This window comes from Bolinopsis microptera, chromosome 7, assembly GCF_026151205.1.
Source record: "Bolinopsis microptera isolate Bmic1 chromosome 7, MBARI_Bmic_1.0, whole genome shotgun sequence".
In the NCBI taxonomy this organism is placed as follows: domain Eukaryota; kingdom Metazoa; phylum Ctenophora; class Tentaculata; order Lobata; family Bolinopsidae; genus Bolinopsis; species Bolinopsis microptera.
Genome location: NC_087078.1, coordinates 13,241,251 through 13,352,205, shown reverse-complemented (window position 1 = coordinate 13,352,205; position 110,955 = coordinate 13,241,251). Strand labels below are relative to the sequence as shown.

The 110,955-nt window shown below is 39.1% G+C and overlaps 5 protein-coding genes and 2 long non-coding RNA genes across 11 annotated transcripts in view; 4 read left to right on the top strand and 3 right to left on the bottom strand.

Moving 5' to 3' along the window:
• Window positions 1-3,285: 3,285 nt before the first annotated feature.
• Window positions 3,286-80,686, bottom strand: LOC134819047 (protein TIS11-like). 2 transcript variants are annotated; one of them, XM_063828810.1, is made up of 5 exons: window positions 80,668-80,686; window positions 8,728-8,915; window positions 7,430-7,988; window positions 6,187-6,425; window positions 3,286-5,932 (listed from the first exon to the last, which is right to left on the bottom strand). In XM_063828810.1, the coding sequence occupies exons 2-5, from the start codon at window positions 8,905-8,907 to the stop codon at window positions 5,402-5,404; spliced, it is 1,509 nt and encodes a 502-aa protein (XP_063684880.1). In that variant the 5' UTR covers window positions 8,908-8,915; window positions 80,668-80,686; the 3' UTR covers window positions 3,286-5,401. The 2 variants fall into 2 exon arrangements, with proteins under 2 accessions (XP_063684880.1, XP_063684879.1); XM_063828809.1 differs by lacking the exon at window positions 80,668-80,686 and having other exon boundaries at window positions 8,728-9,423.
• On the bottom strand, window positions 23,457-41,936 carry LOC134818215 (2-oxoglutarate dehydrogenase complex component E1-like). The gene is made up of 22 exons (XM_063827662.1): window positions 41,746-41,936; window positions 41,074-41,289; window positions 40,638-40,740; window positions 38,588-38,688; window positions 38,141-38,198; window positions 37,355-37,515; window positions 36,987-37,160; window positions 36,635-36,814; window positions 36,287-36,415; window positions 35,958-36,114; window positions 35,499-35,674; window positions 35,185-35,298; window positions 34,825-34,962; window positions 34,479-34,599; window positions 33,440-33,577; window positions 30,653-30,780; window positions 30,310-30,435; window positions 29,714-29,823; window positions 28,604-28,781; window positions 28,250-28,366; window positions 27,285-27,379; window positions 23,457-24,160 (listed from the first exon to the last, which is right to left on the bottom strand). The coding sequence occupies exons 1-22, from the start codon at window positions 41,911-41,913 to the stop codon at window positions 24,061-24,063; spliced, it is 2,988 nt and encodes a 995-aa protein (XP_063683732.1). The 5' UTR covers window positions 41,914-41,936; the 3' UTR covers window positions 23,457-24,060.
• On the top strand, window positions 51,866-57,756 carry LOC134818281 (uncharacterized). 3 transcript variants are annotated; one of them, XR_010160621.1, is made up of 5 exons: window positions 51,866-52,312; window positions 52,823-52,914; window positions 55,527-55,623; window positions 55,811-56,022; window positions 56,423-57,756. It is a non-coding gene; the product is annotated as an uncharacterized LOC134818281 (long non-coding RNA). The 3 variants fall into 3 exon arrangements; XR_010160622.1 differs by having other exon boundaries at window positions 51,866-52,301; window positions 55,457-55,623; window positions 56,423-56,634; XR_010160620.1 differs by having other exon boundaries at window positions 55,457-55,623; window positions 56,423-56,634.
• Window positions 58,478-88,651, top strand: LOC134819049 (uncharacterized). 2 transcript variants are annotated; one of them, XR_010160721.1, is made up of 6 exons: window positions 58,478-58,685; window positions 58,823-58,910; window positions 59,010-59,124; window positions 60,945-61,026; window positions 64,535-64,660; window positions 88,198-88,651. It is a non-coding gene; the product is annotated as an uncharacterized LOC134819049 (long non-coding RNA). The 2 variants fall into 2 exon arrangements; XR_010160722.1 differs by lacking the exon at window positions 60,945-61,026 and having other exon boundaries at window positions 58,480-58,685.
• Window positions 88,652-92,705: 4,054 nt separating this feature from the next.
• LOC134817961 (uncharacterized) lies at window positions 92,706-95,796 on the top strand. The gene has a single exon (XM_063827351.1). It carries the CDS (start codon window positions 94,461-94,463, stop codon window positions 95,412-95,414), a length of 954 nt encoding a protein of 317 aa, XP_063683421.1. The 5' UTR covers window positions 92,706-94,460; the 3' UTR covers window positions 95,415-95,796.
• Window positions 95,797-102,478: 6,682 nt separating this feature from the next.
• On the bottom strand, window positions 102,479-103,866 carry LOC134818394 (arylsulfatase B-like). The gene has a single exon (XM_063827919.1). It carries the CDS (start codon window positions 103,840-103,842, stop codon window positions 102,610-102,612), a length of 1,233 nt encoding a protein of 410 aa, XP_063683989.1. The 5' UTR covers window positions 103,843-103,866; the 3' UTR covers window positions 102,479-102,609.
• Window positions 103,867-105,550: 1,684 nt separating this feature from the next.
• Window positions 105,551-110,955, top strand: part of LOC134818717 (multiple epidermal growth factor-like domains protein 6) — a 5,985-nt gene continuing 580 nt past the window's right edge. Inside the window, exons 1-3 of the mRNA XM_063828360.1 lie at window positions 105,551-105,639; window positions 108,377-108,691; window positions 108,795-110,955. The exon at window positions 108,795-110,955 is cut by the window's right edge and continues 580 nt beyond it. Of these exons, the coding sequence (XP_063684430.1) occupies window positions 105,594-105,639; window positions 108,377-108,691; window positions 108,795-110,955 (2,522 nt within the window). The 5' untranslated portion in view covers window positions 105,551-105,593. The remainder of the gene's footprint in view (window positions 105,640-108,376; window positions 108,692-108,794) is intronic.

Genomic DNA, 110,955 nt, shown 5'->3' with positions numbered 1-110,955 from the left:
GTAGGTATAGTGGTTGTATGTGAAGACATGTACCACGAGATCAAGTTCAACAATAATCTCACGAAAAGAGAGATAAAACATACCAATACCATTATCAATGACACTGGCTGAATCAAATGATTCTTATTATATGGCCATTTGTATGTCAAACAATACGAAAAAATAAAAGTTTGGCAAGGAATAAGTTTTGGGCCAGCAAGTTGCAAGTGCGAATTGGTAATCAGAACTAATGGTACAAATAATCATACGATAATTGATATGGTATAGTCGGTTAAGTTGATCGACTACAGTATATATGATATAGTACATGACAGTAATTTTGTATCAAGACACTTATACATATTACTTCGAAGTATTCCAACAGCTACATTGTTAAACACGTGCAACCAGCCAATTGCAGGAAGCCGAAGGATTTATTTTGGCCAGTGACTGTTAAACTTAAAGTAGTGTGTACCATACTTACTTCGCCCGAGACTGCTGCAATGTGCAGCTCCTCATTTAACCCTCACACCCGATTTCCCGAGTATTCGGCTGAGTATACCGGGGGGCTGCATAGACCACTCAGGATCCTTAGCTGAACGTCAACGACGCTCACCCCACAACCAGGCAGACATTGGGATTCGAACTCGCAACCTCGCGGTTGCAAAGCTGGTGTTCTAACCAACTGCGCTACCTCGCCGTTGCGAGAAAGGAGCCTTCCCCTCATTTCCAAATATAGTCATTTGTGACGTCATAACCATAGTAACGCCATAACCATAGTAACGCCTAGCGATACATAATAGCGACGCGCATGTTATTTTGATATTCGTTTGTTTTATTTGCTGCGCGGTGTAAATATTTATTTTGACCAGTTATTTAGTCATAACTTTTTATAGGAACCTGCGCTAGGTTTCGCTTTTCTTGCGACATCCGATTTGGCGTTTTTCCTATCGGATGGTATATAATTTGGCCACAGCGCAAATATCGCACGATAATCTTATTCCTATGAACAGCTTGAGCCGGGATGATCTGGCCCGGTGTGCGCTACTTCCGAGCGTGCTAAATCACTCTACAGTCGATCTTCGAGATTGTTCTAAAAGGGCTCCCGACAGTTGAAACCAACTTCAATCGATGTATTTTCGGACGCTGATTCCGAATCACCCACCATGACATAGGGTTAAAATGCTCCCCTGACGAGATATTGGCGAAAAACTGTCTCGATCACGTGATATGACCGTATAAGGAAGTTAGTCTAATTTCTCGTTAGGGTTAGAGTTTCAGCATATGCTTTTGTTATGGATTGGGTTAGGGTTAGGGTTGGAATCAGACTAGAGGGTTAGGGTTTCGAATAGTCTTTCAGGGCCAGCTAGAGAACGGGTTGAAAAAGTCACGTGACAGTCGAGTGTAGAGTGATTAATCATCATCCCGCTACTTCGTAGCTCGTGCCATCGGGCCATAACATTTCGAGAAGAAAGCGGCGCGCGCTACTTCGAAGAAATTTAGACGAGTAACATTCGTCAAGTTAAAATTTGCTGGGCGGCGCTTGCCTGTAATTTCGCCGCATATTCAATCTGTTTATGAACAGAAAAGCCTGAGCCCGAGGTCACATAACATAGTTAAACAAGTAAAGTCTACTGGGCGCGGCGGCGCTCAGTCTGTCATTCCGCCATGAATCTTCATTTTCAATTTTTATGAACATTACAGCCTGGAGTCCCCAGGTTGCAGGTAACTGGTAAGGTAAGTAAAGGTAACTATAATATATAATAAGACACAAACTCTATTTTTGATTGTATCACGTGGTGACCCCCACTGTCGCTTCACTATAGTAGAGTTTCGACGATACAGGGGGAGCCGCGCACTCGTGCGCGGCGGGTCATACAACTGACAACGTATGACAAATTTTTGATGGCTTGGGCATTGGGGTATTGGGTCTAAAATGGTTAGTTAGGATTAAGGTAAGATCAGGCCGTTGTGTTCGGCTGTAAAACATTTAAAAACAAGTCACGTGATAATTTTTTGGTGAGCGAAATAATGAGTCGAATGGTATTATGATAAAAAACTTAAAGTACAGTGAATTCGAAGAAGAGCTTGAATGTTGAACAAACCTTGTCATACGTTGTATGACCCGCCCCCTGTAGAAACTCTACTATAGTGAAGCGACAGTGGGGGTCACCACGTGATACAAAACAAACCAGTCAATTTCTCTCTGAACAATTCAGAGCAAGGTAACCATATACCCAGAGCTGTGTTGTATCACGTGGTGACCCACACAGTGTAGAGTTTCGACGATACAGGGGAAGCCGCGCACTCGTGCGCGGCGGGTCATACAACGTATGACAAGAGCTGTGGCCGATTGAAATAATTCTTTCTGGTATGACTTAGTACCACCACTGGTTCGAGGAATTTATCAACTCGAAAAATATTCGTGTTCATTTTTTCAAATGAAGGTTCATTTTCGCATTTATTTGATAGTTTGGATAGTCGATCAAGCTAAATTTTATTAAATTGTGTTTGGCCATTCGAATTACGTTTGTCCTGAAAAATTAGAGTTGTAGCTTCTGATCTCAGATATATGACTGAGAAGTGAGATACGAAGCATAATGAGTTTATTCATTAAGACTACGTGTGATCAGCTTACCTAATCACGTGATAAGGTGACCCCGTTAACCACCCCGTTAAACATTATATTATGGGAATGCCCAATGTCACATATTCACCCAATCAATTTTGCTAACGAGGTACACAAAATGCTTGATAATTTCGTTATTCCTAATCCGTTTCACATCATTTTTTCAGATCAGATGCAACATGTAATAATCTACCGTCCCTGAAAAGATTAGGCGTTCATAGAGAACAATATAGGTGTTATAATATTGAATGGGCGTGGTCAAAAATATTCGAATTTTCAAATTTTGGCGACGAAATCCTCGAACAAGTAGGTACAGTATGCCATCTGCAAAGCAACAACTCTCAAATATAAAACACGGCGGAGGTATAAGACCCAACGTATGGGTACTGACTTTTGGCCCACCCTGTATGTTTTAAGGTTAGAGTAGACTACTGGAGGAATGCTCAGTCCAATAAATCAGATGATGCAATGAAGAACATTGTCATTAGAGCCATGTATGTTTCACTCTCCCTAGAAATAAACCCTAATCTGAGGATCGCGGATGAACGACAGGAATTGCAAGAATGTACATCTCCAATGCATGGCAAAATGACGATTGATTAACAGTCAATTAACACTGCAGTAGAGGATATACCACGGTTAACAGTAAGTAAATTAGGTAGAAATTAAACTCAGTATTTTTTAATAGTATGAAGATTTATTGGAATCGCTTTTAGCTTACATATTTTTACATAGTCTCAATAATAAATAGGACGCTATCATGCTCAAAGACTTCAGTGCTACTGTCCTCCTGTACACCAATCTAAATTTAGGGGTTCAATTAAGCACGCTTGTTTTGGCAAATGACATCTCCGAACCAATATAATCTGAACAAGTGTCACGTGTGAAAACAAGCGAGCCTTGGTGTATTACACCAAGAACTAATTCAAGCATATGACGAGGATTTCTACCCAAAATGGGCCGTAAATTGACCCGAAACACGGAGGACAGTAACACAGGACACACCGGACATCTCTAAGTCAGTTAACTCACTTTACAAATATTATGATCACAAGAAAGATGGGATGCGGTTAAGTTAAATGGGATCTCAACACACTTATCATCAACTACACGAAACAAACATTCAATACTCAGTAATACCGATCCGAGTCCCCTACTACGTAATATCCTGTGTGAGTTAACGGTCCAGACAACAGATAAAGGTCCAGACAACAGATAATAGAAAATAAATAATATTTAGCACCCCAAAAATTGTAGTTCAAAGAAGGCGGAAAGTGTTATTACGGAATAGAAATGCCGCGAGCTTCGAATCAATGGTTTATTTCACAAATAGTCATTGCTCAATATGTATTATATTATAAATTATCCTCAGTAACTTTAAATATTATTTTCAAATACTAATCAAGTCGATAGGACTGTTAACCAAATCACGGATTTCTAATTATTTAATGATTGAATAGTTTCCTAAAATTGTGCTCAATTCCTCTTCGTTTGAAAATGTGAGATTGTTGTGAACAATCAACCATAGCTCAGAATATTCATGAACATAATATAAATTTGCGTAATCAGTTCAACGTCAAAGATGTAGACACATTATACGCGTTCTTTTATACATATTGGATCACTATAACAGTCATCTATATTATAAATTGTCAAACAAATAAATATAATTCATACTGTTACTTGCATAATTTTCAATAGTCAAAACAACAAATATTCTTATATTCTAGAACTGAATGGATTTAAGAACCAAGTTCCAGCTATATATGCAAATAAAATTATCCTAAATGATCATGCAGCTGAAATGTAGATAACATGACGGCAGATAACAAGGGTATCTGCTGTCCCGTTCCATGCAAATAAAGTTTCTCCTATACACAGAATGGCATGCGTTTCTTCTAATGGCATTCGGAAGTCTTTAAATTTTAAATAAGTTCGAAACAAAAATTAAAGTAAAGGATAATTAGTTCTTCTCAGTTGTAGTGTAAAATTTAAACATTTTGAGCCGTTAACCCGATGAGATCAAAATAACGTTCACAAACAACTTCTTTACCTCCTTCACAAACAATTCCGAATATCCGTGTCCATGTATTTACGAGTCAATTAACATTAACAATGTTTAATTAATAAATATCAACTAAACCTTATATAACACAACAAAACGCGGGCCTGGAGAACATAAATTATTTCAGGGGAAACTGTGTCGTGATCTGTGCAACCAGTGATAAGAAAGGGATACTCTAAACTCGGCTATGCTTCACAATATTGAGCTCAATCTAACATTAACTAATCTAAGGAGATTAGAACCTTCCAAAATAACCGCCGCTACGATACACAGATCACGACAGAGTTGCCACTTTTGCCGGTTGACAACAATCATATGGTGAACATGTTTATCATTATGTGAACGGAGTGGTGATAAAAGTACTAAATGAACAAAAATTCTAAATTAACGGATAACAAACAAAATATGATTCTTCATTACTTTTCACAAAGAGCTGTCTCCAAAAGAAGCTCTGGTCAAAAGATGGATGACAAATCGCGAAAACATTATTCCCAATCAAATGAACACCGGATTGAAGAATGAACTGTTCATATAAATACAAAAATAATTATAAATAAAAATTTAATTTCACGAAGGCACTATAGAAATTAACACGCTGTCACAGCAACGCAAATTGTAGGATACATCACCCACGCTAAGCAAGATACGTTGCCATGAAAACCGGTCTGAGACGAGATATCATCAGACGTAACGTCAGTATTTGATCACGAAGTCCTGAAGGATAACATCTAGCAAACAGGATCCGAGAGTTGGTTGAAGATGGGCAGTCTCTTGCCGTTTGCAGTGGTGAATTCTCCCCGGTCCTCCTGGATCACCCTACCGGGCATCATGTACTCGGTACTGAGCTTCACGTCTCCGGATCCCTGGTGGTACATCTTGTTGTCATGGTAACCTCTCATCTCACCGTATTGCTGCTGCTGCTGTTGGATGTGCTGGACGAAGTGTTGTGGCGGCATCTCCCCCGATTTATCGGACATAGGGCTGCTCTCGTTGCTGAGAGTTCCAGTGCTGAGGGGACCCTGGACCTGAAGAGGCGGGGTGCCTGCAGGACTGCCCGAGTTCTGCGGAGGGTACATGACTCCGGGGGAGTGGAGGTTGGCAGCGGAGAGGAGACCAGACAGGTGACTGTCCTTCATCGCCAGGTTAAAGTTGAAGTAGCTGTGAATGTTGGAGGTGTTGTTGTCGTTGTTGTTATTGTTGTTGTTGTTGTTGTGATTGTTGTTGTTGTTGCGCATCACAGCAGAGGAGGGTCGTGTTGCCTGGGAAGAGGAGGAGATTAGATCAACATTCTCTGGAGTTACAAGAACTCCATCGTATAAACTGATATGAGTTAGTGAGTTCTGGATGGTTTTTTCATTGTTTTTCTTCAACGTTTTCAATCAATTGACCAAGTTTATTGGTACACGAATCATTCACTCATCAAAGAGATCAGGTGAGATGAGAATAAATCAGATGAGAGAGATGGGGTAGGTGATGAGGAAGATGAGGCGATGGCGAGATCACGATCCCATACCTGATTCAGAGCATGAGCAGCGGGAACAATGTACTCGGGGAAGTTGAACATGTGCTGGGGAGTGTTTGGTGGTGTCATCAGATTAGCGGAGTTAAGGTTCAGGTAATGCAGCACCTCGTCAGGGGTCTTGCCTCCTAACTGTAGCTGCATCTTGGACAGCAGTCCCATGACCTTGTTAACGTTAGAGCTCTGTTGGAAGAGCGACAGCAGAGCTGGTAGGGTCTGCAGGGTTGCGTTTCCTGAAAAGTAGGTGCGGTTAGAATTATGTGGGGCCGAAGTACGACATTTTTATCCTCTTAAGGATAAGGTAATGGATAGTCCTCATACCGAAAGGGTGATCTAATAAACCCCGATTTGATAATGACTTTAACTAATTATGGAAAGATAAATATTGTCACCGAATTGTTCACGGCAAGATCGGGAGAGGATGCAAAATATTAGAAATATTCAATGGCAAAGCTCCACGAGCTGAGGATCTAGGGCGTGGGAAAAATGCGTCGGGCCGCAGTTAAAAACATCATGCATAGAAAAAAGGAGCCAATGAGCGGTCTCGTCTTAGTCACGAGACTTAGAGGACCAATGAGGAGAGGACTGACTACAGGGTGTGCGGTGAATGACCAGTCTCCTTATGCTTCTAACACTCATCAAATTAGAGAACTCTCTCGTACATTACGTTTAATTTTCCTAAAAGATCTTTCGGCCAAATTGCGGTGCAGAGCTGATAATATTGAGTTACTGATTTTCAAAATAATTACATTTATATGAATGTAGGAGAGAGATAAATATTAGAAGGATAGAAGAGAGGCTGTTGTGAGCGGTGCTGGGAGGCCCCAGACGGTGCTAAGTAAGTTGTAATGGTTCTTCGAGCCAGGTCCCCAGATAATGTCTAACCACCTTTGACCCGGAACCGGACTGATTACTGGTGACCTACTGATTACGGAACCGGAATTGGGAGTGAAATACCTACTGATTATCAGTACATAACTTTGGTTTCAACCGAGATTAGGAGTGAAATACCTACTGATTATCAATACGGAACTTTGGTTACAACCAGGAGTGGGGGTTAAATATACTAGTGTCAAACTTAGGGAGATTATAGGGGACACAGTGGAGGGTAGAGGTGGAGATCCAAGAACGCCGCAAACAGATAATTCGATGTCACTTTCAGCGACGCCAAACGCCAATTCTAAATCTGTGTGCTACAAGCAAGAAAGTGTACGGTCAATAGATATAATGAACTAACCAGAGTTATGAGGTCCTGGAGAGATAGGAGGGGCTCGTTTCTCTTCTGTGTTGTGGATAAAGTGACATCTGGGACCATAAGGACAGAACCCGATGGTGTGGAAGGTTCTGCAAAGCTCCGTCTTGTATTTGGGGTGTCGGGAGAGGTTTCGTAGCTCGTTGAGTCCATGAGCAAACTGGCATTTCTCTCCGTACTTGCAGCTGCCACTCTCTTCAAAGGGTCTACACAGTTCAGTTTTGTAGCGGCTAGCGTTGTTCTTGACGTCCTGCTGTTGCTGGTCCTGGGCAAAGTTCTGAGCCATCATAGCAGGGGAGTCCATGGACATGGGCACCAGAGGAGACATGGGACTGTTGTTGTACATCTGAAGGTTGGAGGGAGTAAAGCTTGAGTGAGAGGGTAGAGAGGAGGGGGATGAGAACTGGGATTGGAGGGGTCCTGGTTGGAGGGGTCCTGGTGTCGAGAATTGAGATTGAAGGGGTCCGGACTGCGAGAAGTGGTTCTGTTGTAGCTGAGGACCCGGGGTCTTGCTCTCGTTCTGTAGCATGAAATGCAGCTGCAGCTGAAATTAGAGACAGTTAGATACTAGTTATCTCGTTTGTTTTGATCTTTCTTATTTTCTCCTGTACAAACAATGGAACTTGCCATAATTTGCTGATTTCCGGCCCATTTTGTCTGGTATAATCAAATGCGGTATTCCATCGGAAAATGACTGGATGACCGGTAATTCAATCTGCGGCCACAGAGCCAATGATACCGCACACATGAGGCTGATAAATTTTATTTAATTTGCCAATGACGTATTGAGTTCAGGTGATGTTTGTACTTGACTTAACCGGTTACCAAGCGGGTGTCGGGTAAGATAGGGACCCTTCAAACCATGTTTATCAAATTTAGAGGACCTAAACGCGTCCAAGATTAGATCACCAAACTGATTCTTGTTCTAAGTCGGGAACGTTAATGGTCCCCGAAATCCCCCGAAGTTGGCAGAAAACGAGGTAATGGTCATGAGTTCCATCACATCTAAAAGTGTAGTACACACAAAAACATTACATCATCTGTCTGACTAGAGATGGGAGGACAGACAACTACCCTGGAGTCAGTGTACCGTGCCGATCAACCAACTAACAAACCAGTAAAGTTTTCCATGAAACCATAAAAATAAGAAGTGGGAAGTCACGAAACATTAGGGCAAAGATAAAGGATAAGGAAAATTACATGAAGCAATGGTTATGAATGACGAAATAAAAATCGTTCGAAACTATAAATTAACGAACAAACAAACCAAGTGAACAACAAACCTGCTGCATGAGATCAGTGTTGGTGGATTGAGGAGGAGCAGATTTGGGTACGGAGTTGTTGAGCGGAATGTGGTGCTGTTGGAGGGAAAGGGAGGGGTAGTTGAAGCTAGCTAGGGACAGAGGAGGAGGAATGTTCTTCCTGTCCAGCCTTGCTCCATACATCTCCTGACCGACTGTCATCTTCTTCTAATTGGCGATTTGTTAGAAACCGTATATTTGGAAATGTTAAGTAGATTTTTGGAAAATTGTATAAGTTTAAATGTTGAATTTTTTGGTTTAACATAGTCACGAGCACGAAAAAAAAACAAACCATCCCAAAGGGAGGCAATTAATCACCTTATCACCGGAAAGTGTTAAACAGATATAAATATCAGCAAACAAGGACAAATATCTGGATAATTAATAACTTATTAACATTAAGGAAATGTAAGATATAAAAACACGAAATGCTGTCTTCATAGGAACAGTATCAACGTAAAACTCTGTCATAATACAGTAAAAGAAAGTTTTTGAGATAAAACTATATATGAAGACAATATAAAGAATGTACTGGAACAGTCTAACATTGTAGGATTAACTATAGACGGTGCTAAATGTCAAAACGTGTTAATTGGTAAAATATTAGGTCCATCTCAAAATTTGACTGCTTGGCCGTGGCGATCGACAGGAAAATACCACACAGTTTATAACAAAAACAAAGCACTCGAGTCACGATTTTGGCTTCATTTACGAGAATCAAAATACGGAAATCAAGATGCGGTGTCAGCTCAGAAATATTTGCTTTGTTTCCGGGAGAAAAATCGGGTACATTCTTGAAAAGCAATACTAATCGAATGCAAAGAGACAGTCGGGTCTTGTAAGATAAGATAACAAAATTTGTAAGCGATACGAGAGGCATTATAATTTGCGTGAAATTCTCTGTTCGGCTATTCTCTTAGCAATCGAAGTGCAGAGTAAAAATTTGCTCGATATCTTAAATAAAATAAGATTTAGCTGATTGGTCAAAGCGAATCGCGTGAGGAAACTACGGCCTTTCATTGGTCCATTCGCGGATCAACTAATCCGTTTTTCTATTCAATGATATTGAAAGGTGGCTAGTCGAGGCTAAGGTGACAAATACTGTATGGGGGCTTGGAGTGCCAGGAAAAGTGGACTAGGGGACACAGGATGGTATGCACTAGAATCATGGTAGCCCTGGATCAACTCACTAATTCCTAAAGTAATCAGGGAGCAGAGAGGCAGGAGAACACGGTGGAACTATGTTGGTAGAAGGTGAGGTGTGCCGTGTATAAAAGTAGACAGCTCCCAAATACACCCTCACCCAGACACACTCCTCTCACACAGCTGCCCCCAGCCGACAGCGCTCCCTTTTCCGGGCCGCATATTCTCGCATAAACACACAACAACACCGAATTAGTCAGGTGAAACTCATGGTTGGCTCGGTTGCAGACAAATTGTGCAGTCTCAATGGCACAACCAGAGACAACATCACAGATTGTGGGGAGGGTAATTAGTGGCCCCCGCTAAACATGACTACCCCTCTTTAAGCGAAATGAGAAGCCCAATTAAAATCAGATTTTCAATCAAGAATCGAGATAAAAAGTTCGCCAATCATGTGCGAGTAAAAACCAAAGTACCGTAGGGCTTCAAGGAACATCTCGGTGGTTGGAGATAAGAAAATTGAAAGTTAATTAGTTCCAGGAATTAACAAGGAGATGGGGGTATATATATTTCAGGGATAACAAGTTAGGTGAGTATAGAAAGTGGGCTAGAGAGCACTACACACCCAGAAACTAGAGAAATACAGAGGACACCCCTGGTATACGGGGATGGTAACCCAGCACAGTAACAAAAAAGTAACAAAACAGGTTCTGTCGTGTGGTCAAACCTATTTAGTTATCAACCGGGTTGAGCACAAAGTATCAAGGGTAAGCTTAAAGACTGTGAGTAGGCTCAGATCCCAAGATAGGTGGAGCATTACAAAACCACAGCAGAGGAAAAGTAGAGGGAAGTGTACTTCTCACCAGTAGTACCCTCCCTCTTTCTCTCTCTCAATGCTAAACAAACATCACATGTCACATGGGCTACTACTGCTGATTTGGTGCATGACACGCCACCTTAATTCTCCCTTTATTATACATCAAATACAAGGACTTCACGCTGACATGCATTTACAGGGACCCTTAATATGCATACGAATTCATTTACATCATCTGCCGTGTTTTCATCCAATCACCGGCCGTGGATTGCGCTGAGGACCAGCCAGAAAGCAGGTAACTGGTCAGGTGGGTCGGGACCCTGAGAATACTGGCCCAATACCACATTACTATTCGGGCTCAAAGTTAGGACTGGATCAGATGGTGAAACTATTAGAAAGTCATACACAGCATTACGGAACATTCCACACTCCACATTCCAATCTATACATCATCGTGTCTTGGACAGAAATAGCTATTAACACTCTGCTTGAGAAATTAAAAACACCAAGCTCCGATTACAATTATGTTTAGTGCTTTTTGTTTTCAGTACAGCGCAAGCAAAAAGAAAACAACAACAAAATAGCGACGGAAGCCATGAAGGGAGGTGTTAGCAAACAAGTAAACAAGCAGGGTTAGTTATGAGGGAGAGGAGAGTCACAAGCGCCACAGTTTCAAGCTCATTGTAATGTAGTTAACTCAAACATCATGAAACACTAACAATTTTCTTTAAACAATACTAACTGAGGTTCGAATATTTGCCACATTAAACCAGAGAAAGGGCGACCACTTGCGATCAGGTCGGCTCCAGGTCATCAACTCTAGTGAGAGCTGGGAATATGGACAAATTGTACAGCAACCTACAGCTGACTTTACGGAAAACACTTGTTTCTGTCAAGTGAAAAAGAGGAAGAATGTCAATGAGGTGAACTGTATGGGAAGGTAAGAAACACCAAATCACGTGACACAATAACACTTACACTGCTCATTATCTTTACATTGTTCAATGCTGATCTAGAGAGACCAACTGCTGAAACTTTATACTTTGAAAGGAGCAGCTGGCCCTGAACATACTTCCAAAACGCTCATCTCAACTACAATCTCACAGTGCACAGAAACAAGATGTGATCTGTGCATCAGGGCGGAGCTGACTCTCCAAAAATAGAAACACTTTTCTGTACCACAGGGAATTTAAACATAATCAAATGGGGCGTGATGTGAAGATTATGGGAGTAGGCATTACCTCATGGTAGACGGGGATTATACACAGTAACAGTAAGAACAATACTCCAGTAGGTAACATACCACAAAGCAGCACCCTGTAGTATAGAGTTCTTAAACAAACATACACTAAGATAAACATACCAACATACTTAATGTACATTGGAATATCTGGGTGCTCAGGGTGGGGCGATCTTGCCGTTTAATGTACATTGTGTGACAGAGACGAGGTCGATATGTTTACTGGAACCCAATACGATGTGCGAAACACCAGAGCCAATATTGTGATTAAGTTATGTTTACCATAATAAGTTATGTTTAAGTTAATAGGCCGTTTTATCCTCTGTGAAACTCTTAGCCGTGGCAATTATCTGAAATGCCATGGAAACGGACGAAAACTGGCCATCTGTTGTGTGTGATACTAATATTACAACACAGGATGGGCAAGTATTTTGGCAAAAAGTCACAGAAACAAGGATATACGGCTGCTGCTGCTGCTGCCGAGAAAATCTTGCAACTCCCACCTAAATTTAAACTTAGCTAGACACACATAGCCGTGTAATTGATTTATCTGTCATACAAGGCATTCCCACCTCTCCTCCGATAGGCTATACAACGTGTACATGGTAGACCAGTTGCTGCTAACTCAATTTCAGACAAGATAATGCTATCGGACACATCATATTCACTCCCTAAATTTCAAACGATCAGAACGATGACGAGATTAAAGTTATTTCCAGTTTAAACTTCCTAGCTCGGGAGTGAAGAAGCCATGTGAGAGAAATGCTGCATCAGTGCGAAGTGCAAGACAAAGTGTGTCAGATACAGATAAAAAGTGTGTTCTTCCGCAAGCATGGCTATTAGACTGATAGTTAGACTTCAGCAAGCAGGCGATCAAAAATGTATCATTGGATATCATCATGCCTGTTATTTGGATACCAGCATACTTCATGAGCTTTATTAGATATAAGATACGAAGTTTTTCAGATGCCAGGGCCTTGCAAAGATGATAATATGAGTCTGACCAATCGTAGGTCGGCTCTGTCAACTTTCTTTGAATTTCTTAGACTGTAAACGAGCGAGTACCAAGAACGTGACGTTAAGGAAAACGAAAATCAATAATCGAGACGAATAAAAACTAGGTAGTAATAGATGAGAAGATGAGTAAAAAGGTGTGTGTATCAGATACACTGTATCTACTGAGTAGAAGAAAGTGTGAGGTAAACAAGTACAACAGAAGTAAGACAGGAGTAGTACAGGATATCGGTAGCTTGAGTAGGCTGACTTACGTGTCGTAGACATCTCTGGTTACCATGGCAACAAGGGTGGTGTATAATCGGTAACCAGGGCAAGGGGGGTAAATATGAAATACCGGCAAACTAATCGTCTTATTTCCGACGCAACTGCTAAAAATTACACGCGATAAGCTTTTTATCTCTTTAATCGTGAGAAAAAATGCTGCTGCAAAAGGAAACTAGTTCAGTCGTGGGAAAGCTGATGATATTCTGTGTGGTGCAAGACGCGAGGGACGCACAACTATTTGACAATTGGGCTGGAACTATAGAAAACCATCCCACCTACACCAGTATTTTCCTGTGAGAACAACAACAAATCCATATATAATAAACTGTACAAAGAGAGGAGAGAGAAGCACTGAAAAACGGTAATTTGAAGAGTGTTGTGTACAAACGATATTCCCTCAGAGTCTTGTAGCCGAGACCTGTCAGGAGTAATGTTTTGTATATACCACTCTACTGGGATTTCTCAGATAGTTCAGGGGTCAAGTTCAAATCGTGAGAAAAAAGTTACGGATCATCAACACAAAACTACTGCCAAAACATATACGAGAAACAAAACTATTAATGTGAGCGATGATGACGTATGGTTTCATAAATTCCCATTTTTTCGTGTGGTGTTAAATTTGAATTTTCTGAGGAGGGAGTTGGACATTTCAGCACTTGCTAAAAACATTTTCACCAGTAATTATAGGACATGCCACTAAATTAACTAGCAGTGTACTACTGCAGCAGTAGTACACAAAGTGCACTTAGCTTAACAAAATCCGGTGATAAGTACCGATTGAACAGATAACGTAATAGAACAGAGATAACAGGTATTGCAGGGCTGAGTTAAAACTGACTAGAATAAGATCACCGATAGATCATAACCACGAGTATTTTATCATCGACTACAGGGCCACAGTCTACACCTCATATTAGTCAGAATATATCCATTACGATGGGAAAATTAGATTCAAAACAGATTCGAGCAATCGTAACACTAACTACCAATTTGGTATGAACAATGGCACCATATGACATTTAACAAACCGATGGCGCCATAACCAATGGCGCCATTCACCTACAGTAGTGAGTAAGCGCCACCGAAATGGCGCCAGAAGCAGGTGTGACTGCTTGAAATTGTGGCATCAGAAACGGATCACCGACATCCTGTCAGTAAGGTAACGCATTACATGCAGCTAAAACAGGAAGTGGTTAGATAAAGGAAGGCAGCGCGACCTCATCTTATCAGAATATGAAACACAATATAACAAGCTTGTATTAAATCACCCCTAACTCAACTTTCAAATCACAAGACGCCCTCGGAAATACAAGCAGTATTTAGATGACAAGATAAAATCAGACTCGTGACAGACGAAACCAGCCGTAAGATAACGGATAAACAGTACCGGGTTTCTTGTACCAAATCAAACATCCTAAATATCCGTCGACCTCACTTTTGATAAGGGGGGAGGGAGGCCCAAGAATTACAGAGAAAAAGAAAGTTGTTAAAATTAAAAGCAGGTATATAAATATAAGGGAGTATTAGAGGGTATGACTGCAAAAGTCGTGAAAATAGCAGGCGAGGAATTAGTGGCTCTGGTCGAGGTCGGAATGCAAGTCAGGTGAGTCACGTGATGGGAGCACGGGACCGGTGGAGCTTTAACCTAATTACGACAACTCTACGATAAGAAAATCTTAGGACGGCCCGAGGTGAGCGGAGGCTGAAAAATTACTGCTGATAAGTGAGAACTACAATTTCATTGGGTAGTGGAACATCAGTGGCACGGACGGGGGAACCAAGGTAACTGCTGCACTGCTCTTGCAGAAGCCAGAAACCACTTCAGCTCCGGTCAAACGAAAATGTGTGAACTTGACTGAATTACTCAAGCTTTATAAATATAGAACGAGTGGGAGAGAGAGGGAGAGCAAGACAAACATTGGCGTGGGAATGAGAAATTAAGACAGTTAGCATGGGCCAGCTTGTCATTAGGACAGTTCCAACACAAACAATCACCAGGATCATTGGCCATTACCGTGTTTTGACAGGGCACGTAATTGGGAGCCAGACAAGTAGATCATCCGGACAGGCATATCAAGAGATTGGATACAGGATATCAGGCTCATTAACAGATAATTGGGTCATCCAATCAAATGATAGTCCGGAAGTAGGAGATCGGGAAGTTGTACACTGGACGATCTAGACGAACTGGAGCAACGAGACAAACCAAACATTTCAGAACGAATGTGCAATGGAGATCAAATATGTTCGGTATTTTTAAGTGGAGCCAGACTTCAAGTCTAGCGTAACGCGTTTCTCCCATGAAATGAGGTCTACTATTAAGTGTCTGCCAATCTCAGTGCGCACAAATAGCCCATTTTCGTGCGATAGACCCCAGACGGAATGTAAACACCGGCCGTGTCCCACGGATTCACATCTGTTCGGTGTCACTGTACACTCTTTTTACACTTGACCGACACTAAAATTCCCAATTCGGAACGATTCTAGTTTCTACGTTTGTATTGTGGCTTTTTTTCGCAAACAGAAATTGACGAAATTGCAAATAAGTGCCTTCGAAATGTAGGGCCCCTTCTTTTATCATCGAAGTTGATCGCTAATCGTCTGTAATTGGCTAACATAACACACGGCGGTCTTTCAATTAACGATTAATTTGTCCCAAAGGGTTTTATAAAGTGTACCCAATTATATGATTGGTGCCAAAACGTTTGGACTGCAAATTTTTGTTAGGAAGCCACTCGAGACGCCCAGCCGGGCAGTGGTACCAATTACTTACCACAAAGGTAAGGCCAATTTACAATTAGTATCACAACCATATTTTTAAGATAACCTTGATTGATTCAATGAAAAATGTGACTGAGTTGACAAGAGACCTGAATTCTTAAGATAAAACTAAGAGAATCGTGTAAACATCATCCTGAAAATTGGAGAGATATATTATGTAATGCTTTTTGAGAGATATATGTAATGATTTGAGATGTTCATTTTCCAATTTAAATCGTTAATAAACCACTTCTTAAATGTCAAAATGCTTTCCATGGAAGATATTAGGGAAATCTGTCAATTGAATTGATTAATTTCCAAGCAGAACGACTTCCCAATTCAGTCGAATACGAGAACAATAAGGAAATAAGAAAATAGAAGCCCTGGCGAAATGGAGCGGAAAACAATCACAAGGTTCAGTAGTGGCCATGACACTTATAGGATTCCTGGATCCAATGTTGGTTTCCTGGATCTAATGTTGGTTTCCTGGTGAAACAGATCATTACATTCTTGTGCTGAGGATAGTCAACTTGTCTATCGGAGCGCCAATGCTTGCACTTTCAGGGCGCCATTTCTATGTCATATCACAAACGTGGCGTAGTTATGAAAATGACGTCAAACTCCGTCGCTATGACGTCAGAAAATTGTGCTGGTATCTGAGCTTATCTCTTAACATGACGTCACGTTAAGTACCGCTTATCAGAAACAAAGTGTGATTAGGCTCGTTTAAACAGTACAGCAGTTATATTGATTGTAATTCTACCTGTAGATGTGGACTAGAAATTGACATCAAAAGAAATTCAGACTAAAAAAATACAAATAAAATTGAAAGTGTCCGACAACTAATCGGTATAACGTCTTATCTTTACAAAACGGCAAAATTTCTTCAAAACTACAATAAGCACAGTTGGTACAGCAGAGAAGATCACAACCCAAAGGCCAAAGAGCAAGTAATTTGTCTAAGTGAAGTCCGAATAATCGGTAGAAAACACAGGAGGACATGATATGCACGATCAATTTGACAATCAGTGCTCTAAGTATAAATGAGGGCTCTGCTTTGGAGAGGAGCTCAATCTGCTTGATCCTCATTAGAGACCTGCATGCTTCCCGCGTTTTTACTTGCTCCAAATTTCTTTATAAGTTTATTCTGGGCCACCAATTTTCAATTTGAGCTTTGCCTGTGTCATGTGGAGGTTGACTGAGGAGAAAATCCGTATTACGTGTCATTTTCAGTGGAATCCAAACAATGGAGCTGGGGTTTATACCGAGAGATGGAATAATTATATTCAACAAAATATTCTAGCTTCCATACCAATTCAACACAGGCAATTTTTGAGGTGGTAGTAATCGAGAAAATATTGACTGCAAAATAATTGCATTTTTCCGGGTCCTTCAAAACAATTTTTGGTTACATTTCGCATCATCTAGAACAAATAGTGGGTTAACTAATTACTAATGACGCTTATTATTGACTGTACTTACTTATTTGGCAGATTTGATTCTAGAGTCACTAATCTAGTTAAGGACACTGCAAAGACACAAGTAATTTAAGTTTGCGAAACAAATAGTAATCCAATAAGATTACTGGTGCGTCTTTGGAGACTCTATTAAAACCAACCCCCACTCAAATTAGCTCCTATTTACGGTTGACTACACCCTCAAATAATGATGATAAATGGCTGCCACAAATTAGATCATGAAGAGCCAGGATTAGGGGAGGAAAGTTCACGGGTCAAACTCAAGGAAACTAAAAATCGAGAAAGTTTACCTCCTTATTTTGGTATAACGCCAATAATAGAGGACGAAACCACTGTCTCTCCCCTTAACAATGGCTCTGTACTTAGTTTCCATGGTGACTTAATGGAAATGTGAACTTAATCTAATAGAGCGGGCCTCTAATCAATATCAAAATACTAATATATTTAGGAGATGGAGTGAGTCACTCAGAGGTGAACAGAGCACAAACGAACCAAGTCAGGTCCCCAGGCGCCCCGACCTGACAAATCTCTGCAATATTTCTCAGTAGGTAACTAGGAGACAATTAAACCTAGGTCAGATAAGCCTGATGAATACCAATCCACAATGAGATTTCTAAAATTAGGCCTCGTTCTAAGAAATTGAGCAAAAGTGGTTGGAAAGAAAAATATGACCTCCATGAACTGATCAACAAGTCGATCAAGTTCACATTTACAACCTGGTAGTGGAACTTCGCCAAACAGACGCGATCCAGTCTCGGAACAACTGCTGCAGAAAAATAGTGAGCTAACCAAAGGAGATGACAATGTTTTTGAATGACGATGTTGGCAGTATCCCAGGACAGGATATTGTGAAGGTTCATGACAAGCAAGCTGGTGACGAGTTCAGTCAGGTTCCTCACGAGACACCTGACAGCTCAGAGGCCCGGAATTTGGTGCATGATAAGTTGTACCAAGTCGACCGGAGCTCACTGGAGCAGGCTTATGTAAACATGAAGTGCAAACAAAATCTGCTCCACCAATCAGGTGCGTTGTCTTCATCACGTGACCACCTCCTTCCAATCAGACCTCGTTTTCCTGATCTGACCCCTAATTTGCTAAAAGATCGCTCCTCTTAGCCCCCGATCTGTTTGTCATATACCCAGGTAATTTGTGGCTCAGATCTAGTTCCGGCCCCTTAGCCAATCACTGCTCAGATCGCAGAACAGTCCTCCAATCACATCGCCCCTGGACTGCTACCGAGCTACTAATCACCTAACGCAAACAAGTCCCTCCGATTTCTATTTTGGGACGAGAGCAAGCGAGCTGGTATTTTTCCCGGCCAGATAATGCGATTTCGGATAAAAGTAATCCATTGCGGAGAGACTACAAGGAGCCAGGGTGAGTGCTCCCAACGCACCACCTCCACCAAAACAAACCCTGCACTGTTATCGTCATAGTGAGTCCTGTAGTAGTGCCTGGATGTGGGTTGGAATGAATTTAAACACGACCGCCTGCTTCCCATTAGCAAATTACAGTAATGATAGCTCGCTTATCGGTATGTCTTGGGAATTCGGCTTGAAATGCTAAATTACGAACGTCCCACTCTAGGACCGATGATTATTTATCCAATTTCAGCCCAGAATTTACAATGGAAGTGTCTCGAGTCCGACGGGACATTCTAGAACTTTAATAAAATTCGATTGGAATTCCTACAAAACATTAATTTGCAACAAGTTTTGTGCATTTTTCTGGGTCCTTCCACAAAATGGGTCCTTCCACAAAATCATCAAGATTTGCTGTTGTCAGCACTGACTTGGATGGTAGAATTTCGTTTCTGGAACCATCTCAAGATTGCCTGATCAGTGATCCAGGATTCAATTTCCAATCAACTTCACTCGTTATAGCAAGAGTTTACGCTCATTGGGAGATTTGTCAGAATAAGAAATATCAGGTGACTGATTGATCACATCATAAGTCACTTGAGAAGGACAGATTGTGGATTTTCTTTAATGATATTGCAGTAGACACAACTCTCAACTGACTGATTGATACAGGAACCTGTACTGGTGTTGGTAGCACTAGTACCAGGACCATTTCAGAGCATGGCGCAGAAATTCCACCACCGATTATCCCTGATTCCATGGCTAGTATTAGTCATGAGGTGCGATATGAATACGAGTGAGATTCATTCAATTTCATTCATTTTCGGTTTAAACAATCAGTGCAAGGGATAACCTATCATTCGATAAAATGCAGCTATGTTCTGAGTGAGCTGCAGTGGGACGACCGCCTAAAATTCAAACTTTTGTAACCTGCCACGTGTAAAGACGGTTTTCTAATTCTGATGTTCAGAAATTTGTTATGAATGAGAATCATGTTGTGTAAATGGAGGTGAAATGGATTTGTCAACAGAATTGTGATTTGAAAAAGTCAAATCACGGCAGACCCCATAATTTTTCAACGCCAAGTTCAACTTTGGGATCGACCACGAGAGGTTTTGGAAGAGAGGTCCGGGAAGAGTTTACTATTTCTAACAGAAGACTAGATAATGATTTTTGGGATAATATCCGGTAGAAGAGAGAAGGTAGGACAAGTGAAACTACTGTTATTATCTACCGGATATTATCCCAAAAATGTTATCTTATCATGAGGCTGATGAACAGCGAACCTCTCCAAAATCTTAGAAGACTAGATGTTTCGAGGTAAGCTAAATAGTCACAACTGGCTACAAAGGATTTAACTACTATGTACGTTGTTTAAAGGTTAAAGTTCTCCAACTAGCCACTATCAGTATCACTTAGCTGGTTAGTGACTACTTAGTGAACCTCGTAACAAATGAATGACCAGTGGGCAGTGTTACAAAGAAGCACTTTTGAGGGGTTGTTTTTGGCAATTACCACCGTTTGTAGAAGATAGGGGTCACTCAAAAATTACACATTACAGCTGCTGACAGGTCAGAGAGGCGTGGAGGGATGGGGTCTCAATTAATAGCCAAAAAGTCGCTGACGTGATGTGTGAACGATCCTCTTTTGGCATGAAAAATTGTCATATGTATAACTATAAGAGAAATAGAAGCCGTAGAAATTGCAATATGTATAAAACAAAGTTACTGATAACTGCAGATACTGATAGGTGACGTATCCAACGAGAGATTATTTGTAAACACTGGCTAGGTTTAAACTAAAATTTACTTATTTAGATAAGTGTTTCGTAACCGTACTACTAGCAAAGGAGGAATAACAATGTTGCAATTTTAAATAAATGTATTTTGTAATAGCTGTTATGCTCCTAGAAGAAATTCAATTCTTCAACAATCATATTTCTCATACCACGTTTAATTTGAAATTAAAACATCATTAACGTCACTGTCAGTAACATCCATAAGTTTACAAGATGTTGAAGACATATATAGGTATATATGATATTATAGTATAGGACATTGCAAGATTTCATAAACGGTTCTAACTTGTTCGGCTGAAATAGTTCCTGGCTAATATTCCGGTCGCTAACGGCCTCCTGGACCTATTATTTTTAGACAATATTTGAAGGTGTGAAAAAGTAATTTTTCGCGTTAAAATATAGAGGTCAAAAAATCCATAGTTCACAAAAAAGTAATAATCATATTTATAGTTCGGCAACGATTTATAATCACAAAATATTATCTGTATAAGGCATGATACTTGTTATTAAGTAGAATAAAATATGAAATAAATGAACAAAATGCGATTAAACTTAAAGCCTGTAATATCTCAGTATTTTAAATAGTTTATTAAAAATAAAAGTAGAATGAATAGAAAATTGTCGATTGAAGCGTATTTCAAATTCGGCCGTTACATTTTATAATTGCTTCAAGATCATAAGACTAAGAGGGATACTTGTAGCAAGTTTGGTTTTATTTTACTCCGTAAATGATACTGTGCAGGTTGAGTGGCAAACTTGTACTGCTTTTAACAGTAATTAAGTAAATTTGACGGCTGGCACACTGTGGAACACGGGCGAAATTCCACTCATCACTCGAAAATCAATAACAGTTGAGAACCGCGAAAATGTAAAATAATAATAAATAAATCAAAATGTGGGCTGTATTTGTAAACTTTGGGCCATCTAGTCGGCCGCCGTATCAGTTAAACTAAAACCAATGCAAACTGTTTCTCTTATGGTATGCATGCTTTTTATAGTAAAAAGGTTAAGTTTAACTTCTAGTCCTTCAGTTGCATTTGCAAGATTCGCTAAACATGAACTAGTACTTCAGATTCCACATATTTTTGACCTATTAATAGTGCATTGTGCAACTACACGTCACGACAGTGTACCTTTGATTAAGAACCATTTCAAGTAACTTACTTATAAATATTATCGATTATTTTGACTTGGTAGAAGCAAGAATTAAATAACATATTAAGCTTTTGACAGTAAACTTTAAATCGTTGTGTTACGGTTGTAAGTTCTGGTTAACAGGTTAGTGAAGGACAGATTATTTGTCATGTTTTTGACATTCGCCTTAGAGAATTGGCAAGCCTACAAGAACAATAAAAGTGTTAATACTTTTATACAAAATAACAATAAGTTATAGGATAATAAAAGGAAAATGATAAAAAATGAGAGGTAGAATAATGATCCATTAAGCTTTTGACAGTAAAGTGTAGTTAAACGATTTATACTTGCAGGCTGCAACTCTTTATATTATCGAAAATAATCGTGATCATCAAGATGAAATATCGAAATATCAGTAATGATATCTTTGGAGTTTTGTGGTCACGCTTAAGTAAAATAAACCCACCAAAGGTAAATCACAAAGAATGTGACAACATCTTTATCGAATTTTCGGAATTAAAAGCATTGCAAAAGTGCCGTAAAACTTTTGGTGATGCGTCAGCATGATGTAATTCACCAATAATAATAAGGTTTATAACTGGCTTGATGACCTAAAAGTGTGACGTCATCGCGATTACATCACTGCTATATTGACACTGAATGACGTCATTCGGTGACGTATACTTGAAGCAGTAGGCACATATAAGGTTAAAAGTGCAGACAATATAAATCTAAAAAGAGGGGTATAACAAAGCAGCAGGTAGTGTTATACGTGTTGGACTATAGGTGTGTTCTCTGCACTCCCATATACTAGGAACTGCAGGTATTTATTTAACAACATGGCGTGGAGAGAGCATTTCACAAAAAGTAAGCGCCGGCCAGAAAAACACGTGGTTTGAGGGGAGCAGCAATGAAAACACCGGACCCAAGCTCACCAACCAGGGCCCTGGATCGCCGGGTCACGTGTCCATGGTTACCCAGTCGTTACCCTGACGACTGTCACGTGATGTTTGCAGAAGAACGAGGTATCCTGGAGACGATTGGTTGTGGTGGATATCACGTGATCTTCAAGTCAGATCACGTGAACTCGTCCTGCTCACCCATTGGACACCCCGGGTCTCTTCTCGTATTATCTAATCGAGTTTGGGAGTTCTGTGAACACTGTAATGCCACATGTAGCGGGCACCCAAGGTAGCGGCTGCAGCCTGGCTCTTGTGTGCGATTACATTTGGTTATATCAATGCGCTCTGAACATTCACCATCTAGGAGAAACTGAGAAAGGGGAGAAATTATTTCACAGAAATACAAGAATATCGTGGAAATATTTCACCATATTTGGAGATTATTTTCCCCATTAAGATCTCTTTCTAAATCCTACAGCACCACGAGCGAGCAGTGCAGTCTGACCACACACACTGAGTATTTGTCCCATCTTCCCTGCTATAACCGGAACACTGATAACACAACCCACCAGGTTAGGAATACAACGTACAATCGAATTTGTGATCCTAGTCATTACGGGGCACTGGACAATGTAAATGCTTCATGGTGTGCATACCTCTGTTTCACTTTGCATTCACTTGAATCTGATTAAATCAAGGATTTAATCATCCCCTGCCGAACAGTGAATGTGGGACACTGTATTTGTTTTTTATTCGATGATCTCATTTATTTTCATAACAAAGAACATGACAGTGTATGGTGGGCGAAAAAAATAAGGATTGACAGCAGTCAAACGGATATTACAAATAACATCTCTTAAATAGTTCCAAAATACTTTACAACTTTACAAAAGTGCTTGATGTTTATCATCGATAGATCCTAACCCACAGTTGAGTACAGACCTACCTACATTATACCACCGAACAAACAGGTTCGAGGGGGCACAATAAATATGCCCAAATCGCAATTGTCTCCCCTTAAATTAGGTTCACAGTCACATTCTGCGGATAACTCGGTTGCTCCGGGCCCACGACAAAAACTTAAGCAGCTCTGTGGTTTACGAACTCAAATATTCCCAGAAAATACTGCAGTTTTGTTAAAGTTACATGCTTCATGACGCCGAAATAACCATCGTGTTAAAAGCGATTTTAATAAATAATAGGGCCATATTTAAGGTTTATAATTGTGTTGAAAACTATTTTAATATAATAATTCAACTTAACTACGGCTAAAACCTATAAATATTCAAAAACAATCTCAGTTTCACGTTGTTATCGAAACCCATTATAAATCCCATATTGACGATAATTCGGCTGCTATAGCCACAGAGGGGCTGATCAGGACATGATAGGTAGTCCAGATCACAGAGCGAAACTGTCGTCCATCATTTTCTTATACTCCGTCTTGTGGAGCTTCTTGTTTCCTGTCGCAGCAGACGCAGCTGGCTCTCGTCCGTGGTATCTGAGGAGAATAATTCTTATTAAATTTGATCTTTATTGCTAAATTCCTTCTCGATCCTTCCCGAAGGTATAACTCAATTTTCATAAAATTCAGAATCCTATCCTAAGCCCCCTTGAAAATGACATGGACTAAGTTCTTAGACCCTTGCTAATATACCTAACACCAGGTCCATTACCCATCCGTTTCGCGCAATCACTCAAGGCTGAAACATTTCAGACTTTTCCTACAGGAATGTCAGATTATAGAATATCAGATTTTGGTGTATCTCATGCCACATTAGTCCATTAGTGTAAGAATTTAGGCAGACAATCTCATTTTTCATTGTGATCTCATTTTTACATTGTAGAGCGATGGGGGGGGGGGGGGGGGGGCAAGGCAATGCATACTCTGTCTCATCGTCGCCAGACCGGCACAATGTTCTGCAGTTTTTTGTAACGGGTCACGCACACAATTTGTTACGGTCAGGAATTAGACTTAGAGTGAACTCAGGGTACAGAGAAGCCGTTTAGTGTCCCAAAATCATGGAATCAGGTACCGCTACGGTCGGGGTGGACAATGTTCTCATCTTCTGGCCAACGACGAGAGCCTTTGTGGTTGAAGCGAGATTAGTAGAAGAGTGAGTTAAGTTTAGAGCTTAAGTTTAGCAGGCCAGAAAATTAGATAAACAGTCTGGGAGTTAGAAACCGCAATCAGTCTGTGCAATTACAGGTGAGTGCTGCGCAAGTGCAGGTGAGTGCTCTGCAAGTGCTTTTGTTGATTATGTCACAATTTAATTGATCCTTCGTAGCGAAAAAGTGAATACGGAATGGAATTAGGACTATTTGTACATTTGTTAAGGTGTATATAAATAGTTATGAACGTTTTATTATGAACAAAATTCAACCAATTTTCTTCTGACCCCTCCAGTGAGGGCCTCCACTCAGTTTTTTGCAACATCGCTACTGTATTAAAATTAGCTTCAGCATTTCAAACCCCCTTAAAATATTGATGTAATGTTGGAACCCTCCCTTACAGCAAAGACTGAAATCTAGTTATATATCCACGTGTACAGGAAACAGGTACTTTGAAATATGACGTAATTCTTTTTACTGATAATATAAATATGCATATATGCCGATGCGTGCACAAGTTTTGAAAGATATGAATTGAGTCAAACTCATCAAAGCAACAGGCCGCCCCGCCCTCCTATCGCCCGATTTTTTCCTCCGTAGAACTATAATTAGTGTTTTTTCATGGCATGTCGCCAAAACCCAATGTTTGCATTTTACAATAAAATAATATTTTAATTCTGATTTAATTCGCTCGCTTGGAACAACGTAAATCTTATTTTTATGACTTAATAATTTCCATGATTTTGCAGGAATATGACAGAAAGCCACCGCAAAAATTATAATAATATGCAGCGTCACCCATCTAATAAGATTTGTAGCTGAATTTCCATTTTGAGATGAGTTACCCAAGATTAGCGAGGGATTATTTACCGAAGAGGGAAAGTCAGGTACCGTGAAATATGTGGTCGATAGGGCGTGGGAAGTATCGTATTTTTATGGTGAGTTTGAAGAGCGAACAAACGAAGGTACCCGTGTTTGCCCTTTGAAATAACCTGATTACTAGGCGACCTAAAGTTTATTTTATTGACACATTATGTCTTTAGACTTTAATTAATGTTAGTTAAAATGCAGTCAATAGCACTGAGTTAAGGCTCGGCCCGCTTTCTGTCACGTTGATAATATCATAAGTTCTTCCGGCGGATATAGTTTCATTGCGTCTTAATATATCCCGCAAAGGGGAATAAATTCCATACATATTTGAGTTAACCGCAACATTGCAAGAAAACACAATGTCCCTGTACCGTAGATTGGGGTAAAATCGCCGTGTCGGGGAACTTCGCCACTATTTTTCAAATAATCATTTTACGGTTTTGAATTGTTAGGAGATCGAGTTTTTGTATAGTATTGTGTTGAACAAATGGTTATAAAGGTATTCCTATTCAAAAATAAACGTTTACGATGTTAATTAAACTCAGGCAACATGAAATAATGCAATAAAGTGGCTAAAATTTCCTGCTTGCATATTTCCCATATTTTACAATTATATCCTTAATAAATTCTGTGTGACATCATTAGCATATGTCCTGTTCATTTAAGGGCGAATTTAGTTAGCCATGATGCACACAACTGATATTATAAAGTTTTCAAATTTGTGTGTGGCGAAGTTACCCTCTTCTGATCCCATCTGTTCGGCGAAGTTTGGCGCGAAATTCGCGCGCGGCTGGCAAAGTCACGCACGTGTATTGGCGAAGTTCGACTACATTTCTACTTCATCCCGGCGATGTTACCCACAGCATGGCGATGTTACCCCGGCGACCAAATTGCCCATTGTAACACGCAGGCTAGAGCTAGATAAGTAAAATTGGCAGGTATATCAAGGAAATATAATTGAGTTTCGAGTGGTATGGTGCTTAGCACCGAATATGGTATAGTTTCAGAATGGCGAAGTTACCCCATATTGCAGGGTAACTTCGCCCTGATTTCAGTGGCACCAATCTAGCTGACTATTTATGCCTGGCTGATGTGGTTCATACGAAAACATTTGCTTTACCAATCCTGTTCATATGACCTATAAACTTTTTCAAGTACTCGTGTCGTATTTTCTAAATAACATGAAATAGCTGTAAAACATGGCGAAGTTCCCCCATTCTACGGTATCCTACGTGTTCAGGTTGTTTTCAGATCAACAATATCGAGGACATCGGGCTGAATCACAAATATACTGCTGAAATAGTGGCAAATACTGTCTCAATAGTCAATATTTCACATAGAAATAGTGATTGTGTAACTTGAAGTACACTGATTAAAAACTCTTTCTGGAGCCGGATAATGCCGCTTTATCTTGAAATACAGATTCGATCACGAAACTTGGACCACTGACCTGTCCGACCATGTCAGCTATTTTCGTGGTTTTTGAGTATTTTACAGTTTTCCAGATACATTGATACTGATAGCATAGGAATTTCATTCCACTTTTGGCACAAGTTGGTGTTACTGCTATTTATCCAAATATTGGCCCTTATCCATAAGATACAAGAGAAAGTTATATCAAGATATTAAGTATTATAACTCACCCGCAGTGGATATCTCCAGTGAGATGGTTCTCAAGTCTAGGTTTCACGTGTGTCCACGCTCCTGCGTTCTTATGTTCCTCCTGTACCCAACTGATCTGTCAAGGGATAATTCCGTGTTAGTTATTTAATTGCGAGTTATTTAATTAAAGCTAATATTATACAGTTACAAGTTTTATTTGTTGTTATTTAAATTGTTCTTTGAGACAATTCTCCTCCGCAGTAACGTTCACAACCCATTTGTGATAACGCTGCGTTACCTAGCCGCGTTACCTAGCCGCGCGTTACCTAGCCGCTCATACACATGCAGTCATACTTCTTGCCATCTACTTCTAGTTAACAAATATGCAGCATTACGGGTTGCTAGGGTGAAAGATCGTCAAGCAAAGCTTATTCTAGTAGTGGCATCATTGGTTTTATAAATTCCAAACAACCACAAAATAAATTCCAAACAACCACAAAATAACGGGCCAGAATTTAGAGATCGAGATAGTCCTTAGAAATTTTTTTATTCGATTTGAAAATCTTGGACCTCGTTTTTTAACGATTTTTCCAGGTCCAAGATTTTCAAAATCGAATAAAACATTTTCTAATAAGGCATTTCTATAAGGCTTATCCCAAAATTCTGGCCCGAAAATCTCTTCTGAATGGTCCTTAAAAATATAGGAGAAGATAGATTTATAGACTCGATTTTCAGGGCGCACGATTGAAAATCGTTCACGCAATACAATTACAATTACACATGAGAGCTGACCTTTGACTGGCGATAACTTCGGCTAGGAACAATACAAAATACATAGGACCAAAAGCAGCTGATAGATATCACTCCCCTCTATCAGAAACAACAATAAAATCAATTTCGAGAGAATTTTGATGAAGACCCCGGCCCTCTTAGAGTATTATTTGATAAATTTGTGTATGTCATTATTTGATGAATTTGGGTAAAATTAAAACTGGCGTAAAGTTACCTGAGTGCCCGGAGCGTACCGGTTAAGTTCACTGTCTATAAGAGCGTGAGGGAAGGGGTTGATTTGCTCTATCCTGGTGATGGCAATACTGTCCTCCAACCCTCTGTTAGCACGTTCCTGTAAATCATGGTCACGTGATACAAAACAAATTGAAATTTATGTTTGTTTATATGTTTAATTTTATCACGGTTGTTATTACCATGGAAATATTTCAAAGTTATGTGTATTAATATTATGCTACTTGCTAGCTTCAATATATTTAAAACTTGTTTATTCTCAAGCTCTAATACGTGTTAAAATTTAAATGATCTTAGTAAATGACTAGTTTAAATAAAGTTCGAGATCCAGCCGTACCTCCAAAAGATCGTAGTAAACTTTTCCCGAACAGAGAATGAGTTTCTTAGTGTTCGAAATGTCACGGTCTTCTGGGATGATGGCTTTGAAGGATGTACCAGGGGTCATCTCGTCAAAAGAGCTCCTTGCCAGAGGGTGGCGGAGAAGGGATTTTGGTGTGAATACAACAAGCGGCTTCCTGAAAAGTTGCCAATTTGTAAATTGTCGCCTTCCTGAGAAGGTACCTATTTAGTATTTAGGTTTATGGATTTAGAGGAATGGGTTTAGTTGCGGCTGAGGGAATTTAGAGTTGGGATCTTAACCCATAAAATTACTATCGTCGTCAGCGGAAATGATTCAGCAGAAACTGACTTTTGATTCTTCAGACTGGTCATGGTCAGCTCCTTTTTTTTTCTCGTCAAAAGAATCTTGGCAAAAAATCAAAAAAAACCTCTTCACATTGGTCATGCGAGGAGGTAAAAATCAGTAATCTGCGATAAGAAAAGGACATTGTCGTCATGTTAAAATTTAGCGGGGTTCAAAAAGTTTAAAGTTGCGGCAATGTCTGGCACTTACAGTAATTGTCATGATAATTGTCCCTCAGCGGCTTAAAATCCTGTCGCGGAGACGTAAGGACAGGTTTTTAAGTCCGCGCTGTCTACTCTGATGAGAAGTTATTGTGGTTACACTCTTTGCTCGGAATGCTGTCTCATAAAAATTGTTTCTGATGAAAATGTCTGATGATTTCGGGTATTGAAACAAAGGCCAAGGGAAAATGCTCTTTTCAGTTTTCAGGTAAAGGAAATTCGTCAACGTTTCAATGTCATTGCATCATATTCATGTAGTAAAAAGAATTTAATCGAAAATTGAAAAAAATAAGAATAATGGAGTTAATTACCGATCAGATGTTTGGGAATAATGGCCTTTCTGATATTAGCTTTCGAATTCATGAATTTCTTAGACATTAATCAAGGAAATTATATAATAAAAAAAGAAGAAATTATTGAAAATTCATCGATGGCGGAAAGAGGACATTTATTGGATAATTGATTAATAGATGATGGATGATGATAATAAATAATTATAATTATGCACGTAAGTAATAATTATGCCAGTGAAGGTATGACTGACCTGAATTTCATGTGCATCTGTCTCCTGAGAGCGTGGAACATGTTAGCCGGGGTGGTAATGTTCATTATCTGCCAGTTACAGTCCCACAGTTGCTGGTCTGCACTCACACCCTGCCACGTGATCACTTAGTGTCATAAACATGGCATAAACATGGCATAAACATTAGGGAGGTTCATGGTATCAAATTATTGCTATCTCCGGCTTATCTGTTGTTTCCACAGGTCAAATAACAGCCAACAAATTTTTGACGCTTCAATTCAAACTGGAAAAACCCTCGCCACGCCCATATTTAGGACATGTCATAAAAAAACAATTCAACAGTTGGTGTGAGTTTCTTATCTATCGCGCACGTGACTTTGTGACGTCACTATTAGACCACGTGACGTCATGATAAGGGGTCGTTCACATATTACGTAATCATTTTTTGGAACATTTTTACCCCCCTCCCCCCCTCCGTAATCAGTTTTACACATAGCTATCAAGTGTCAAAATTGCACTAGCGTAATCATTTGGAACCCCCCCCCCCTCAGCTGATTACGTAATATGTGAACGAACCCTAAGACTACGCGACATAAATCGTCACTTGCGGATCGAACCTCGTACTTAGAGTCCTCCTTGTCGTTGCACATCTGTAAAAAGCGCTCCATTCTGGCAGAACTGTGTTCTGGACCCATGCCCTCCATACCGTGAGGGAGGAGCATCACCAGTCCACTCTGTCTGTACTGGGGGAAGAGGAGCAAGGTAAATTCAGTGCGGAATTAAAGAGATATATTATATATGGTATAACCAACACGATTAGACCAAAGGACTAAATTGAATAATCTTCTTGAGTATTTTATTGGGGTGAAAAAGCAATTTTAATAGTCAATTTCAGCCACTGCCAGTTTAAATCCTGCCGACGAAAAACTTAAATGAGTGGCAATTAAAAGTCATCCTCACCCATTTGTCTTGTCCTGAGCTAATGAACTGGTCCACAATACACTGAGCAGTGTTGAAGAAGTCCCCGAACTGGGCCTCCCAGCACACCAGGGAGTTGGGGTTATGTTGACTGAAACCCAGCTCAAATCCTGCGGTGGTGGAAACGTTTAGTCGAACAGAGTGCTGTGTAAAATATAAGACTTGCAGAAATGCTGGCTGTACGTGGAGTGCCTTCCTATAAATATCCGTCCATTTTTCTCCCCGCCGTGCAGGGTATTCTACTCTAAAATTCGTTTTGTCATCAGCTGTTATATATTATGGAAGAACTGTTTAATTTTGCAAATATATGCTCGTACGTGATGTTATTTTTTGCACTTTTCTGCAGGTGAGCGACTATTAGTAAGCTAATTCTAAAATAATTTGATGGAAAAAAATAAAATGGTCTATAAAATGGTCAATGATCCATAAAATATTAGGGTTATCTCAACTGTTATTATACAGGAAAGGTATAATAATTTTGCAAAAACGGTCGTGCGTGAGCAAAGTTTATAGTCATGTTTCTGTGATACCTATAAAATGGGGAAAATGAAAATAATCAAGTCACAGGCCACAGCTTATGTTCTGAGATCATGGTGTGCAATATTGTATCGCAGGTGAGCGAACTTCGTGGATGAAAGCTAATCGATAGTCGTTTAAAGGAAAATAAGGGAACAGGTCGGAAAAATGATCAATGATCTATGCTATCCAGGGATAATTCCTTTTTTAGAGGGGAGTGACAGCAAAATGACCTCTTTATAAACCATAAAAGATAGGAGAGAAGAATATTTCAGTTTGGGTTCGGGACCTTGAAAGGAGCTGTTGATAGCTTAAATTTGACAACTAACAGATTTTCCCCTGAGATCCTAAAAATTCGTTTAACTTAGACAAAATGGACTTTAATCGCGCAGCAGATGTGACTTACGGGATTATCTGTTGTTTCTGCTTCATAATCGGGACATCGGGGAACGTAGCCAGCTTCCTCTTCTTCAGATCAAAAAGAAGAGACATCTCAAGATCAATCTACATGATGATCACAACAAACGATATAGTCATCAGCGTGGCCATTCTTCCTGTAGGAATATCCTTCCTGTCTAAAAGACAACCGGGTATCCTGTTCGGGGGCCAGTTTGGTTGTGCAGCTTGGTTTTATGTGTGGGACATCTCTGTCGCCTTGAGCATCTTCCTTGTTATATGTCTGAGCATAACTAGGACAGTTTCACTGTCGAAACCTTTTAAACATCAGAAATCTAAATATCTGATCGTAGCTGTAGTTGTGTACTTCTTGCTTAAGTCTGCTAGGACGATAGGGCTCCTCTTGCAGGATGGTCCAGAGATTATTTTCTACCCTTGGTACTCACGCTGTGTCCTGTTTATCGCTAATAACAAGGATGTCATTACGACCATGGTGGTGCTGGTGAGTGATAACTTAGTCTACACCGCCCCTGCAGTTGTAGTGGCTACAAGCTGTGTTCTATCAGTCGTGCTCCTGACTGGAAGAAGAAACCGGCATGTCCAGCAAAGAGAGCTACAAAAGTCCCGGAACAGAGCCACAGTGACTATCTTACTGTTCGCACTAGTGTACGGAGTTTGTAATATTGCTCTGGTAGTTAATTACATTCTGTGGACATACAGCTGGTCCGCAGGAATGTTAAGGTGGTATTTTAGTTTGTACTGGTTTGATAAACAGAGGTATTACTTTAACACCACCCACAATCTGCTTCTAGCTGCCAACTCAGCAGCTAACCCTATCCTATACTTTTGGAGGATGCCTTCTCTCAGAGAGTTCGTGAAAGGGATCTGAAGACTAAACAGAGCTAGAAGACGAATTAGACATCAGAACAATGTTAACCAACCCGGCTAACAGAGTTAGTAAGAACAATACTGTCACTTCAGTTCTACCGGCAGCGACACCAGTAGAAACTGGCTTCTGATCGTGAGCTGTCAAGGAAGAGCGGACAGGGAAGAACTGTTAAGGAAGAACTGTTAAAGAAGAACTGAAGAAAAAGGCTCTAAAAAAAGAGTAGTCAAGAGTTATGAGTACATATGTGCAACTCTGTGTTGACTGTTGCATTGACCACTGACCTTATCTTTCATTGTGATTCTCGATATTGTGGGTTTATAAATTTAAAAAACTATAAAAACTATAAAAACTATAAAAACTATAAAACTATAAAACTATAAAAACTATAAAAACTATAAAAACTATAAAAACTATAAAAACTATTCTTAAGTGAACATTAAAAAAAAGAATAAGTAACTACCACTTTGAATGAATTAATGATATTATTTGGATTTACTATTATTTTTTTACATCTTCACTTATTCCATCTCATTTCCGTTATCTTAACTGATATAATGTATCATTTTTACTAGGCTGTACTATTTTTGCCCATCTATAACGATGGGTTAAATTATCTCAGTTAATAGCTAAGTAAATTATATCAGTAAATAATGTTATTAAGTATCCGAGTTAATTATCTTTGTAAACAGTTAAGTAAATTATCTCAGTAAATAATTTTACAAAGTATCCAAGTAAATTATCTCAGTAAGTATGCAAGTAAATTATTCCAATAATTATCTCAGTAAATAATCTCCTGTTATTTTGTTCTTCATATAACTGTAGATCATGACAAAAAAATGATAGTTTGGGGAAAAAAAAATTGGCTCACGTACTGTCTACGATTACTAACACCGCCAACACGTGTCAAAGTAACAAATCACGTGTATAAATAGTATATCACTTATTACTATTAGTGTAAGAAGACAAACCTAAAACTCCAAACTCTGAGAGGGAGCTGTTGCTGACAGAGTATTTCTGCTGAGAGGAGGACAGGTTCTGCAGAGGGTTGTACACTCTTCCGTCCACGTCCTGATCGTGCAACACGTGGTGACGATGTGAGAATGTTCCTGTGGTATGTCACGTGTCAAGTTAACACACCTCGTGGTGTATAACCAGTGGTCGACCGGAATTTTATCCCGGCCGGGACCGGGACCAGGACAAATCTAAAATCCCGTCCGGGACCGGGATTTTTTTCAAATATTTTCCAGTAAGAATGATAATTTATTTAATAATTTTTCTTGATTTTAATTGTAGTTTAAGTGGTTCAGTACATTTGATGAAGCACAATTCAGAAATTTGCTAATTTAAGTCACAACTCACATTACAATTTGCCTCTAGAACTAACTTAGATAAACGCTACGAAGTTGGTTAGTGACAACACTCCAAAAATTGGATAAGAAATGGCCTCAGTTCAATTTCATACGCTAGACTTGTTTTCAAAAATGTTGAATGTATGCCACTTTATACATGAAACAGACCTATCTCGAAAACCCATCATTGAGATTTACCTCATCCTAACAGTAATTTGTGCAAATCAACCAGCTCTACAAATCAACATTGTAATATTTCACACGACAAATCATTTATCATAATCTATAAGTATAATCTATAATGTATGTTGGAACTCTCGCACTCCCGACTAAATCGAAGTCATCGAATCCATAAAATTTATATGGAATTAATAGCTCAATTACTTCGTCAAGATGTTAATTGACGAATATTTCCAGATTTAAACATGTAATTTGGAGTCAAATTAAGATGAAATAATCTCAACTTTCTGAAAAAAAAATCCCGGCTTAAATGGAGATAAGCCTAAAATTGAACGCATTACAGCAGCCATCATATCGTGATCCGACATCGTGGTCCGATAGTTTCATTGCGTCTTAATATGCGATATAAGCGAACTGTCCGGGTTGCGACCAACAAAGCCTAATCAGTAATCCTAATATCCCCCCTGCCCCGACTGACCTCTCTCCACATCCTGCCCACTAAGCCTCACATGGTAGCCCTCCATGAGGAGGGAGCCAATAGCCAGCGCCTCGCCCAGTGCCCAGTCTGCCTGCTGAGCCTCCACCATCTTTGTTCGTCCCTGTGGGTGTGGTCAGTAAAACACCCCACTTTAGATCATCAAACTTAATAAAGTCCAGAAATATGCACTCTAAAACATTAGCATTATTTCTACTTAAATAGCATTAAGAACAAAGGCAGCACTTAATAACGTCATATTATTTAAGAATTTTCGAATATATAGCGAACTTATTTGGCACCCGTCCTACGAATATTTCACCATTTTCGCAACAACAATAACACGTACCTTCAGAATACGCTTGATTCCCGGATGAACCTTGATGGGGGGATCAGCACTGAAAGTCTCTGCTATTCTCTTCAGAACACTGTCGCTGATACCGGTGGGGGGCGTTTCACGTAGAATTGGCACTTTGTTCGCGTCACACTAAGAGGGAGACTGGTGAGGGACACAATATAATATACAGAATATAAAGTGTGACTGGTTGCTCTATTGATCAGGCCGAGATTCACGTTCACTTATTGAGTTTAAACGTCTTGTGGTTGTTTATTCACCTACTGACATAAACTGTTATTACAACACTGTTGAAACACTGTGACATACTCTGTTACAACACTGGTAGGTATAGAGGGGGAAAGCAAATATTACCTCGAAGAAATGGTCCCAGGGACTGTCCAACCAATCAGTGAGCTTCATCTTGGTGATGGCAGTACTCTTCTGATAAGCTTCGTTCATGATCTTATCGAATGCTGCTATCTCTTCCTGATTAGCGAGACTCAATTTAGTTCTTTAATTTGTCGAACAGATAACTTAGCCAGATATATTCCTTTTGCCTCACCTGCACCCAAACATGACAAGAAGGTTAACTTTTTTAGTTCTTCTAAAATTATTGTATTAGTACATTAATTATTATGAACGCTTCAATAAGTACAGTATGTGACTCTCAGCCCTGCAGAACTCACGTCAATATCAGCTTGACAGACAGTTCCCTCCGCAACCAACTGGTCAGCATATTTGTTCAGCACATTGGGCAGCTCCCTGATTCTCTTGTACATGAGGGGCTGGGTGAAACTGGGCTCGTCCGCCTCGTTGTGACCGTTTCGTCGGTAACACACTAGATCTATCACGACGTCCTTACCTGCAAGAAGTTATTGAAAACTGGACCCATCAACAGATACAACAGATACATCAGCACAGTCGTTCTTTTCTTAATTGGATCCCTAATTTTATCTTCGTGCACAAATTTGCTTGTTCCTCAGCAATACATGCCTCCTGAGCAGAAGAGGCCGAGGTTCACGTTCATTGTTACAGCTAGTAAAGTAATAATAAAAATCGTCTCAACATTGAAAGTAATACAATTCGATAAGAGAATTGGTACACAAGTTTCAAGATATCTCCTTGAGTTTAAAAGCACATCTCACCCCAGTCGGCGCGCCAGTTAGCAGCCACGTTGCACACGTGCATAACCGCCTCTGGATCATCAGCGTTAACGTGAAGTATGGGAGCATTAACAACTTTGGCAACGTCAGTGCAGTAGGGAGAGGACCGGGAAAATCGGGGATCTGTTGTGAAACCCACCTGGAGCACGAGATTGATAAAATTTCAACTATTCAATGGATTCAAATTTTGGGTTTTAGATTTCAAAGTAAATTTAATAAATTAAGAACGGAGGTTCATCACTCGAAATTACGGGATAGGGATGGCATCTGATAATCTCAGCTTCAGGTTGATAAAGTGGATGGTTATTAACCTGATTGTTGACTACGATGTGGATTGTGCCTCCAGTAGTGTAACTTGGCAGGTCACTGAGATGCATAGTTTCGTACACTACTCCCTGTCCACTGTACGCCGCGTCACCGTGCAGTAGGATAGCCATGGTCTGAGAGGGAATGTTGTTTAAACAGCTTGTTATAGTGTAAACCCACAATTACATTTTGTGCATTATTGCTGGTTCAAAGCATAGAATACTTCAAAATTTCAGCAACTCATTATCAGATAATAGCGTCAAGTCTAACAAGAGTAAGTAACAGTCATCTTGTAGACTAGATGGTAGCGGGGGGCTGGGGGGGGGGGGGGGCGGGTTGTTTATTTGACGAACCTTCTGTCCAGCTTCATCGCCATTAAAGAATTGGGTTGCTCTGACTTTACCACAGACGACAGGGTTGACAGCCTCTAAATGCGAGGGATTGGCGACTACTGATAGCTCTACTTCTTTGTTGGTCAGGTGATTGATGCGGCGGTGATACATCCCAAGGTGATATTTTACATCACCAGAACCCTGAAAAGTGAGATATGAAACATTCCCTCGAGTGGCTTTATTGATATAGGAATTAAAGCAGGTGCCAAATCACCCAGGCACAATATATTCTTAGCTAGAACAAAAAAAAAACTGTACTAAAGAAAAGGCTGTACAGAAAAGAACACTATCTGCATTCAACAGCCTCCCAAACCTCATCCTCTGGTGTCAGATCAGGGTTGAACTGGTTGAAGAGTTTCTCAAGTTCCTTCCTGCACACGTTAGCCAGCACGTTAAGTCTGCCTCTATGTGGCATTCCTATCACGAAACTATCAACCCCCCGAGAGTTAGCAATGTCGATTATCTGCTTCATGGCTGGGATCAGTACCTGAACAAGGTTTAATTTCAGGGTTGTTTGTTCTCATGAAAGAGAAACAGTATCTGTTAGAGGGCTGCATTTTCCAGTAATTTAGGTAATACATCCTTGTGCTTCCCACCCAGCTACATTAATTAAAGGCTATAGTACCGACTGCCCTATCGTCCATTCTCTTAAATCACAACAATATTAAATGTTAAAATTACCTCACAGCCCTCCAACCCGAATCTTTTCTCACTAGGCCATTTTTTCGCAAGATACTCTTCAAATCTGGTAGATCGAACAAGTCGGGCTAATAAGATTCGCTTCTCTTCACTGGTCATGTTCCTTATTCCGGGTTTTTCAACCCACTTTCTGATATACTCTCCTGGTAAATTGAGATGTAAGCGTGGGAATAGCGCATATTATAATTAATACTCGGCTAACGAGTAGTTCACAAGTACTGAATGTGGGTGTGCCATAAATGCACAACCCACAGATATGTAAAAGGTAACATTCACGTCGCCAAAAATCTTTAGGGTACCGACCTCATCGCCGTTTGTCAATTGTAATGATTATACTGTAAAACACCAAATTCTATGACCATTTAATTTACTTCACAAGGGTAATTTGCCAATTTTGGTGCGTCAGATTTGATGTTTTACAGTAGTAGTAAAGTCGTCATATATTTTTATAGTATAGTATATTTTGTATAGTGCTATAATCCGTTAATTCCCTACATGAATAGGTCGTTATACTAAGACTGATGAGTGAGATCAGAGTCGAACTGATTGTTTCCGCGCGCGTTAAATTTTGTGATGCGCGCATTGTTGCGCGACGTTGTCAACCATATTGCCTTTCGCGTCATGTGAAAAGTATGGAAAATCTTAGGTAATTTCAGGAAAAGTCGTGGAAGTTGAAGTACTAACTGAATTGTGATGCAATCAATTTAGGAATTAAAAATTAGAGACAGTTCCAACCGCACTACATAACTTCCCATTACTTTGACTTACTTGCCCCAGGATCGTGCATGTGCATGAACTCTGCACCAATAGATCCGGAGTATACTCTCTGAAAGAAAAACAATAAGCATTTTGTGTTTAAGTGTTTAAATATACATTTTGCCGTGCACTCCTTTTTGCCGATAAATCAGTTAAACTTTATCTCAACTTACAACATCTAGCTGTAGCAAGTACATGTGGGCCGAATTGTCAATAAACCAGAGGATGCGGCAAGGAATTTATGCAAACCCCTCCGGTCGACTCAGCCGAATGATCGGAAAGTACGTGATTGACGGTTAATCGAAGAAGGGCCCTGTCGAATCTTCTTAGGGTATATCTAGAATCTTCTTAAAGCTAGTTACCTCACGGTAACCTTATCTGTTATGACGAAGTAAATGGGTCTGTAACTGTAAAGAATGGACTGTTTTATTATTGAAATTTTGGTCTAGAAAGTTCTACCTCCAGTCGGTTGATAGTCTCCCTGAGAGTGAGCTCCCTTTCATCACCACCAAGATACGTGTACTTTGGCAGTTGAAAGTACTGGTCCATATCTTGTTTTGCTGAAAGTATGAACTGTGTAATATCCCGCTTGCAATATTATTCCTGAAATCAGATACCAATTTTGAGAAAATGCCAGGTTATTTTTACATGCGATACTTAGGAATGTGTCAAATGTGTCAAATAAAGAACTTAGTAATTTGTGCAGTATTGTATACAGTGTGGAACTCTTGGTATGTATACTGTCTACATGGATCAACTGTTAGACTATATTACTATATTACTAAATTACATGTAGTAGTATAACGTACACTACACAAACGGCAAACCTAAAGTACAGGACTTGAAGATAAAGAGCAAAACTTAAATAAATTAAAAAGCTTATATCCATGAATACATCGAAGAAAACTGCAGTTTTGCCGTTCCACAACAAAACTGTGAAAATGTAAGATCACATAGTTCTATTTTAAATAATGGCATTATACAAAATTTCATAATTATTGGTTTCGCAGGAAACCCCAGGATTTCTCATGAACTAAAATTAACCGCAACCGTCCTTTTATATTTACGTGATCGTATTGATGACTAAAACTTATCCTCGGGTTTTTCTTCTTTCATGAGTCCTAAATATATCGTTTCCTAAATTTACTGCAGCAGCTTGAAATAGTCAGCTTCTCAAAGTTCTAGCCGAAACTGTGGCCCCTCTAGCTATATTGAGAGGCCTGAGGCCATAGTATGTATTTATATGTAGCAGGTAAACAATTTCTCTCACGTTATTAATATTATACAATAAACTGCTAGATTCTGGGCAGATTCTATTGCATTAATATTCAAGCTCCACCTGAAGCAGATAAATAAATGGGATGTCAAAAAGAAGGCGACTCAAGATTTGTAACCAATTTATCAATAAATAAGTTATCAATCAAATCATTTCTTCTTGTCCCTTGGCTTCTTGAGTAACTGTCGTCCAGTCCCAGGACGTCGTGCATCAGTTAAGGTGTTGGTTAGGGTGAGTCTTTGGGCTAGGGTATTGGTAAGGGTGGGTGTTTGGGCTAGGGTATTGGTAAGGGTGAGTGTTTGGGCTAGGGTATTGGTAAGGGTGAGTGTTTGGGCTAGGGTATTGGTAAGGGTGGGTGTTTGGGCTAGGGTATTGGACATTGGTAAGGGTGAGTCTTTGGGCTAGGGTATTGGTAAGGGTGGGTGTTTGGGCTAGGGTATTGGTAAGGGTGAGTGTTTGGGCTAGGGTATTGGTAAGGGTGAGTGTTTGGGCTAGGGTATTGGTAAGGGTGGGTGTTTGGGCTAGGGTATTGGTAAGGGTGGGTGTTTGGGCTAGGGTATTGGTAAGGGTGGGTGTTTGGGCTAGGGTATTGGTAAGGGTGAGTGTTTGGGCTAGGGTATTGGTAAGGGTGAGTGTTTGGGCTAGGGTATTGGTAAGGGTGAGTCTTTGGGCTAGGGTATTGGTAAGGGTGGGTGTTTGGGCTAGGGTATTGGTAAGGGTGGGTGTTTGGGCTAGGGTATTGGTAAGGGTGAGTGTTTGGACTAGGGTATTGGTAAGGGTGAATGTTTGGGCTAAGTTAAGGTAAGGACTAGACTTAGTGTTAGGGCTTTAGTGGGGCACAAAGTTCTGGGGAAAATAAATGTCTTTCTATGACTCACGAAACAAAACACCCACTAATTTCTGAGGACATCTCTGATCTCGAGCACAACAATTAAGAATAGTTGAAACAAAAAACAGGATAAACTAACAAGTGGAATGTGGATGAACGGTGCAGCACAGGTGCAGCACCTCTGGACCAGCTTAACCGTAATCGCAATCTGAACACTAACAATGCACCACAAGTTTTATTTTTGTGAAATCACCTACAAAACAGATGAACCATTAAACAATAAACATGTAGTGATTGTTTTTGAAATGCGTGAATAAAAACAAGACAAACAAATGAATTTTTGAGATGCGTGTATAAAAACAAGACACACAAACTAATTTTAGACAAGACAGCATCAGACTTACTAAAGTTGTAGTATTCCAGAGTGAGTATATCTGGGACCGTGCTGTCAAGATCCGCAGAGCCAATACCAAGTGGATCCAACTTCGCTATGTGATGGCCAGAAGACTGCAGAGAAATGATCATTAATAAAAAATACTTTTTGAAATGGACAGAAAATTACGAACTGTAGTCAATGATTTATTATTATTTTTACAATTATAACTTTATAAATCGTCAAGATAATCCATATTAATTTAATCTATAAGTTTTATTAGTATATTCTGTTAGTAGTTTATAAAACTGATTTTATAACGTTTCACAACTTGTTGAATCATCTAATTATAATTATAATTATTTTCTTATTCTTATTCTTATTTTGATTATAATTACAATAATTATAATCACAATTACAATAATCCACAATGTTTTACAACACAATCTAGAGCGGGTTACATTAACCTGATATGCTCTCAGTAATCGTTGAAAGTTGTGATGTTTCAGAATCATACTCTGTCCGGCTCTGGTGCTTTGTATTGCATCGCCAGCCGAAGCTTCCGTCATTGGAACTGCAGCGCTTGGTGCGAACATGGGATAGACAGGCATGTTGGGTGCTGAAACATGCGCTTCTCCAGGTCCTGCTCCTCCTTCCGTCCGGGAGAAGAAGATTTGCCACGACTGTAATTTGATCTTCCGTTATCAGTTGAATGTTTTGTAATACCGTTACGAGATTAATGGAGGCTATGGAAAATAATCTTCCTCATCAATGACTGGATAGTGGATATGGTGTGAACAATTAAATATTAGTCATCTGCAGCTGCCATACTTAATACTTTATATTCATGGACAGGGAAGTCAATTCGTACAATGTTTGTACACAATGCAATAGTTCTATCGATAAAAGTTTTGGAATTCCTAAAATAGCATAATTTAAAGTTTTGCATGTTTTTTAATGATGCTTCTTGATTTTATAGATATATCTGATTTAAAATATAGCATACTTTTGAGAAATAAAATGGTCATGATTTTGTTAATAGTTGGCTTGTGCAATCTTTAATAAAATACCAACTATCACTTTGTCTTAATACCACAAAATGAGCCTCAGTAACAAAAAAGTGAAATAAAAAACATTACTTTGTGTACACTGGACGGATCTTCTCTCCAGCTCTCATACATGTCCTCAACATAAGTGGAGGATGATCCGTTGAGGAAGGGTTCCGCTGCAGCACTCGACTTGAATGCTGTACGCAGCACATGACGTACTGGTATACATCGGAGCAGTTTTCCTCTCACAGCATACATTGTTATCCAAGCATCTACAACAACTAAGTGGGGGAAAACAGTGAGTTAAATAAATGGAAATGTTACAGAACATTACCAGAGCTATCAGGTTAATATCATAGGAACAAGATGATTTTGTGTTTCATAACATTTTTTAATATTTATAACTTCCAGTTGAGAAATTTAAATGTATTTGCATTGTAATCATAAATATTTCACTCGAATTGGCTGATGTAAGATGGTAAATGGAGGGTAATCTTGGGATATTTGATTGTGAAGTTAGAATTTTGATTTAGATAAATTTTGGTGAAATCAAACTCAATTAGTAACATTATCAGTAGTTTTGAACTCCAGGCAGTAGTATAACATACACTGCATAAGTGCCACCCTTACGCTCCAAGATGCCACCCCTGAATTGAAGTTGTTTTCAGAATGTTCTATCATTGGACCCAATCAGTTACCAGTGAAAAGTGTCACGATACCCTCCATTTTTGAAGCAGAAGCTCCAATATATATGATATTTATAAAACATATAATCTTTAACATAAAATTGGGGGTTTTTACCGACTCCTGCATAGGTACGGTACATGCCAATTTGTCTGGAATCATAAGCTACAACACACTAGTTTTCAATGAATATCAGGATCTTTAAAAACTACATGTACAGTCTCTAACTTTTTTAAAAATAATTTTTTAAAGAGAGGCTGGGCCTGCTTGGCCCACGAGAGGATAGCATATGAATGCTTTGCCTACCTCTGGGGTATGGCAGTCCTGTGGGAGGATGCCGGTGGAATCAAGATGTGTAATCAAGGATGATGGTAAGTGTTGTGGGGTGTGTCATAGATGAACGCTTAAGTGGTGGTTGAGTGTGGAAGAGAGAGGCGAAATAAGACGGCGTTAAAGTAGTCGCTATGTTACACCTGTCTGGTCCAACTCCTCTTGCACCATTAAGCGTTTAGTGTGGTTTGCAAAGTTGACAATAGTGGAGATGTGTCTCTAACCTTACATTCTTGGGAAAACTAATTGAAACTAAAAAGCATCTAAGTCGGAATAACCTCAATTGACCTGAACAATTTGTTAATTACTACACTTTTGCCTTTTTTTGTGTACGGTGTAGTAAAAAGGGTAGTAAAAAAGATACACTAAATTACACTTTTTTACAACTAAAATTACACTAAACCAATTCATCTTCTCAAAATCTTCTTTTTTACTATTATTTACGGTTATTTTCCCATCAGTCTTCACATAGTACATTTCCAAAGGCAAAACAGTGGTAAAACATACCTTTGGTGAGAAAAAAGTCACTTTTTGAGACTTTTTAGGCTATTTTACACTACACTTTTTTATACTACGCTTTTGCCTGTGTAGAAAGTGTAGAGAACCCCCCCCCCCCCCCCCCCCCCCCCTTCTATTTGTGGCATGTCTGGATAACTGTAATTGCTCAATAAATTCTTTGACAAACAGGACAGCAAGATACTTCGTCATCATAGTTGTTGAGTGCTCATGGATCTACCAAAAGGTTTCTCAGTAGACCAAACAGATAGTTGTTACTGTAGATAGGTTCCGACAACTAGAGTGCTGCAGCCCGCCCACTCACATAGTCACTTGTTAGACTCTGAGAAATATAAAAACAACCATGTTGAGGATGACCTGATCAATCTTTACTGGTTGGATATAAAGAAAAGGATTGTATTCAAAATCTTACTACTTTTTCACAAGTCCTTGCTAGGATTGGCTCCAACCTGTCTGCAAGAAATGTTCAGATATTTTAATTCTAAATTTGGTGAGCATAGTTAGAGCTTCTCTGTAGTGTATTCGGTTTAACTCTCTGCATTAGTATTACCGATATCTTTTCAAGCACAAGGTACATTTCTGGGATGTTGAGATTAAATGCTGTCATGCTGGGTATACGTTTTATCTTAAAAGTAGTGTTATTAAACTTAAAATCATTATCAATATCTTCAAATTTTGCTAGAAACTACTATTACAGTATTACATCACCATACTGCAACTGTAACTTCTATTGAGGCTTCTTGACTGCAGGCTTCAGTCAAGGATCTCAATTTGCCTAGATATTGATTGATTGAAATAAATTGTCGTGCACATACAGAATGAATGGTTAATAATTTAATATATATGTAGACCAAGCTCTGTGCACGGGATGCTTCCTGGAAGAATCCAGTTCTTTTAGCGGGGCACCCTACCTAAAGCCAAATTGAGATATAATAATCATATTCCTAGGGAAATAATTAGAAATCGAATACCAATCAAATAATATGATATATAGGGGGGGGTGTCATGTCCGTCTATGTCCGCCTATGTCCTGTCCTTTTTGGATTCTATGAGACAACGGACGTGTTTTTTGGGACATTGGCGGACACGGACGGACATTGGCGGACTCGGACGGACATTGGCGGACTCGGACGGACATTTGCGGACCCGGACGGACATTGGCGGACTCGGACGGACATTGGTGGACATTGGTGGACATTAGCGGACAAACATTTTGAGAATTTTTCCCAGAAGGAGGACCTAGGTGGAGGAGGAGGAGAACTGAGGAGGATGACTGAGGAGGAGGAGGACTGAGGAGGAGGACTGAAGAGGACTGAGGAGGATGGCTGAGGAGGATGGCTGAGGAGGATGGCTGAGAGGGAGGAGGAGGAGGAAGAGGAGGAAGAGGACTGAGGAGGAGGAGGAGGAAGAGGAGGAAGAGGACTGAGGAGGAGGATGAGAAGGACTGAGGAGGAGAAGGAGGACCTAGGAGGAGGAGGACCCAGGAGGAGGACCCAGGAAAAGGCCCCAGGAGGAGGAGGAGGACTGGGGAGGAGGAGGACTGTTGAGGACTGATGAGGAGAACTGAGGACGAGGAGGAGGACTAAGGAGGGGAGGAGGAAGAGGACTGGGGAGGATCAGGAAGACCCAGGAGGACTAGGAGGACCCAGGAGGAGGAGGAGGAGGAGGACCCAGAAGGAGGAGGAGGACTGAGGAAGACTGAGGAGGAGGACTGACGATGACTGAGAAGGAGGAGGACTGAGGAGTACTGAGGAGGATGGCTGAGGAGGATGGCTGAGGAGGATGACTGAGAGGGAGGAGGAGGAGGACTCAGGAGGAAGAGGAGGAGGACTCAGGAGGAGGACTTAGGAGAAATGAGAAGGAGGACTGAGGAGAACTGAGGAGGAGGACTGAATAGGAGGAGGAGAAGGAGGGGGACTGGGAGAGGACTGAGCAGGAGGAGGACTGATGAGAAGGATGAGGAGGAGGACTGAGGATGAGGACCGAGGAGGAAGAGGAGGAGGATGAAGAGGAGGAGGAGGACCCAGGAGGAGGAGGACTGAGGAGGAGGACTGAGGAGGACTAAGGAGAATGGCTGAGGAGGATGACCGAGAGGGAAGAGGAGGAGGAGGAGGAGGAGAAGGAGGAGGACTAAGGAGGACTGAGAAGGAGGAGGACTGAAGAGGAGGAGGAGGAGGAGGAGGACTGAATAGGAGGAGGATGAGGGGGACTGGGGGAGGACTGAGGAGGAGGATGAAGGACTGAGGAGAAGGATGAGGAGGAGGACTGAGGAGGACTGAGGAGGACTGAGGACTGAGGAGGAAGAGGAGGAGGATGAAGAGGAGGAGGAGGACCCAGGACGAGGACCCAGGACGAGGACTCAGGAGGAGGAGGACTGGGGAGGAGGAGGACTGTTGAGGACTGTTGAGGACTGATGAGGAGGACTGAGGACGAGGAGGAGGAGTAGGAGGAGGACTGAGGAGGGGAGGAGGAAGAGGACTGAGGAAGATCAGGAAGACCCAGGAGGAGGAGGAGGAAGAGTAGGAGGAGGAAGCATCTAAATGTTATTTCCATTTTTGTCCGTTTTTGTCCATTTTGTCCGTTTTGTCCGCTCTATTTTTTGTCCGTTTTGAAAATATAGGGTACCGAACGGTGGAGGACTGAGGAGTACTGAGGAGGATGGCTGAGGAGGATGGCTGAGGAGGATGGTTGAGGAGGATGGCTGAGAAGGATGACTGAGAGGGAGGAGGAGGAGGACTCAGGAGGAAGAGGAGGAGGAGGACTCAGGAGGAGGACTTCGGAGAAATGAGAAGGAGGACTGAGGAGAACTGAGGAGGAGGAGGAGGACTGAATAGGAGGAGGAGAAGGAGGGGGACTGGGAGAGGACTGAGGAGGAGGAGGACTGATGAGAAGGATGAGGAGGAGGACTGAGGACCGAGGAGGAAGAGGAGGAGGATGAAGAGGAGGAGGAGGACCCAGGAGAAGGAGGACTGAGGAGGAGGACTGAGGAGGAAAGCTGAGGAGGATGACCGAGAGGGAAGAGGAGGAGGAGGAGGACTCAGGAGGAGAAGGAGGAGGACTAAGGAGGACTGAGAAGGAGGAGGAGGAGGAGGAGGAGGAGGACTGAATAGGAGGAGGATGAGGGGGACTGGGGGAGGACTGAGGAGGAGGATGAAGGACTGAGGAGAAGGATGAGGAGGAGGACTGAGGAGGACTGATGACTGAGGAGGAAGAGGAGGAGGATGAAGAGGAGGAGGAGGACCCAGGACGAGGACTCAGGAGGAGGAGGACTGGGGAGGAGGAGGACTGTTGAGGACTGACGAGGAGGACAGAGGACGAGGATGAGGAGTAGGAGGAGGACTGAGGAGGGGAGGAGGAAGAGGACTGAGGAAGATCAGGAAGACCCAGGAGGAGGAGGAGGAAGAGTAGGAGGAGGAAGCATCTAAATGTTATTTCCATTTTTGTCCGTTTTTGTCCGCTCTATTTTTTGTCCGTTTTGAAAATATAGGGTACCGAACGGTGGAGGAGGACTGAGGAGGGGAGGAGGAAGAGGACTGGGGAGGATTGGGAAGACCCAGGAGGAGGACCGAGGAGGAGGAGGACCCAGGAGGAGGAGGAGGACTGAGGAGGACTGACGAGGAGGACTGACGATGACTGAGAAGGAGGAGGACTGAGGAGTACTGAGGAGGATGGCTGAGAAGGATGGCTGAGGAGGATGACTGAAAGGGAGGAGGAGGAGGACTGAGGAGGAGGACTCAGGAGTAAGAGAAGGAGGAGGACTCAGGAGGAGGACTTAGGAGAAATAAGAAGGAGGACTGAGGAGAACTGAGGAGGAGGAGGAGGACTGAATAGGAGGAGGAGAAGGAGGGGGACTGGGAGAGGACTGAGGAGGAGGAGGACTGATGAGAAGGATGAGGAGGACTGAGGAGGAGGACTGAGGACCGAGGAGGAAGAGGAGGAGGATGAAGAGGAGGAGGACCCAGGAGGAGGAGGACCCAGGAGGAGGACCCAGGAGGACTGAGGAGGATGGCTGAGGAGGATGACTGAGAGGGAAGAGGAGGAGGAGGAGGAGGACTCAGGAGGAGGAGGAGGAGGACTGAGGAGGACTGAGAAGGAGGAGGACTGATGAGGAGGAGGAGAAGGAGGAGGACTGAATAGGAGGAGGAGGGGGACTGGGGGAGGACTGAGGAGGAGGATGGAGGACTGAGGAGAAGGATGGAAGAGGAGGAGGATGAAGAGGAGGAGGAGGACCCAGGAGGAGGACTCAGGAGGAGGAGGAGGACTGGGGAGGAGGAGGACTGTTGAGGACTGATGAGGAGGACTGAGGACGAGGAGGAGGAGTAGTAGGAGGACTGAGGAGGGGAGGAGGAAGAGGACTGAGGAAGATCAGGAAGACCCAGGAGGAGGAGGAGGAAGAGTAGGAGGAGGAAGCATCTAAATGTTATTTCCATTTTTGTCCGTTTTTGTCCGCTCTATTTTTTGTCCGTTTTTTTAGGGTACCGAACGGACAAAAAACATGATCCCCCTATAACAGCAAAAATTGAACATTTTATTTAGCAATTTAGGTGTCCATTAATGTCCGCTAATGTCCGTCTATGTCCGCCTATGTCCGTCTATGTCCGTCTATGTCCGCCTATGTCCGCCTATGTCCGCCTATGACGGACGTGACACCCCCCCCCCCCTATATAGGAGTAGTAACCATATTTACTATGCAAAATGCCCCAACCATATAGTGTAAATTTATATAAAATTCAAATTCCATATCATCATTAAACCTCAATAGTCAATATAATAGCCCAAGCAAAATTAAATAACTTCTTATATACCTTACTGTCATACTACAAATTAATTAAACATTTGAAATCTGTTAACCAGAGAATAAATTTCTAGACCTAATGCAAGTGAAATAATTTAGATGCAATAATGAATGCCTAATGTGAGTATCATCTGTCAATGTCCTTGTAAAACAGTCTGTACAAGAGATATGAGTAACTAATATAGAAGAAAAAAACAGGAAGTTGTCGTCTGTTGAAAAATAAATAAAATATCTAGAATATAAATTAGAATATAAAATAACATTCAGTAATCAGTCAATGTGTCGTCAATAAACTGTACAATTATCAAATGTTAAAACTGGGTGATACAGTCACCAAAAATAAATACTAAGTATAATAAGTTAATAAATTAAATGTGGTCTATAAAACTACCACTAGGTATAATAGGACAATAAATTAAAAGTGGTTTATAAAACTACCACTGTGGGAACCCCTTCTCTAGTTCAAACATGCCAGTCATGTGCAAAATCAATCAGAATGGTAAGGTGGTAAAAAAGGGAATATCCTTTCGATACATCAATTACATATGACTCAGATTTAAAAGAATTAGAAGATACTTAGTTATCGTCGACTATTATTACTAGATTTGTAGGTTTATAACCTACCAGGACGCGCGCCGAGTTGGACTCGTCGACGGTCCTGATGTATGGAACAAATATTTTACGAGTATCACCCGTTAATACTAGATGTATGTAAGAATTTGCAAATAATAATAATAACTTTAACTTTATCCCGTCACCCATGGACTTATTAATTAACGGCTGGTGGTGGTGTCATCGTTCGTCGTACTCAAAACGTTTCGCGGATGCGAATGCCGGCCCATCGAGGAAAATCTTTTTACTTTGTATTTTAACCATTATAAAGTATGATTAGTCGGATATAGTACTGAGTTCAAACAGTCCCCGAAACGAAAAAGCAAACATTTGATTTTTGTTTCGGCGACTGAATCGTTGATGGGCCGGCAAATATTTGTTGTCGAGTAGTGTTGAATACTCATATTAACATGATTATTGATTTAATTTAGGAATTGTATATAACTATCTTTGACCAAGTTTAATTGTTAATGAGAATGCACCCCAGCACTGGGCGCGCGCGGCGGCTTTGATGTTAGCAGCTACAAGCTTGAAGCTAGGCAGCTGCAGAAAAAACGCCGCGCGCGTTCACAGTTCAGCGTACGGCTTTTCGTTTTTGATTTTACAAATGACAAAGCAAATTTTAATGATTATTAATGGAATTATCGAATATTTATAATTCAATATGTATTGATTCTTCTGTGGAAAATAAAAAATTGTATTTTACTTAAAAATTGTATTTTACTTAATATATCATCAAAGTAACAAAAATAAATTACGCGCAAAAATCAAACATTTTGACCATTTATAACAATTTCTACCTTACCGGGCGGTGATCAGCTTACCTGGGGACCTTAGGCTATCATTTGCTCTAACCAGAGCCCTCTCGCTTGCAGTAGCGCGCGACCGCCGAAGGCGGCAAAGGAAATATATAGATATATTCTACTTGTGAAACAAGCGCGTCACGCAGTACATGTATACACATGGCTATGTGAAGGCTATCATGTTCATAAACATGAATAGAGATTCGGCGGAATGACAGGCTGAGTGCAGCCCAGTAACGATCAGCCTGTCATTCCTCCAATCTTTATGAACATGATAGTCTGTGGTAATTTTACACAGAGTATAAGGGAAAATATAAAATTTTCACGCGTGAAAAGAAATATGCAACGCGTTGTATTGTGTATCATGAGTTTATTTTAATTTTACGCCAATTCCTACTTGTCGCCATGTCATAAGTTGTATGACTCGCTGCGCACGCGTGCGCGGCTCACCCTTGCCCCTGTATCGTAGAAACTCTATAGTGAAACGACAGTGGGGGTCACAACGTGATATAAATTCTTGTAGCGCGATGCGTTACTGTGCCGCGCCGCGCACTCAATGAGGCTTCACACAGCTATATCGGCGAGATGCGCTACTGTGCCGCGCCGAGCGGCTAATATTAAATACTAGTGGACTCTATGCAGCTCTCCCAGCGCCCCTAATTTTACTGATCTGGAGGTCACATTTTATTGAGCCAGTACAGGCTAATATTAAATACTAGTGGACTCTATGCAGCTCTCCCAGCACCCCTAATTTTACTGATCTGGAGGTCACATTTTATTGAGCCAGTACAGGCTAATATTAAATACTAGTGGACTCTATGCAGCTCTCCCAGCGCCCCTAATTTTACTGATCTGGAGGTCACATTTTATTGAGCCAGTACAGGCTAATATTAAATACTAGTGGACTCTATGCAGCTCTCCCAGCACCCCTAATTTTACTGATCTGGAGGTCACATTTTATTGAGCCAGTACAGGCTAATATTAAATACTAGTGGACTCTATGCAGCTCTCCCAGCGCCCCTAATTTTACTGATCTGGAGGTCACATTTTATTGAGCCAGTACAGGCTAATATTAAATACTAGTGGACTCTATGCAGCTCTCCCAGCGCCCCTAATTTTACTGATCTGGAGGTCACATTTTATTGAGCCAGTACAGGCTAATATTAAATACTAGTGGACTCTATGCAGCTCTCCCAGCGCCCCTAATTTTACTGATCTGGAGGTCACATTTTATTGAGCCAGTACAGGCTAATATTAAATACTAGTGGACTCTATGCAGCTCTCCCAGCGCCCCTAATTTTACTGATCTGGAGGTCACATTTTATTGAGCCAGTACAGGCTAATATTAAATACTAGTGGACTCTATGCAGCTCTCCCAGCACCCCTAATTTTACTGATCTGGAGGTCACATTTTATTGAGCCAGTACAGGCTAATATTAAATACTAGTGGACTCTATGCAGCTCTCCCAGCGCCCCTAATTTTACTGATCTGGAGGTCACATTTTATTGAGCCAGTACAGGCTAATATTAAATACTAGTGGACTCTATGCAGCTCTCCCAGCGCCCCTAATTTTACTGATCTGGAGGTCACATTTTATTGAGCCAGTACAGGCTAATATTAAATACTAGTGGACTCTATGCAGCTCTCCCAGCGCCCCTAATTTTACTGATCTGGAGGTCACATTTTATTGAGCCAGTACAGGCTAATATTAAATACTAGTGGACTCTATGCAGCTCTCCCAGCGCCCCTAATTTTACTGATCTGGAGGTCACATTTTATTGAGCCAGTACAGGCTAATATTAAATACTAGTGGACTCTATGCAGCTCTCCCAGCGCCCCTAATTTTACTGATCTGGAGGTCACATTTTATTGAGCCAGTACAGGCTAATATTAAATACTAGTGGACTCTATGCAGCTCTCCCAGCACCCCTAATTTTACTGATCTGGAGGTCACATTTTATTGAGCCAGTACAGGCTAATATTAAATACTAGTGGACTCTATGCAGCTCTCCCAGCGCCCCTAATTTTACTGATCTGGAGGTCACATTTTATTGAGCCAGTACAGGCTAATATTAAATACTAGTGGACTCTATGCAGCTCTCCCAGCGCCCCTAATTTTACTGATCTGGAGGTCACATTTTATTGAGCCTATGCAGTATATGCAATTCTGTTTTAGACAGTCAATTTATTTAAAAAAGGTCTCACCCTCTAAAAAACTTCCGTTGGAAATGTTTCTATTAATTTCACATTGGAAAACTTTTCATTGTGTTTGACCTCAACTTAGATGTATTTGGTTTTTTTTGCTATTTTTTAGCAACTCCAATTCTCTTTTGTAGAGCTGATTCTTGTTATATAGAAGTACACTCGATACAGTTATCTTATATAATATGAAAATATTATATAGATTGGGAAGAAAAATAATACAAGTTCTAGTATTCTTTTAAAAATAGCCGTTCATAACATTTACTTCATTTTAGGTATGTGTGTGTGAAACATCAGAACTGAATAATGGACCAGAGAATTCAGAGATCTTTGGTTACCTGTTTCCGGTTTCGTCGGTTCACACTTCACATTGCTGCGTTCCTGACCTAGCTTCGCCTGCATCAGTAGATCATATTATAATATGCATTATAGACTATAGTTATACAGCTTGAATTTGAAAGAGCTACATGGTCGTTGTTTCGAGTGCTTTTTCATCTGCTGTGATGAATTGGCAGACAGCATCAACGGTTACCAACATAATAGGTGCATTGCAAGTTGTGCAATGCTGAATGCATACGTTTCGTCAGTGACTTCCTTCTGCCTCATTGATGCGAAACTGATAATAAACATGCAAGAGAATACAGCTATAGTTACTCTGGACTGCCATGATAGAAACATTGAAACAGATATTGACTGGCTTTAGGTATGTGAGACGTAAGTATTGAAACCTCAAATTGTTATGATCAGGTTCAACATACTTGCTATGATCCTTTATATAATATCAATATATTATATAAAATATAATATATTACATTGTATATTAATCTTGATATAAAATCTTCGCTTTTTGATGATTGTAAGATGTTCTGTTTCGTTGTAACCTTGTCCCCTACATAATTATACTAGAAAACCCGTGGTCACAGGGAGGAAGCTAATACTATTCTTTGGTAGTCAGTTTCTATCGCATCAAAAAAATATTCATCACAACCGAAGATACAGCCAATTAAAATATAGCTCGCACTTAACACCACGTAATAACAAAAACCGATCAAAATGCCTCTCTCAAATCCTTGCACGTGCACGTGGGAACAACAATCTTCGTTACCATGGTTACTATGCAACTTCCTATTTCTCATCTAATTTGCACGTGGGCGGTCGTACAGACAGAAACAATTCTCTGAACTATAGTAGAGATAATAGTACATCATTACTTCCATTTTTCAGGTTTTTATTGGTGTTGCAAACGATGTAACGATCACTAAATTCTGTGCCTATGTGAGATTTGTTGGTTCATCGAATAACATCAAACTTACAGTGTGAGTAATTCAACTATCATGCACTTCATATTTTATGTCCCCCTACTCATTGTTCACTCTCTGTCTTCATCAGTGTTACTCTACATTTCTCTCAGTAGTTACTCTTCCACTCAGTATTAACTCTCTGTCTTCATCAGTGTTACTCTACATTTCTCTCTGCAGTTATTCTTCCACTCAGTATTAACTCTCTGTCTTCATCAGTGTTACTCTATATTTCCCTCAGTAGTTATTCTCCCAATCAGTGTTAACTCTCTATCTTCATCAGTGTTACTCTAGACATTTCGTTCAGAAGTTATTCTCCCACTCAGTATTAACTCTCTGTCTTCGTCAGTGTTACTCTATATTTCCCTCAGTAGCTACTCTCCCACTCAGTATTAACTCTCTGTCTTCATCAGTGTTATTCTACATTTCCCTCAGTAGTTACTCTCACACTGAGAGTTAACTCTCTGTCTTCGTCAGTGTTACTCTATATTTCGCTCAGTAGTTATTCTCCCACTCAGTATTAACTCTCTGTCTTCGTCAGTATTACTCTACATTTCTCTCAGTAATTATTCTCCCACTCAGTATCAACTCTCTGTCTTCATCAGTGTTACTCTACATTTCTCTCAGTAGTTATTCTCCCACTCAGTATTAACTCTAGCTCTCTGTCTTCATCAGTGTTACTCTACATTTCTCTCAGCAGTTATTCTTCCACTCAGTATTAACTCTCTGTCTTCGTCAGTGTTACTCTATATTTCCCTCAGTAGTTATTCTCCCAATCAGTGTTAACTCTCTATCTTCATCAGTGTTACTCTAGACATTTCCTTCAGAAGTTAATCTCCCACTCGACTCAGTATTAACTCTCTGTCTTCGTGAGTGTTACTCTATTATATTTCCCTCAGTAGCTACTCTCCCACTCAGTATTAACTCTCTGTCTTCATCAGTGTTATTCTACATTTCCCTCAGTATAGTTACTCTCACACTGAGAGTTAACTCTCTGTCTCTATCAGTGTAACTCTACATTTCTCTCAGTAGTTACTCTTTCACTCAGTTTTAACTCTCTGTCGTCATCAGTGTTACTCTACATTTCTCTCATCTTAGTTATTCTCCCACTCAGTATTAACTCTCTGTCTTCGTCAGTGTTACTCTATATTTCCCTCAGTAGTTACTATCACACTGAGAGTTAACTCTCTGTCTTCGTCAGTGTTACTCTATATTTCCCTCAGTAGCTACTCTCCCATTCAGTATTAACTCTCTGTCTTCATCAGTGTTATTCTACATTTCCCTCAGTAGTTACTCTCACACTGAGAGTTAACTCTCTGTCTTCGTCAGTGTTACTCTATATTTCGCTCAGTAGTTATTCTCCCACTCAGTATTAACTCTCTGTCTTCGTCAGTATTACTCTACATTTCTCTCAGTAATTATTCTCCCACTCAGTATCAACTCTCTGTCTTCATCAGTGTTATTCTACATTTCTCTCAGTAGTTATTCTCCCACGCAGTATTAACTCTAGCTCTCTGTCTTCATCAGTGTTACTCTACATTTCTCTCAGCAGTTATTCTTCCACTCAGTATTAACTCTCTGTCTTCGTCAGTGTTACTCTATATTTCCCTCAGTAGTTATTCTCCCAATCAGTGTTAACTCTCTATCTTCATCAGTGTTACTCTAGACATTTCCTTCAGAAGTTAATCTCCCACTCGACTCAGTATTAACTCTCTGTCTTCGTGAGTGTTACTCTATTATATTTCCCTCAGTAGCTACTCTCCCACTCAGTATTAACTCTCTGTCTTCATCAGTGTTATTCTACATTTCCCTCAGTATAGTTACTCTCACTGAGAGTTAACTCTCTGTCTCTATCAGTGTAACTCTACATTTCTCTCAGTAGTTACTCTTTCACTCAGTTTTAACTCTCTGTCGTCATCAGTGTTACTCTACATTTCTCTCATTTTAGTTATTCTCCCACTCAGTATTAACTCTCTGTCTTCGTCAGTGTTACTCTATATTTCCCTCAGTAGTTACTATCACACTGAGAGTTAACTCTCTGTCTTTGTCAGTGTTACTCTATATTTTGCTCAGTAGTTATTCTCCCACTCAGTATTAACTCTCTGTCTTCGTCAGTATTACTCTACATTTCCCTCAGTAGTTATTCTCCCACTCAGTATTAACTCTCTGTCTTCGTCAGTGTTACTATATATTTCCCTCAGTAGTTATTCTCCCACTCAGTATTAACTCTCTGTCTTCGTCAGTGTTATTCTATATTTCCCTCAGTACTCAGTAGTTACTCTCACACTGAGAGTTAACTCTCTGTTAACTTCTCTGTCTTTCCCTCAGTAGTTATTCTCCCAATCAGTGTTAACTCTCTATCTTCATCAGTGTTACTCTAGACCCTCAGTACTCAGTAGTTACTCTCACACTGAGAGTTAACTCTCTGTTAACTTCTCTGTCTTTCCCTCAGTAGTTATTCTCCCAATCAGTGTTAACTCTCTATCTTCATCAGTGTTACTCTAGACATTTCCTTCAGAAGTTATTCTCCCACTCAGTATTAACTCTCTGTCTTCGTCAGTGATACTCTACATTTCCCTCATGCTCAGTAGTTACTCTCCCATTTAGTGGTAACTCTCTGTCTTCATCAGTGTTACTCAACGTTTCCCTCATTAATTACTCTTCCACTCAAACTTCTCTGGGATTGGTGGAAAAAGGAGAGAAAACTTCGACTGAAATACGATAAGGGTGAGTTAAAAGTTTCAAACCCGCTTAAAACGACGACACTAACTTGGTGCTATATCACTACATAATATGTGCAAGGCAAATTTCTGGAGAATCGAGTATTTTTTTGTAATAATTTGAATTATAAAGCGACAAAATATTATGTGTTCTCTCTTGGTTTGATTTTTTGAACAACAGCCAGTAATTTTAGAAGGTAAACGGTCAAGCAAAGTGTGCAAGGTCGTTGATGGAGTATTCCATGTGAAATCCTCTCACCGGTCTGAGCCCCACCAACTGAACATCAGAGGACCAACTTGCACCTGCAGACATATTTTTCAAGCTATTGATGATGGTTTAATGAAATGCAATGGGAGGACCTACCTGAATATTACAGAAACATACTGTTCTTCGTAAAAGATAAAGGTCTGTTAAATTGATCTGTATGCATGTTTACATTCCAATTTGAATAGACAAGACAAAATTGAGGTTCATAACTCGTTCATGTGCTATGGCAGTGCGTCCGCGTCGATGTAGGAGGTGTGGAGCCTGCTAGTAGAGAAAATATGAAGTTTCCAACAGTAAATATTATTATCAATATCAAAGGCAGGGCATTACTTCGACCTCCGAGGCGAGGTATCCGTGTGGACCCTGGTTGTTATCAGGGTTGGAAAGACAAAGATAATTTTGTCTGTTAAAGTGGGTTATCACTCTCTGCCATCAGACTCATAAATCACATCTCCGCAGGGTTTGCCAGGTTTTCCCTATTGCTTTGCTTCCAATTCTTATAATAGTCAAAATATAAAATCCGATATTATTTTTGCAGGAAGTGATATTGGGATATGGCCAGCTGATGCAGATGTAAACAAATGCTGCGATTATCCAGCATCAGAAGACGAGGATGAAGAAGTAGAAGATGATGAGGTTGGAGGAAATGGGGATAAAAGAAAGAAGAAACGGGACATAGACTATAAAGGAGATTGGCGGGAGCTTTCAAACAGAATAACTTCCTTCGTTAATGATCCTGAGTTTGACGTGATGGACGATGATGTCTGTGCATTATTACAGGGTGGCCCATAAGTGACTACCCACACGCAACCTCTTAATAACTCACGTAATTCGTCTCCAAATTGCACCAAAATTTCAGAGATTATAGATATGGGTCAAACTTAGATTTCCTGAAAGTTTCGTAAGCCACGCCCAATTATAGTGGGCGTGGCGTGACACTCCCTCTTTTTCACTATTGTCTTCATAAAATATATATATAAGAAACTGTCAGATACCGTCAATGATGTGGCATCCTATATTTACAAAAGAAACTAAATTAGATAACATAGATAAGATAATGTTTGATAATATATTACTTTAAAAGCCGTGCAATCATTTTAGATATTAGATATTAAACTAACCATATTATGATATTCTCCGTCTAACTATTCGATCTGTCTCCATCTCACTATTCAATCGGTCTCAACGTTCATTCTCTGTTTAACTATTCAATCTCTGTCTCAGTGTTCATTTTCTTGTTTAACTATTCAATCTTTGTCTCAGCGTTCATTCTCTGTCTCGACATTTATTCTCCGTCTGACTATTTAATCTGTCTCAATGTTCATTCTCTGTCTCGACGTTCATTCTCCGTCTCACTATTCAATCTGTCTCAATGTTCATTCTCTGTCTCGACGTTCATTCTCCGTCTCACTATTCAATCTGTCTCAATGTTCATTCTCTGTCTCGACGTTCATTCTCCGTCTCACTATTCAATCTGTCTCGACGTTCATTATTTGTTTAACTATTCAATCTCTTTCTCAGTGATCATTCTTTGTTTAACTATTAAATCACTGTTCATTCCTGTCTCGACGTTAATTCTCCGTCTCATTATTCAATCTCTGCATCAGTGTTCATTCTCTATTTTAGAGTCAATTCCCTGTCTTACCTATCAATCTTTCTCGGTGTTCATTCCCTGTCTGACTGTTCAATTTCTGTCTCACTGTCCATTCTCTGTCTCGCTGTTCAATCTTCGTGTTTCTTTCAAAGTGTTACAGTGACAAGGAGACCGAATGATATTGTTGTAAAATAAAAAGCTTGTCCGCTTTAGTTATAGTGATATTAAAACATATACAACACCATGTATTATGAAATTTTAGATTTTGTTACAAAATATGGACAGTGAATTTGATGTTGTTGTCTAATAATACAAGACGTGAGGCGCGGCGACATTATAAATTTTAGAATTGCCCGCGCATTTTAGTACTTTGCCGCGGCTCCACTAGTATTTAACGTTTACCGCGCCGAGCTGCGATGAATTGACATCGTCAATTAATATAAATTCCTACTATGCCGATGCGTAATTTCACCAAAACCCCTGCAGTTTCTTTTCGTTTAAATCGTAAATTCGCGCGCAAAAATTACACCGGCGCGCCTTCCATTAATGATGCATTAGACGCATACATTATTAGCAGCGAGTGTGTTGAACGAACAGTCACTCGCGCCGCGCGCAATACTACAACGACTAATTTCAAATTATATTTAATTATTAATTTAAACTTCAGTTTTGCAATTTTGGCAATAATTGTTATTCAAATATACAAGTGGTCATTTCATAAAGGATTATATTGTTTTATTTAATGGAGCAGACTATTTGTAATTAATGATTGACGCGGACGGTAGTTTATTCTATTTGCTAATGACAAATATTACGCGTTCAGTATTGATAATTATGGTATTGGCATGATTAATATATAATATAATTGTTACGCTACACTAGTATATGGTAGGCTTAATAAAGTTTTGGTCATTAACATTGAAATAAAACATTAGAAATTTTATTTTTCAATGTAATTCTAGTCAAGTAGTCAAGCCGCGCATCCAAGCTTTATCCAAATTGCAAACTTTGTAAATGTTTGCGGAGTAAATATTTTCGTTTTGAGTATTGAAACTGAGTTTAAGGTAACCAGTTTGTAGAGTCATGCCATGCACGTAATTTAAGCTGATATCTTTCATTAACATTGTTCAATTGCAAATGGATACCGCTGGCACTCGCTAACTTTTAAGTTTAAAATGTTCAACCAACCCGCAACCAGAAAATAGAGGTAAGACCTTTCGTCTAGACACTTGATGATATTTGTTGTAGCTATCTCGTTTGATAAGTGATAATAACAATCTTTCATTCATCGAATAATTTTTGCAGTGAAGACAGGGTAACTACTCGATAATTATTTTTGTCCAGGTGAATTGATCTGAAAAAGAATGCCGTCCAGAATGCAGCATTCTCAAAATATGGTTGCTAAAATATGGACTTATGATCTACGGCAGTGGTAAGGGCTCCTAATTTGCTCATGAAACATGACCCGTTCAAATCAAAACAGAAGTCTGCTGTGTAATTATACTATATATCAATGAATAATATTTTTCAGAATGTGATGAAGAGTAGTGGAAATATTTTCTTCTCAAGATGAACTACATTCTGACGTCATGAGATAATAATACAACAGTTCTGTTCGCCCTCTCCGATCCCTTTGGCCCGGCTAGGTGAGTTAGTTTAATCTGAGTACAGAGTATTAAATTGTGGGCGATTGTACTAATAATATATTATTAGTACAATCGCCCACAAAAATTATTTTAATGCAGTCACTCAGATAAGTTTATAACAGGACACATCAACAAAGACACATACTCTGCCCACAATAAGGGGCCATAATTGTTTCAATTATGAAACTGTATAGAATTATTATTATAATAATAATTCTATACAGTTTCATAATTGAAACAATTATGGCCCCTTATTGTGGGCAGAGTATGTGTCTTTGTTGATGTGTCCTGTTATAAACTTATCTGAGTGACTGCATTAAAATAATTTTTTGTAATTGCAATTGTACTAGAAACTAGTCGAAAGCATTCAAAATGTAATATCAGCTATAATATCCATGTAATCAAATTGAGGAAGCATAAGAGCGTTTACAAATATTTTTCTATATTTCTGTGGAAGTAGTTTTTAAAAACCTATATAATGCTCCTATTCTCCTAGTAACATGATCCTACATAATCAATATGGTCCTGAAAGTTTAATAGGTTGTCTATCACCAGACCTAGGTGTTTCTGGGATTTGGTTTCTTCTATGTGAAGACTGCCATCTTCCAAATCAAGAGGGATCGACAGTCTATCAAGATTAGGACATTTGTCTAATACCATGAATGAGGATTTTGAAACATTTCGTCTCAGCTTGTTAATTCTAAGCCATTCATATGACATCTTTATACTACTTCTACTACTATTGTTATGTAGTAAATTGACATAAATTTGTAAAATAGATACATGAGATCACAACTCAATATAGGATGATAATCTATTTGATGAATAGCATTAAACTTTTCCTTGATAATAAATAAAATAGTCAGATTTTCCATTTACGGGATAGTTAAGTAACAGTTCATTATTCATATGCAATGATTGACCTAAATATTCTTAGGAAATATATGAAATTAGTCTTTGTTAGCCTTTTTAGGTGTATTTCTTGAAGGTTTCAATGGCTGCTTTCTCTTAGAGTCTTAGGTTGAGTTAGGTGGGCCTGATCTGTCTTTGACTGTGTTGCAACAGATCAGTTTTGGCAGACACAATAAGCATAGCTAAGCACACCTTTCTTTGAGAATTTATATCTCCCGCCACATCTGTTGTCGATATCTTTGTTCTTACAGAAACATGTGACCAACATATTGGACTGGTCTTTGACGAAAGTCGAAAGACCAGTAATCTGGGGATGTGGCCCTTTGGGGATGTGTCCCCTTAGCCAGTGCGATGTTGGTGGCAAGTCAAATATATAATCATTATTTCTTTATTGATAGGCTCTTAACATGTCAAATGTGACAAACTCTGTTGTAAGCTTGAAAAACTTTCACCAAGTATTCCTCAAATTTCTTGATCTGAGCTTCATTTAGTTTTCTAAGACAATATAGAAACTGACCTTGTCTCACTGAATTTCCCTAAATTCAACCACTTGCCATAATAAAAATACTAACAACCAAATAAAGTTTTTAAAATAATTATATACAATCACCAACGAACATTTCTTCAAGTTTACCTCTAGTTAACTAATTCGTGGTTTAAGCTCTCATTTTATTTAGGGTATTTATGATTAAAGGAATGTAAAATAAAACTTATTGTTTCATTGTATTATTAAATAGCTCTGCTCCGATATTAAACTTGCGCCTAATTTACATCTAGTTCTTCCCAAGCTTGTTTCTTTGATTGAAGGCAGGTTAGTTTAATAACCCAATAAGATACTAGATTTTATTAAGCGCCATTATTTCGAATCTAATGAGTTTAATTTAATCCTTTCCTTACATGGTTCTCAGGTTATAAATGGTAGTACAGTGTATGGCGACACATTCTGGAGGTATTGGAATACTCCAACAGTTCTTGCTGTCTCCCTCTTGGGTGAGATATTACTTATTACACATGTAGGAAACAAGGATACTAAGGTGATAATAACCGTATTGAATACACAATAGCAAATAACAATCTGATTTAATCGTGTATTATTATTTAGTTTCATGATTTGTTCCTTTCATTGAAAGTTCTGACTGAATATTTGATAACTACTCGGACTATTAAACGGGGAGTAAAACTTCTGATCCATTAGTAGCTCAGTTGATGAACCCCAGAACCTCACGCCTGAGTGACAGTTGAACTTGATTGGGAATGAATGATATCACCAGACCATCAGCACGGTTTCCGCTAATTGACAATGTTTCCTTATGAATGGATAGGTCTGGTGTGTAATATACTATGTATACACTATTACACGTACACTAGTGTATAGTGTATTCCAGTAGCAGGAAGGAGTTGAGTGTGCATTTGCTACTAAAAGCAAAATTTCTTCGGCATCGGTCGCAAATCCTACCCTCGGTCGACCCTTGATCATCTGGCTATCCAGTGTCCATCCGTCTCTTTGAGATTCATTATTACTTCAAGTTCAGTTTTTGTGAGAGAAGGGAGTATAACTTTAACTCCCAGTCTGACATTCTCTCTGAACTGTACATCTAGTTCATTTGGACATATGGTCATGTTAGAGATTGATGGGTCCCTTTTTTTCCCTACTAATTACCTACTTTTCACTGTCAATCAGTTATGACTTCATAAAATCCAAACCATAGCTAGCTTGCAGAAAATATTTCACCACAGTATTCCTATGACACTTCTCTACAGATTCATGTCATCAGAAAATCCAAATATCAACTTTGGTGGAGCCAGTGACCATTAAAAAACACAATTAAAGTGCTCCACTTGTGGGAAGGTGGATGTGGCATATCTGTATTTATCAATGTCTACAGGTGAAGAAGGCATATAATGGGAACACGTATTGTTTCGGTTGAGACACTTTTGGTGTGCAACCTATGTGGAGCGGCCAGTGTAAAATAGGTCAACTTATACCAAGTGAAAACATGGTCATATTATAATTTCTACCAAAACTTCATTGTAAACTCAATGGCACATAGTTTTTAATACCATTTGCTTTGTTAGGAGGTCCCATAAGGTCCCAACTCAAGTGGATGGACTCATTCTAAAACTTGACTTGTTCAAAATCAGTCATTTTGCCATTAAACTTGTCTCATAATGATCTGTGAATATTATTCCAGACGCTAATTATCATAATACTATGGTGATTAAGACTACCAAAAACTGCTCAACAAAGGTGGAGCTCGTATTTAAAAGCCTAAATTTTGGACGTTTAAAACCATCTTTTAAGAGTACTAAAATTAGAACTAATTGAACTTATAGCTTTCTAATATGTATGATAGTTCACCCCTAAGTGATTTATAAAGTAGTGATACCCCTGGGATCAACCTGGTGGAGCAGAATTGGATCTTTAGTTACTGTATTTAGGAAGAAATTCGTGGACTTAAATATCCCTCTGATATCTTGTCCCCTCAGCTAGCAATCCTAGTACAGTGGTATGTAATAATTATATTGACCAATTAGATCAACCTGGTGGAGCACTGGGAGCTAAATCTATATTACAGAGTGTTGCGTGAGAACTTATGTAATACGTAATAGATTCTACTGTTCAATCTTCATCAAAACCATAAATTAGAGACGTAAACTAGTGATTTTCTATTTACTGCTCCACCATAGTTGATCATAATTGGGAATGTTTGATCATTAAAATGAGTTAACAATTATCATATCTTTCTGATGGAATCATTGATTGAGTTCAAAATGTTTGTATCAACCTGGTGGAGCACTTTAAACACATTTTTAGACGCTAAGTTGACATTTGCTCCGGTAACACGACTCCTGTCCGACAGCGACATCTGTCCGACAGCGACATCTGTCCGACTAAGGGTACCAGAAAAAAAAACGACATCTGTCCGAAATTGTGATCTGATTTCAATACGACACATTTCCAATTAGAGACATGATCTGAACTGTTACTTGCAAATTTGTATACGTAACATTGCCAATTTGAGATATGATCTGAGCCATAGTTTACTACTAGTTTATTTTCGGCCCATACTAGGCAGGCAGGCATGAGGAAACTGCGTTGTGAATGGAGACCTCGTAGTCCATGAGGATGGATTGTGGTTGGTAGCCCCAAGGCCCAAGAAGCCCAGGTGTTTATCTCCTCGAACATGTTGCGGTAGAGGGTCATCGATTTTCTAGGAATAATCAGTCCATAGAAGAGGGGGGAGGTTTAGTTAATGCAGTTTTAGGGCCATTTTGAGTTTGTATCAGCTTTGGTGGAGCCTCAGTTTTTGATATGTTTCTACTGTTCAATCTGCATCAAAACCATAAATTTACTGCTCGTTGATCATAATTTGAGAGTTTTAATTATCAGAACAGGTGCTCAGTTATCACAACTCTCTTTAAATACAAGAATGGCTATAGTTTCGCTCCAGGTTGAGCTTTTAATTTCTTTTCTTTTTTATGAGGAGGATGTGATTTTTCGCTACCTAAGCTATGTATCCAAATGTCACAGTATAGCTCCACTAACACAGGATGATTTATTAGAAAAAAGTAAAAAAGGGACCCATCAATCTCTAACATGACCATATACCCTGGAGAACTTTCCACAGATGTATGATGGTGTAGCGTTCTCGGCGTCTTTGCAGTGATGTAAGTTTCAGTTCCTTCAGTCTATTCCAATAATCGGTGTCTCTGAGCCCTAGAATCCGTCTAGTGAACTGGCGTTGTATGCTCTGGATATCATAGATCTTGTTTGGATTCCAAAGCGGGCAGCAGTACTCCACTCTGGACCTTATCAGGGATTTGTACAGCTGGAGCATAACAGGTGTTGTCCTGTCTTTGAATACTCTAAGATGCCATCTGACGTATTCTCAACTCGAAATCTTTCCTTCATGATACTAGCCCGCTCATTGGATGTGAACTAGAGGCTTCGTTATTCGCCAGAACGAATCTAGGTTTATAACGCGCAAAAATTGTACACGCCGTATTTGTGATAATATGCTACAAGAAAAAGTTTGGATTTGGCGGGAAAATTGATTACGATCCTAAATCCTTGCACACTTTATAATTCCAGAACATTCCAGGATTTTAGGCAGAGTTTTATAACATGTATGTTGGTCACAGTTGTTTTTTTGCCGAATGAAAGAAAATTGTAAGCAATAATTGCGCTCGCAACACACGCGCATTCTTGAGCCGCGCGTCATTGAGCAAAGTTTTTTTTGAATTTTAGCTTTTTCAAGCTTTAAAAATCAACCATAACTTGACTTCTGACGATAACTTTACTAAGTAATTAATACTATTGTAGAGGTCATCGTTTATACTTCAATTCAGTTAAAAATTCAGTCCGAAAGAAGGTAAATTTTGTTTCAAATCGCTACTAAAGAGAAAAATACGGATTTGTGTATTTAAAGAAAACATTTTTGGACAACTTTCTGAGTCTTCAGCATTCTCTCTGGTATTGAACTGTTTGATTTTTCAGGTTTATACAACCCCCGGAAGTACAGAGAAAAGAGCATACACAGTGTGGAATCTCGAATCTCGATAGCCTCTTAAGAGGACGTAAAAGCAACTCTGATCTTGGAGGCTGGAATTTCAACAATTTCAGGTCACGATTTTAAAACAGTAAGCCAAGTTTAGCAGTTTGTATAATGGCGCAGGAGGGTCAACCTGAGAAGAACATTGCTTGACCCTCCTGCCCCACCGCATGGATCAGGAGGTTCATTTCAGAAACAGTGCTTGACCCTCCTGCCCCACCACATGGATCAGGAGGTTCATTTCAGAAAAAACAGTGCTTGACCCTCCTGCCCCACCACATGGATTACGGGGGTCACCCACAAAAACAGTGCTTGACCCTCCTGCCCCACCACATGGATTACGGGGGTCACCCACAAGACCATGTGCGCTGCACTTATTTCTACATCGCGCGCGATACGTGTGTGCGTGATTACATGAAATATTACCGCGCCCTACGCCAAGTAGACGAAAAGCGTGGTCGAAGAGCGAGAGTCGGTACAATAAATAAAACGAGAGTTGGTACATTTAACTGGCATTTTTTAACCGTGGTACAATCAGAATTGAATACAGCCGACACAGGATGAGGGGGGGGGGGGGGGGGGGGGGGGGGGGGGGCAATGACTACTGATGGAGACTTTTGAGCACCAATGGGGACGAAAATCATAGGGACTGAAGGTCAAATCGCTGGTGAAATTTTCCATTTGTCCCCATAAGTACCCAAAGTTTTGGCGAGTTTTATGTAGTTTTGATATTATCTTTTATTAAATGACTTCTAAAGGAGACTTTTGGGTACCAATGGGGGCTAAAAATCTTGGAGACTTGAGGTTAAATTGCTGGCGAAATTCTGCACTTGTCCCCAAAGTACCCAAAGTCATTGGCTCCCCCCCCCCCTCCCCCGGGTGAGGTGACGGAGAAAAATAAACTGAGCTCAAGGCTACATTTCCAGATATCCCGCCACGGCACCGTCGCTCATGCTGCAAAGTGTGTTGAGAGATGCCCACGTCATCACACGTAAACTGTGTCACGAATACCTGAAATGCAGACGTGCAGAACAAACATAACTCTGATCTATATTTTTCATAAACTTTCAGGATTTGCCAATGAGGGAAAAGACAGCACTGTCCGAGAAGCTAGAAATGCATGAATCATAGGTGACATGGATAGGGGTAAGAAGTTTTTTTAAAACATGAAAATTGTGAAAGGAAAAGAAGTAGAAATGAGAAAGGGTAGATTTAAAATGTTTGAGAATCGATTTTGTGCTGAAGAACTCCGTCCGCAGGACGGGCTTCCGGCTACTTATGATAATTCGAATAAATTTGAGATTCAAACAAGCTACGAATACGAATGCTTATAGCAGTGGCAAGCTCTTGTTTGCTGCGCATTGGCTGCAATGTATAACCGCAGTATGAACTGTCAAAATATTTGAATTTGCTTACCTAGTGGCTTTGTTTGATAAAGCATACCTACTTTATATACCGATAAATCAATAACTCCTTTTGATTCTTCGGTTTGAGAATTGTGCGGTCACACATCTCTGCAATGTCTGAAAAGGTGGCAGGGAAGTATTGAAACTTACTTAACACTATATTTACAGTTAAACCTTGAACTACTATAACTAGGGCAGTAGGAAACGCCAAAAAGTAGATCATCTGACTAAAACAACTTAACTTCATCCAAGAGTCTAGTTAGCAGCATTGTAGCGATAAGATACCACCATAGTTTGAGCTGTCGACACTGAAATAAAACAAACAATTTACTTTTCACTACTGCAGGGAATGCATGTAACATATAAAGAATAAAGATATAATATATTGTATGTTTTTCATCGTGGCCTCAGGGGAGAAGGGCAGCTCGAAAAACCGAAAAAAGTCTAAAAAACCGTGTTGGAGCTGGTGAGTTAAAGCTACCGATCTCGATCGTGAGAGTCAGATGATCAGATCGCATGTAACGTGAGTTTCGCCCGCCTGAATAAGGCAACATGAAATCATATTGCTGGTGACAGGTCTCGACCAAGATGTAAAATAAAGATACCCCAAATTTGTTATTTTTAAGCCGATTCACATCGACCCAAGTCTCTGCTTTGACCCTAAATGCTCAAACTTCGTTAATAGATTGGAAAATCGTGTTATGCTTGTTACTAATAAACTGTTGTTTGTGAGAGGACATCTCGATTTCCCGGATCAGAGGATCACACCAATGAGGGGTTGATTGTGCATGTGTGAACTTGACTAAATTTTCAAATTGCCCGATTTTTTTTCAGTAGGTCACATTACTCGTGACGTGCAAATGTATCTTTTGTCTTTTAATAGGTCAAGCTCAGAGCTTTAAAGCTTTAAAGACTTCTCCGTGACAAAGACGGCCGACATATATCTTTACTCCAGGAAAAGTCAGAACTCTTTCCACACCACATTCTTAAATGTACACGACAGCAGAACGACGATGTAGCCCCACGCCGCAGTAAACTTTAAATTTCTGACCCGGAACGAGCCCAGCAACTGTAGACAGCTGCGTGAGCTATGTACGGTTAGCAGATTTAAGAGCTTATGCAATAAGCAGTCACCGTTCACTCTCATTTTTGACTTTTCTTCTTTTGAACAACAAATGTCCATTGAATGATGCCAAGCTAAGCGATTATGATTAGAAAAGTACCGTGATTTACACTGATGGCTCATACAAGGACTTGTTGGACTTCGTGAATTTGGAGGACCTGCAGCTGTAATCAGTACTTCACTACCAGATGTGCGAGGCCGAGGTTCCCGTTTGACAACATTACAAGTGGACCACCCAGGCCGGGATGATCACGCGCTAGTTGACATGAGATCTGATTCTCCCGGGAAAACTTGGGCGAGATGACCGGTGTCCTGTCAGAGGTCACGGATACAAGGATACAAAAATATAAATATTTTATTGTACAATTACAATAGTCGTATAAACTTGACAAATTCGCCTACCATCACGTGACCCTCGTCAACGAGCAAGTGAAAAATGTGTTCACAGCATTTATATTATACGGTAACTACACCATAGATTGACAAGCTAAGCGTACAGAAAAACGTCCAACTCCTGACTATAATAAAACTCCGGTATAATAGCGTTTTTGACGGAGCAATTTAATGGCCTGGAGTAGGAAACTTTGTTGACCGGAATAAATTGATCCGAAAGGCGAAAGATACATATGAGAGGCCATCATAAGATGGTACCAAAATATCTCTGTGAAAAGTCCTTTTTACTTTTTTAAGCGTCAAAAGTCGGTGCACTTACTTTATCCATCGAAAAAAGGCATCCCCTGGTGGCTCGTAAAGTATCGATTTTAGCTGTCTAGTAGCCATCTTCTGTGCTCTCTGGCAGTCTAAGAAGAAACATTATTATATACGACTCTATACAAATAATCTTATTATAAAACAGGATCATACATAGTTAATAGAACTCCATTAAGAAAACATCTTAACTACGTAATCTGTGCCTAGTACAACAGTTTCCAACACTTCCTACAGCTAGCAATATCCCTTATTTCATTTAAATCACTCAAATTTCTAAGTTCTAAGTTTCTATATTTAAGGTCATCAACAAGCATATTTGATATAAGTTTGTATTAGGTCTACCAACACGCCCTTTAAATTTACCACTACTATTTAACACAAATTTCTCTTTGTGATGAAAAAGTTTAAAGAAGCTTTACAACTTAACTCAAACTAATGCTTCTGTATGTCTGCTGCATTTGAGTTTATTTCTAAATGATTCGCAGCTTTCGGTAGCTCCATGTTCAGCCCACCATGCCTGAAAAAATTTGGTTCACAATAACTTTGGTTCCCATAAATATTATGGTTACCATAATATAAGTCACAAATTTTGTTAATTTCAAGTCAACAACAAATTAGTCGTACCTTAGTTCCCAAAAATTTGTGTGCCATTATATTGAGCACAATTTATTTGAGCCCCAAAAATTTGGGCAGAAAATTTGAACTCATTTGGGCGACCGAAAATTTGGGCACAAATTCTTCGAAAAATGAACGATTTTCCACTAAAATTTCAGTTAGATATTTGCCTTAGTCATTATTATTCCTTATTATTCCAGTCATTTTCCTTTCAATTTTTTGTTATTCCAGTTATTCTATTCATTTAAAATATAAGCCTTTTTACTTGGTCAAGCCATGGAATGACAGATTAGAAAACTAAAATTTCAAATATTATTTCACTTGGATATGAAGAAAAAGCCATCTTTCTATAGATTTCAGGGCCACAGGCCAAATGCCAAAAGTTTGGTTAGCAAAAAATTTAGCAGACGGAAAAGATTTATGCAATTAATTTGGTCTGCAAAAATTTGGGCGAGAGGCCCGCTCAAATTTTTTGTCGCCCCAAATTTTTGGGAATTAAGGTATTTTTAAGACCATTTTTCCATATCATTTAATTTTTTTAAATTTATTCAGCTAGCTTTTTTTGACTAAAATATTTTCGATCTGGGAAATTATTTAAAGACGAGTCAACATTACATACATCAATTACATAGCATCACATACATTTACCTATAACACGCAGTAGCGACTTGTATAAATTTAACGATACTTAAATTCGTTAAATCATATATCATGTATATGCTCTGGCTGAAATCTTAGTCTCCTTTAAAATAAGTCCCTCCCATGAAATTTAGTTTCAACAATTTTAGGCAATTGTTTGACTTAATTTATGGTATAATAGATTTTTCGTTCCTGATGAAAGGGAATTTCGGCGGATATAGTAACCACCAGAAAATATTGGTTTATGTAAATTGAGTTACGTTGTTTATCAATGATTCGAGGGCACTGCAACGAGAATTAGAACAATTAATCAAAATACTGCCCTAAACATTTAATGACCAAAACCTAACGAGCTTAACCTCTGTCACTCTTTTTCGGAGATTCAATATCATTTGACACAAACTCTATGGATTAAACTATATGATTTTTTAAAATAGAAAACTAATCTGGTTGTATCCTAGCAGAACTGTTATTATATACGTTAAGAACAGTGTCAGCTGGAATATTCAAGTAAGGTCTTTTGTGTGCTTTCTTTTACAACAGAAACAAGGAATTGAAATATCATTGTAAACTAAAACTGACAAGGGTAATCATAACATAAACATTGTGCTCACAGTGTCACTCCATTCCTAGAAAAAAGCCCATTTCTTCCAATAAGACAAACAAATAGAGTATAAGATTGCTCTAACCCGTGTTCAAATGTGTCAACAACGTAGCTCCAAATTTTATCACCAAATGCATTCAACATTAAGAGTCACCTGTACGTGTACTACGGACTGAACAAGACTATTTCCCTCCTAAATGTTCCTACTGTTTCAAATTAAGTAAAACTGAGAGAAGCTTTAGTTACTGTGGACCCTTTGTTTGGAATCAGCTTCCTTAGCAATTGAGAACATTAACCGATATCGTCTTGTTAAAAAAGAGATTAAATACGCATCTCTTTGAAAAAGCATTCATTAAGTAGCATATAATAACTTTATCATAAAACCAAACTTCATAAAAATAAGTTCTAATGTACATATTCAATATTCATGAGTCGCTTTAGATGGCTTGAACTGAACTCTTACTTAGCTGTCATTAGTTAGTGCTCAGTGTCAAAAGAATTGTATTTAAAATTTTCCCTTTATAATATTCAATTTTTAAACAATATATCTATTATTGAATGCCATATTATCCTAAGTTAGGACATATTGACCTCCCCCCCCCCAAAAATTTGGAAGTTTATATGCCCCATCTGAAAAAAGGTTAAGAAAAGAAGGGTTTTATGTTATTTTTATTACAGCACTTTCATCACATTACAGTCCATATATCCAAATTAGACAAACCCAAATTTAATAATGAATGTGAATTTGTTTTTGAAATAAAATTTAGGGCGAAAATTTTTATCCTTCCCCCCCCCCCGCCCCCTCGGGCCCTTTTTTCCCTTAAATCCATAAACCTGATCTTGAAGTTTCCCCCAAAGGGGAGGAACATCCTGCCTGTCCCATCTGGGAGGTCTACACAGGAAAAAGTAGCTCATTTTGCCTAGGGCACCAGGCTGTGACTTTTGTCTTAGTCCATTGCCAACCATTCTGCGATTTACGGGAACACTAGGGGAAAGAAAAGATAAGTTGAATGGCTTAGGGCCCCGGGGGGCAAGATCAGTTATAAAAAAAAAACACCTTTAATTTTTAAGTACTAAACTATAAATTTTTGAAAGAATCTCTTTGAATATTTTTTTTGGACAAATGGAACTTTAACTTTGAAAGAGTTTGTTACGTCGGGGACATTTTCACACTCATTAATCTTCCCTTGGTCCAAGGGTTTTTAAGAAGGGGATTAATAAATTCCCTTACGACATACTTTTCAACAAAAAGCGCAATGCTTGGGACTTGTCAGTAAATGCCCGAAATCGGTTTCCCAAATGTCTACTTGAATACACCCAAAAAAGGGAAAAATCAAGGGGCAGGGCATAGGAAGAGCTTAAAATTGTAAAAGTTACCCACCCTCCGAAGATTATAATAAATAAAAAACACTCCCCAACTAATCTTTTTTGGGTGGAGAAAATCCTAGAGTAACATGTTTTTCTTGGTTTAATCCAATAACAATAAAATTAAAGGTTTTAAAATCCAAAATAGGGAAATTTTAAAACAAATAATATTAATTTATTCCTGCAAAAATCACTTCAAAAATCATGTAGGGGTATTGATAAGATTGAGTTCCAGACACCTATATATTGCTGTGGGTGCAAAACCGACCCTCTATAACCCCTAAAAAAACATACATGTCTGGGTAAGGATTCAATAGGTAGTTATTGCAAACAAGGCACCAAGTGCCACGTCTTATGATTTCTAGAAATCAGAAACAAAAATAAACCTAAACAAAATGCTGGCAGGATAAGCAAAGACTTTAAAAGAATAAGAGACAACCAAATGCTTCAACCTGGTTGCTCTACAATCGCCATTCTTTTTTTGAAGAAATTTTAAGGGCTAAAGGCCTGAGGGGAAGGCCACTAGGTGTTTTTTAGATTTTAATAAAAACCTTTACATGAAAAAAAAAGGTTTGCTTAAAAAGACCCCATGACTTTTTTTGAAGCCTACGGCAGACACGGGGCTCAACGACACGGAGAAATGGGGGGGACTTTGGGGATAGAGTTTTATGGGGGCGCGCATCAATACTCGGACGCTGAAGGTCAAGTTATAAAATACTTAAAACAAAGGTATACCAGAATAGAGGTTTTACAGGGCTTCGAAGCCGGTGGATCAGGATTTGGGGGTACCAAAAAAACACCCTCATACTTTTTCCTCGTCGTGATTGACATATCATGACATGGGTATAGATATGACCAACTCGGTTCACTCTTAAGCCTGCACAGGGGGTAAAAATTTTGTGCTGAAAATACGCATATGCAAATTTTAGATGAGGGGGGCCCCCTTTCCCGATATAAATGAAGGGGGGAAAACACTCCTGGACAGGCATAGGAACAGCAAAAAATTGGGGGTTTGTCTTGAACAAACCAAAACAAACTCATACCAAAAAACACAGAGGAAAGTAGACTTTAAAGCGTTCTGGGAAAACCCCTGGGGAAAACGACCTTGGGGGCATAGAATCAACAACGAGAGAGACTTTGAGAGACTTTCAAGAGAACCCTATGAAGATCCAAAGCGAATGCAAATGTTTGCCAATACCTCACCTTGACTAGTTGCAAGTGGGTACTTAAGAACCTAACCATGGTGGGGCCCTGAAGGGGGGGGGAAAAAAGCATAACTTTTTGAAAACCCAAGGGGTGATACGTTTGAGAACACTGGAAAATCACGGCTTAGGAGTAAAAATCAACGAGACAGTGCATCAAACCGGGGCGCTGAAGCCTAAATTAAGAGAAAAAATTTTTAAAAATTCACAATCTAAATTTTTAAAATTAAAATTTCTTTAATACTACGAAACACTTTATATCGTCTTTCCCCCATTTTATCGAAAAAATAAAAAGCAGAAACCAAAAAAAAGGCTAAAAAACCCAAAATATAATTCATGAAAATAAATAAAATTTTCATTGGCGCCGATTTCCCAAAAATTTTTGTTAAAGATGCGTTGCAAAACGCGGCGGGGGCAAAAAATTTCATTGAAATTTTTTGTTGTTCAAAACATATTCAAAAAAATAATCGAAAAAAAAATTAAAATGTAAAAAAAGAATAATCTCAAAATAAAAACTAAAAGAACAAAAAGAGGGGTCGCGCAAAAATTATTCTATTTTGACAAATTTCCCCCCGATTTTAAAAAACCATTTAAAAAATGAAAACAAAATACGCAAACCATTAAAATCTTATCCATAAATTTTTTAATTGTAAATCCCCTCAATTTTGCAAAAATAATTTATATACAAAAAAAAAAGAATTTAAAAATTTATGACAATAAATTTAGGGGTTTTTTAATTTGTTAATTATACATATGTATAAACAGGTTCCGTTCAAAACCCGGAAATTGTTAAAATAATAGATTTTTGGGGGCTCCTCGTTTTTGCTCTGTTTAGTGTTATATTTTGAGATTATTCTTTTTATACACTATTAGAACTATATATTACAGATTATTTTATGAATATTTTTGAACAACAAACAATTTCAAATGATAATTTTTTCCGCGCCGCGCATTTTGTCAACGCATCATTAACAAAAATCCTTTGGAATCGAGCGCCAATGCAAATTTAGTAATTTTCATGAAAAATATCTTGGAGTTATTTTAGTCCTTTTGTAGGTTCTGCATTTTATTTATTTCTGATAAACTGGCTGGAAGACGACTATCAAGCTGATTATCAGTAGCTATTAGAGGCAATTTTAAATAATAATGATGATTGTGAACTTTTAAACTTCTCTTAATTTAGGCTTCAGCGTTCGAGTATTGATGCACTGTCTCGATAGATTTCTATCCTCCATAAGTCCCGTGTTTTCTCCAGTGTTACTCAAACCTGTATCAGCCCTTAGGCTATCAACATAAGTATGGACTGTTCTTCCCCTGCTCAGCACACCATGGTTAGGTTCATTAAGTACCCCACACTTAGCAACTAGTTCAAGGTGGCAGTTTATATGGCAAAGCTAGTTGCATCCTACGCTCTTGGATCTTCATAGTTGCTCTTGAAAAGTCTCTCTAAAGTCTCTCTCAGTTGTTGATATCTATGCCCCCAAGGTACGTTTTCCAGCTGGTTTCCAGAACAGCTTTAAAGTCTACTCTCCTCTGTAGTGTTTAGAGTCATGAGATTTGTTTTAGAGTTGTTCAAGACTAACCCACACTTTTTGCTGCTTCCCTATAATTAAAACAAAAGTTAATAAACAAAAGTTAAATATCTTACCAATTATTCAATCAATACATATCATAAATTCTAATATTGGAAACACAATGCAGAATGGATGTCTTAAACTATAATTTGTTGTCACTAATAATCTATTTACTTTCAAAGTTGAAATTTAGTTAAGTATGAAATGCCACCACATCATAGTTAGGGTAAAATATAATTCTTAAAATTTTTAATTAAGAAGATTGCTCTATGACTTAAATTTAAAATTTAGCAAAAGATGTCTAATTTTTAAATAGTTGGTTACAGTTTATGACAGTACTGGCATGACCAATTTTATTGTGGCTGGTAAAAGGACCCAGTTGCTGTAAGGGCTTTACCGAACCCCTGGGGACCACAATGTGATAGGATCAGGCCTGATGTTTCTTGTAGAGCAAATTTATTTATTTCGGAGCTAGGGTTTTCGGGTTTATAGTTGGGGGGCATGTTTAAAAAGGGTCATTTACCTTGTTGCTATTATCCACCAAAGCTTTTTGATGGAGAAAAACATCCCCTTCACATTATATAACGTTTAACATAAATTTTTTTTCCACAAAAACTGTGGACAAAGGGTCAAGAATTAAAAATTTGTCTCTCATGATTTAAAAACGTTTTTTTTTTCCCAGCCTATACACAAAAAAACCCGTCGGGCCCACCGGGGGAAAACAGTCCAAAACAAAGAAACCCCAATTGTGCTCCTCATTCGCGACCGGTTATTTCTATAACTGCTAAATGCAGTTGAAAAATTTTCGGGGAATCATTCAAGTCGTTTGATAGTTTATGTGCAAAGTAAGTCCTGATAATCATTTTTTTTGGACCCCCGGGGGGCAAAATCGCCCCAAAGGCTAAGGAAAAACCTGCAGGTTTCCCAACAAGTGGGGAGAACACAAACGCCTACAACTCCCCCTGGGACGAGACGTCGTTGAGCCTCAAAATATATAGCATAAGTATTACCCAGTCACAAACACTATCCCAAAACATACAACGATACCAAACAATGTATAATGCCATTTACTTCTTTTAAAAAGAAAATATATCGGGCTATCAATTTAAAAAAAAATTAAAAGAATAAACCTGATAGGGAGAAGGAGAAGGGGTTTGGGAGGGGTAAGTAGAAAACCGGTCCTGTGCCGCGGATTTTAAAATTTGTTGTATGATGATTTTTCGTTTGTTGGGTTTTTTTGGTTTTTTTGATACCCTTTTCATGGTTTTTCAATAACCCTTTTTTCATTGATTTTTTACTTCAACAATTTCAATGAAAAAACATTTTGCACAAATTGAAACCAACCCAAAATTGCATCTATTTAGTTGTAGTTCTAAAAAAGTTTTTAAATTAAAGTTAATGAAAAAGATGGGAGTGGAAAGTTTTTCACTTGTTTGACTTACGGCAGTATTTCCAAAAATACTAGTTGAGTAAAAAAGAAAGGAGGTGGGGTGGGGGGGATAATATTTGTCTCGTTTTGGTGACCTTTTTGAATAAAAGAACATTGGATTGGTGATTGGAACTTTTTAAAATTTTAAAACATTTCCTAACAGTGCAAAATTATAGATTGTGGACTCAGGAATTATACTCGTTCAGATTGGTTTCTGGTTCTAGTTCAAAGAAACCCCCTTTGCCTAACAATCTGTTAAAACTTTAGGGTCTTATCCCTGTGATAGGCCCCCTTTGGCACATTTTTTTGAACTTATTAAAGTTTTGCACTTTTCCCCAAAAGGAATTCTAGTTTTCTTTTGGTTTTTAAATAGGCTTCTATTTTATTATTTGAACCCCCCTCCCCAAACAATATTCCAAACATAGGTTGTTTCAAAAAGGGTTTTGGTGGTAAGGTCCTTATATATTTTTTTTTGGACACAGGTCTTTTTCCACATATCTACCATCTCACATTTCAATTTAGGGTTTTTAAAAAAACGCTCTTAAGGGAGCATCCCAGTTCAGTTTTTGGCAATAATGACTCCAAGAAAACTTTTTTTCCTCCCCCTTTTTAATTATTATTTTTTAGTGTAGTTCTAATTCTTTGGTGTTTGAATCTGGTTCATTTCTACATTGGCTTAAAGTGGTTTAACAACATTTTTTATTTTTATAGCAGCAAGTTATCTTCATTAGATGAACAATTTAAGAATTTTTTAGTTTTGCGTAAAGGTTTTTTAACATTTACTCAACAAAATATGTTGGGGTCTCGGAAAAAAGTATAAACTACCTGGTCTGATACTCTATATATTTCATTTTAGATAATGAAAAGCAAGGGGAACCTAATACTGACCCCTGAGGAACACCAAATATTACAGACAGTTTTTCGGATTCTTCTCCAAGTACTGAAAACATATTGCTGTCTAATAGAAAGGTAACTGGCTATCAATTTATTTGCAGTCCCCTCGAATCCATAATCATTCAGTTTTTTAAGCAGTTTATCATGACGATTGTGTCAAAAGCTTTACTTAAATCAATGAAGATGCCTAGTACGTGATTTTTATCTCTTAAAGATTTTTCAATGTTAGTCGACAGAGAAGTTGAGTGCATGGCTTGTCGAGTGATTTTTTCTAAAGCCATATTGATTTTCATATAATAATCCTTGCGACTGAAAGAAACTGTAAAGCCTGGAGAATATGATTTTTTCAAGTATTTTACCGAATATCGCTAAGGTTGAGATAGGCCTGTAATTTTCAAGAAGCTCAGCATTTTCTTTCTTATTTATTGGACTTATTTTACCTACTTTAGGTCGTCTGGAAAAAATCCCTGTTGCATACATTCGTTGTACAATACCGATAGTAGTGGGCTAATTTTGCCTGATACTGCCTTTACTATATGTACTGGTATGTCGCTAGCCTTGCCATTCTTAAGTCCGATATGATCTTAGCCACCTCCTCAGGTGAGCAGGTCATGTAGATATATATTAGCTGTATTCGATTTAGGTAAGAAGTCACAGAAACTTGGAAGCTGATTTATTTGTATCTCTCCTAGTTCTGTGTAGGCTGCATTAAGGTTAGATGTAGGGATACAAAATACTTATTGAATTCATTAGCTATAACTCTGCGATCAGTTATCTTTTCATTGTCTATGGTAAATATAGGTCTGATATCACGTTTCTGTTTGCCACGAATTTTATTTATCAGTTCCCAGGTTTTCTTGGAATTTCCCTGAGTTTCAAGAAACTTGTCAGAATAATATTCAGATACAGCTTTTTTACGAACCTTTTTTAGAGCCTTTCTATATTCTTTGTAGTCATCATAACGGTTTCTTTTATTACAGCAGACTAGAACACACGCATGTGCCCCCTTTTGTGTCAGTTTCGCCTTGTTTACACTTAACTTTCCTGACTTTCGCCCAGTCATCATACAGCCCATGGCAGTGGTTTACTGAGGCTATAAATCCCGCCAGTAATCCATGGGTTGTTCTGCATAGTGCGCTTAGTGGTTTTGGGTACAGCTAGTTTACAGGTTTCGTCAATGCTGTTTTTAAAGATATCATGAAAGCTAGTAAAATCTATAATTGGTTCGTTGTCTAGTTTGTTACCCAAGACTTCAGCAAATTTATCAGTGTTTGATTTACAATAGTCATAGTATTGAGTGTGCTTGTGAATATTTTTGGTCTTGCTAATTTCCCAGTCAAATATTGTAAATATAGGGAGGTGATGAGATATGTGATCAGTTATGACTCCAGAGGCAGTAACAGAGTCTAGGTCATTTGTAATGATGTTGTCGATGCACGAGGCATTACATCCAGGCTTTTCATGAGTTGCTAATGATATCAATGGAAAGAAGCCTCTACTAAATAGGACATCTTCATACTGTGCAATAATGCTACTGTGGTTACTATGGAGATTAATGTTAAAAATCACCTGCAATGTGTGTATGTTTTGGTGCTTTATCAAGTATTGACGACAATTCTTGGAGAGCTTGCTCAGCATTGCCACTTGGAGGGCGCGTATATTAACTCCTATAGAAGTAGAGTTCCTAGACTACCTATAGTTACAAAGAGGGTTTCTAGATTTTCTGTTACTTGGGAAGGTTGTTATTTTGACAGCATGAAGGAGTTCAGGACATATAGAGCTACTCCTGAGCCTTTTACTTTCGAGTCGAAGTATCTTGATAGAAGCTCTCATAGCCTGTGAGTTCGTACAAGTTTTTCATTTCAGGGCCTACATTCGTTTCAGCAAGACCAATTACAGAGAATTTGTTAGTAAACCTAGCTATTTCAATTGCCAGCGAGTCAAAGTTTGATTTGTTGCCATCAAGATTTTGAAATATTAGTGAGTTTTTGCACTTGTAATTCGTTAGCAAAGGTGCGGTTTATGTCTTTTACAGAATATGAGTCACAGCTTTCAAGTACATCAGAGATTTTACGTATTACATCATCTGCATCAGTGTTGTCATCATTGGCATCATTCAGAAGCTTAAATGGGTTATAACGGTTTTACTGCTAGGTGGAGACACATTATTGCAGTACAAGTCAACTTTTTTATTTTGTTTGTCCACTGGTGTTTAAAGCATCTAGAGTGAATGGGACACAATTACAGTGGTAGCATTCAATTATAGATTGACCTAAGTAAATACTTTTTAAACAGTGGGCACAGACCTCTTTTTTAAGAACATTCATGTTGGAGGCTGATAGCCTTCAACACGAGGCTGTTCTCTGGCGGCATCAGAATAAAGTGTTGAACCAGCTTTACCGTCCCTCCTCCCCCTCTTCCTCCTATCAGTCCCTCCATGCATCCTAAACAAGGACAGTATTACGGATTAAAAGTAGCAAGTTTGGCCACTCCCTTCCAATTAAGGTGCAGGTAATCCGTTCGGCCATATCTGTCAAACTCCCTGGACAAGGTAGGCAAAGTAAGCCAGTGTTATTGTCAAGGAAGTCATCAACAGCCATCAACGAACTGGACACCAAAGTTTTTGGGGAGTAGCTCACGACGAATAAGTTCTATAAAGTAAAGAACTTTCCTATTTAAATCAGCATTTCGAGTTGGTAAAAGAGGACAAAGAAATACTTGGGCAGTTGGATTGGCCTCTTGAATTTGCTCAATCTTGAATTCTAGATGACTAAAATAGCAAAATTTCACGCTGAGATTTAACAGATGGTCTCTCTAACATCATTTATACCACACATAATAACAATGTTCTTGTATCCACATGCAAGATATGGGTTTATGTCATCTATTGTAGGAGTCCAAACATTCCGACCAGGCAGCCACTTACCAAAGCTCCTTTTGTGATCCTCTCCAAATTCATACCTGCTCCATTTGAATCAGAGAAGATACAAGTACTGGCACGATTCTTTCCATCTATTGATCTGAAGGTGAAACTATATCGTACTGCACCAGTGACTGACCCCCTTCTGGATAGAGTGCTTGTAGTGAGCCTGACTCCTTCTGGTCATCCTGTAAACTGATCTTGGAGTACACTTGTGCGTGTGAACTGGGTTGTTCATTTCAGTGAAGAGGACTTTGCATTCACCTCCAATGGAAAGAGTCAATATGCTAGACTCTGGATGTATCACCGGTTCATTGTCTGAATGTTCAGGCAGATAACCCTCGCCTTCTTCATAGCGGTTGATCAACACGCTATTCATTACAGGGTTTCCTTCTGCACAGAACTCCTCATTGATTTTCAGGACAAGTGCAGCAATTTTATCAGGGATCTCCACGGTTTTCTTATTCTCATCTCTGGATCCGCTATACTTGTACTTCTCTCCAAAAGAACATACTGAATGCCCATTCTCCTGACTGAACTGAAGAGATTCGCAGTATTGGAGAAGGTCTGATTCAACATCACTGTCGATGAATTCTTCCACGGTGTCTACCACAGGTTTTTCCTCATGTTTAAAGGTGGTCTTTGATAGAAGGTGCTTATCATTTAATGCAGAACCAGATGATGGCTGATCATGAGGAATTGTCGTCTGTTGGGAAGATAGTTGGTCTAGAGACTGCTTGATTTCCTTCAGTTCAAGAGAAATATGCGGTTCCTGCCGAGTATGTTCATCAAGCTGGTCTATGATATCATGTATCAATTTCTCAGTGTCAAGCTTGGGAGCAGTAGATGAGACAAGACCTTTGGTGGAAAGATCTGTGATTTGTTTCTGAAGGTCTTTAATAGCCTTTTTGACACCACTTACATCTTCACTTAGCTCTCCTTTACAATGGTCTTCTATGTTTTTGACTCGGTTTTGATGGTCTTTCAAACCATGTTCATTGGTTAGCAGGTGTTGCATGTGAAGGTCGAGGTTTTGGATCACCTGGATCGACTCTTTCATTTTATCAACATCAATTGTTGATAGTGATTTCGTCAAGGTTTCTATGTCCTTGAGATTCTGACAGGCAGAGTGCACCTCATAATCACTATTGGACTGTTGTAGACTCAAGGTGTTCCGACATTTGTAGCAGAAGTTGTCGTATGAGATATCTTTGATGGTGGTTGGTACGGGTGCAACGTAGCAAAATGGACATAACCACTTTTCCAGCTTCATTATTGACGGCTTCGTGATACCCTTTAGTCCCAGACAATCTGCATGCCAGTTCTGTTTGCATCCTGTGCATATTAGCTTGAAGCTTCCAGCATTCGATTGGCTGCATGGGCATTTATCAACATTATGATGCTCTTTTTTAGCGGTTGGCCCTGTTCCTGTCACAGAGCCACGTCTATTTCCAGTAGATGGTGTTTTTATACCTGTACCTGACATCGCACAGCCAAGCAAACACACAGCTAATAAAGACAGCACAGCAAACAAATCAAGCAACAAATAACTCACGTCTCCCCTTTGGGGGTACTAGTACATGCTATCCCTGAACTCAAATTATTTGTTATATAGCAGCGCTGAAAGTATTAAAACTGTCCAGGAGTAGTTTTGCCCCATTCAATTATATCAGTGATAAGGGCACCATCATCTGAGAATTTGACATATGCGATATTTTCAGCACAAATCCATCTACACCCTGTGCAGGCTTAAGAGTGAACCAGAGTCTGAGTCATCATCTATAGCCACTGTCATGATATAGTCAATCACGATGATGAACAAGTATGAGGTGTCTCTTTGCAGTACTCCCGAATCCTGATCCTACCAGGACCTCGAAGACCCCTGTAATACCATCTGCAGTTGTGATTACTTAAGCCACTGTGTTTGTGTAGATCAATCGCACTATGTATTCTGGTATCCATTTGCTTTAAGTAATCTTAATAAGCAAACCTTTATGTACACTGTCAAAGGCTTTATTAAAATCTATAAACATCATAGTGGCCTTCACACTCTTTAGACCCCTATATAATTCTTCACAGAACAAGAATGTGCGAAGTTGTAGAGCAACCAGGTCTGAAGCCATTTCTGTTGTCTCTTAGTTTTTCTTCAAGTCTTTGCTTCATCCTGCCTCAGCATTTTGATTAGAGTTTTACTTTTTGTTTCTGATTTCTAGAAAATCATAAGACGTGGCACTTGGTAGCACTCTGTTTGCAATAACTACCTACTAATGATATCCATTACCCATGACATGTATAGTTTCTTTTAGGGGTTATAGAGGTGTCAGGATTTTAGCATCCACAGCAATATATAGGTGATCTGGAACTCAATCTTATCAATACTCCTACATGATTTTATGAAGTGATTGTTGCAGTGAATGAATTTAATATATATTTGTGTTAAATTCCTATTTTGGACTCTTAAACTCTTTAATTTTATATGTTATTGGATTGAACCAAGTAACATGTTACTCTAGCGAGATCTCCATCCAAAAAGATTAGTCTGCGGGAGCTGTTTTATTACTTTACTTATACATCTTCGGAGGGTAGGTAACATTTCTATACATTTAAGCTCTTCCTATAGACCTGCCTCTTGATCTCTTCCTATTTTTGGGTTGTCATTCAAGTAGACAGTTGGGTAACCGATCTTCAGGCATTCTACTGACAAAGTCCAAAGCAATGCAGCTATTTTGTTGTAAGTATGTCAGTAAGGGAAGTTATTAATGCCCTTCTTAAAACATCCCTTGGACCAAGAGGAAGATTAAGTGAGTGTGTAATGTCACCAGACAGTAACCACCAACTCTATTCAAAGATTCAAGATCCCACTTGTCACAGAAAAATATTCGAAGAGATTCTTTCAGATATTATAGTATATAGTACATTAAAAATTCAAGGTGTTATATTATTATAACCTGATCTTGCCCTCCGGGGTCCCATCATAAGCACATTCAACTTAATCTTATTCTTTACCTAGATGTTACCTGTAAATCGCAGAACTGGTTGGACAATGGACATCAAGACTACTGTCACAGCCTGGTGACCTAGAGCTAAATGAGCTACTGTTTCCTGTGTAGACCTCCCAGATGCTGGACAGGCTAGGATGTTCCTCGCCTTGTGAGTAACTTCAAGATCAGGTGTTATGGATTTAATGAAATAAGGCCAGAGGGGGGCGGGGGGGGGGGGGGGGGAAGGATCAAAATTTTCGACCTAAATTTTATTCTCTAAACAAATTCACATTCATTATTCAATTGGTGTCTTAATTATGGATATACTGGACCTGATAATGTGATGTAAGATGACGTGATAATACAGAATAACATGAAAGCCTTCATTCAATTAACCTCATTTTCACGATAGGAGCATATAAACTTCCAAAATTAGGGGATGGGCAGGTCAAATCATAGTCCTAACTTCAGGATATATATAGGCATTCAATAACTATGATATATTGACTTGAAATTGAATATTATCACAGGGAAAATATAATGACAATTCTTGTTGACACTGAGCACTAAACTAATGACAGCTAAGTAAAGATTCAGTTCAAGCCATCTAAAGCGACTCATGAATATTGAATATGTACATTAGAACTTATTTTTATGAAGTTTGGGTTTTATGATTAAAGTTATTATATGCTACTTATATGAATGCTTTTTCAAAGAGATGCGTATTTATTCTCTTTTTAAACAAGACGATATCGGTTAATGTTCTCAATTGCTAAGGAAGCTGATTCCAAACAAAGGGTCCACAGTAACTAAAGCTTCTCTCAGTTTTACTATAATTTGAAACAGTAGGAACATTTAGGAGGAAATAGTCTTGTTCAGTCCGTAGTACACGTACAGGTTGACTCTTAATGTTGATGCATTTTGGTGATATAATTTGGAGCTACGTTGTTGACACATTTGAACACGGTATAGAGCAATCTTATACTCTATTTGTTGTCTTATTGGAAGAAAATGGGCTTTTTTCAGGAATGGAGTGACACTGTGAGCACAATGTTATGTTATGATTACCCTTGTCAGTTTTAGTTTACAATGATATTTCAATTCCTTGTTTCTGTTGTAAAAGAAAGCACACAAATGACCTTACTTGAATATTCCAGCTGACACTGTTCTTAACGTATATAATAATCAGTTCTGCTAGGATACAACCAGATTAGTTTTCCTATTTTAAAAAATCATATAGTTAATCCATAGAGTTGTGTCAAATGATATTGAATCTCCGAAAAAGAGTGACAGAGGTTAAGCTCGTTAGGTTTTGGTCATTAAATGTTTAGGCAGTAATTTTTGATTAATTGTTCTAATTCTCGTTGCAGTGCCCTCGAATCATTGATAAACAACGTAAACTCAATTTACATAAACCAATATTTTCTGGTGTTACTATATCCGCCGAAATTCCCTTTCCTCAGGAACGAAAAATCTATTATACCATAAATTAAGTCAAACAATTGCCTAAAATTGTTGTAAACTAAATTTCATGGGAGGACTTATTTTAAAGGAGACTAAGATTTCAGCAGAGCATATACATGATATATGATTTAACGAATTTAAGTATCGTTAAATTTATACAAGTCGCTACTGCGTGTTATAGGTAAATGTATGTGATGCTATGTAATTGATGTATGTAATGTTGACTCGTCTTTAAATAATTTCCCAGATCGAAAATATTTTAGTCAAAAAAAGCTAGCTGAATAAATTAAAAAAAATTAAATGATATGGAAAAATGGTCTTAAAAATACCTTAATTCCCAAAAATTTGGGCGACAAAAAATTTGAGCGGGCCTCTCGCCCAAATTTTTTGCAGACCAAATTAATTGCATAAATCTTTTCCGTCTGCTAAATTTTTTGCTAACCAAACTTTTGGCATTTGGCCTGTGGCCCTGAAATCTATAGAAAGATGGCTTTTTCTTCATATCCAAGTAAAGTGAAATAATATTTGAAATTTTAGTTTTCTAATCTGTCATTCATGGCTTGACCAAGTAAAAAGGCTTATATTTTAAATGAATAGAAATAACTGGAATAACAAAAAATTGAAAGGAAAATGACTGGAATAATAAGGAATAATAATGAACTAAGGCAAATATCTAACTGAAATTTTAGTGGAAAATCGTTCATTTTTCGAAGAATTTGTGCCCAAATTTTCGGTCGCCCAAATGAGTTCAAATTTTCTGCCCAAATTTTTGGGGCTCAAATAAATTGTGCTCAATATAATGGCACACAAATTTTTGGGAACTAAGGTACGACTAATATTGTTGTTGACTTGAAATTAACAAAATTTGTGACTTATATTATGGTAACCATAATATTTATGGGAACCAAAGTTATTGTGAACCAAATTTTTTCAGGCATGGTGGGCTGAACATGGAGCTACCGAAAGCTGCGAATCATTTAGAAATAAACTCAAATGCAGCAGACAGACAGAAGCATTAGTTTGAGTTAAGTTGTAAAGCTTCTTTAAACTTTTTCATCACAAAGAGAAATTTGTGTTAAATAGTAGTGGTAAATTTAAAGGGCGTGTTGGTAGACCTAATACAAACTTATATCAAATATGCTTGTTGATGACCTTAAATATAGAAACTTAGAACTTAGAAATTTGAGTGATTTAAATGAAATAAGGGATATTGCTAGCTGTAGGAAGTGTTGGAAACTGTTGTACTAGGCACAGATTACGTAGTTAAGATGTTTTCTTAATGGAGTTCTATTAACTATGTATGATCCTGTTTTATAATAAGATTATTTGTATAGAGTCGTATATAATAATGTTTCTTCTTAGACTGCCAGAGAGCACAGAAGATGGCTACTAGACAGCTAAAATCGATACTTTACGAGCCACCAGGGGATGCCTTTTTTCGATGGATAAAGTAAGTGCACCGACTTTTGACGCTTAAAAAAGTAAAAAGGACTTTTCACAGAGATATTTTGGTACCATCTTATGATGGCCTCTCATATGTATCTTTCGCCTTTCGGATCAATTTATTCCGGTCAACAAAGTTTCCTACTCCAGGCCATTAAATTGCTCCGTCAAAAACGCTATTATACCGGAGTTTTATTATAGTCAGGAGTTGGACGTTTTTCTGTACGCTTAGCTTGTCAATCTATGGTGTAGTTACCGTATAATATAAATGCTGTGAACACATTTTTCACTTGCTCGTTGACGAGGGTCACGTGATGGTAGGCGAATTTGTCAAGTTTATACGACTATTGTAATTGTACAATAAAATATTTATATTTTTGTATCCTTGTATCCGTGACCTCTGACAGGACACCGGTCATCTCGCCCAATTTTCCCGGGAGAATCAGATCTCATGTCAACTAGCGCGTGATCATCCCGGCCTGGGTGGTCCACTTGTAATGTTGTCAAACGGGAACCTCGGCCTCGCACATCTGGTAGTGAAGTACTGATTACAGCTGCAGGTCCTCCAAATTCACGAAGTCCAACAAGTCCTTGTATGAGCCATCAGTGTAAATCACGGTACTTTTCTAATCATAATCGCTTAGCTTGGCATCATTCAATGGACATTTGTTGTTCAAAAGAAGAAAAGTCAAAAATGAGAGTGAACGGTGACTGCTTATTGCATAAGCTCTTAAATCTGCTAACCGTACATAGCTCACGCAGCTGTCTACAGTTGCTGGGCTCGTTCCGGGTCAGAAATTTAAAGTTTACTGCGGCGTGGGGCTACATCGTCGTTCTGCTGTCGTGTACATTTAAGAATGTGGTGTGGAAAGAGTTCTGACTTTTCCTGGAGTAAAGATATATGTCGGCCGTCTTTGTCACGGAGAAGTCTTTAAAGCTTTAAAGCTCTGAGCTTGACCTATTAAAAGACAAAAGATACATTTGCACGTCACGAGTAATGTGACCTACTGAAAAAAAATCGGGCAATTTGAAAATTTAGTCAAGTTCACACATGCACAATCAACCCTTCATTGGTGTGATCCTCTGATCCGGGAAATCGAGATGTCCTCTCACAAACAACAGTTATTAGTAACAAGCATAACACGATTTTCCAATCTATTAACGAAGTTTGAGCATTTAGGGTCAAAGCAGAGACTTGGGTCGATGTGAATCGGCTTAAAAATAACAAATTTGGGGTATCTTTATTTTACATCTTGGTCGAGACCTGTCACCAGCAATATGATTTCATGTTGCCTTATTCAGGCGGGCGAAACTCACGTTACATGCGATCTGATCATCTGACTCTCACGATCGAGATCGGTAGCTTTAACTCACCAGCTCCAACACGGTTTTTTTAGACTTTTTTCGGTTTTTCGAGCTGCCCTTCTCCCCTGAGGCCACGATGAAAAACATACAATATATTATATCTTTATTCTTTATATGTTACATGCATTCCCCTGCAGTAGTGAAAAGTAAATTGTTTGTTTTATTTCAGTGTCGACAGCTCAAACTATGGTGGTATCTTATCGCTACAATGCTGCTAACTAGACTCTTGGATGAAGTTAAGTTGTTTTAGTCAGATGATCTACTTTTTGGCGTTTCCTACTGCCCTAGTTATAGTAGTTCAAGGTTTAACTGTAAATATAGTGTTAAGTAAGTTTCAATACTTCCCTGCCACCTTTTCAGACATTGCAGAGATGTGTGACCGCACAATTCTCAAACCGAAGAATCAAAAGGAGTTATTGATTTATCGGTATATAAAGTAGGTATGCTTTATCAAACAAAGCCACTAGGTAAGCAAATTCAAATATTTTGACAGTTCATACTGCGGTTATACATTGCAGCCAATGCGCAGCAAACAAGAGCTTGCCACTGCTATAAGCATTCGTATTCGTAGCTTGTTTGAATCTCAAATTTATTCGAATTATCATAAGTAGCCGGAAGCCCGTCCTGCGGACGGAGTTCTTCAGCACAAAATCGATTCTCAAACATTTTAAATCTACCCTTTCTCATTTCTACTTCTTTTCCTTTCACAATTTTCATGTTTTAAAAAAACTTCTTACCCCTATCCATGTCACCTATGATTCATGCATTTCTAGCTTCTCGGACAGTGCTGTCTTTTCCCTCATTGGCAAATCCTGAAAGTTTTATGAAAAATATAGATCAGAGTTATGTTTGTTCTGCACGTCTGCATTTCAGGTATTCGTGACACAGTTTACGTGTGATGACGTGGGCATCTCTCAACACACTTTGCAGCATGAGCGACGGTGCCGTGGCGGGATATCTGGAAATGTAGCCTTGAGCTCAGTTTATTTTTCTCCGTCACCTCACCCGGGGGAGGGGGGGGGGGAGCCAATGACTTTGGGTACTTTGGGGACAAGTGCAGAATTTCGCCAGCAATTTAACCTCAAGTCTCCAAGATTTTTAGCCCCCATTGGTACCCAAAAGTCTCCTTTAGAAGTCATTTAATAAAAGATAATATCAAAACTACATAAAACTCGCCAAAACTTTGGGTACTTATGGGGACAAATGGAAAATTTCACCAGCGATTTGACCTTCAGTCCCTATGATTTTCGTCCCCATTGGTGCTCAAAAGTCTCCATCAGTAGTCATTGCCCCCCCCCCCCCTCATCCTGTGTCGGCTGTATTCAATTCTGATTGTACCACGGTTAAAAAATGCCAGTTAAATGTACCAACTCTCGTTTTATTTATTGTACCGACTCTCGCTCTTCGACCACGCTTTTCGTCTACTTGGCGTAGGGCGCGGTAATATTTCATGTAATCACGCACACACGTATCGCGCGCGATGTAGAAATAAGTGCAGCGCACATGGTCTTGTGGGTGACCCCCGTAATCCATGTGGTGGGGCAGGAGGGTCAAGCACTGTTTTTGTGGGTGACCCCCGTAATCCATGTGGTGGGGCAGGAGGGTCAAGCACTGTTTTTTCTGAAATGAACCTCCTGATCCATGTGGTGGGGCAGGAGGGTCAAGCACTGTTTCTGAAATGAACCTCCTGATCCATGCGGTGGGGCAGGAGGGTCAAGCAATGTTCTTTTCAGGTTGACCCTCCTGCGCCATTATAGTTTGAGATGCACTGGATTTTCTCTCGCTACTGCACACAAGTGTCAGATTTAATTTTACTGAAACTTAAGTCTCACCCGTATTATTAATTAGTTGCTTATATTAAAATCTGTTTCAGATGTCGAAGGTAATGGATAGCAGCGTCTAGAAATGCCCACTGTACAACTGAGAAGTGCTCCTTTGTTGCCCTCCTTCTCCAGACACTACATGTCAATAGTCCGAACAAAAAGTTTTAATATAAGTAACTGCTAAGGAGGGATTGTCGTTGAGAAAGGCATTTAAAAGACCAATCCAGAGCTTTCTGCCTTCAAAATGTTTTTTTCACAGCAGACCATTAAGTTTTACAACAGATAGAAACAGAATCCTTAACAAACTGTGCCCAGCCCAAAACCTACCAAATCAGACTGATTAAAGCTGCTCATATCTGCTATAGCATCAATTAAAAATCAATGTTATAGCTGAATACAGCGACGACTCCGAACTAATCGATGAAGATGCGATGCTGGTCGCTTCTTGTATTAAAAATAATCTGAGACAAACAATGTTATTACTATAATATTGTAGCATAACGACGCTCTGCGTATAGCTGCTTTCCCATTTCTAATTATGCATTTCATCCTATAGTACAACTTGTAATATGATTAACTAATCAATATTAACCTAACACTAGAGAAGCTTTTTGATGAAAATAGTAAACAACTTGTTTCAGTTCAAACTAAATTAAAGGTCAGACCGGGATTCGAACCCTCAGCTAGCACGGTCAATCGCCCTCTTAGCCAACTAGGCTATGGTGCCGGCGGCCGAAAATCAATGTTAACTATTATATTGTCGTGCTCGCGCATTCCCTACGCAAAGTTATTCTCCGACGATGTATATTTTTAGCCATTTTGGGGCTATTGCGCGGCGCGGAAGTTTTAAACCGTCATAACTCTGTCCAGGAACAGTCTCCAGAACTGATTAAACTTGTGATTTCCTAGTCAGAGGATGTACTTTACGAAGATATATGATTTGTCATACCTACGTCCACACAGTGGAATCACAAATGGGTATAGTCGCGAACGCTAAGAAACCGCAGGGACCCATAATATAATTATGGGTAGAGCGCTAGAGCCCAGGAAACCTTATTGGCTGGGGGCCTAACTTTTGACGTTGAAAGTAAAAGAAATGGAGACTTCCGGTTTTTTGCAAAATTTTTGCCGTATTATTAATTGTTAATGCCTGATATGAAAAACAATAAAGGGGTTATATTTTATAATAATATTATATAGCCATAGGTACGTGATAGGGCCGGGGTAAAAAGTATTGTGAATATAAGAGCGACGGTCATGCTTGCCAGCATTGTGAAAGAATAGTGAATACTATAATACATAATTAAATAGACTAACAAGCTAATAGTATTTAACTGGGTCTGCACCATTTAATATTAGCAGTTGTTTCATGCCGGCTAAACACTAAAGTGTATAGACTAGGTTTTTTAAAAAGCCAATAGTTTCCGTTCATTTACAAATATGGACAATAGTTTCCGCTAAATTACAAATTAGATTTAGAAAATTTTGGCTGCATTGCACATTGGCATTAATAGGCGGTGCTTGATAAAAATAAACTTGCTCGGATTTTCAAAATTTTTGTACCATCGTTTTCTAGAGACTGTGAGAATTTTCACAATACCAAATTTATTATACCTTTTTGGAATGATCAGTGAGTTTCGCCTAGGTGCCATATTTGATGGTGCGCGGCTTTTGGAGCAAAATTAGGTGTAAAAGTCGCGTAATTTGACGAAATTCGTTGATTTTTGTCGTATTATTCTGTCATATCTTCGGTTCCTGAACATGAATCATGCTGAAAATTTGTCAGAACCTTCCAATCATACTTAACTACCGAACCTAATTTAGTTGGGAGAGATTGGCCTTGATTAAGAGGTCTAAAAATGACAAAATAGGTATAAATTCGTTGATAACTCAAATTCTGACCATCGAAATTGCTCAAACTAAATTAGGTTCAGTAGAATATAAGTGTTTACGTAAGCTGATTAAATTTCAACAAAATTGTTATATGGGAAGTATTATAACTTTTCGATTGTTTCCAAAATAATGTGCTGGCCGAAATAAGAGCTAAAAAACCATTCAATGGTCAGCGCGCGCGTCTTATTGTCGATGGCGCACTGCCTAGCATTAACGGGTACGGTGGTATTTGTAAAATATTGGATGATGATTAATTATTTGCAGTTCAGTATTACACTAATTGCATACGTTGCTCTTTTCTTACTCTCTTATCTTAGTGCTTATCTCTGTTGATTGTAACGTGCAGCTACAGTGGTTTGTGTATCACCGTGTTACACGACCATGACCATCCCGCCCAGCGAGTATGGTGAAAAGGAGATCAACATGTTAAGGGGTGACTCAGTTGAACTTCTCAACAAGGCTATGAACGAGATGGAGATCACAGCAATTGGGCAACTATCCCCTTCGCGCGTGAAGAAGATGAACAAGGACACTGCGTGTGACTTGTTGTACGATGCATTAATATATTTGGAGGAGTTCACTGGTGTCGTATCCACGGACTACAAGATGGCCTCAAATTCAGTTAAACATCATATGTTCGAGACACAGGAGACCATCATTAAGTTGCAGTCAGAACTACTAGCCTGCAAAAATGAACAGTTGGAATCGTTGCAGACGTCAGTTAAATCGTCAGTCGGAGAGTCTGTCAAGGCTGAATTCCAATCCTTCAGCTCGGTATTACAGGCGAATTGTCCAGAATCTCAGAAGCCTGTCAGTTCTGAAATGATCAAGAAAGCTGTGAAAACTGTGGTACAGGAGGAAGACCGAAACAAAAATCTGATGATTTTTGGTTTATCGGAGCAGGACAATGAGGAGCTCAGCACCGTGGTCAGTGAAGTGTTCTCAGCAATCGGAGAGAAACCCAGAATCGAAGCTAGTAGAGTCGGAAAGCTCAAACCTGGCAAGGCTGTGAGACCAGTTAAAGTGACTGCGGCAAGTGCAACAATTGTTAATCAGATTCTCGCTAAATCGAGAAACCTGCGAGCAACGGAAAAGTTTAAAACTGTTTTTATCAGCCCAGATCGATCTCCAGAACAGAGAGCCAAGCAAAGAGAACTCGTCAGTGACATGAAAAGACTGGTAACTGAGCAGCCTGATAAGCTACACTTTATCAGAAACGGTGCTATAAAGAGTACTGATAAGACTAATAAGACTGCAGAATGAGCTTGTGTGTTTTTAATAATTGATTATTATTAGTGTATTCAAGTTTTTGTTGTGTGGAGGATGTTTTAACTCACTCTTGTGTGCCCAGTCTTGCACTGTCAGTATTTCTCGACACTTCGAGCACACAAAACTGTCAGTTTTCGCGACAATTGTCAGATTTCGTTTTCAGTTCTGTCAATTTCAAGCGCTACTAGCTCTACTACTAGTAGTCTACTTCAGCTCACATTAAAGGGAGTTTTCGTCGTGCGTGTAGCGCCCTTCAAGTTTAACTTGGTACGGTGTACGAGGAGGGCCACTAATAAAAAATATAGCACTTTCGAAAAAATATACATTTTTTAGTATGAAATATATAGAAAATATAGAAAATATAGAAAATATATAAAATATAGAAAATATAGAAAATATATAAAATATATAAAATATACAAAATATATAAAATATACAAAATATATAAAATATACAAAATATATAAAATATATAAAATATATAAAATATACAAAATATATAAAATATACAAAATATATAAAATATACAAAATATATAAAATATACAAAATATATAAAATATATAAAATATATAAAATATACAAAATATATAAAATATACAAAATATATAAAATATACAAAATATAGCATTTATAAAAAAACATACTTTTTTTAAAAACGTACATTTTTGTAAAACGTACATTTTTTGTAAAACGTATATTTTTTAGTGGCCCTCCTCGTACGACTCGTGTACGAAAAGGGCCACTAAAAACGTACGTGATACGCGCGCATTTATATAGGAAATGGCAAGCCCTAAATCGCAAAAAATCACTTTATTTTTATTGTGCGCATTGCCATAACTATTTACAGATTTGGTCAATTTGAAAACTGTTTTCATCACGTTGTTCCTTATGAACAAATAAAAGTTCGCATATCAATTTCCACTAGGTTTGACTAATTTATGTGCCTCTAGACTCATCTAACCATGTTCCTCGTGCAAAATAGTCAAGAGTAGCCAAATAAATACAAATTTAGGGTAATTAACTAATTAAGGGGTCAGGAATCGACATTTTCGATCAGCAGGGGACTGCGCGCTCACTGAAACTGTGTTATTTTTTTTGACGATTTAGGGTTGGCTACAATAGCCCTGATACTTCGCGCGCGCAGCGCTGAGCGCGCGAGTCTACATGCGCCAGACACAGATCAGGGGCTGCCAACTGACTTTTGCGCGCGGCTTGGACCCCAGATATACCAGGGTCTTGCCCGTGGAATTCACGGATCCGGGTCTAGCATTTTTAAATTTTTTACATTATTAAATGTATCTTTGATTTCTTTCTTGAAGTAGACCGGACTGGATTTGGACGCCGAACATGATGCCGTACACCATTTGTTTCTATTTCGCTTCCCTAATACACAATTTTACTCCCAAAATGCAGCACGATAATCGTATGTGTTTGATTGCTCGCGCACAACAGTTCATATGCAACACTTGGTTCCTTACCCCTTGTACGCGAAGCGTGCGGGGGTAAGTGATCACTTACTAAATTTAGGGTTAACGCATGGAGTTCGCGGCTCGACAAAATTTGGGGTCAAAATCATTTATTTTTGGCAGAACTTTCTGGGAATTTGGTACAGCCTGCATGCAGCTTAGCCTGTCTGAGGTGTTCTGGACAGGTTTCGACCAGTTGTCAGCTGGTTCTCATCAATAGGATATGTGGGGCAGAAGGAACAAAGCGTGGAAATCGTGTAGAATAATGGCTTGTCTGAAGATTTAATAGTAGAGTTCCTCCTTCATCAAATTATTCGCCTTTACTTCGATGCAGTTTTGGGCCACAGGCCACGTCATATTAATCAAGCAGGGTTCTCTAATATTGACATTAACCATTTACTATAACTATTGTAGGAAACGTCATATCACTGATGATTACGAAATATATTTGATGAAGTCTCTGCTTCTTATTGCTTCACAACTCGACTGATTGAGGTTATGAATTTATACCAATGTTACAAATACGTTTTAAGCAAGAAAATATAATTCTGTATTCAGATTATGCAGAATTTTGAGCGTTTTAACAGGGGGTGGCGGATATGGGTGCTATGTATGAAACTTAGAAGGGACTGCAGGGTGCCAATAGTTCTGTTTCCGCCTCCCAGAAACCGCCCTCCCACTCCTTTGGTGATCTTGCATTGGCCTATCTCAGCTGCTCCTTCGACGACATCAAAATCTACCAGATTATCCAGATCAGCAGTTTACGCTCCCCACAGTGGCACTCAGGTGGGCGTCAGACCGTGTTCTTCAGGAGTTCCCAACATGAACATCCCTCTTTTCACCACAATCCAGGAGCGCTTCAAATCGGATATTCCGGACTTTGCTTTGGATGACTATTCATGCTGAGTTCATCAATCTTCCACGTGGCACTACTTGATTCATATGGGTTCAATGACATAGGTATATAGCTCTAAATTTAATATAGATATGTGTGTACCAAGTCTTCTGTGCTTGTAGTTTGCCACCATTACAGAAACACACCAGATATACTAATTAGGGAAAATAATAATTAGGGAAAATAATAATTTGTTTATTTCACATTTAACAACAATCAATCGATATATAAATACAAATATCAATCTCATCTCTAGACTCTATAAAAAGATAGTCTGTACGATTCAGTACTGATCTTATTACCTATAATTTAAAATATTGTTCATCTATAACAAAGTGGATATAAATAAATATGCTACGGTCTATGTAATATTTTGTTCTTAATTTCTATAATGGGCATTTGAAAACTTAATAATAAAATAATCGTTATAGGAATGCTCATCTAAGTTTGCCTTGAGAATTACATATTTCAAATTAGTCTTTTAAAACCAGTGAAATAGGTAGCAAACATGCAAACATGCATACAAATCACTCAAAATATGAACGAATTTCAAAAATAAATTTATTAAGAAGAGAAAGTTGAACCTGCGAGCCGAAACCACTGAGTCACTCCACTACCATTGTAACTAAGATGGTTTTATTACACATATATTACTGCCATGGGAATGTTTGTTAGAAATTTACAGCCTTATCATCTTTCACTGACCCCCCAAATGACTACAGGCACTTCGTGGACGACGGTATCGGCGCCTTCCGTGATCAACCGCATGCAGACTCCTTCCACCGCTTCATGAACACCCTCTGCCCAGACCTTCAGTACACCATCGAGCACCCATCCTCAGACGGCTACCTTCCCTTCCTTGACATCCTCATCCATCCCGATAAGTCCACCTCCGTCTACCGCAAACCCACCCACACCAACCTCTATGCCCGCCACAACTCCTGCGCCGCACCCTCCACCAAGGACTCCGTCATCCGCTCCCTCATCACCCGCGCCTACAACCTCTGCTCCCCTCAGCACCTTCAACCTGAACTCCAAACCGTCCGCTCCATCTGCATCTCGAACGGCCATCCTGCCCCTAGAGTTGACCGCATCATGAACCAGATCCACCTGAAGCAGACCTCCTCCCCCACTACCATGTCCGCCCGCCAGTTCAAATGCACCTGCTCTCCTCCCTCCTCCCTTCGATTCAGCCTACCCTACCACCACTCCCTGTCCAAACCCCTCAAGAAGATCCTCACCTCCTACGACATCGATGTTACCTTCTCCTCCGCGACGACCCTGCGCGACACCCTCACCAACGTCAAATCTCCTACTCCTCCCCACCTCACTCCTAACGCGATCTACTCCATCCCCTGCAAGGACTGCCCCGCCAGCTACATCGGCCAGACCTACCGCCCCATCCTCAAACGCATCAAAGAGCACAAGGCTTCCACCAATAAACACCTTTCTGACAGCACCCTGGAATTCAACAACTCCGCCGTCGCCCAGCACGCCATCGAATCCAACCACACCATCGCCTGGAGCCAGACATCCGTCCTTACCACAACCTCCTCCCGCTACCACCTGAACCTTGCCGAGCACGCAGCCATCAAAATCCGCAACCCTATCTGCAACCGCCAGCTAGTAGGCCCCAATATCCATTCCCTCTGGAACCCCCTCCTTCCTAAACTTTCCAACTCCATGAAGTCCAAGCCTGCATCCCTCCCTCTTGCTGACACCGCTCCTCCTGCTCGTTATTGATCCTGTTTGATTGAGTTTTTAGTTTTATGATTGATGTATTTTCACCTCCCACCTGATCACTTGACACCACCACTCCATTCAAATACCCCCTCACACTGCACTTCATCATCTCCTGATGAAGGAACCACCATTGGTTTTGAAACGTTGAGAAATAAACTCCCTCGTGTTAATTTTCTTCTTTCAAATTATACAGAAAAATAACAATAAAAAGGGTAAAAAACATAATTTAAATTTTTCAATTCTAAATAGAACATTTACGGTTGTAAACATTTTTGAAAGTACCCCCTCCACCCTCTGACAATCTTTTGGGAGCATACTAATTTTAATATGATCATGATAGTAGACAATATTAAGTAGTTTGAAACTTTTCTCGGATAGGGTAGTAGGGTATGTAGTGTAGTGATACTGAAACTTTAGGTTAAAATCGATAAATACTTGGACACTTTATATATTAGTCTAATATTTATGTATTGATTCGTTGATAAATAATACATTTTTGTTTACTTGAATTTTTTTGTTTACTTGTGCATTTAGCAACAGCACTGATAAGTGTGGGTCATTCCTCGAGGTTAATCCCATGCCTAAAGTGGTGCTCGACTACACTGACTGCTATGCTAGTCTGCACTCTGCTCTGCACTGTTCCGGGTCCTGAGCCGACAGACACCCTCTGATCGACTTGATCTGCTCATCGAAGCTGGTTCTCATCGATATAACCAGCTCTCTCAACTCTAAAAAAGGATCCTCCTTGTCTTTTTAGATTTTGTGGATAGCTATTCTTTCGACTTCGCCTCTTTCTTGAAGACTTCCTTGGTCACTTTCTTCTTAGCCTCCTCCTTCTTATGGTAAACATAGGTGCACAGTCTTTATCTGCACACTGCTTCTTCCTGAATGTGCTTCTATATACATAGGGTTGGATGGAAGTAGTTACATTACTTGCCATTTGTACAGCCTTTGTCGGCATCCTTACCAAAATGACAGAACTTAATTATACGTTTTTTCGAATTGGCAGGTTTCTCCATAGACTTACTTCATCCCGTTGAAGCCATGCAGGCATTTCCCAGCCCTAAACTGCTTGCAGATAACCGGCTGGGTGCATTTCTTGAGCCTCTGTTCTAAGTCACTGCGAAATTGAGCGCCTTTTGGCAGGATTGCTTTGAAGGGCTCATTCTCATCCATTGCAATAGTTGGTTATGAGCCCAGACTGAGCGGTTCTACTAATTCGATCGCCATGCCATTTGTCGCATCCAGTTCTGTATCTCGTTATATGAGGAATATATGAACAAGACCTACTTCGTCTGATGCGTTTTGATGAGCTGGATCCGATAAGCATATAGTGACAGTCAACTTAGCAGGTCAAAATCAAAAGATATAGGCTAAAAACCGTTTAGTCACGTGACCTGTCACGTGATTTATCGCCATAACGTAAATTGGTGCTTCCCATTGCCTATACAATTTTACGGTTTGGGTTAGGGTTATGTATGGCTTCAGGGGTGTTGTTAGGGTTTAGAAAAGGGCCAATGTTCCAATAATCAACTTCCTGGAAGCTTCCAAGATGACAAAACTCTAAAGGTCACGTGATAGCATGGCGATCGAATTAGTACTATCCCAGACTGAGGCTGTAAGGCCAGTTTACTCTCAGGTTTCTTGCTGGACGAAGACGAATTTACCCCACCATTTGGAACCTTCAAATTACGAGGCTTCATTGGAACACTGGAAGCTTTGGGCCACTTGGTAATCTAGCTAGGCACAGTAGGAGCACAACTTTGGGACATAGTTCAGGCACAATTTGGGGACAAAATAGTACAAACGATTCTATAAGTAACATATTTACGAGATCTATTTTATTTTGTATTGTCTTATGTTGAGACTTGAGTGAACAGCAAATACTACACTTTAGCTTATAATTGGAACTATTACTTGCAATGATGTACTAGTAATGTCGCAGGAATGTTGGTACTTTAGCCAGCATTCCACAGATCTGTCTCTCGGTATGGTTACACAAGTGAAATAGAATGGGTAATAAAAGTTATTCCTTGCTTCTTGACAATTTTTAAAGTTAAGACCATACTATTCTTATCAGAAATTGTCTTTATTTTGGTTTAAGATAACAATCATTGCTCTATCTCATCGTGAACTCGAGATATGGCAAAGTATGCGGTGATGTCTGCGGAAATGTGTCAGGCTTCTTGGAGACTGCTAACATTCTCGGTATACAATTTATAAATATGCAATAATTTTGAATTACCGATTTCAATTGCTATAACCATTTGAGCAATTATGTAGATTTAAGTTTAAGGCCACTTGAAATTGCAACTTGAGTGTGAATTTGTAATGATATAGTAATCCAATGTGATAAAACACGGTAATCTATAGAATATAAAATTATAATATAAGAGGCTGCTAGTCAATAACGGAGAGATTCTGAAACTCTTGAAGGAGGAAGACTCAACCAGGAGGAGTAATATAGTTATAGATGTTTAGCTATATTTTCTGGTGCTCTTTCACCACACAAGCTTTGTCTTCGGGGGAGAGTTCAGATTGTTAAGCGATCGTTGAGTTTCGCATATAATACTATTGTTTTATATTTTATCTATATTATTGCGGCTTATGCCAGCTCCCATAATTGGGAGTTTTCAATCAATCAGTCCCAGTGAAAAAAATTTGAGATTCACGATTTTTACATATTTCATTCAATTTTTCGAGGGCTTTCGCATGGTGAACTTGATTTTTGCTGAATGTTACTAGTATTTGAGAAAATTGAGGTTAACCGTTTTTGCTATTTTCATGTCTGCTGCAATTAAATCTAAACTATCAGGCAAAACACTTAAAATAATTCCATTGTGGCGACTTAAAACAATAAAAGTGTAATTGAAGTTTGAGGCTGCCCAACATTTTCATGATTTCAGCCACCAATTTTCCTAAAAAATGAGGTTAACTTTTGTTTTATCGCATATAAATCAGCTACGAAGCAATAACTATCAAAAAAGGGGTGGAAGTTAAAATAATCAAGATATCCAACAAATTCCAATGAAAGAATGAACTGGGACAACCATAATTTGGCTTAAAATGAAGTTAACCTCTTTTATCATGCAAATTCAGGTATTTCCCTCAGCCCCACATCAATAGAAGTTGTTGCATTCGATTCTACAGTTCAATATTACCCAAGTCAGTTCAAAAACGACATGATTTCGGTCAAATTTGAAAAAAAAGAGGTTAACCATTTATGGCCCGTTTTCCTAATTTTCTGCTTTGATTCATCAGGACTACATGCATGAATCAACTCTTGAATGACTGTTTAATATAAGATAATACTTAAAAAAATAGATATTGATAGACATTAGTATTAAACTGTATACAATAAGTGTAGAAAATGAGGTTAACTTTTAGGCATTATTTACTAAAATAATTCAACATACTAGGCCCCTGGTTAACCTCAAAATTGGAATTTTCATCTTAAATTTTCACTAAACTAGTATAACAGATACATGGAACTATAATTATCAACATACAACCGATATATTGTTTACTGACTGGTATATAATAATAAAAATACCTTAAAATGGCTCTCCTGAAAACCTCTAAATCGGGCCTTTAAAATCTATCTTCTCCTACAGTTTTCATCAAAATCACCTCAAACTTTGTAAATATGTTCCTTGGATGATAACAAGCATTTCTATTCTAGCGATTTATTTTATTTTGCTTCCTTCTCATTTTATGAGGTTACAATTGTCAAATTTCGAAAACGCTCCCATGGTTAACCTCATATCTCAGCTTCTGGGTGAAATATAATTAATCGCTAGAATAGGATTTTGCGTAAGATTGTTAAGAACATCTGTGCACCAAGTTACAAGGCCCAAACATGAAAAATTAAGAAGAAGATAATTTTCAAACAAAATTTCATTTAAAGTTTGCAGTTGCACTGTAATTACAGGTAAACCTCAAACTTGCACGCACAATATCTTGGGAATGGAGCATCCTTTAAGGATACGGACAACAGCATCTGAAAATTTGGACCGAGCTCTACAACAATATATGAAAATCGAAAAATCGACCTCGGACCCCCCCCCCCCTGTGGCCTTAAATATGTACTGGTATCTGCAATAATTTCTGGTTCAGACTCAAATATGGCAAGGTATTATATTGGGTATTATTTTATGGGTTACCACGATCGAGGTGCCGCGCAGCAGTGCCGAGTGAGCTCAAAAAATCGAAGCACATATTGAGTTGGGGCTAAGCCCCCCCCCCCCTGACGCCCACCTGAGTGCCACTGTGGGGAGCGTAAACTGCTGATCTGGATAATCTGGTAGATTTTGATGTCGTCGAAGGAGCAGCTGAGATAGGCCAATGCAAGATCACCAAAGGAGTGGGAGGGCGGTTTCTGGGAGGCGGAAACAGAACTATTGGCACCCTGCAGTCCCTTCTAAGTTTCATACATAGCACCCATATCCGCCACCCCCTGTTAAAACGCTCAAAATTCTGCATAATCTGAATACAGAATTATATTTTCTTGCTTAAAACGTATTTGTAACATTGGTATAAATTCATAACCTCAATCAGTCGAGTTGTGAAGCAATAAGAAGCAGAGACTTCATCAAATATATTTCGTAATCATCAGTGATATGACGTTTCCTACAATAGTTATAGTAAATGGTTAATGTCAATATTAGAGAACCCTGCTTGATTAATATGACGTGGCCTGTGGCCCAAAACTGCATCGAAGTAAAGGCGAATAATTTGATGAAGGAGGAACTCTACTATTAAATCTTCAGACAAGCCATTATTCTACACGATTTCCACGCTTTGTTCCTTCTGCCCCACATATCCTATTGATGAGAACCAGCTGACAACTGGTCGAAACCTGTCCAGAACACCTCAGACAGGCTAAGCTGCATGCAGGCTGTACCAAATTCCCAGAAAGTTCTGCCAAAAATAAATGATTTTGACCCCAAATTTTGTCGAGCCGCGAACTCCATGCGTTAACCCTAAATTTAGTAAGTGATCACTTACCCCCGCACGCTTCGCGTACAAGGGGTAAGGAACCAAGTGTTGCATATGAACTGTTGTGCGCGAGCAATCAAACACATACGATTATCGTGCTGCATTTTGGGAGTAAAATTGTGTATTAGGGAAGCGAAATAGAAACAAATGGTGTACGGCATCATGTTCGGCGTCCAAATCCAGTCCGGTCTACTTCAAGAAAGAAATCAAAGATACATTTAATAATGTAAAAAATTTAAAAATGCTAGACCCGGATCCGTGAATTCCACGGGCAAGACCCTGGTATATCTGGGGTCCAAGCCGCGCGCAAAAGTCAGTTGGCAGCCCCTGATCTGTGTCTGGCGCATGTAGACTCGCGCGCTCAGCGCTGCGCGCGCGAAGTATCAGGGCTATTGTAGCCAACCCTAAATCGTCAAAAAAAATAACACAGTTTCAGTGAGCGCGCAGTCCCCTGCTGATCGAAAATGTCGATTCCTGACCCCTTAATTAGTTAATTACCCTAAATTTGTATTTATTTGGCTACTCTTGACTATTTTGCACGAGGAACATGGTTAGATGAGTCTAGAGGCACATAAATTAGTCAAACCTAGTGGAAATTGATATGCGAACTTTTATTTGTTCATAAGGAACAACGTGATGAAAACAGTTTTCAAATTGACCAAATCTGTAAATAGTTATGGCAATGCGCACAATAAAAATAAAGTGATTTTTTGCGATTTAGGGCTTGCCATTTCCTATATAAATGCGCGCGTATCACGTACGTTTTTAGTGGCCCTTTTCGTACACGAGTCGTACGAGGAGGGCCACTAAAAAATATACGTTTTACAAAAAATGTACGTTTTACAAAAATGTACGTTTTTAAAAAAAGTATGTTTTTTTATAAATGCTATATTTTGTATATTTTATATATTTTGTATATTTTATATATTTTGTATATTTTATATATTTTGTATATTTTATATATTTTGTATATTTTATATATTTTGTATATTTTATATATTTTATATATTTTATATATTTTGTATATTTTATATATTTTATATATTTTATATATTTTGTATATTTTATATATTTTGTATATTTTATATATTTTGTATATTTTATATATTTTATATATTTTCTATATTTTCTATATTTTATATATTTTCTATATTTTCTATATTTTCTATATATTTCATACTAAAAAATGTATATTTTTTCGAAAGTGCTATATTTTTTATTAGTGGCCCTCCTCGTACACCGTAGGGGGCTTCTAATTTCCAATTTCCAATTTCTAATTTCTAATTTCCAATTTCTAATTTCTAATTTCTAATTTCTAATTTCTAATTTCTAATTTCTAATTTTCCATTTCCAATTTCCCATTTCCAATTTCTAATTTCTAATTTCTAATTTCTAATTTCTAATTTCTAATTTCTAATTTCTAATTTCTAATTTCTAATTTCTAATTTCTAATTTCTAATTTCTAATTTCTAATTTCTAATTTCTAATTTCTAATTTCTAATTTCTAATTTCTAATTTCTAATTTCTAATTTCTAATTTCTAATTTCTATTCTTTAAAGTCTGAATATGTATTGATTTTGCTACCTGTAGTTTTTGAGGTGACATTTTAGCAATTTAAGAGTTTTTCAATTTGAATTCAACTTAAGGGAATATTGAAATTATGAAAAATAATAATTACGGTCGTGCAATTTTCTTTCACGGAATAATTCCAGATAGCCATCAAAATACAATTAAAATTCTTTATTTTATCGGTGTAATAACTATATTGCAAAAATATCATTGTTTAACAACTTCACATTCAACCATTTCATAGTTCTACCCAGGGTTTCCAAACTCCATCAACCTTTCCTTTATTTGAAAAATTCCGTTCTTCAACCGTCTTCATCTTGTCCAAATATCCTTGTTTTTTATCCAGCAATTTCATCACCATATCAGGATATTTATCAGCTATATTGTGTTCCTCTCTGACATCTGTGGTCAGATCAAAAAGGAATGTTCCAGACACTATTCTCCATATATGCATTTTTCCTCCGTAACTTAAGACCCGTGGCCGTTGTATTCGTGTCTCTGTCCACTTTCTGAAGTCCAACCTTGGAGTATTATTCCTGTGCCGACAAGAAGCTTCCAATTCTTCCATCGAATAGCGAAAAAGTCTTGCGCTGAAGAAAATTTTTGTTTTGCTTTGCGGAATTTTGCTTCAAATGTTTTGAGGTTGATTGGATATTTTTTGGCATTGTTGATTGTCAAGTCCATTTCTGCCTGCCGGGTCCAGCCTTTTAGAAGGATCCCTCAATTCATAAAGAATCTCATCGCGGCAAGATTCGTTATTATTGATAGATCTCCAGATGTCAACTCCGTCTATTGGTAACTGTGGTTTACTGTGCTTCTCTGGGTTGTCTCCCGCTAGTTTCTGAAATGTAGCATACCAATCAGTCACATGGTGTAAGTTGGTGTTGGTGTAACCAGACTTTTCAAGGAGTGGGCTGTGAACAAAGGATACTGCTCTGACGCCTCCTTCCAGATAAGATCTCTTACCTCCTCTCAGAGGATAGTTGCTTCCAAAATGACAGGCTCCATTGTCTGAAGTGAATAACAAAACAGTGTTGTCCATCATTCTTTTCAGACGTAGAGTGTCAATTACTTTTCCTATCCCTTCATCCATTACAGATATCTGAGTCGTATATATTTGTCTCTCTTCTCTTTGACGAGTATTTTTAGGAATGTGTAAGGCAAATCTTTTTACATCTTCCTTAAAAGCTTGGTGGGGAACATGAGGTGCAGTGTATGCTAAATAAAGAAAGAAGGGGTTGCTTTGGTTGTGGTTTTGAATGAGCTCAAATGACTTGTCAGTGAACAGATATGTGTTATACTGTCCCGTTAGATCATTCCGGATGTCGTCAACTAAATTACTATTCTCATCGTAATAGTTTTCCCTAAAGTCTGTCAGGTTTGCCATTGTATGTTTGAAATAATCCTGTTCACTGTTGTACGAACCAAACCAGGTATCGAAACCTCTCTTTGCAGGCGTGTGTTCCCAAGTATGCATACCAAGATGCCATTTTCCTACGCCGTGTGTCGAGTTTCCTTTTGTTTTCAGCATCTCAGGGAGCAAGGTCTCGTCCAATCCCAATCCAAACTCCTCCATTGGTTTGATATTTCCCTTCCAGAATCCTGTTCGGATTGGATACCGACCAGTCATAAGAGCAGATCGAGTAGGAGAGCAGCTAGCAGCTACGATGTGATTCTCCAGAATCACACTCTTGTTAGCAAGTCTATCAATATTTGGAGTCAGTGCAATAGATCCTCTGAATCCTACATCGTTGTATCCCAGGTCATCTGCTACTATTACCACTATATTGTGTTGTTTACAATCGACATGGTCTAAGAGGGTTACGAAGACAAGTGCTACCACCAAAAGTACGTCAGGCATGGCCTGAAGTTTGTGGTGATCAACCAACCATTCAACGAACTAAGGATTAAATTATATCAGTGGGTTACGAAATTTGTTAAAATAATTAAACGATAATAGAACTTTAGAACAAAGTTAAATATAAACACCTCCAATACCTGACAAAAATCATGAAGATGGCCTGCAGTTTAACATCCTTATATTATGTTATTTTATGGATCCTGGGTTAGGGCTGAGATCGGAGTTAAGGACAGGGCTTGAGGGCTAGGAATTATCACATCATGTTTATTATTTTTTCAAGACTTGGCCTTGGTGTATGTGGACTAAGGAAGCAACTTGAGTTTAATGGGCAAGGTTAGTCCTAAAATGTTGCAGCCAAGGGCGCCATATTTGAAATTGATGTTAACGAGCAATCTAAAACTAATTGTCGGTGCCGTACATTACAAGAACTTTAACCGTTTTACAAGTTCAACAAGATCATAATGAATTCTTCGCACGGAATATTAGTGAAGTTTATCTTCCGGTAAACTCTATTTACGTGACCTCATTTGACCGTGTCTCTCCCTGTCCCACATATGTACATTTAATTTATCATTTTGTATATCACAACATTCCCAGCTTCTGCTAAAATACCATCTAGAAATATATTATTGTTAGTGTAATATGGTATTGGTTAGTGCTACTGTTTGTGGGATATTGTCTTTGCTAGTCCTATAATACTATAATTATAATAGTGATGCGGTGATCGAGGAGGATAATAAATATAATGTTAACCAGCATTCAACGTGTTTTTAGAGCAAATATATAATGAAACTAATAGTCTTGCTGTAAAACTACAACCATCTTGAAGATGGCTTAAACAAAGCTACTCTTCAATAAAAGAGAACACGACGTCCAAATACACGGTATAAGTGTAAATTCAATGTAGCAGCAACATTCCATCCTAAACCAACCAGTGACATAAACAATGTTTTCAGATACCTCCCCAGTTTCACCATCACAAGCCGTAGTGGCGAACCGATTCGCCTTATCATTCAGGTATTTATTAAGATAATATATCGTATCCTCCGTTTGAATTTGTTTGTAAAACTCAACACACACCAGCAGAAATGAGTTCATCATGAAATGAAATATCGCTTTTACATCCCGCTTGTATTATGAAAAATAAAATACTTTAAACTCCAAATTTAAGTTAATTTATTATTTTACTTACCTTCTTTGTTAGAGGGAGTTATATGAATCAGTCATTGATGTTACATTTTTAATATTAATAATATTATATAATATGCACATCCTTTTCTGTACAACCTTACCTAAAATTTCGAATTTCCCGGTCAACTTTCGAGCCAAAATCAGAACATGAGAAAGGTCACTAGTCAATTCTCTGTGGTTTCAAGTCGTTGCTGGGGGAATTTCTTCAAGTTTAAGATATAGTAGCTCAGTTAATTATACTTAATAGTTGTGCTGGGTCATCTCAGAAAAGAATAGCACAGGTTTTTCAGGAATTATTTGGTCAAAATAATCTCAAATTCAAGTTTGTACCAGCTCCTACTGTAATCTTTACTGCATAATGTGATGATTAAATACACTAATAACACATTTTCACTCTGGACGGGTTCAAATTCGACACCTATGATTTCACAATAACAAGAACTTCCATACCTACTCAGAGGGACATTTTCACCATCTTCTGCAATCACATAAGTCTACGATTTGATCACATTAAATTAGATACATTTTCGCTTTGTTGAAATATTTGTATAACCCGCACTATGATTCGTTTGCTCTCTGCCCTATTATTGGTATTCCTCATGTCGGGTAAGAGATAATACATTTTTTACATTTTTTAAATTGTTAACATTTAAAAAAATGTATCTTTGTTATATTTGATCTACATTTTGCGGTTATTTAAATTTGACCAAAACCCATAATCATGGGTAGAGTGTACCGCTGCCAGTGTCTCTCTTTTCCAAACAAAAGGAAATGATATTAATTTGAGGAACCGTCCGCTAATGCAAATTGATACCGAGAATGAAATCGGTCGCTCGCTTTTCCCATTCATTCACGGCTTACGAATTGTAATAAAGCTTATTAAATGGGAAAAGCGAGCGACCGATTTCATTCTCGGTATCAATTTGCATTAGCGGACGGTTCCTCAAATTAATATCATTTCCTTTTGTTTGGAAAAGAGAGACACTGGCAGCGGTACACTCTACCCATGATTATGGGTTTTGGTCAAATATCATCTCTTTTTGATTATAATGTCAGGATAATTTACACAATCGAAACTTCATTAACAAGGAGGTAATTCCGACGATTTCGAAATTCTGCCTTTGAAAACGTTTCCTTGTGTTTAGTTAGGTATATCTGTCGATAACCGACTGAATATGGCACTTTTTACTCATTCAAGTTGGCATTAAATTCATATATAATGCCATTTAAATATCGTGGAAAGCAGAATATATTCGAAATCACGAATGAGCAAAATTCTCACCTTTCGCACGTGCAAACTTTGAGCGGACGTTGCGTGCGCATACAATATTGAATCACCGTAAATTTTTGCATAGTGGTATTTAATATATAGTTTGATAAGCATGCAAAGTTTCAGAAGATTTCAAAAAGAACTTGGATCACAACGGGACTCCAAAGTTGATAAAAATCGTGAAAATCAAAATTTTTAGTGATTTTAGCTATTTTAAATAAATTTGGGCGTGTCCCCACGTGTGCAACTTTTCGATTTTTAACTTTAAAACTAGCCTATAACACAATTTACACCTTTAAGAAGCAAAATTGAGCTCCACAACCCAAGGGATGACCCAACACCAGAGAATACTAATTCACAACTTTTGTGTTTTTATAAAATTATTCTTCAAAAAAGCACTAACTTCAATAGCAAATATCTTTATGAAGGAGCAAGGTAGGAAACTATTCCGGTAGATTTTCGGAATGCTTGAACAATTATCTAAGGTAAAAATGTCCTCAGATTTTGAATAAAATTACTCCTTAATAGCGTAAAATCGATTTGAAAAGTTGTTACTTTGTCAAAAATCAAGTTTTTAAAACACTTAATTTGATGACGTCATCAAGTGATGATGATGACGTTAAATTATTTTTCAATACAATGTAAACTAAAGCTTAAACGATTATCTTTAAAACCTGTGGTTCGAGATGACTGTATCGTTTATACTTTCGAATCTACGGACACTTAAATGTAGGCTACAATTGACTGCAAAAAGCGTCTATATTATATATATATATATCTTCACGACAATCTGTTGTAAAACAGGGGTTCCAGAAAACCCACTTCACGATACTCCTGAAACATGAGATTTTTTTTACAGTCGATTTGGACAAGGTCTAGACGCCCTGCAAAGTTTCAGATCTCTAACTCAATTTTAACATGGTTTTTAAGGCACCTGAATATGGCGATTTTGGGTTTTTTACCTAATTTCGTATAACATGCTGGCGCGTATTTTGCGCAAATTTCTTAAAAACCTCCATATAACTATTTCTTATTCCTGTCATCTTTAACATTGAATTAGAATGTTTTGAACTTAAATGTACCTGCTGATCTACTTTCGATGAGTCTTAATGCCTGGAAATCAATAAAGGGGATATAATAGTATAGGGGGTAAATAGTATTGTGAATATAAGGGCGACGGTAATGCTTGCCAGCATTGTGATTAATCAATTATAATGCAATGAACAACTGTTTTAACATCATGACGTAACAATCTAATACTATTTAATAGTATATAATATACCATCACACTCAAGCGTTCAATGTAATCATGTAACCATTTTAATAAGTTAGAAGCACAATATTGGGTAAAGAAATTTAAAGTAGTGCATGCTAGTATTGCTATGACATAATATCATCTTTTTAGGGATGATTGGTTTAAATTATTCACTACTCATTACCATGACAAAATATCATTTTCGTGACGTGGATCTATTAACTTGACTTCATAAGGCAGGTACTATGCCAACACATTCCATTAAGAAGGACTTAGTATATTATGTTACGTACTTTGTTATTTTAGTTGTTGACGGAATGAACTGATCCTGTCATTGCAGTTGTTTTACGTCAACCTTCGGCAACACATTACATAATATGAATTGAACTGATTGGTAACAATTTGAACGGCAATGAACGAAATAATAAACGGGTGTTTAAATATTTTCTGTACTTGTTAGTTACTCTCCCGTTTGCTGTTTTAACTGCAAGTCTGAATTAAAGTGTACGGAATAAGGTAACATGTTAATTGCTAATAAATCTCCGATCTCGAATATTTTATAACTTACAACTTTTTAACGATATGGTAGCTGTTGATAACCACAGAACGTTACTACCTATGCCTCGCAATGAACAACAAATCTTTTCGTAAGACGCACGAAAATTTGGTTGACTTAATAAAAACATTTTAGCGAAGGAACTTACTAATAAGGAAACAACAGAATTACTATCAGAAAGGATGCTAGTTTATCGGAACTAGTCGTTTGAGGTATGTAGTGATATACAATTCCAAATCAATCTATCAGTAGTTATTTTCAGTCTTGATAGCCGAATTTACATTGGTGGACAGAGATGGACAGCCAATAACAACACAAGCCGAAGGACTTCTGCTCTGGAAAGGCGGAACGGTATGCGACGACTCTTTCAACGAATATTCCGGGAATGCCATCTGTCGAAAGATGGGGTTTGGACTGCAGATATCTTGGAACTCGGACACCGAGTGGACAATACAGGATAACTACGAGATAGAGTTGGACAATGTGAACTGTGATAGCAGTGGAGAATGGGATAGCTGTTCCTACACAGAGACTCACAACTGTAGACATTCTGAGGATGTCTTTCTAACTTGTCAAGGTGACGTAATTATCATCTTTGCATTTCGGGTGATTATTATAGTTTGAAAAATATATAAAATACTACCGACTGCCAATAAAAATTTGTAAAGATGTAATTTCAGGAGCACCCCAATTTTCACTGATTGACAACAACGGCAACGAAGTTCTTAACGGAGGATCACTCGCATTGCTTCTCTATAACGACGGAACAGTTTGTGACGACAGCTTTGACGACAACGCAGGTATGGCAATTTGTCGTTTTATTGGCTTCACAGGACTTCAAGAAAGGACATCTGGAAATCGACTCGGCGACATCCAAGGAGATAGAGAAATAAAGTTGGATAACGTTGACTGCTCAAGTGGAGAGTGGAACTCGTGCTCCTACTCCACTACACACAACTGTGGTCATAGTGAGGATGTGTTCTTGTCCTGTGAAGGATCTATCGATGAAGTAGCAACGTGTCCGCCTCAAATTGAATGCACAGTCCCAATGTGCCAGGAACTAACCTGCCCAGAAGCCCCTGCTGCGCCAACTTGTCCGCAGTTGACCTGTCCTCCTGCAACCGCATGTCCACAGGTTACATGTCCAGATTGTCCACAACACCCAACCTGTCCACCAAACCCAACCTGTCCACCTGTGCTCACCTGTCCACCACACCCAACCTGTCCACCTGTGCTCACCTGTCCACCAAACCCAACCTGTCCACCAAACCCAACCTGTCCACCAAACCCAACCTGTCCACCAAACCCAACCTGTCCACCACACCCAACCTGTCCACCACACCCAACCTGTCCACCAAACCCAACCTGTCCACCAAACCCAACCTGTCCACCACACCCAACATATCCACCTGTGCTCACCTGTCCACCACACCCAACCTGTCCACCAAACCCAACCTGTCCACCAAACCCAACCTGTCCACCACACCCAACCTGTCCACCAATCCCAACCTGTCCACCAAACCCAACCTGTCCACCAAACCCAACCTGTCCACCACACCCAACCTGTCCACCAATCCCAACCTGTCCACCAATCCCAACCTGTCCACCACACCCAACCTGTCCTCCCCAACCAACTTGTCTACCAAACCCAACATGTCCTCCCCAAATCACTTGTCCAAAACCTGACTGTCCTGCAGGCCACTACACACACAACTTAACCTGTGCAATGTGCCCTGCCAACTTCTTCAGTCCTACCTCAGGATCTACATCCTGTATAAGATGTCCAGGTGTCGCCACCTCCAAGCCAGGCTCTGTCCAGTGTGATTGCCGAGTCGGAACCCAGTGGAGTAATGGGCGATGTAGAAAATGTCCCAGTGACTCTGCAAGTGTTAGTGGAAAATGTTTTCAGTGTCCAGTTGACTCACTGCCTAATGATGATGGGAGTTCTTGTGATTGTCCAGACGGGCAGTACTGGATGTGGGATCATGAGATGGAAGGAAAATGTGTGCCTTGCCCAGAAGGCAAATTTAAGGCTGGAGCAGTGATGCAATGCGAGTTGTGTCCAACAGGGGCATCATCTCTAGCAGGATCAGCAACATGTTCTTGTGAAAAAGGAAGCTTTTGGAGTGGGGAAAACTGTGAACCGTGTGGCTCTGGCACAGCTAGCTTCAGAGGAGCAACTACTTGTATCACTTGTAGTGATGGTGCAACTGAGGATCTCACTGGTTGTCTCTGTGAAGATGGTATAGTCTGGGAATGGGATGGTCCAAGCAATGGGTCCTGCAAGCCTTGCTTATCGAACACATACAAAGTTGGGGGAATGATCACTTGTAGAGACTGCCCATCTCCTTCTACTTCTCTATCTGGATCACAGTCTTGTACCTGTCCTGCTGGGATCTTCTGGAATGGGCAGAACTGTGAAGAATGCAGCTCTGGTTCAGCTAGCGCAAAAGGAGCATCTAGATGCATGACTTGTGACAGAGGAACATTAACTAACCAATCAAGCTGCGTTTGTGAGGACGGTATGACCTGGGAGTGGGAAAGTCCAACAACTGGATCATGTAAGCTATGTCCACAAAACTACTACAAGGTCGGAAACATGAGTTTCTGTAAAGATTGCACATCCTCCTCAACCTCACGACCAGGATCAAGTCACTGTTCTTGTGGCACAAAAACTTTCTGGAGCAACAACAAGTGTATCCTGTGCACAGGAAATGACTTCTTCCAGAAGTCAATCGGAAAATGCACCCAGTGCCCAAATGGAACTACTTCTATTCTTAGCGATACTGCGTGTAGCTGCCTTGCTGGAAACTACTGGCATTCCCAAACAATGAAATGCAT

Coding starts and splice junctions, on each gene's coding strand:
- LOC134818215 (XM_063827662.1), bottom strand. CDS start 41,913: ATGTATGCTGTGAGAGGAAAACTGCTCCGATGTATACCAGTACGTCAT. Junction 35,675..35,957: donor TAACTGGCGCGCCGACTGGG/GTGAGATGTGCT, acceptor AACTTCTTGCAG/GTAAGGACGTCGTGATAGAT. Junction 29,824..30,309: donor AGGAGGACTCTAAGTACGAG/GTTCGATCCGCA, acceptor ATCACGTGGCAG/GGTGTGAGTGCAGACCAGCA.
- LOC134819047 (XM_063828810.1), bottom strand. CDS start 8,907: ATGACAGTCGGTCAGGAGATGTATGGAGCAAGGCTGGACAGGAAGAAC. Junction 6,426..7,429: donor TCCAGGACCTCATAACTCTG/GTTAGTTCATTA, acceptor CCTACTTTTCAG/GAAACGCAACCCTGCAGACC. Junction 5,933..6,186: donor CTGCTCATGCTCTGAATCAG/GTATGGGATCGT, acceptor TCCTCTTCCCAG/GCAACACGACCCTCCTCTGC.
- LOC134818394 (XM_063827919.1), bottom strand. CDS start 103,842: ATGCCTGACGTACTTTTGGTGGTAGCACTTGTCTTCGTAACCCTCTTA.
- LOC134817961 (XM_063827351.1), top strand. CDS start 94,461: ATGAACACCCTCTGCCCAGACCTTCAGTACACCATCGAGCACCCATCC.